Source organism: Perca flavescens, chromosome 3 (genome assembly GCF_004354835.1).
Source record: "Perca flavescens isolate YP-PL-M2 chromosome 3, PFLA_1.0, whole genome shotgun sequence".
NCBI classification, from domain to species: Eukaryota; Metazoa; Chordata; class Actinopteri; order Perciformes; family Percidae; genus Perca; species Perca flavescens.
The window spans coordinates 27,799,441-27,906,940 of NC_041333.1; the positions used below are offsets into that span (position 1 = coordinate 27,799,441).

The 107,500-nt window shown below is 41.3% G+C and overlaps 4 protein-coding genes and 1 long non-coding RNA gene across 9 annotated transcripts in view; 3 read left to right on the forward strand and 2 right to left on the reverse strand.

The window, feature by feature from the left end:
* Positions 1-5,046: 5,046 nt before the first annotated feature.
* si:ch211-11n16.2 (zinc finger FYVE domain-containing protein 1) lies at positions 5,047-14,464 on the forward strand. Of its 2 annotated transcripts, none has more exons than XR_003692166.1 (12): positions 5,047-5,272; positions 6,133-6,414; positions 7,227-7,449; positions 7,631-7,848; positions 8,020-8,126; positions 9,370-9,478; positions 9,640-9,737; positions 9,837-9,954; positions 10,401-10,585; positions 11,098-11,290; positions 11,739-11,837; positions 12,428-12,516. XR_003692166.1 is itself a non-coding variant. In XM_028573073.1 (12 exons), the coding sequence occupies exons 1-12, from the start codon at positions 5,156-5,158 to the stop codon at positions 12,658-12,660; spliced, it is 1,968 nt and encodes a 655-aa protein (XP_028428874.1). In that variant the 5' UTR covers positions 5,047-5,155; the 3' UTR covers positions 12,661-14,464. The 2 variants fall into 2 exon arrangements, 1 of the variants encoding a protein (XP_028428874.1); XM_028573073.1 differs by having other exon boundaries at positions 10,401-10,571; positions 12,428-14,464.
* An 8,138-nt stretch (positions 14,465-22,602) lies between these two features.
* On the reverse strand, positions 22,603-85,425 carry numbl (NUMB like endocytic adaptor protein). Of its 3 annotated transcripts, XM_028573578.1 has the most exons (10): positions 85,370-85,425; positions 85,049-85,224; positions 38,194-38,344; positions 34,578-34,652; positions 32,768-32,842; positions 29,880-30,020; positions 28,512-28,716; positions 27,763-28,032; positions 24,237-24,422; positions 22,603-24,125 (listed from the first exon to the last, which is right to left on the reverse strand). In XM_028573578.1, the coding sequence occupies exons 3-10, from the start codon at positions 38,317-38,319 to the stop codon at positions 22,960-22,962; spliced, it is 2,244 nt and encodes a 747-aa protein (XP_028429379.1). In that variant the 5' UTR covers positions 38,320-38,344; positions 85,049-85,224; positions 85,370-85,425; the 3' UTR covers positions 22,603-22,959. The 3 variants fall into 3 exon arrangements, with proteins under 3 accessions (XP_028429379.1, XP_028429378.1, XP_028429377.1); XM_028573577.1 differs by lacking the exons at positions 85,049-85,224; positions 85,370-85,425 and adding an exon at positions 50,175-50,329 and having other exon boundaries at positions 24,237-24,416; XM_028573576.1 differs by lacking the exons at positions 85,049-85,224; positions 85,370-85,425 and adding an exon at positions 50,175-50,329.
* LOC114552629 (uncharacterized) lies at positions 62,304-63,423 on the forward strand. The gene is made up of 3 exons (XR_003692197.1): positions 62,304-62,404; positions 63,130-63,237; positions 63,371-63,423. It is a non-coding gene; the product is annotated as an uncharacterized LOC114552629 (long non-coding RNA).
* Positions 85,426-88,263: 2,838 nt separating the features above from the next.
* On the reverse strand, positions 88,264-99,959 carry coq8b (coenzyme Q8B). The gene is made up of 16 exons (XM_028573365.1): positions 99,817-99,959; positions 98,542-98,723; positions 98,217-98,367; positions 95,243-95,439; positions 94,826-94,892; positions 94,421-94,495; positions 93,704-93,823; positions 93,494-93,579; positions 93,142-93,282; positions 92,968-93,049; positions 92,318-92,411; positions 91,749-91,890; positions 91,039-91,146; positions 90,829-90,894; positions 90,549-90,635; positions 88,264-88,804 (listed from the first exon to the last, which is right to left on the reverse strand). Coding segments are annotated over exons 1-16 (1,905 nt in total). The 5' UTR covers positions 99,818-99,959; the 3' UTR covers positions 88,264-88,498.
* Positions 99,960-100,182: 223 nt separating this feature from the next.
* Positions 100,183-107,500, forward strand: part of fbxo46 (F-box protein 46) — a 20,542-nt gene continuing 13,224 nt past the window's right edge. Inside the window, exon 1 of one of the 2 annotated variants that reach the window (XM_028574507.1) lies at positions 100,183-100,353. The gene's annotated coding sequence lies outside the window, so the exon portion shown is untranslated. Of the gene's footprint in view, positions 100,354-101,016; positions 101,453-107,500 lie in introns of those variants that run through there. The other variant, XM_028574506.1, reaches the window with a different exon arrangement.

Here is a 107,500-nt window from a genome sequence, read left to right on the forward strand (position 1 = left end):
GAGATTGAAAGAGAAAGAAAGATCTAGAAATGGATGCTCAGGCTGTGGCTTCAGCCATCACGCGGGGCTGTTTGCACACAGAGCCGGTTATTACATGGAACTCATTTAGCTCGGCTCAGTCAGGCAGGGCAAGAATAATATTATATAGGCCTTGCCACAACTGCCGCCAATACTACAGCACACTATTATCTACATCTGCCCCTCTAACCAGCACAAAGAAGAAATATCGCTGAAACATACGCCACATCAACTGTCACGTTGACAATTCCGTACACCTGTGCCTTGACCAACATAACACTGTGATGCAACATATAAAAATATTGTATGATTTGATATGAACGACTATAGTAAACTACTATAGTCTATAATAAATCCACAGTAAATCCCTCTAAAGGAACTCTTCGTAGTAAGCTATCTAACAAGATTTAAAGGGATCTGACAAGATGTATAAAGAATTTCCTTCAGTACTTATTGCTGAATATTAAAGTAGTGAGTCAAGATGCCTTGATTCACAATGTAAAGACCTGTGGTGGATGGTGGGGGGGGGGGACGGTTAACAACTCGGAGGCCTCAGATGGTTTGAGGCCAAAAAGAAGGAAAATGGAAAAGAGAGAGCAAGCGAGTAGAAGAGGAAATGGCTGAACAAAAGGGAGATGGCGAAAAGAGTGATGGATGGAGAAAGTGATGAAGAAGGAGGGAGGAAACATGGAAGACCAGGCAGCAGGGGTGATAGGAGGACAGGGAGGAAATAAAATGAGAGAGACGGAGAGGGAAGCAGAGGAGAAGGAGAGAAAGAGAGATTAAAGGAGTCTCTAATCCAGCAGAAAGATAGACAGAGAGAGGGCTGGTGGGGAAATGCCCAGTAGATTGGAGCTAAAGCTGCTCGCCTCCACTGATTTGCCTTCGCACACAAATGAACCATCTACTGTACTGCCACACGCATCAACTGCATGTACACTCCACTCACACTTGGGTGATGGGCAACAATTGTGAATGCTTCCTACAGAATTTACATCCACTGGATTAATTATAATTCCTTGCAGGGATTCAACAAAGTTTAAGGACATTTCCGGACACAACAGGCATTGTCTCTGGCCACCCGCTCTTTTAGGGCCAACATCGATCACATTTTTTTTGTTTTGCCCCATTTTGCTTGATAGGCCTCTAATTTGTTAGCCTCTAATAGCAAGTTTGTTTGTAGACATACTAATTACCAGAGCTTGTTTAAAAGCTGATCGCAGTGTGGTAACTGGAAAGTAGTTAAACCCATACTGCGTAACAATGGCATTTGTACAGTTGGTGAGGTGTTAAAAGCAGCGTCGATTGCTGTTGCTTTCTGTAATAAATACATTCAGCTCTATTCTTGCACATAGAGTCAGATGCTGTAGTGAAACAGTGTGCCAGCATCCCTGCAGGTCTGCATCTGGCTGACAACTTTGCCGCTTTGTTCTGTGTCTTATTTTTCCTGTTTTGTCTAACTTGAAGCACATAAAATCAATCGAAGAGCACTATTGAAAATTGGACACTGAGTTTATTAGTTAGTGGTCCTCAGCCTCTTCTTTTTAACCATTTACTTTGAACTACTTTCACTCTTTCCCTATCCTGTTCTCTTACTGCCACCAGAACCTTGTCTCTGTCCTGATACCACATTGGTATATCCATGCAAATCAGTCAATTTAATCCCCTTGACATGGTGTCAGTGAGGGCCTCTGGGAGCAATCTGGCCACACTGTGGCTCTGCTTGGTTGAGCATCCCATAGAAGAGGAGGAGAGAGGAGAAGAATCTTTGAGCTCAAAGGTCCCACATTACAGCCTCCAGCCAGTCCACCTGTCCATACCTATCCCATCATCACATTTCATTACTGGATGCCAGTTTATTAGAGCTTAATTCAACTTTGGAATTATTCATCTTACATCTTTATCTTAATATTATTGAGATATGTGCTATGAGTGAAATGCATTTGGCCAAAACATTAACATACCATCAAAGTCAATCATAGCAACACACAGTTGCCCAATCAGTACCATTCCAGTTTCCTCTCTCCTGTGAAGTGCTCTTCAAAGCAAGCACGTACAGGGCAGGCGTTCATGGAATTGCACGAAATGTCGCCTGTGTCTGCATCTCAGAGAGGCTGACAGACAGACAGACAGACAGACAGACATACAGACAAACAGACAGGTAGACAGACAGACAGACAGGCAGGCAGGCAGGCAGTCTATATCCCATATCCCTGCTCAGGTGAAACCTGTGCAGCATCCGATATGCGCCCCTGCTTTTACACACAGGTCTATGACTTTTCTTTGTTTGAAACTGCCTAAGCTGGATCTGTTGTGTGCGCAAACATTCCTCGCTGCATGTTTATATTGGAGCTATTGTGGTGGTTTTTCTCGACTAGATCTCTTTAAGTAGCCTACCCGCTGACAGACGCACATCAGCCACCTTTTTGGCCGGGAGCCCAGGCGGGCACCAGGCGTCTGCATTCCGCTGAAACCAGTCTCAGAAAAACAAAAATGCCACCCAAAAACCTGCACAAAGGGGCTCATTACGGGAGAAACTTCACAGAAAATCCACCAGTTAAAAAACCCATTATAATGGAAATAAATGCCAGTTAAGGAGCACGTTAAGCGTATAGAACGCCAGATTGCAATTTAGATTTTATTGCAGGCTTTTTTTATAGGCGCTGAATATGAAAGCAAGTCTCGGAGTTGAAGCCGTACACCATCATATTTACCTTGGCTTATATAGCCTATTTCCGAGAGGTCCGGCAGTAAAGGTAACGCTGCAGCCAAAAACCAGAGCAGTGAGCCTCACTCTGCCTACCTGTTTACTCCCTCTATGTCCAAAAATGTGCACACAGGTACGGTAAAGCCATTTGAGCTCCCTACCTCCCGGACAGCCTGCCAATCCAGCCTGGCTTTGACCGTGATCTTGGCTGGCTACAGTGGCAAGGGACACACCGGGTCACCCAAATCTACCTCCAGCATTCCTCCATATCCCTGCACGCACGCTGCTGTTGGCTCAGGGAAATTATTATATGAATAGCATCGGAGCGCACAATAATCCCCTCGTGCCAAAAAAAAACCGAAACCCCCAGTCAGCTTCAAATCTAACTTTTCTTTAGGGCTGATTTGCATCCGCTGACATTATCTCCATAACTGCTGTATGCATTGCATGTAGCCTATAGATGTGTTGTTAATCGTGCTGAGAAATATCTGGGAATTTAAGGATTTTAAAATGCACTGACAGCATGCACAAATTGAAAAAGCGCAAACGCTCAGGAAATGTGTTGTACTTACGATTTGAGGGGGTTCTGTACCGCTGTGGCCATTTTGATATAGTATGACAGAATGCAACACTGCAGAGCCCGGTATTGTACATGTAATGTAGCAGCTATTTCAATTTCATTCATTCTCTGGGGCTGCGGCTGGAGCGAGCAGCCAATGGGATGCGGGAGCGCTCTGTGACAGCTTTGGGGAAGTGTAGTTTTTTACGCATGTCAACATGAAACATGCTGAGGAGAAACGCACTACAAGTACCAGCGGGAATAGCGGTTTAAGTGGACCACAGTCCCGCCTCGGACTTGTAAGGGCAAGCCATCCCCCAGTTCCGAATTTATTGGGGGAAAAAAAAACGTCTATAGTTAGGCGTATGTAAAGGTTGGGTTGCAGGACTGTCTGTCAGTCTGAGGATGCCAGCTTCTCTTATGCATTGTTGCCTTGTCTGGATGATGATGATGATGATGATGATGATGATGATGGGCGATGTTGAATCTGCACTGGCCAGTCCCAAAATTGCATCACATCATATAAGTGGCAACTTGATGGATACATTTCATACTGAATGCATTTGAAAATGTATGTATAGGCCTATAGGTTTTGTTGTATATATATATATATATATATATATATATATATATACATATATATTATATTTTCAGGAAGGCATTACTTAATTTCCATAAAACATAAGCTATACAGTCCACATATAAAGGTAGTCAACTCTTTTCTACTAAAGAAAACTTAGACAATATATGATGACTGATTGGCAATTACCCGTCAGTAACAAGTTTATCTAGGGGAAATGAAGATAGCCTAGATGTTGTGTCTACATAATCTTACATTAGTGGTGGCATGTTATTAGACCCATTGATAATCTTATATTATCTATACTAGGTAGTCCTGCACTGAGCAACTTTAATTATTCATTAATCAGGGGCGATGGGTTGGGAGTAGGCCTATAATTGATTCTTTCAGACATTTGTCTCTCATGGTTGAGCCTGGAGAAAGGTTATAACCATCTCCGATCTCCTCACCTCCTCTATCCTTTATTTCTTCCTTTTTTTAAATTCTGAGCATCTGCTTTCTTTCCCTGCTTGGAAAGAAGGAAGGAAGGAAGAAATGAAGGAAGGAAGGAAGGAAGGAAGGAAGGAAGGAAGGAAGGAAGGAAGGAAGGAAGGAAGGAAGGAAGGAAGGAAGGAAGGAAGGAGCTCAGCCAGGACTGTTAGAGCAGCAATGCTGGAATTTCTATCTCCATGTCCTGTTAGCAGCAGTGGCGCCGCTCTGAAGCCATTCAGTGACATGTGATATTTATAGATCTGTGCTAACAAATATTTAATGAACATTAGCAAGCAGCTCTAACATGGCAGCACTGCTCCAATAAAACACTATCTGCCAGTTAAATGAAACCTTTATTCCGTGTGATCCTGTAATTATAAATTAGTTGCAGTTTTAAAAGACATATTTTAGGCTACAGCTTTATGCAGTGGAACAAATACAGTATATGGGCTTGAATTTTGTTTGGTTTGCATACTTGATATAAACTTGATAAATCTGCTACATAATAAACATAGAATTTATGGGTCTGTGAAGTCATCACCTCATCTATTTTTATGCTTTTCCATATTTTGATTTAAGAAGTTTGTTGAATGGCAGGTTCGGTGCCATTCCGCCTTTTGTTCACATGGTGGTGCTGATGTACCAGACAAGACGTTGACCAAACGTACATAATGCGTCTTACGTCACTGCCTAAATGCTTCTTGGCTCCTCCCGCAGCGTCAGCAGCACACGCGCTGTTGTTGTGATTGACAGACACAAGAGGAGTCAGGTTGAACTTTCGTTTTGCCGTCACAAATATGTTTTAAGTAATTAAACAACGATGTCCGAAATACTGATGAAAGAAATGGAGAGTATCTCGATCAGTCCAATGAAGGCAAAGGAGTGTCCAGACGGTGTCCGGAGCTTCCTGCTGGTGGATGAACAAGAAAACCTGCAGGTAAAGTTAGCTAACGTCAACTGAGTTAGCGGATGCTAACATTTAGCTCCTAAGCTAAGAAGAGGAGGACAGCAACACGCATTCTAATGAAGGCCATCAACTAATAGTTGTCCCTGATGCTAACAGTTACAGTGCTGATGCATGAGCTCAAATAGCAGTAGCTTACAAAACACCGAGCTAAAGTCAAGTTATTATTTTTAACTCAACAAAATGAGCTTGTTGACATATGTCCACGATTTGTTAATATAATAACAATACAGCTTTTACCCATGGCGTCCGTAGTGTTTAAGCACATAATTTTCGCCAACAAGGGCTCAAAGAAATTAAAAAGCATAACTACCACGGACGGAGGTAGAGCAGCAAATGGGTTTCTCGTTGGGAAAGTCCCTGGTGAGTCATTCAGCACAGCTGACCCGCAGGGAGTCGCCCTCTTATGTAGGCTATTGTTGTTAACGTTACAGCAGTACAAAGTGCAGGCGATAATGCAGATTTTTTTCTTTATACTTATCCAAATAGTCTGGGATGTATGCACAAACAATTTTGTCTGTTTGTCCTAAGAAAGCTGAAGGGCCAGCAGAATATTGTTAATTAATACAGCTTTCATTTCAAAGAGTGTTTGTTTTTCTGGACTGAATGTAATGGTCTCAAAAATAGTAGAACATAGAACCCAGTTGTTGATTTTGTTGTGTGTTAAGGCTCCTTGTCACCCAAGACTGAATTGTTCACCCAAATTTAATAAGCTTTTGCCTTGATTCAATTAAATCAACTAGGGGAGCCAATAATAGCATGTTAAGAAAGCCCAACAACCATCCTCTGTCAATAAACGGCTCTCCGCCTTGTGTTCTCCTTCCTCCCAACAGGTCCGCGATGAGTCTGAGTTTGTGGACAGACTCGGCTGTGGGGACGTGTCAGGAGTCAAGGTCATCTCCATCTTTGGCAACACCGGTGATGGAAAGTCACACACCCTCAACCACATCCTATTCGGTGGTGAGAGTGTATTCTACACCTCCAAGTCCCCCAGCTCCTGTACGGTGGGAGTATGGGCAGCGTATGACCCTAGCCTCAACCTGGTCTCCCTGGATACTGAGGGCCTGTTGGGGGCCGCAGCCAATCAGAACCAGAGAATGCGACTGCTGCTAAAGGTAATTTTAGTGGCCGCTGGTTGGTTTTGTTGGAATTAACTGATAGCTGGATGTATTTACACAAAATAGTAAATTTCGTGTATATATATATTTATATATATGTATGTATATATATATATATATATATATGTGTATATGTGTATATGTGTATATGTGTGTGTGTGTGTGTGTGTTGTGTGTATATATATATATATATATATATATATATATATATATATTATATTATTATTATAAAATTATTATAAATATGTTTGTCTTTACATCACTCAATGTACAGTTCACCGCAATGCAGTTGTCTATAATTAGAGTGAGAAAAGTTGTGCTGATACATTTTGTCAATGGCTAGTGGGCATGCACTAAGACTAGTTGATATGTAGGTAATTATCATTTGCAGGCACCATGCATTTCTTGATAGATTCTAAATTGTTTTATAGCAATTCTGGCAGTATCAGTGCACATGTGAAATAGTGGTGCTTGTTTTTGGGACAGCTGGTTTTAAGAGGGCTAGAGACACACATCAAGTGTATGTCCCTCTAAATTTAGTTGACTGCTAAAAGAGTAAGATGTGATGTGTATTTTGTGTCTTACCATACATATATTAGAGTATATATTGTTTTCATTATTTTCCTCACACAAGTAACAATATTTCTGAGTACCTTACTACTTGTCAACCTCTCCCTATGCTCGCAATGTAATTTATCAGTTAATCCTTGTACATCTATAATTCAATTTCTCCATATGTCCTGTTTTCTTGGTAAAAGTCATAGATTCTACATCTGTCTTAGCTCTATATCTACTCCCTTCTTTTCCAGGTATTGGCAGTGTCTGATATAGTAGTCTATCGTACACGAGCAGAGCGCCTCCACAACGACATGTTCCAGTTTCTGAGCAATGCCTCGGGGGCCTACCTGAAGCACTTCACCCCGGAGCTGAGGGCCCTCTCGAGTCGCTGTGGTCTGGACGTGCCCCTCTCTTCTCTTGGGCCTGCCATCATCGTCTTTCAGGAGACCACCCACACCCAGTTGCTCGGTCATGGTAGGGGAGGGAAATATACTAAATGACATGCACATACTGTATGTGATCACAAAAACACACCTCAGATTTTCAAACACGTTTCTTTGCTTTTTTACAGGATATATTGTAATGGGTTTTATCTCTGGTTCTGTGCTTCCTTTCTGTCCAACTAAAATGTCTTTGCTTTTCCTTTCCCTTGTAGATTCGAAGGTGGCCGACCATGCCGACACGCTGCTCCAGAAGCGTTTTCACGACCTGGGCTTGGGGACAGAGGCCTTCAGCTCGGTGCAGTATGTTGGCACCCAGACCATCACGCCTCCCACTGATTACAACAGGCTGCTGGAGGCCGTCAGGCAGCAAGTAAAGAACACTCACACACGCTCCCCCCGCCAACCCGGGATAGTGTTTCACGCTCTGGAGGTAAGTGGTTGACCATTACCTTCTTTATTAAATAGACACCAAGTAGAATTTTAGAGAAATTTAACATAGAGATGAAGACAGTTTTGTCTTGTGGTCTCAACTCTTATCTTGTTTTGTATCAGCTTTTCCTCTCCCATCAATCTTCACCTTCCTTTTTTTACGTTTCCTTAGGCCCTAAGTGAGCGTTTCTGTGGGGAACTGTTAGACGACAAGATGACCCCTTACTCCTTCTTCCCAGACGAGTACTTCACCTGCTCCGCTGTTTGCCTCAGCTGCAAGTAAGTCATTACAAACATGTTTGAGCAGGTACTCTGTCTCTTTTCTCCAGTCTTGAGATTGAATTGGGCATGACATTTTAGCTAGACCAAAATCTGGGTAGATTTAGACTGAAACACTGGTGAAATAAATAAATAAATCATCAAGTGAACTTTTCATCACTTACACTCTTACATTGTTAAGTGCACACTTATTTAGTTCCCGAATCCCATTTTTCTACTTTCAAAAGATAAAAAAATCTAATATTTTTTGGAATTAAAATAATCCCTAGATTATGTTGAGCGTTATGATATATATTCAAGAATGTCAGGGATGGCTGTATCACACTTGTAGTTTTATTTCTGGGCTGCTATGTTCTCCTATGGTGGATGCTTCATAAGAGACCTGTTACTGCGTTCCACCTCCCAGCAGTCTACTGTCTATTACTCTGTTTCTCAAAGAATAGTATCATTCAGCCTTCAAGACATGGAGACAGGTCACACTGCCATTGGGGCTAAAAGCATTTTTCACTCTGGCGTTGGTGACATCTAACCTTGCTCCCACCCTTATGGAGGAAGTCTGCTCCTCATGGTCAAACCTCGGCATTAGCAGGTTCAGACATCTGTACATTGATCCTTTGCATCCTTTCAGCAGATACAGTTTCCAGTTTTACAGCATTACTTTCAATCTTTAGAATTGTACTGTGGGGACATAGTAGATGTGGTTTTAACCAGTTAATTAAACCCTGTTGTGCAAAACCATACCAGACCCAAATTATTATTCAAAGCAGAGTATTTTTAGTCATAAATTATGCCTGGGGATTTTTAATTTCTAAACGTACCTCTTGTTACTTGAGTTGGGGAATATACCTCTTGTTCAGAATCTTCCCACAGCAGTTAAAGCCTTTTATTGCTGTATGGAAACATAAACAGACACACAAACAGATTTTTTTCAGTTGCCACTGGCTGAATCCCAGAATTGGAATTTATTCTCACAAAGCAAAAATCTGATGTTGGTCTTACTGTCTCCCCAATGGGACACATAAAACTTGATGTCTTTTTTTTTATAGTTTTGGAAAGGAGAAATGGGAGTCCCCTACTCTATTTCTTTCTTTCTAAGACATCCTAACACTGGTTCTGAAAGGATTCTGTCTTTGATTAATGGACTGTACACATTGGTCCGACTTTTACGAAAACCTGCCCGCATCACTGACTCTGACATCTGTCGTGTTGGTTTGAAATGTTTGGTTGTCTGTCTCATCTCCAGCATTCGCTGTAAAAATGGAATGAACCATCTGAGAGACAGGGTCCCCCACATGGCAGATGGACTGTGCCAGTATGTACACCAGTACAACAACAAGGTCCTTATCTGTAAGGTAAGAGCGACTCCTGACACCAGTCTTGCCAGCTAGTTCAGGTGACCTGGTACCCAAAAATGTGACATTTACAGTATGTTGTTTTATCTACAAAAAAACAACAACACATTACCCAATTTCTTAAGTATTTGCTATATTATTTTCTGTGTTCATGTCTGCAGAGGTGCTATGAAGGAGGCAGAGAGGTGATTGTCTTGCCCAAGACGTCAGCTTCCACTGACAACCCTTGGTTAGGACTGGCGAAGTATGCCTGGTCAGGGTAGGTACACACACACACACACACACACACACACACACACACACACACACACACACACACATCCAATCATTTCATGTTGTCTCCCCACCTTCCCATCAGCTATGTGTTGGAGTGTGCTAGCTGTGGTGTAATCTACCGCAGCAGACAGTACTGGATGGGAAACCAGGACCCTGAGAGCGGCGTGGTGCGATCTGAGGTCAAGCATGTCTGGGAAGGGGTGAGTACTTGACCCTTCTTTGATTCCTCCAGTTTATAGATTCAGTACAAAAGTACTGAATACTGACATTATTGCTTAGCATGTGATGGATGAGATTATGCATAGCTATCTTTAGTTATATATTGAACATTTCATTCTAACAAAGCTTCACATGCAAAATACACCACTTAGCCATTGAAACAACGTTAAAATTAATACATCTTGCATGAAGTTTGGCGAGCAGCCTCACCTAAGAGACTGATATCCTGCAAGTGATACATTTGTACTATTTTTCACTGCTTTAGTAGGGATTAATTGATTGGTATCGTAGTGATACACTGATCCTCCTTTTGAAAAGGTAATTTTGTTTCGTCTGTCTCTCATCTCGCTCTTTCTACTTGTCGCCTACATAACCCTCTGCTCCCCTGCTTCAACTGCAATTTTCCAACCCCCTTTCTTCTTTTCAGTCGGACACATTTCTGACCAACCACCAGAACGCTGCCCAGAGGGTCCTGGATGGGATGAACTTTGTGATCCAGTCAGTGTCCGAGTACAGCACCGGGCCCACCAAAGCTGTCACTGCCTGGCTCACTGACCAGGTGGCACCGCAATACTGGAGACCCAACACAGAGATCACTGTGAGTATGAAGAGGTAAAGCTGAGACAAACACTGCAGAACAATTTAGATTACAAGGATCAAAGTTAAAATACACAAGGCCACATGTGAAAATATATTTCCTTTAAAAATTATAACAGCTTAAAGGAGAATTCCGGTCGATTTCAACACATAGCTCTGTTGTTTGTGGTCATGGAGTGCTGTCAGTAGCAAGAAAAACGAAAATAATCGGTGTTGCCTACACTGAGTTATGCTCCTGCTACAGTTTGCACCCAGGCGGCTGAAACAGGGCAGGTTTTAAATGTGCTTTTAGCCTCTTAACATGTTTGAGATGTCATTTCAAGTGCCTAGCCATGTGAACTGATTCCTTCAGAGTGAACACTGAATATGACTGCAGTAGATGTGAAAGAAATGCATAAAAGTTGTGCTAATTCAGCCAGTGCATATACCTCTGTTTAGTTGCGGTGTTCCAGTGAAGTCCACACAAGTCGATTGACATGACTCAATGCTTGCAGTAATAATGGTATCAATGTCCATCCCTCCCTCAGGCCTGTCATGGCTGTCGGAAGGTGTTCGAAGAGGCGGAGAGGAAGCATCACTGCAGATCATGTGGCGAGGGTTTCTGCCACCCCTGCTCCAGCCACAGGATGCCGGTGCCAGAGAGAGGCTGGGGCAATGGCCCTGTCAGGGTGTGTAAGGCCTGCTACCGACAGGGAGGGCCAGCTGACACTAACAGCCAGGGTAAGACACTTCCAAAGAGTTAGTGAACTTCAACAGGCAGTTTGTTAAATTACATACAGTAAAAGTAATTTTAATAAAGCAAGTAGTATCGATAGATCTTTTTAAATTACGTGGATTAACACACAGCAGGGTCAATGATCATGAATAAGCATTTACTTTGCTAGCATCTAGCTTATCTCCACCGATATTTCCTTTCCTATATCCTTACATTTTAAAATGTGTTAATTAACAGACAAAAAATGTAAGCCATACAATCACATCTATGAATATTTAAGGGATGCAGAATCCAGACAGTGCAGTGGGAAAAGAAAGAAAAACTGATTCCTTTTATTTAATACTGATTGTATCTGTGATAGATGCTCATATATAAAAATATTATTGCTGCTTTTGTGTACTGCACATTTGTGTCTTTATCTCTCTCATACATATACACACCTCTGTTCTTTAGTGTGTAAGGTGGAGCCTCGTGGTCTGATAGCTCGCAGGGTGACGGAGGTGGCCCAGTCCACACTGGACATGGTCACCACAGCGGTGGACTACCCTCTCTGTGAGTGCACTGGACTTTATGTCTGGCTCAAATGGCTTTTGACCAATCGAAAGTTTGTTGAACATGATTCTAATGACCAATTTCACAGTACAGAAATGGGCCTGTTGTATCACTAATGTAATCACTGTCTGAAATAGTCTTAATCACAAAAAAAAAAAGTAAAGTTTAAAGTGGAAGTAAATTGCAACAATAATGAGGGGAGAAAAGCTATTGCAACAACCTCCAAATTTGTGCTGATAACAGTTGACTTTAAATTCTGGTGAATGTACTGAACCACTGGGCCACTTTGACTTGATGGCTCACCTTCATGGAATGTATGGCATAAATAAACACCTAATGGTCTAGAAGATTCATCACATTCATCATGAGTTACGGTATTTAATAGCAGTTTGGAGATTCACACCATAAACACTAATGAAGCTTCGGGTCCTGTAAAGTGATTTATCGGCCCCACTGTAATATTATATGCACTGTGCAGTTTCACAGAATGTTTTATTCAGATATGGATATGTGTGCTCTCATAAAAATAATATACAATTCCTGCAGAAAATCTTTAATTAAATATTTACTGTTCCATCCACTCCCTCCAGGTTTTGTGAAAGGTGTGGCTCGGCCAGACTACTGGGTGCCAGACCAGGACATCACCCAGTGCAACCAGTGCTCCAAAACCTTCACTCCAGCAATGTCCAAGCACCACTGCAGGGCCTGTGGACAGGGTGTGTGCGGCCCCTGCTCCTCACACATCAAGCCTGTGCCCTCCCGAGGTTGGGACCACCCAGTCAGAGTGTGTGACGGCTGCCACGCCCGCACGGATAGTCTGTGAGCTTTTTGAACTGGGAGAACTCCTTTTAGATGATCCACAAAAACACTGTGAATACTGGCACTGCTGCTCCAAGAGAACAGGGAGGATTGATTATGCAGCATTGAAAAGACGGGCTGTTTTGAAGCTTAAAATGGTCCCCGCCTGGGTACCAGGCCTGGTGTTTTATCAGTGCTGAGAGCTGACCTAGGATCAGCTTTCCATCTCATCTGCCTTCCTTCCCAACTGATTTTGCAGTGGTTGTGAGGTCAAATCTAACATAGATCACCTTCACCACAGCCTTACTGGACCAGTCAAACTGTCATAAAACCAACTGGACAAATGGAAAGCTGCATATGTGATTTTAACTGACTGGATATTTAGAAAGTTAAGACATACTAAACTTTTAACAGCAGAGCTTGTACTCTTTAATGCACTCAAGTACAGTCTTCTTTGTTCATTTATTTGTGTTTGCACAGCCCTGCACCACGCGACAATTTCTTAATTTGACCAATTTGTTGGCTAAAAGTGACAAAATAAGTGAAAAGGGATGCACTGCACTACTGTCTGTTTCAAAGATGGAGCCATCTCAACAACTCGCATCATCTTGTGTGTGAGGATTTTGTGATGTTATCTTTTTTTCTCCCTCTAAACCATCTCTCTCTGGGGTATATAAATGATGGACGGAGGGGAAAACACAAAGCATTTTCAGACTTGGAAAAAAAAGTAACTTTGTGTGTGCCTGTATTATTCTGGTCAGAAAGAGATACAAGATGTAGAAACATGAGCTACAGCAGTGTGTGCCTTCATGGGAATCTTGATTCCCATTTCTATAGCCCCTAAAGCTTGTTTTAGGAGATTACTCCACGTGTGCAAGAGTAATGAGATTATTTGTGCCTAATTACAGAGCAGTGTAACCTACAGCCTTGCTCATCTAACTCTTACATTTGTATCCAGGTTATGGTGAAATAAATAGGAAGAAAAAAATCTGTCGCACAACACATATACATTCCAACATATGGAAATACCTGTGTACTGATGTAGATTTACCTTTCAAAGGTTATAATAAAAGGTAGGCACTCTCTTGAGCCACTGACACTTCAAAAAACATTCTTAATGTAATGCACCTGCACTAGACAGGACAATTTAGTTGTTTTGATATTTGAAAGGCGATCAAATCCCTTGCAATGTTGATGGAAAAATGACACTGTCAAAGGGAGTTTCTGTTTAAAATACTGGATAGATGAATGCAATTTATGTCTAGAAATTATCAATTCAATTTTTAAGGTTTTTCAGTGGATTCTGGAGGACTGAGTGTCTCTACAAATGTATTCAGTCACTTACTGCCTTTCTCGCTGCTTCTCTCTCTCTCTAATCGCTACCTTATAAGCATGCTTTATTTGCATGAATGGGTATTACACATTATTGCAAAAGTAACTAGATGGCAAGAGAAAGACAATGTGGCAATAAAAAAAGACTTATGTCAATCAAGTAAAGATTAAGCTGGACACAGACTTTCTCTTCACATCTTAATAGATTTTTGATTTTTTTTTAGCCCATATCAGGAAAGATACTTCTTTGACATGTTTAGTGTTTGTCTTCTGTGTGTCCTAATCAACACTTCCTCTGTTTTGCTTTTATTTAAAGTGATTAATGTCAGGGAGTTATTTAGCTAATTCTATGCAGCATTTGGTGATACTGTACTGTAATAAGTTTGTTTAATTCTATTTTCAGACTACTCATCATAAAACCCTTTATTAGCAGTGTCCATTTTCAGTAGCAGTAAATATGTTAATGTCATTGTCATAATAAAATAAGGACATTTAAAGGTTTTATCCAAATTCTACTTGGAGGAATATAAATGTTTTCTATACTTTTTACTGGCATGAAGTCCCTATGTGCCTTTTCAGTCAGGCTCCATATGTGTGAAGCCACACACATGAGCTTATATTCAAGCCAAGATAGGTGTAGCTGCGTGCGTGCGTTTGATATTTACTTTCCTGAGAACTTCACACTCACACGTGTCTGTTGTTTACTCTACCTTTTGTTGTTTTTCTCTGTATGTTTAGCCTCCAGCTAATTTACACAGATTACCAACAGTGGAGCTGCTATTTACATAATAGCAGCTGGCAGGTACATACAGATGTGTTTCCAATATAATGTCTTTCTCTCTGTCTCTCCTACATCCAGTTCAAGGTTATCAGAAGTTCATGGTCCCTGATGTCCAGCGCTCTAATGGATCGCTGACTATTATCCATGAAGCAGTGCTCATTTCCTTTACAAACCAATTATTCAAGGCTTAATTGACTTTAGCCTCACATTCACAGACTATACACATAGTGCCAGACAGAGGAGGGCCAGGAGTATCTGTATATAGACTGTAGATGCTATTTTTTATGATTTAGCACACATCAAAGTAAATACATTTAAATGGAATACAACATAAGAGGCAATGAGGTATGTATATATATATATATATATATATATATATATATATATGTATATGTATATATATAAAACGATACACTTGAAAATATAACTTCCTTTTATTGGTTGTTGGCTTTGAGGTGATGATCAGCTGTAGATCATGGTCTTATTTGTATTAACTACCGCTGTACAGTGCTCATTCTTCACTGCAGAACAGCCACATTTTAAAGGTACCCTTGCTGTAAATCTGATTTAGAGTGAAAAGTGAAGTTGTAGATAGAGAGAGCGCAGTGAAGTGTAGTAGAAAGATTGTTCTGGTGTTGGTGTGGACAGGCACAGGTTTTGACTGAGTGACTCTGGTGCTAAATTATATTGCTCCATGTGTCTGCACTGTTATTACTGTGTGTGGTCCCCCCAAACCGCTGTGGAAAAAATCCATCATGAAGTGTTGAAAAGCCTGCCTACTGGAAGAGGTACATGTAGAAACAAGTACATGAAGTGACTGTTATACGCTCATTATCTGTCACAATCATGACCAAGATTTTGTCGATGTTATTATATTATTATTATTATTTGGTTATGACAACTCTTTCTATCTTGAGTAGAGATATTCTGCAGTAATTTACAGTTTTTAGAAGAAAAGAAGCTTTTTATTATTCATCACATACGAATGATAATATATAAATAATCTAAAAAATCTAAAGTAAATTGCAGACAAGAAATGATTCCAAAATGAAGGGTCCAATTTAAAAAACAAATACGTCTTAAAATGTAAAAATAGTAAGGGAGTTGTCTGTTCTTAGTGTAGGGCCATCGGAGCAGAAAGCAGCCTCACCACATTAAGAATATCTAAAGAAAAAAGTGCAATGAAAGATCTGAGAGTTCTAGTTGGAGCTATGATATGATGGTGCTGGCTTATTTAAGGCTTAAAAAGACAATTAAAAGGACTAGTCCAGTTTAACAGATTCAGAGCAGCTGGTATTCACATTGGTGTAATATTGCAATTAGTAGTTAATGAACTTGCACGATTATTTAGATTTTTTCCTTTTTTGTCCCTGTACCGGTAAATTGCAGTATTTCAGAAATAGATGCCAGTGGTTTATATGCAGATGAAGTTAATAGGCCTGTCACGGAAGGCATTATTATATTTAACAGTAGGAATCAGGATGGCAGAATTCCATTTGGCTGTCTCAGTTTCCGGGGTCCTGGTAATAGTAGTACTATTAATAGCAGCTGTACATTATTATTGTTGAATTTTAGACATGTTTATTGAAACAAAACAACGCTAGAAGTCACTTTTAATATTGGTAGTAGTCTAATATATTGAGCTTACTGAGTCGTACTGAGAAAGTGTTCATTAGTGTGAAACAGTTTTGTTTGTCACACAATGTTATGCCTTGAGTCATCTTGTATATTAGAACCATTTAGCTTTCTGTAAAGGTTACTGGTACCACTGAAAGCCTTAAGACATCAAACAAAGACCTCAAAAGTTTCTAAGAGTATTGGCTTGATGAACCTGGTTGGATCTAGTAGCACTAGCATCAAATAGGTTGTTGGGTCCATGTTGCGACACCGTGTTTCTACACAGGGGGGCACTAGATGAGTAGAAATATTGTTTTGTAGCTGCACCATAGTAAATTATACATGAGACCACCTACTGTTAACTGTCCTGGTTGAGTCCCAGCAGGGGATTTTACTATAAAGCTGTCCTATTTGGAAGTCAAAAATTTGCATTCTCTCTGCCACTAAGTTATTCATGTTTCAAGAAGCTCAAACCTCTCTTCATAAGCAGAGCTGATATGATAAAAAAAAATGGTGCAGAGAATTGTATTAAACTACAGTTGTAATCCACAGTGGCTTACACATGAGACACATGTAAAGCCTGCAAAGGTGATTGGATCTGTACATGATTACATACAAGTATTGTTTGCAGTGATGATGTCACAAGTCATAATGCATCATCACACTTAGAGGAGCTGTATATGTTGCATAAGCATAAACTGTTGTATTAATACAGTTTAATCAGATTGCTAACTGTAGCATGATAATAGAGATGTAGTTTAAAAGAAAGACAAATATGAGTATTTACTCATATTTTTTACAGTGTTTCTGTGTGTGTGTGTGTGTGTGTGTGTGTGTGTGTGTGTGTGTGTGTGAATGTAGAACTGATTGTGTGCATATGTGCACCCTTGCTCTGGCAGAGGTTGTCTCAAACCCTGTCTCAAAGGGCCAAAGTCAGTATTTCTTGACGTGTGCATATTTTTACACGCACGCACACACACACACACACACACACACACACACACACACACACACACACACACACACACACACACACACACACACAAACACAATGCATGCAACCCCTTCATGGAAGCATTTCATGGCCTGTTTGCTCAGTACACAAGCATTAAAATGCATCATTGCTTCACATCTTTCCAGCGTTATCGTTAAGATTTACGTCACTGCCCCAGTCATTGCTGTTGGAACCAGCTGTATACTAAACAATAGGCAATCTGCTGCACTTATCAATAGCAAACACATGCAATTCATCAATGTAACTACTTCCTCCTATCTTCAAGACCTGCAAGGTCACATTGCCAACCCTACATTAATTTGTGTGTGTGTGTGTGTGTGTGTGTGTGTGTGTGTGTGTGTGTGTGTGTGTGTGTGTGTGTAGCAACATAGAGAGACAGAAATAGTGCTGGAGTACCATAATTCTTGAAAGAATTTGTCACTTAAAATGCAGGAAATATCAGCAGATCTCACGGTAGTGTATACAATGCAGTTTGTGATGATGTAATGATAAGAAGGATTAATCAGTGTGTGTGTGTGTGTGTGTGTGTGTATGCATTATCCAGTGTTGATCTGACAATCTAGGCATGGTCCATTACACAAACACCATTACAGAGTCTAGGCTATAATGCTATCAAACGTTGCCATACCGCAGACAAACGAACACACACACATACACACTCTTGAACCATATGGACACACACATACCATACTGTATCACATTCAGGCACATCCTTCCTTTCCATCTATATTTAATTACCTACATGTATACACAGTAAGAGTTAAAAGTGGTAACAACGTTCATTTTGCAGACATTCACTAAAAGCAATTGAAATATATATATATATATATATATATATATATATATATATAGAGAGAGAGAGAGAGAGAGAGAGAGAGAGAGAGAGAGAGAGAGAGAGAGAGAGTACTAATTGGAAGTGAAACAACATAGTCCACAGCAACGTTTTCCATTCCCACACTCAAAGATCTCTGCCTCTCTTCAAGTATTAGTTGCAATAAGTCACATCACACAAAAATCAAACACCCTTGGGTATGATTAGCTTGAAGTAATCTGTTCTGAGTGATAATAACACACACACTTCAAATGTAAGCACCTGGCTGCTGTATACATATGCGGAAATTAAGCCCTTAAAACACAAATAAAGAACAGGGGACGTCCTCCAACACACATACACACGTTTTTCCTACCCGCCTTGAGAATCCATTAGGATGATATTGCATTTTCAGCTGCTATCATTTCTTTTGGCACTTTCATTTTTACATATAGTAAGTAGTAGTTGCTGACTACGGCACTTTGGAACCCCATACATGCTTGCTTAAATGCTTTTACCCACAAAGCTGATGGAAAGGTGGAGAGACAACATGAAATGATTGGATGACAGGCAATGAAAAGGGGTGTGTGTGTGTGTGTGTGTGTGTGTGTGTGTGTGTGTGTGTGTGTGTGGTGTTTGAGAAATGATGCCAGAGCACCTGAAAAACTGAAAATCAACACAGACAGCCCTGATCAAAGAACCTACATAACATGCAAGCATCTAATTTGGCCTCATTAACACTGACTTTGATTTAACTTTCATATATGCTACATGATGCATGATGAATGAATTACAGAAAACAAGTTTCTGTCCACTGGAGTTTTTCAACAGTTAAAGAGCTCTGCTGATCTTCTCTCTTTGACTCCTCGGCAACACACACTCGCTGACTCTGTTCTCAGATCAGAGGACAATGACGGGGTGAGAGTTACTGCTACCACCGCTCGAGAGCTCAGTGTGTGTGTGTGTGTGTGTTTGCGTGTGTGTGTGTGTGTGTGTGTGTGTGTGTGTGTGTGTGTGTGTGTGTGTGTGTGTGTGTGTGTGTGTGTGTGTGTGTGTGTGCATCCACCACGTTTCTCACGGCACTTAAGAAGAAAAGAGGCCTTGTCTGCCTCCATTAGTGACCTGAGCTGCAGCAGCAGCACCGATCAGCCCGGCCGACTGGAAGACAGCACTGGTTAGACAGCAGTTTACATCCAGGAGCTGGGGGGTGGTGGCTCTGAGAGGAGAGAGACAAGGTACTGACAAAAGGAGAAGAATAACATACCATACCATTACATAATATAATAAGGCTATGAGGTGTCAACTGTTTGCAGCTGACACTAATGAGCAATAATAGATTTTTAGTTTTGGGAAATTGTATTTGCTTTCTTGCTGAGAGTGATATGGGAAGTTAAATATGAAGCTGGACAGAAGCTTCATTAGCTTAGCTTATGTAGCAGGGGGAAACAGTTCGCCCAAAGTAAAAACAAATATTGAATATGCCATCTTCTAACGCTCACTGATTAAAATGTTATATGTGTTGATTAGTGATTTTCATAGGTGCTGTTAGGCAAGTATTTTACTCTTGAACAGAGCCAGGCTAGCTGTTTCCAGTCTTTATGCTAAGCTAACCGTCTCCTGGCTGTAGCTTATTTGACAGACAGATCAACAGACAGAGAGTGGTATCAATCTTTACATCTAACTCTCAGCAAAAAAGCGAGACAATCTCCCAAAATGTTAAACTATAGAGTGAGGGAGGGGTTGCATGTGAAGTGTTTTTACCATTCCGTATTCTCATTTACGAATAGAGTTCTAAATCTTTTGTACTGATGTTTTCATGTCCATCCAAGCAGTAGAAGTGCTCCAACTTTGACATTGTTATGGGAAAAAAGAATGGGACGTTTACTTCTGGAACCAGGGGTGCCCAAAATAGCTTCTCCCACTTTGCAACTCTTGCTTTAAACCAAATAGCTTTTAAACAAAGATGAAAAGTAAGAGGAGTCAGATCAATAAGAAGAGGCAGCAGTTGAGATCCCAGGAGGCAGAAATGAAAAGAAAATGAAGGTGAGATTAAAGGTAAGAAAAGCTCAGTTGAAAGAATGAAAAGGTCAAAAGGAAGGATGAAAAAAAATAGCTAAAAAAGCTAAAAAGCCACCACCTACAAAACATAAACAGGAGTAATATTATATTATTTTATTTATCTTTTGTACAATGTAATTACAATACAAATATGTAGGTTTAAATACAAAAATTCTGTAAATAAAGATTAAAAATAAATTCCACTGGTTTGCTTTGTTACCATCACTAAACTATGGTTTTACAATCAAGTTTATGAGGTCATTTAGTTTGCTTTAACGCGGATCACAATTAACCTACATTTAAAATTTGGAGGGCGTGCAAAGAAGAGTTGAGAGCAAAAATATATTTTCAATCAAATAAAAGCATTGATTTCATCAGTGAACCAGTCTGGTCTTGTAGAGAGAGGAGGGTAGAGAGAGCCACTTTGACTTTTTTTTGGTGGGAAAGAAATATTGATTCATCCGAAAACAAGGACAAAAACCCTGGGCGGAGCCAAGATGCTATAAATTAGGCCAGTAGCACATCAATTTAAGCTCACTAAGAAGGCAGCATTTTAGACGGGATCGCTGCCTCAGGAAGATTCCTAATAAGTTAATTAAACTAAGGGCAGTTAAAGAGCAGGAAACCTAATCAGTGGCAGTCCATATCCATACAATTCAATTCCCATGGAACATAACAGGAGCATCTCTGGTCAGATTACTTATGCTTTTTATAGAACATACAGAAACCACATGTAATGTACCTGTAAGCTTTGTAATGTTGCATCTTCTTTTGTGATTTCAACTACAAGTAAAAAACACAGAAAGCTTTGTTGACATTATTGAGTTGCACATACTTCAGACTGAGACTGCAATTATACAATAAGCAACCTCTTTTTAAAATGGGATCAAAAGTGTTGTTTCTGATGTTTGAGAAGCTGAGGAACATGATGCTGAAGTGGCTCGGCCTTGAGACAAAAAGATGAAAAAACAGCAGACAGTGCTTAGGTTGTGGGCTACATGATGAATGTGTCTTTGTTCTCAATATTTTCACACACTCCATTTCTCTCTTATCTCTTTTTTTCATATCCTCATATTTCCCTTTCTTCAGACTTCCTCCATCTCATTCTTTAAAGGTATGACTCCATTCTCTCCTTCAGTCTCTCACATACAGATTATCCGTCCTTCTTTCGCAATCTACTTTGTATTCTTCTGCTATATGTTCTCTTCCTGTTAATATCTCAATCAAATGTCCTTAATAATTCTGCATACGGAATATATCCTTAATTTAACTCAGTCCTTTCATTTGCTATGCCTCGGTTTATGTCTGCTCATCTTCGTCTTCTCTTTACCTTTAATCATCAATTCCATAATCCGTAATGAGTGCAGTGCTACTGCATACAGTAGTACAATAGAGGTGAATACACAATCATACTGTACATGATGAGACTATACCCTGTGTTTGAAGACATTAAAGGATTACGAATGTTGGAATGTAGTGCATCATTTTTTCCAACTAGTTGCACAGTGCTGTATAGTGTTTCCACTGAGTTGTTAAAGTTTCATGGGTTTGTCTGGAGAAGATGAAGTCCTTGTGCTGTATTGTCCAGAGTGTCTGTGTGCTGGATATCCTGAAGTGATTTATCATGTCCCAGTAACCTTTGAAGATAGGCTTAAGCAACAGAAATGGGCTACAGAGCCTCAACTGGCCTCACCAGCAGTGCAGCGTATATACGTGAGGGCTAACAGGTGAAAGAAACATGCCACTATATACACTGTCTCACATGTCACACTACACACTGCTGTACTGTCAGCCCTGACTGTTTGGTTCCTGTTACATGACTCAGTTTCCCACAATGCTTTTTCCTGCCCAATCACACGTCTGCTACCTGTAGTTTCCCTCCTCTTCACAGTTCAATGAAAATAAATATAAGGGATGGAAAAACAACATGCTCCTGAAACACTGCTTTAAAATGTAAAAGTATACATAACTTGTTAAAATAAAAATACAATAAATAAAATAATTTGGCCATAAATCTCTACTATTAGTCAGTAAGTCCTTTTAGGTTGGTTGAGTCAGGTCTTACATCATCGCCTTCATAGTCCTTTCAGGTATCCAAACTTTTGCTGTGCTTGGCTAAGCTCATCAGTCAACAAATCTCTTCTCTGCACGTCTTGTGATGTAGCCATATCTGCTAAATTCTCCACCAAAATCTCCAGAAAAATTCATCTCATGGGTTTGAAATGCATCTGAGTGGAGTCCCCTTTTAAAGATAGAAACCACCTAGCTGCCCCCCACACACACACACACACACACACACACACACACACACACACACACACACACACACACACACATATCCTTCCTTACATATATACATATATAGGGACTTGCAGCAAGTAAAGTAAAGCCAGAGTAGAGAAGTGAAAGCAGGGAAGAGAGGTCAGTAGCGGGTGGAGTGGAAGGATCCACTCAAGTTTAGTGAGCTAGAGAACTGATCCTCCAATGGCAGACCAGCTATCTGCCGACTTCCTCTAAAGCTCTCATGGGAGTGTAAAGAAAGCAATTAAGATAATTATAACATTGACTCCTATGAGAGTTTTTAGGAAGTTGCTAGATTGCCACAGGTAAGATGCTAGCCTAACTTTAAGGACCTGCAACGCGTTCTAAGCCGGCCATTTTCAGGCCAACACCAGGGCTAGAGCTACAGTTTTGAGAGGCCAACTCAGACTTAAAGCTCTATCTCAAAAGTCTTTTGAAGATTGTTTGAAAATGGGTTGGCTGCTGCAGCTGGTGCCTTATTCCCAGGCTGCTGAGGTGCTGGTTTGGCCTCCAATGCCGCCCACTTGGCCTCAAAACGATCATCGTCTTGGGAATCGCTGGGTGCCGGAGCTGTTAACTGGCTGCCCTCTGGCGGCCAGCTGCTACTACTGCTTCCACCATTCCTGCCACTGTTGGAGTTCCCATTCTGTAGAGCCATGGCGCTGCTGTGCGGGGGGAGGCCATTAATGGCTGTTGATAATGGCGGAGTGGGAGAGAATACCGGTGAGGAAAACCCTCCAGGGTGTCCTACTGCACTAGGTACTCCTGGGTAAGAATGGTGCTGCCCGGCTGCTCCAAGTGCCCCGACTTTGGGTCCTCCTAGAGCCGAGCCCATGGCTCCACCTGCCCCAGATGAGCTTGTAGCGGTGCAGAAGACATTAGCCACCATTTGCGATGGTGTGATGCCTACCACAGGCACACTGGCATTGGGATATGTCATACTGCTGGCCAGGCCTGGCATGTAGGTCTGCATGGGCACAAATGTCGGCTGGACAGGCTGGCTGGCGAACATTCCCACAGGAGCTGGTGTGGTATCAAAAGCCAAGGGGAAGGGTTGCATGGAGCATGGAAGGGAGCCTGGGGGCCCAGGAAGGGAGGGCTGGATCATGGGGGCCCCAGACATGCTCGGACCGGACATTGTGGGAATGGACATGGAAGGTAGCGACATAGGAGGGCCTGACACTGGAGGGCCTGGTATTAGAGGAATTGATGATATTACCATGGGTGGGAGGGGCATCGGCGCCTGACCTGAGTGAGCAGAGGGGCCTGAGTGGAGAGGTTTGGACATGGTGCCAAGGGACATAGGGACAGTGGACACTGGGGCAGCTGATATGACTGCCTGATTGGACATCTGCTGACACGACATGGAGGGTGGTCCCGGGATGGTGGGGATGGTGGGGCCTTGAGGAGGGGTTTGTTGAGCCTTGACAGCCTTTGAGACCTCCTCCAACCATCTCTCAGCCTCAGAGGGTGTGCGTCTGTGTCCACTCTGCATCTGCATCTGCATCTGCATCGCCACAGAAACCGGAGGAGGAGAGTGGAGTGGAGGCTCGGGCTGCGCCCAGGAAGAAGTGCCTAGATGGATAAAGTTAAATATTTAGAATAAGTGTAATACTTTTCCCACCACTGAGTTCAAGTCAGAGAGTGCACTATTTAAAAGAATTGATCTGATGAAGTCTTTCTTACCCTGCATTGGTGCAGGTGGTGGAGGCAGGGCAGGGGGCACAGTGCAGGTTGGAGGGCCATTTGCAGACAAAGCGGGGTTGGAGAAAAGCTCTTCCGATGGATTGGTGAAGGAGGTGTTGATCTGGCTACACAGCGCATTGATACTACAGTCTCCCTCATCTGGCAACCCCATGTCCATCTCTGGTACTAGCAAGAAAGGGACACACAGAGGGGAGGTGAGGTGGAAAAAGAGAGAAAGACAAAGGAGATAAAGAAGTAAAAAGAAGAGGTGGAATAGGAGACGAAGAGGATTGAGTAGAGGAACAAACAACAGAAAAGAGGAGAAAAAAATTATTTATTCATTTGTGTGACAGACCCAGTTTGTATCAAAAGCATAGAAACTGAAGCAGATGAAGACTATTGACCTAAAACGCATCAAAAACACACAATTCTTTAGACAAACATGGCATTGTGCACAAGCATGTCTACATGCCAAGACGAACTGTGTAGCGTTATATTCTATGTACATTTCAGCCGGGTTATGTCATTGCCTTGTGTGTCTCGTGCATTGAAATGACTCAGACAGAGGTGAATTTGGCTTTATTAGTTTATCCATATTTATAAACTAACTGTAACTGATCCGACAGATAAGGCGGCATAATGTTCCCGTCTTGACTTTGGTTTGGACTACAGCTTTAAACCTTTCCTGCACAGACCGCAGATATCAATACATATACATTCCCTGAATGCTGAGAGACATAGAGAAGATTGGTATATATCATTTTCTAGTTGTCCTGATAAATGATGGGATTGCTCTGCTTAAGATGTCTAAATGTTTGGTATGTATTTTTGGCTCGGTTTTCTTTCCTTGTTAATTGCTATTTTTGTCTTTATATTGTGTTTGATTATTGCTCATTGATTTACTGCTGAAAATGGTCGGTCATGTGACTACCTGATCACAACAATCATGTGACTCTTTACCTACTGACCATGTGACTACTGGCCAATAGACTACTTTGCCAATGTACTGTACTTAAGTACAAATTTGAGGTACTTGTACTTTACTTGTATTTTCATTTCATGCTATTTTCAACTTCTACTCCACTACATTTCAGAGAGAAATATTGTACTTTTTAATGCACTACATTAATCTGACAGCTTTAGTTACTAGTTACTTTACAAATTAAGATTTTTGCACGTAGAACACATGTAGTTTATAAAATAAATTTGTTAAAAAATAAACTACCCAACAATATATAAGCCTACAATTACAGCTGAAATGATGAGACGATTAAACGCAGAAAGTTTTTGACCATTTCCAGTTTCTAAAATGTCAGCATTTTTCTGCATTGAGTACTTTTACTTTTAATACTTTAAGTACATTTTCCTGATGATACTTACATACTTTTACTTAAGTGACATTTTTAAGGCAGGACTTTTACTTGTAACAAGAGTATTTTTTCAGTGTGGTATTAGTACTTTTACTTAAGTAAAGGATCTGAATACTTCTTCCACCCCTGGATACAGTTCAAATGCCAACATTTTATACAACGCCTAAACGCACTGCCTTGTTTTAATGATTTAGCCAAGAAATATAATAAATCCTTTTTAAACTTCACCCTCCAGAGTGCCTCAGTGTCCTTAAACCCAGATCAGATTCTCTATTGCTGTCCCCTGGTCCCTCCCCTCACAACTAAGGCCTCAGAGAGAGAATTTTGTTTCTTCCTCTATTCCCTCCTTCTCTCCTCCACTCCCTCATCCTTCCTGTTTTTGCTGACACCATCCATGCTCTATATGCACAGTTGTCCAAGTTTTACAACACGCACATGCAGAGGAATGAATGTATAGACGAGTGGGATTCAAGTGAAGCAAATTAACACATTTACCACGGATGGGCCCATTGTGGGACAAACCCCAAACCTTCACAAGCCCAATTTTCTCATACAAGTATATCTCTCTCATCTCTGTGCATTTTGTGGCTACAGGCCTTGAATTATATTGGAGGGTGCAGAGGGCACTGGAGGCAAGTGCAAGGTCTCCTTTTAAAGATTTCATTGTGTGTGTGTGTGTTTCTCTCAGTGTAGTGGCAGGTTAAGGGCTGGCAGAGGGCTTGCTGAAGGCTAACCAGGACAGCTGTTTGACCTCGCAAATCAATACACACATTGTTCAGAAAATCACAAGGGAGTAGGGAGTCAGTGTGCATCTGTGTGTGTGTGTGTGTGTGTGTGTGTGTGACAGAGAGAGGTAGAGAGATACACTAAACACCATGGGAGAATAAGAGACAATGAAAGGGGCGAATATGAGTGAAAGTGGGAGTTGAATGTTGTGGTTTAGTATTCCAGTCAGAGGAGTCCTCCAGTCAACTTTCTCATCTCTCCTAATGACTATACTCAGCCTTGCTACTGAGCGTTCTGATCCTGTGGCACCACACTGTGTTCCCCCTGTGAGGGGTAAGTCAGTTATTATAAATTGTCCTTAGTAAAAAGAGCTTTCAGAGTCACTTAGGCACAGCCATCAGCACTGGTGTTAATAGCAATAATAACAGCACTTCACATTACTGCTTTTTATCTTGGCCTGCATTCAATGGAAGACAAGCATGTGGAACACAGAGTGAGAGTGTACTTTCTGTTTGTGTGTAGAGACAGCAGTAATGTTCCTTGACATCTTTGAAATACCAAATAACAATTTGGGGATTTGAGTTTGCAAAAATACTTGTCATGTGTTTTTTTTTGCATTTGCAAGGTAGAGATCTCATCTGATTTCACAGTGGGTATTGGAGAGGCATTTTGGTACTAAGTGTACATTAAATATGGATCAATTACCTCTAGAAACAAGATCAATGTTGATGTCATGGCTTAATATTAGCCTTTTTCATCTGCTGTTACTTTCATCAAATAAGAAAAAGTGCAACAAAAAAATTGGTGTAAATTAATACATTAACAGAGCAGTCATTTGCACATAGCCACCAAATCACATATTAGAGGTTCAATTAGCAATTGCTAATATTATAGCAAACATTTGAAAATGTGGCATCCTGTTTATCGAACTTTCAAGACACTCTACCACTGGCACTAGGCAGGCACCAACTCTGTTGCTGTTGAGGGGTTTATGCTGTGCAATTTCTTTGTTATTGCCCCACCTTAGATTTCATATATATTATTCTTACTGTATATATTCATAATATTGAATCTGATCTGGCTTGGGTTTTAAGTTAAGTTAAAAAAGCCTCCCCTACATCCTTAAGATAAATTGAAAAATAAGACGCATAATGCATAACCCCTAATAATCCCAGCTCTTTTACATATTGATAAATAAAAGACAAGCAAAGGGGTCATCCAATCACCTGCCAGGTATTTTTTGAAAGTGCCTGCCCTTTTCTAAACAGTTTCCAATAATGGCTTCTCAGATGGTTCTGGGTTAACACACCATCTGTTGCATCAAGTTAGGCCTTCTGACCCTGGTAACTTCTGTTTACCAGGTGGTCAGATGGTCAGCAGATCCTGTCACCAGCATTTGTGAGTGTCACTTCAAGAATTTCTCAACTCACCAGGGTTCTTGTCCTGGAAGTCGGTCTTGCGTTGCAGTGTGGATGGCAGGTCATTGAGGCGGAGTGACAGCTGCCTCTTGAAGGGAGAGTTCTTCTGGCTGAGGGCCGGGAATCCCCGGAACGAGCCTTGGCGCACCAGCTGCTCGATGGGCGCGTGGCGGCGAGGGATTGCGTGAGGCCCGCCAGGCTCTGGCCGCTCCATGGGGGAGGCTGCACCCTCGGGTGGGGAGGCGGTGCCAGGTGGGAGGGCTGGAATGGCAGAAGGTTGGTCTGGAGAAGGAAATGGGTGCATGATTCAACCTTTATTTATTTATACTTGAGAAATAATTGAAGGGTAGCCCTTATTTACAATGACATCGAGACAAATACATAAAAACAAAAACAAAACAACAACATTAAAAAGAAGCGACACCGTCATAAAAAATAGAAAGACACTAAAACTTTTTGACTTGGAAAAATTATTTCGTAAATAAATTAGGATAATAAGGATGCAAAAGAAAGTACAATCATGTAAAGCAATTACAAGTAGTAGTTTGCAGGTTAAAAACCAGATTTCAAAATTGTCCAAAAGGTACAAGTGAGTTCCTGTTCAAACCTTATTACTGCCATACATAATCTATTGATGATCTATTGTTAAATGCCTTCCTGCCATGTGCTTCAATTTTAACATTTGAACTCACATTTCCCCACCGTATGAGCACTACTTGAAAGACACACGTATGTGTGCACACTTTGAAATGCCCTCCTACCTTTCTTCTTGTCCTGCAGCTTGTCATCTCTATCGCTGCTGCTGCTCTGCTGGCAGGAAGGGTTAGTGCGGAAGGAGCCCTCACGCACAAATGAGGTGCGACTGGCGTCAAAGGAAGCCGTCACGCCGCACTCCTTCTCCCTGCGCTGCTTCCTCTCCAGACAGGCGGCAAAGGCACAGCCAACTGCATGGCTTAGTCTCTCCCCCTGGTGGAGCAAAAAACACACAGTTTCAAGGTAACATTTACTCTTGATCTGGATTGATCATTTACAACTAAAACAGAATTTGGGTTTACACACTTCAAACTGTCTTTATTGTAAGCGGTCTTGACTGTGTTTTCTTTCTACAGAGCTGTTTTTTTGTGTTTATAGGCATCAAGCATGATTGTTGTTTGTGTCAACCTTCAAATTAAGTTCATACATTCACATAAAATACAGCTGTCGCAGTGAAGATTGAATTAGGGTGCAATGATCCACCTCAAATCGCTTCTGTTGTCAAACGTCAACATGAGTCCATGCTCCGTGACTCTGAATGTAATTCCAGCCTGCCTTTTGCAATGTATTCCTACTTTCCCACCACCTCTCTAACATCCTCTGCTTTTCTCTCTATAGACAGCCACAGCTGCTATAGGAGAGACAGTTCCGTTTAAGATGAGCACATAGAGATATGGAGAGTGTGGTGGAAACAGACACAGACAGAGATGGACAGATAACTCCACAGGCTTCAATCTAATCCCCTCTCCTAATCCCGCAGGTCTGTGCTGCGCTCTCCTGCATCCACATAAATTATCCAAATTACAGTCTAAGCTGATGAAACCACCATTGGGTTGAAGCCACAATGCACCATGATGGCATTGTTTCTATTGCAGTTGGCTTTAAATTACAACCTTCTCATCCCAAGATCAGTCAAAAGGAAACACCAGAAGTTAGAAATCATGCTAACAGCTAACCCCAACTGCGCTTGGCTGATTGGTGCAACAGAATGGGTTGATGTGTCTATAGTAAATTATATGTGCACGGCAGATTGTGCAGTACATGTGAATATTATGTTGTGAATATTATGTTGATGCAACTAAGTTACAATTACATAGGTGCCTGTTCTGCCACGCTAGAATGTTTTCATGGGAGCTGTAGTTCTTTGTATGCTTACCAATTATTTGCAGTTTAACTTAAATTCATAAAGGTTTCAAATTCAAATAGTAATTTCTGTAGTGGATGCCAATTTATCACACATTTTATATAAGACAAATTTTTTAAGACAGCCCGATAAAAGAAATGCTGAATGAGCGATTGCAAGAGCTAGTGCAGCTTCTCTAACTAGTATAGAGAAAATCCCTGAAGGGTGGATGGAACGTTAATTGTCCCCTCACCGAGTCTTTGAGAGCCATGAAGCAATGGCACATCCACCGTCTGGTAGTACCGTCTCGGCAGATGTAGGAGAAGGCCTTGTCATAGTTACGATCGGGGGCACAGAATGAAACCTTCTCTATGGTCTGGTCTACAATAAGGTCCTGAAAGAGAGAAACACAACAAGAGACAGAGAGGTCAGAGACAATCAGATTTGACAGCTCACACAATACAGTCAAGTCAATCGAGTTGTTTCAGCAGGTAGATTGCATCAAATCATAACTGACATGGTTTTATCTTTCTAACAGCAGCTTAACTGATGGCAGGCAGGTAATATAGCTTCAGTACTGAGCACACCAGCTTGTGGACTGATCCAGTACTTGACACACTACTTTCAGCTGACCCCATGAAACCCCTCTCACTCCGACCTATTTACACATCCACCAATGACAGAAAAGAAAGTGACTACAGACTAATGATATTGAACCCTCTTTTCATCTTTGGGATGTTTCCACCACTTGCCCTTCCTTCAATAAAAGGGTTATTCAGCCTGTCTCAGTGTCTATAGTCACGACAGAGGAAATGAAAAGAGGGCCCTTCTCTTTCTCTGTGTACATTAAGGGGGCCCTGGGTGGCTCACCTCTTTGACTCACCAAAAACAGAAAGAGAAGGAAAACAAGAGACGAGAGGGAGAAGAAAGGAAAGAGAGGGAAGAGAGGGTTCACACACTCATCCACGCACTTCCTCCCTCTCCTCCAGTGTCGCCGAAAACAAAGAGAGGGGAGGATGAGGAAAGAGGAAGAGGGTGGATGAGGACGGGAAAGGGGGAGAAAAGAAGGAGAAAGAGTTGGAAGAATAACAGTCCATTCATTGTGGGCCAATTAGTGAATGAAGGGGGATGCTGGTACCGAGGTGAAAGGCTGAGCAGAGAGCAATGTGTTTTTTGTGTGCTTCTTCATCATTGGTACAGTTAGTTGCTCTGTGTTACTAGAAACACATATTAGCAGTACTTTAGGTGTCTGTTTTTATGATTCAGTATGCTCATGTAAGCTGTATTTTTTGATGAAAAGTGCAGAAAGCTAATCTGTTTGTGGCTAAAGGTGACTCAAATCATGTCCCAAAATCAGTGAATGGAATAATACCAGACAGCAGAATGTGACTCAGAGTGTCTCATCTACACAGACAAGTCTCTCTGCCTTGAGCACACGAAAAAGACTTCACCATTTATTTCTATTGCTGCAATATAAAGGTCATGCAGAGCTGCTGTCTCTATTGTACACACATACATATATACAGTACATTCACCGATGGTGGGAAAGTGTCTGAATAGTGGTTGTGTGGGTGTTATTAAGTGTGCTTGCTGATTCATAGAAGGAAGCTAAGCTGATGATAAAAGGTGATGAAGAGGCGAGAAAGAAAGGAGGACTGTAAGGGTTGTCACTGCTGGGTATGGAATCAAATCTTAATATGTTGAACGTTTTGACAGCACATCACTAACTGGCTGTCGTTTGGTGCTGGGCAAGGAGTGTACATTGGGTTTATCAGAGATGTTTTGCTGAAAACAACAGGGTGCTGGACACTATGCTGATGAGAGCAGGGAGAATGATTCAAAAACAGTAAAGTTTTGACCGCAAAACAAAGCAATTAATTAAAAGGTGTTAAAGCACTCCGTAGAGCTGAGCAGAACTGTTGTTCTCACAAATATATAGTTTCATTTTAAGAAAGGCTAAATCATTTCCTAAAATAGCTGAGCACTGGAGTTTGTTAGCAAACATTACTCAACCAGGAAGAAATAATGCATTATTTTGGGATTATTTTTTTACAAGCAGATTAATACTGTTATGGGGCACTGGTATAAGTATTTCAGGCACCAGGGATTTACTCAAAATAAACTACATTGGCCATGTTCATCGTAATAATGGAACATGTCACCCAGTGTTTTAATTCATTGTTGGTTTGGGGATTTGTTGATAATAAAGAAAATATAATATATTGCCAGCCTTATCCTTTAATATGTTTAGATGAGACACATCACTGAAGGTAAGGAAGGAGGGAGATTAAAGTGGGGGGAGCAGTGGTGGGAGAGGTGAGGCCATGTGTGTATCCTCTAACGTATAAAAAGGAAAGCGAGAGAAAGAGGCTGCACCATTGGACTCGCTCTCTCCTCTATACTCTGCTGCTCTTTATTCTGCTCGGCTTTTAATAGAACCACAGCAAGCTGCACTCACTATGTAGGAGGCCTCCCTGGCCGCCAGACACTCCTAAAGTGCATGTGTGTGTGTCTGTGTTTTCTTGATTTTCACTCTCCCACTAAGCACCTTCAGAAAGAAACCATGAGTCACATATGTCAGCTCTGAAACTGCACACACACACACACACACACACACACACACACACACACACACACACACACACACACACACACACACACACACACACACACACACACAGGCCTAAACCAGCCTAGGAGCATCAAGACTGTAGATGCATGGTCTAACCTTCTGTTGTCAGCCTTAAGGTGGTGTCATCAAACTGGGACAAAAAGAGACTTTTGTTGGTGGTCTAAGGATGGAAAATGTCTCTATGTCTTAATTGAATATGAGAATATAAAATAAAGAAGATGCTGCTGCAAAAATGGATGGACACTGTTGTTTTTGCTATCTTGTTGTTGGCAGAGACAAAGAATGAAGGCATAGATTGAATACCTGTGTGGTGTGTATTTTACATGACTGTAAGACACACACCTCCCCTCTGTCATTGTTGCCACATGACTAGGTAGATAGAAAGGGAAGACAGAGGGGATGATGGAACAAGGTGAAAGATGCGGCACACACACACACACACACACACACACACACACACACACACACACACACACACACACACACACAGAAATAATGTGTTTGTTTACCTTAGTTTTGTCATCCACCACCCTGAGTCCATCTGCTGAAACCCACAATACTGCCTTGACTGTCTTTTTCCCACTCTGGAAAGACAGAAACGTAGCAGTAATAGAGTAAATCATGTAGAACTCAAGAGGCAAGTTTACTATTATTTACTATTATTTACTACTTGGTCAAGTTGCATAGTAAATGTATATCAATCATTTGCCCATTTCACCAGATGTTCCTTTATTCTTGCAGAGGTGCGATCAACAAGCTACAAGCCACTTTTACTACTACTCATAGTTATGTAAAGTGATCATTACATACTTAAGAGCAGATGAGGTAGTGGTGGGTTAACAGAGGAGAGGCGGGCATAGGTAAAAACTGTGCCAGCTGGCATGAAGAATCATTTCTCCAGAGGAGGGCACCAGGCAGAGCTAATAACACACTCAGCATGGGCCGGGCTAAAAATATACAGTGTAAAAAAGCAATGACTCCATCTGAGTGTGGAAGCGTGTGTGTGTGTGTGTGTGTGTGTGTGTGTGTGTGTGTGTGTGTGTGTGTGTGTGTGTGTGTGTGTGTGTGTGTGTGTGTGTGTGTGTGTGTGTGTGAGTAAGGAAAACGAAAGCCAGAGCACTGCAGGAAATGGCTTTGAAACCCACAGTGAAGCGACAAGCCTCAATTTTTGCATAATCCCATTGAGAGGAAGACAGTGGGAGTGAGAATAGATGTAAAGAAACTGAAAGTGATAGAGGGAAAAGAGTGGAGAAGGAGAGGAAAGCTAAATTAGGAGGTGGAGCGGGGGAATCAAAAGAAAGAGAAAACTTTGGTAAAAAGTTTTCAGTGTGAACAACTGCAGAGAGACGAGAACGGCGCAAAAAAGAGATGCTGATGGAAAAGAAAATAGAGTTGATCCAGCAGGGAGAATCAAAAGAGAAAAACACATGAAAGGAAGCAGTGGTGAGAGGAGAGGGAGATGAATGAATGTATGAAACATTTCTTCTGGCTGTGATTCAGTTAAATGAGATTTTCTGACAAAGTGGTGTCTTTTGTTAGATAAAGTTACAATCCTACTTGGGGGAATCAGGTTTCGTATGAGTGTACACTAAATGTAGAAAATGTGGTGCTCTGCAGTTTGTTGGGCAACTTGATTTTTTTATGAAAGTCAAGTTTAATTCCAGTTTTATCAAAAAAGCAAAAGCCGAGGTTACACATGAAGACTGCCTAGTGTGTGTGGCCGTCTGACACAGGCCGGTCTGTGTCACTCTGTTCACACGCTTCCTGTACAAATCCAGCTTCCCAGGGATGCAAACTGTGTGTGTGTGTGTGTGTGTGTGTGTGTGTGTGTGTGTGTGTTTTGTGTGTGTGTTTGTGTGTGTGTGTGTGTGTGTGTGTGTGTGTGTGTGTGTGTGTGTGGGTGTGTGTATGTGTGTGTTTTATATGTGTTTATGTTCCCATGTGCCTAAATCTTGGGATCAGACAGATATGGAATAAGACCCACCATGGAAGGCGATGAGGGAGATGAATGTGGTAAAGAAGAGAAAATAACAAGAAGGGAAGGTCACTGCAGACAGTATTGAACGTGTGTGTGTGTGTGTGTGTGTGTGTGTGTGTGTGTGCCTGTGCGTTCCTTAGGTCAATACTTTATTGCATGAGCTTTGTGCAACTGGGTCTGTAATGAGCTCCAGTGACGTTTTAAGATCCTTAGGGTGAGTATTTTAACTGCCTCACACAATGAAATGAACCTCTAGTTCTGCAGCACTAACGCAGACACACTGTGTGTGTGTGTGTGTGTGTGTGTGTGTGTGTGTCTACGTTAGTGTGTGGTATACTTACAATTTTTAGCTTCTTCACTGCATCCTCGCATACGTGCATTCCTCTCGACTCCTCCACCTCGACCAACCCCAAGTACTGCAGATAAAAGAGAGCAGAAATGTTAATAGACAAAAGAAACGAACAGATGCTGATTCTTTCTGACTGAGCTGAACTGAAAAGAAAGAAACAAAGTGACATTAAGGCAAACAAAGCCTCATTAGTCCCTATCAGTATTTCTATGAGTGCTATAACTAAGGTAAGTACAGTAGCTACAGTAATAAGCACCCATACTGGATTTACAGCTGCATGTTGCTGCTGATAATAAGGACAGGAGAGAGAGAGGCACTTTAATAATTTATAGCCTCACATCCCCATTTGTTATCCCTCCAGTGGTCTGCTCTGTGGTCTACAGAGAGCCCACAGGTTTTAGCTCTGAGTTTCAGGAAGATTGCTCCCTGAACTAAAATATCTCTTGTTTTGAGCTTGCAGAACAAAAATAGACAGTTTTTCGAGTGGTGTCATCGTTAGATGCACACGCATGTGGGTAAAGAGAACCCCACATGAAAAGTTGTTTTTGTTTTATAAAGTGGAAAATGTTCCGAGTGAATGATTAGAAATTAGCATCTAGCAATCTAGTCAGAGCCCTGGATTTTAATGAGGTGGTGAATGGTTTTGCGCAGAAACTGGTGAGGAGAAAACAGCTACTTTATGGTGGTTTGTGACTGTTTAATGAATATTGCCAATGGTTACCAGGTTCTATGATCATTGATCAGTTTGATGTGAGTGTGTTGGTGACAGCTGATAGAGGTGAAGACTGATTTGATGGAAAATTCCACACATTGATGCACTTAATATTTTTCAGAGAAACATTGGTGTAAATAATATTACACCTGTACTCACACAGGTTCTTGAGTGAAGTTTTGCCTGTTTACTATGCAGTCATCTAATAGAGTTTTTGCTCTAAGGTAGACATAGTTTTAGCATAGTGTTATACATGCTAATGTCTTCGACACTCTGTCTATACTACTTTCCATATCCTGAGGAAGCGAAGGTGGTAGGTGCGAGCCAGTATGGAGAAAAAAAATCAATCAACAAAACAATGATGACTACTGAGGACACATGTAATATATGTGTGTGCTTGCTTCACTAGGTAAACTTTCCAGCAGGCCCTTTTCAAAACTTTCCAAACTCCTTGCTTTTCTAAAAGTCAACTTTTCTCTCAGCATTGATTGAGCAAAATAACACTGTTTTCTTCCCTCTGGTACAGTTCAGCAGCTCTTAAGGGGCATTAATAGTGCATGACTTGTGAATACATTTGGAGTGAAAATGGAGAGAAGGCGGAGATTTAAGAAAGAAAAAATGAACAGGGGAACGAGGAGGAAAGAAAAGCTACAATAAAGAGACTGAGAGGTTTTTTACTGCTCCAAGCTCCAAGCTCCACTTTGCTGCCCCTCTCATTGCGATCTCTGTGGAGCATTACCATCAGGACCATTTTCCCTTAGCTTGCCACTCACACTGCCTTTTCTAACACTCTTCTCTTCCTTTGTTATCTTTCTCTCTCTGACTTGAATTTTTCTTTTTCATTCAGTATGCAGCCCTTCTCTTATTCAGTTCTATATCTCTCTCGCTCTCTCATAACATATCTTACAATGTCTCTCTGTCTTCTCTGTGTGCCCTTATCCCTCACCCTGTCATTTCCTGTGGTCTCCCTAATCTACAACCCCACCTCAATGTCATTACTCCCTCTCTTTCCTCCATCTCTTACCGCATTGTCTCCCCAGCCTTCAACAAATCATTTTGACTCTAAGCTATAAACATATAGTTACACACTCTATCAGTAAATGGGGCCATCAATAATGTCTATTATATGAACTGATTGCATATGAGGCATTCATGGCATTTTAATTACCATATGGTTTCAATAAAAGGATAACAAATGCATTAGACACACAAGTAAATAAATAGCAAAAGCTTAAATACCCATGTTGCCAATATGACATGCAACCAATACATAAAGGTCAATGGTCAATATTGATACCAAACCCTGCCATGTTTGTTTGATACAGTCAATTTACAATACGCGATCCATGTCAATTGTTGGTGTATTTACCTAAATTACCTTATTACTTTTATGATAACATGGACATTAAAGCGCTAAATATGTTTGTCTCACACCCAGCCCATTATAATCTCAAAATTCAAATGAGGCGTCATGTGTTTTTAAAAGACCAGTTTGAAAAATACGCTTATTCGCTCTATTGCATCCAGTTAGATGAGAAGATTGATAACAGTCTTGTATCTGTACACTGAATATAAAGCTACATCCAGCAGCCAATTGGCTTAGTTTAGCATAATGAGCCAGGCTAGCTGCTCCCCCCTGTTTCCAGTCTTTATGCTAAGCTAAGATAATCACATCCTGGCTCCAACAAGCAAATATTCCAAAATGCCAAACTATTCCTTTCAGATAAGCAAAAAATAAACAAAACGTTAAACCTAAATCTCAGACAATACATTTAAAAACAAATTTCAGAATACAGTGTGATGCTTTTATATAACAGACCTACATGTATGAGGTGTAAATAGAGCATCTTAGACAGCTTTGTCTAGTAGCAGATTCTGGGTTTGCTCTTCTTCTCTGATGTTCAAGGATAAAGTGCTGAATAAATGAGCATCCAGTGCACCTGTTATTGTTGAGCACCCTTAAACAGAATGCACTGACACAAGTTGTGTTAACTAAGTACTGTGGTCCAGGCCTCAACCCAGGAAACTTTCATTTGCCCTTTTGCATGACCCTCTGATTTATTTAGCTGAGGATCATGTCACTATATGCGCAGAGTAAAGTTACTCCTCACCTAAAATGGGATATTATATTCATTAACTAGTGACATTTTGTTATATATACAGTGTATATACAGTACAGGCCAAAAGTTTGGACACACCTTCTCATTCAATACATTTCCTTTATTTTCATGACTATTTACATTGTAGAGTTTCACTGAAGGCATCAGAACTATGAATGAACACATATAGAATTATGTACTTAACAAAAAAGTGTCAAATAACTGAAAACATGTCTTATATTTTAGATGCCTCAAAGTAGCCACCCTTTGCTTTTTTTGATAACTCTGCAAACCCTTGGTGTTCTCTCAATGAGCTTCATGAGGTAGTCACCTGAAATGGTTTTCACTTCACAGGTGTGCTTTGTCAGGGTTAATTAGTGGAATTATTTCCCTTATTAATAAAAAAAAGCAAAGGGTGGCTACTTTGAAGAATCTAAAATATAAGACATGTTTTCAGTTATTTCACACTTTTTTGTTAAGTACATAATTCCATATGTGTTCATTCATGGTTTTGATGTCTTCAGTGAGAATCTACAATGGAAATAGTCATGAACATAAAAAGGAAACGCATTGAATGAGAAGGTGTGTCCAAACTTTTGGCCTGTACTGTATATATATATATATATATATATACATACATACATATACATTTTCATTAACAGAATGTTATTTTTAATACTGACAACTCTTAATGCAGAATTATACTGTTTAGCATGGTTATGATGTGAGTTTATAGTAAAATATTTCTGTTACTGTTTCAAGAATGGACCAGAACTGAACCGGCCTTGGATACTCACCCTAACAGGGAAGTTACATTTGCCCTTACGTACAGCCTCCTCGTCAGCCTGCCACTGATGCGGTCTGCTGGCCTCTGGCACGTAGGTGGGCTTCTTCCTCCTCAGGCTCTGACGAAGCTTGTTCATCTCCGGGGTCACGTGCTCCCTGGTACTGTGGACAAATGAAGGGACGTTGGTTTAGTAGTGTAGCATAGGCAGGAAGGCCACAGATTAGCTCTGCAATACGCTCAAAATTTTAAAACACTGAAAATCCATGACATCACAGCCAGCTGACTCCCTTTAACACACAAAAAAACAGCATTCATTTACCCTCAATTTATCAGTAAGGCTCATTAAAAGCTAATTAAATGCAATAAAACTATAATTTAAAGAAATGCAGTTTGCGAGCTTGAACAGAAACTGTAGTACTGTGTCATACAGTATTATGGGCGAAGTGGGATAGGTTTCATTGATTAGCTCAAACTCATTATACAGTAATCATCCCTAACAAGGCAGTCAGTACATTAGCGTCATAAACAATTCCCACCATAATGCTCCATTGATTCTCCATTCAGAGACAGTCTGTGCAAATCACAATGGTAGAACGTTAACCCTAATGAACACAAAGCATAGGGTGGGCTTTCATCTCCACAAGAAACATCAAGAACACTGAGCAAATGCTGATCACAATACACACACACACACTCCTGTACTTCTCCGAGCACACACAATCCTCCCTGCACTGCTTAATTAGACCATTCAGCCCGCTGGCCTGTTTAGCGATGCTAATTTCCCAGCACAATGAAACATGACGCCATCAAAACATGACCTGCTTAAAAATGATAATTACTGTTTTCATTCCTCCACAGTCACATCCCCCCTCAAAAGAAGATCTGGGGAAGAATAAGAACATCTCTCCTAGCGTACGTTCTTTTTCAAGACTGAATTAACTGCATCACCAGCTCATTTAAAGTTGTTTGTGTGGAATTTGACTTTACTGTCCCTCTTCCTGCGGTTTATCCTAAATCCACTTCCAGACCAGTCTCTTTTGTGTCTCTCTACATGTTCTTTACTTTTAGAGCACTTTTCTGGTCCAAGACATACCAGCAAGCTTCAATTCCTTTTGCAAAATTCTTTCAAATACAGCACAATCAAGACAAAATATTTATCTTTGTCCCTTTCTGCTTTCATTCTTCCATATCTCTTTGGTTAATCTGAGTGAAGAGCATACTTGCATTATTTTCTTACCGTCTGGTTGCCCCATGAGTCTGCATGCTGGCTATAGCAGGGCGTGAAAGACCACAAATATTACACTGAAGATATGTAATGTCCATGTGTAAGCAGTTATCTGTATACTGAAGGGAAGAAATCTTCTCTCTGCTCTGCCATACACACAGGATTTACAAGCAAATATATATACACACAGACACATCACTTCTCATAATCACTGCTATGGTACTAGTAATGGGTGTCAAAGGCAGGCGTGCAGGAAGAGTGTATTCCCGTGCGTCTCAGACACACACTCAGGCGTGTGAGTAATGCAGAGTATTCAAATGAAACAGCTCGAGTGGCTTTGCTCATTTCTGGCATGTGAGGCATGCGTCCTCTGCCAAGTGCACACACAAAAAACACACACAAGCCCCTCTGCAGCTCGACGTGCACACGTTGAGGCTTGTGCCAGTCATTTCTGGGAAAAGTGCCAACTGACTGGCACCTGGCTGGCAGAAGGTGTATGAAGGGGTAAAAGCTATCTGATACACCCCACAAGGGAGTTGGAGGGGGGGACTTACAGTATATGTGACAGGATGGGGGAAAGGAGTTGCTGGTTAGGGAATACAGCATGCCCTGTAATTGCCCTCATATGGTTTGGGATGGCAGTAGAGGAGAAGGAAGAGGGGGAGAAGGAGGAGTAAGCAAATAGGCTTCTGATGCCAAGCCACAGGGCAAAGACACAGAAATGAAATGATGTGAACTGAGGGTACTGGCACAAGTGAAAACTGATTGAGGAATGGGGTGAGAAAATTAGTGCTGCAACACATGCAATTTTACTTTTGATTATCCATCAGTCATCCAGTTCTAATAAAATGGAAATATATGGGGGCTGTGTGGTTTGACAACAATGTTTAACAGGCCAAAAGAAGACGGATAAGGATAGAAAGAAAGACCAACAAACCAGCGAAATTGTAGAATAAAAAACAGTGACACAGATTAATATAGAGTCTCATAACATCTATCCTACACATTTTCTATTGTACTATCTTGTAAAGTGACAAGAGAGGTCGAGCACTTAAATGTTTCAGATTAAATATAGTAAATACTTTGGCTGTACAAGAAATATTAAGACAAACTTATTATGTTCTTTCACTGTAACATTACATTTTCCAGTATGGATGTTCAACTTCACCTCAAACTATGGATTTGAAGCCTGATGATTACATCCCCTCGATAACCCCATGTTAAAACACAGACTATATTGCCTAATGTTCATGGTGTCTTTTAAAAAAGCATTGACCTCGACTTTATTTTACAGGTGTTTATGCTAATGTTCCCTCATAATTACTACCATATATTAAACTTAAACAGTTATACTAATGAGGTCAGTAACAGTTCAGACACAATAACAGACAGTTCATTAGCTAATCGTAATTTTTTCTCGAGTGTTAACATTTCTAAAGATTCTAAAATATATTAGTCTCAATTTTGGAAAATAAATATTACACAACGTGCAATGCATCTATGTCTATCTAATGCGATGTTGTAGCCATTATGGGTTTATATACTTGAATTAGTGTATGTATTGTGTAGCCTTAATGAAGTGTTGGAACAAGTGGATAAATAAAATAAATAAAGTGGAGGAGTGAAATGAGCAAGAAGACAAAAAAAAAAAGAGGTGAGGTAAGAAAATCAGTATTGTGCCACACCCAAATGTGGGTTAAGCGGTTTGACACAAAATTTTACAAGCCAGCTGACTAGAAGGAGAAAACTAATGAGGATGGAAAAAGACAGACAAACCAAAGAGAACACTTGTCATGTGTTTATTCTCTAACGTTCAAGTTAAAGTAAACTTAAAAAGTAAACGGGAAAATCTAGCTTTAAGAGGGTAAGCAGAGTAATGTATGGATTAACATCTGGCAAAATATGTGGGATGAACTCTGTGTTTTAAGGCAAATATTTTGGAAATATGCTTAAATGAGATTTCCATAAAATGCCATGTTGTTTTCATACACTTTTTTTTTTTTTACAAATTTTAAACTTTTTAAATGTTTTTGTAAAGATTAAAAAAAATGTAACCTGTCAATTAGTGAGCGTTAGCATCTGCTGGACAGAGCCAGGCTGTTTCCCTCTGTTTTTTGTTTTGTTTTCTTTATGCTAAGCTAAGCTAACCTGCTGCTGGTTGTAGCTTCATATTTACTAGCCGTATAGAAGAGTGGTATCAAACTACTCATCTAACTCCACTAGAAAGCAAATAAGTGTATTTCCCAAAATGTCAAACTATTGTTTTAAAGAAGAAAGATATTTACAAAGATATATTGAGATGACAATGTGGTGGATAGCTGTGGAAAGTGTCTTTCATTTGCACAGACTACATTAAGTCCATATCCTGGCGGAAGGACATACTGTAAGAATAGGACCTATAAGCCAGACTGCGGTGAAAACAATTTGATAATCCTTCTCTTGCTGAGAAGCACATTGTGAAATGAACCAAAATCTGGTAGTAAACACTCTTTAATGGAGACACATTGAGTGGAGACATTTACCCAGCATGTAAAGGCCTTGCATAGCTGTGACCTCACCCCGCACAACAAAAACCATGTGAATGAGTAAAAAAAGAGAGAGACAAGAACGAGGGGTTGGTCTAGCAGGCAGGCGAGGATGGAAAACATCAAAATAAATCTATAAATCAATGGAATAAATGAAGTCCCGCTATCGTCATAAACCCACGCAAAACTCATAAGCACTTCAGTGCAGACTACACAAACTGGAGGCCTAGTGCCAAAAAACACATAGTTGTTTCCCATCCAGTGTTTGAGTTAGCAGCCATCTGGAATGTATTGTTGCAAAGGAGCTGGCAGGAGAGACTACTTATGATCATATGACGTTATGTTATAGACTTTTAAGTCTGTTCACCCTTGTTGACCTCCCTTCATCACCGCTTTTTTTTCCCAATCCTCCCTATTCTTCTTCTTCACTGGTGTTTATACTCCAGATCTCCCCTTTTGCTCTGATCTTGTCCAAAAGACGCAACGACAGATGCTAAAATGGATCCTGAAGCTAAATGTCTGCAGCTCTGGCGATGTGAATGTGAGGAAATGGGTTCCACAGAAATGGATTGAGCGAGAAAGGTTTGCCTACGCAGACAGACTAATACATTGTGGGGGAAATATTTTAACATTTTGCTCTAGCTTGTTAAGCTGGTATTTTAACTATGAGTAGGTTGGGAAAATTGTCATTAGCAATGTGTGTGTGTGTGTGTGTGTGTGTGTGTGTGTGTGTGTGTTTTAATATCAGCAATATCAGTTAATTAGCTTGTATTTAAAGTGTTAGAAAGTTAATATTGTCATTCTGCAATCATATGGGTGTGTAACCTCTGTATTCCCTCCACATAATCTATGTGGAGACTGCATGAATCCATGTGTGTCTAGCTGTGTTTTGTGCTTGCCAGATGTGAGTCTGATATCATTGTCCACAGACACATACACACAGTGTTCCTCCCTGATTCAGATGTTCTGTGGTCAACAGCCGCTCAAAGATTTTGGCAAAACGGGACACACTCCTCCCTCACACTTCTTCTCAACCAGATGTTCGCAAAGCACACCTCATACAGGGAGGGAAATGGAGGAAGATGGACATAATGTTGCCACACACACACACACACACACACACACACACACACACACACACACACACACACACACACACACACACACAATGAGTCATTGCCACCTCGTATTACGGTAAGCCATATGTCTGTGGAGCTCCAGAGAGAGAAGGAGGGGACAGCAAAAGGCGGAGTGTTCAAGTGTTTGTGTGTGTATGTGTGTGTGTGTGTGTGTGTGTGTGTGTGTGTGTGTGTGTGTGTGTGTGTGTGCAGGGGATTGTCTTGGCTTAATCATTGAACTGACCACTTTATATGGACATGATGTATCTCTCTGTTAAGTTGAATTCAAGTTGTGACTTATTGGCTTATTGGTGTGTTTTGCCAAAGCATCCGTAACTGCGAGTAAATTTATATTAGTAGTAAACATCCTTTAATTCAACCATCTGACAAGCATAAACACATTCATGAGCAAACCCAGTGATTTATTTCTTATTTTGAATAGTTTTTGCCTCAGACAGAAGCCTCAGAAATATGGTGACATACCTTTTATTCTTGCCATTTCTTCAAAATATTCAAGACATTTGTTGTTGTTTCTGTCTTGATGACTCACATTGCTGACACACACTAACTTTGTGGCCATGGAACTGAATGTGTAATGCCTACTTTCTCCACACGACGATCAGATAGGAGTTCTTCTTTCTGTAGCACAGTTCATCTGAGAAACAATCAAACGTGACATATGACGCTACCCCTTTCTTATAAAGCACCATTTATAAGTGGTCGCAAATGCGTTATGTAAGGGTTAATGCCCGACAAGGTGTCCAGCGGAGGACGGTTGCCTCCGCCGCAGTCCATTAATTCCTGACAATGGACACCTCAAAGGGCATTATACCCTGGTCAATTGCCAAATAACATTTCTTAAGACCATTCATTTATATTTTAATGTGTTTTACAATCAAAATCTAATGTTTTTTCAAACAATAAACTCCATTTCCCTGGTAACAAAGGGTTTAACTAATACCTCATTCATTACCATCCCATAATGTTCTTATGCAATGCAAACAGTGTTCACTGCTCCAGTAAATAGGATGGACCTTAGATACAACTTGCCATGCTTGGCAACGGGAGATATTTCTAGTCCGCTCAGCTCATAGAACGCTTCAGCTCAGATAGCTAACATTACATGCCAGAAAGCTAATGTTATGCTGGCAAGATTCAAAGTCATTAACATTGTGTACGGTTGACAAACAGTAAATATAACTTGACAGTATGTTTACCAGGCTAGCTATCCAGCCATTGTCATCAGTTAAGTTTAGCGGTCTTTACAGTTAAATGTAACCAAGAAAAGGTTACCGTGAGTTGGGTACCGTTCACTGTGAGGTGCTGGTCGTTTCAGAGGCTGTTGCAGTTGAGTTTAGGACTGTGAGCCGAATACAGGGCTCTGCAAGGTGACATTTCATTTGAGTTTAGCCATCAAAAGGTGACCATCATATGGTAACCACAGTTAAGTTAAGGCACCAAAATGGCTAGTTAAGAGAAAAGATTGTGGTTTGGATTAAAACCCCTGACCCCTTTAGTAGTACTCCACGAACATGTTCATGGGTAAAAGTCTTGTGTTTTCCCCAGGACACCAACTCCGCTCTCCTGCTTGAAAGCCCTGCTGGTGTTTTTATGACCCATCCATCCAACCCGACCTCCTCCCAACATGGACCTGAGCGCTCTTATTCAGCAGCAGTCAATGTGTGCTGCATACAGCAATAAATACTTGGAATACATAGAAATTACAGGGCATAATTTAATAGCTATATGGGCACTTTTACTTCTGATGGTGGACTGTAGGCTGTGGTGAGGCATTTAACTAGTTCAGGCTTTATATTTAATGTAATGTGTGTTTACCGGGCTCAGTTAGTATCAGTGCTCTGTGGCTCTGTGGTTTGAGGGGGCTGCAGGATGAGCATTGGGTTTTCGTGGTTTTCCAGAATTAGTTTTAACTGTTTCACAAAGTTGTTCAAACTTTTTCTTCACTTTTCAGCTTTATAAACTTTGTGATTGTCTTACATACTCTATCTCTTTTTAGCCTTGTCGCAGACAACAAATAGCCTGGTCCTACCAGACTCTTGTACATTTTATTTATACAGAGAGTCTGGCCACTCTCCATTGACAAGTGTTAACTTCCTTGAAGGCGGGTACTCTATTGGAAAAAAAACTATTGGATCTGTCCAGAGCCACTCTGGATCTCCCTTAAGATTGCTTGCATCTTTCTCCGCCGCCATTAGAGAACTACAACTCAACCATAGCGCACGACATAGCGCACAACCTCAACATCATCGTTCTCAGCCTCCCTCTCCCTCTGTTTGCTGATTGGACCGGTAAAAATTTGACCGGAGAAAACCCAAGAATATAACGCAAACCCAGACGTAGTACTGAAGGAAAATGAAAATTGAGTGGAAGTTTGTAGGAGGGCAGAGCCAGACTACACAACAAAAGCATGTGCACTCAAATCTCAAATAAACTATTGACACACACACACACACACACAGAGGTTGTCCTCCAAATAATTTTTCAATGGTGACTCATCTCTGGGCTAATATGAGACACTATGCAAATATCCAGTTAATAGAATAAAATAAAAATTACACTAGACACAGGATGCTGACAGGATGCTGACACGCAAGCACACACACAGACAACTGACCCAGTTTCTGGGCCCGCAGACTTCAACTGACACTGAGTGACCCGAATAGGGACACCGACTCTTATTAACATCCAAAACTCTCTTTGTCTCTCTCTCTCTCACACACACACACACACACACACACACACACACACACACACACAAAGCGCGCGACAAGTGACAGTTGGTCTGTGTTTGTGATTAAAAAATAAAGGGGTTTGACGTAGCAGACATAGCCTAAACCAGGGCACTTGTGTTTAGACTGAAGCCTGACCAAGGACACGATGGCCGTATTCATTGCAGGGGTTTATAAGACTGTGTATGAAAGTGTGTACGGATGTGAGAGAGTGACAGACAGAAACAGAGAGCAAGCGTCATGCTCCTTTGAGGTGTTCCTTTCTGGAAAATAACAGTCTATAAAAAACACAACCACTGCTACATACACAGATTTTCACATAACTCACCTGCATAATTCAGTGTGGAATAATACCTTTGCTTTCTAACAAAAATATAAAATTGCAACTTGACTTGGACTTCACTGCTATAAGACTTCATTTACTTGAGACTTGGGAATTTCTAAAGACAAAAATGTTTGCAAGTCTAGTGTTTTTACTGGAATAGTTTTAAATAAGACAGCTTCAATCAGGAGTTGGAGTTGTTGTAGGTGGCTTACAGTATGAAGCATACTTTTCTGTAAGTAAGGAGGCAAACAGCTGTATTGCATCAGAAATGGTCCTTTCTGTAAAGATTAGGAGTGTGTGTCAGCGTGTACAGACCTACAGACCTATAGTGACAGCTGAAGCAGCGCCAGGTGTTTAACCATCAGCCTGGCACCCACACACACACACACACACACACACACACACACACACACACACACACACACACACACACACACACACACTTTTAATGCAGTACTGGTCAATATTGTTCATAACAGCATATACTGTAATATGAAATGGTGACATGTCCTTGTGAATGATTATCATACTGTAAAATTCATTATTTATTAAGTCAGTTCTGTTTGCTTCCAATTAGATTTCCCAGTGTGTTTCATGCATATGCATGTGTGTGGGTTAATATTTTCTAAATGTGACAAAGAGAAAGCAAAATATGCCTAGTAGAGTTACACTCTGTGTCTAACTATATTGCCATCCAGCAGCACACCTGCATTACTGTAAGAAACATCATTTGTTGTGAGGAAATGGCCCAGCAAAGTAATTTCTTGGTACATTTGACTCAAGGCAAGGCAAGGCAGCTGCAAACATGACGAGTTGACTCAACCTTCTGATCCACGATCAGTTCAGTCACTGTCACTTTGTTCTCAAATAAAAATTTGTCTGCAACAAGAGACTTACGGTCACAGATGGAGGAGGGAGAATGTCATATGGCATGTACATGAACGAAAGTGCAGTTCATGTCTGTCTGTAGCCAGAAGGGAATGATGCTATGAATCATTGCAATTAATGAACTAATCACAGGTCAGAAAAGTCTCCAAAAAACCTTATTATTGGTGTGTTTAAGCCTTGAAACAAGTTTGATCAAAACTCTTTTTATCCTAATATTTTACATTTAATTTAATTCAAAGTTTAGCCTCAAGTCGGTCTGGAGCAGCTTAAGACCCAAGTTTTACGAAACAGAAATTATCCTTTAAATTCATTATGCATCAATGCAAACAAAGAGAAAGAGAGAGACACGTCAAAGTAATTTACTATAAGATAACTTAGACAAGCTTTAGACAAGATACTGTAGGTAAACTCTAAGGAAACTTGGAATGAAATGAGATAATGTGAAGATGGATAGATCCAGGAAGCAGCACAGGTTTCCAGAGCTGATTCTTGTCATGGGTTGACTCTAGCTAATGGAGATTTAGTGACACTCACATCGAACTCACACTTTTAATCTGACACACAATATCATGCTCAAAGACACTAGCGCACATGAATGCGCTCTGCTGATTTTCCACACATACATGTATGTTTGCACTGCATGAATAGTATGTGTAAAATTCATACAGTGCATGAAACATGTTCTCGCTCTTCCTGCCTCACTCATTCAAGGCATTAATCAAATAAGGGGACAGAGGAGGGCAGTCTGGCAAAGCCGGGAGTCTCAGAAAACATCCTGCAATTATAATTATCTACTTCCCAGTCTTCTCTTCAAATAGGATATATCTGCGAAACTTTAAGTGATATTGTGTTAGCTTTGCAAGAGAGAGAAAGAGAGAGAGAGAGAGAGAGAGAGAGAGAGAGAGAGAGAGAGAGAGAGAGAGAGAGAGAGAGAGAGTGTGCTGGTGCACTAACACATCTTTATACACATGCACTGTCACCTCAACACCAGGAGACACACAGCTCCCACACCTATTATCCTACTGCTCCAGGCTTATTTCGGAGCTGTGTCACTGCCCCTCCTGTTACTGTTTCAATTCCCACCCACCCAAGATGAGTCTGGAGAAGACTGTGTGTGTGTGTGTGTGTGTGTGTGTGTGTGTGTGTGTGTGTGTGTGTGTGCGTGCGTGCGTGTGTGTGCGTGCGTGTGTGCGTGGGTGCAAATGGATTCTAAAATACAAAAGAGAGGCAGATTAACACAACATTATCCAAATCCCCCTCTGCCCTTGGAACAACAGGCAAAGATGGTACTGACGGAACCACGTTAACTTGTTTGTGTGTGTGTGTGTGTGTGTGTGTGTGTGTGTGTGTGTGTGTGTGTGTGTGTGTCCGTATATATGACCGTATATGCAATCATAAGTATGGCATGTGTCTGCATCCATGTCAAAGCATGTCCATGTTTGCATGCATGCGTGTGTCTGTGATGGGTAAAGTACGTGAAAGCTAATCTAAACACAGTGCAGCCAGGCGTGAAGTGGAGCAGTCTGGTCGATATGCTCTATCATATTGTCATGCTGTGTTCCCACTTTGTATTCCCTCCTATCAGTCTAGACCAGTGCCAAAGGCCATCTTATCATCTGTGCTACGTCTCTGATATTTATTCCAGGCAGGAGGAAATTCACACAAATGCTTTAAAGCTCCATATTTGCCACTAGCTGTCACTTCTTTACGGACATTGCTTTGAAACATATTCAAAACACATGTGGAACACTATAGACTCAACTGGACTAAGTGACATTCAAGTTTACTTTAGTGAACTCAAAAACAAATACAACTTTATACAACTTTTAGCACAAGGCACAAGGTTATTGCTGCTGGAATTTCATCATGTCTTGTCAACCCCACCCTCAAGCTTGAAATGTGCAGATTTTACGTCAGACTCCTGAGTCAGAAAAGAATGCCAAGTGACCCGGTGTAGCTCTGCAGCCTGCATTCAAATGCTGAGCTCTCACAGTCAAACAAAGCTTTTTTTTTAAATTCTGTGTGTACTGAAGTCTTTCCTCATCTCCCTCATCTTTTTTCATTTGCTTTCTCAGGTCTGTAACCTATTTTGAACTCTTTCTCTGCAAAGTACTTTTAATATTCTACAATGTCAGGTGATGATACAAACCAAGTAACACAATCATCAGTCTATTTTTATCTCCTGCTTCCTCTGCTGAAAATGGGAGGAAGTTCATATTTTCTTCATAATTAATCAGCTTTTCCTTGGCTTTTTCCTCTCATACACTCAACTCTCACTTTCACACCCCTCCTTTCATTTTTTCACTCCTGTTGAGTCTCAGTCTTGCAGTTCTTCGTTTGTCCTCATTTTCCTCATTACATTGGTCTCTGTCGTCGGCAGTGTTCTCACACTTTGCCTCTTTCTCTTTTTTGCACCTCACATGAGAGCTGTCCTTCTAAATTATCTAATCTAGAGGGCAGAGAAAGTAAAAAGAGAGGAAGTGTTGAATTTGGCGAGGGAACTGAAGCAAACCAATCCTTCCCTTCAACAGGCTTGGGAACACAAATATTTTGTTATGTTAAAAAAAGGTGTATGGCAGGTGTACACCCACACACATATGGACAGACTCGTATCTGAACGTGCACACAAAAACATGTGAAGGCACTAACGCTATGCAAGAAAAAAATGTTGAGTGTTCGTATGTAGCAGGTTTAATCTCTTCCATATGGGCATGGGGGCTAATGCATCTGCTAAGGCTATTAACCACTATGAGCCCTGTGGATGCAGGCTGGACTAGACACATTATCAGTTTGGCATTGACTGAAAGTACCACCGTAACCACAGCAACAACAACAACAAATCACTATCATGAAAACCCCACATCTCCTGTTGACCTCTATAGAGCTTGCAGATTTCCGCCTTGTTGAAACAAGGTCAACATGATGGACAGAAAAAGAGGTTAGCTAAGAAAAACAGCCCAAGGTACTGACTGCTACGCTAACAGTTGACCCAGTTTGTATCCGAAATACTCCCAGGTACACAATAACACACAGAAAATAAATGTATGCATAGATACACATAGTGCATACACAAAGTGCATGTGCATACGTATGTTGGATGTCACCTGCCAGTTCCTAAACAAACACACAGCTCACACCCCCTAATCTGTATTTGACTCACCTGAGTTCGATGGCCTCCCCCATCTCGCTACAAGAACTCATGTCACACAGGAACGACAGCAGATGAGAGGAGATGCAGAGATGCCAAGATGAGAGAAAGAACTCCCTCGGACTAGCGGCCACGGCAATAACAACAGCACAAGAGGAAGATGAGAGGAGGAGAGAAGCGAGAGAGCATGTGATGATGTTGCGCTCAGAGTGAGGGACAGAGAGGAGAGGGGGGAGCGCAGAGCGAGAAAGATAACCACACCTCTTCTTAAGGGATTAACTTGGAAAAAGGAGCTCTGACACACTCACAAAGACATGCACACGCACCCAAACACAGTGAAACTGCCCACGACCCAGCATGGATGAGTGTCTGGTACACACACAAACAAATACTGCACACCACGTATGTACGCTCACAGCTGCTCTAAAAATAAAGACAAATCAATGTTTGATGCACCAAATCCTGTGAGTGAGGAGATAAGGGAGTGGGAGGATAGAAAGAGAAAGTCAGAGAGAGAAAGAGAAAAGGAGAGAGCTGAGTGAGTGAGCGAGTCCTGGCTGGTTAGCGACACAGTTTTCTTTGCTCTCCATCTGCTATGGGCGCACTGGTCAAGAGTGCACTAGGGGAGAGGGCAAGAACTGGGGCCGTAGTCTGGGGACAGGCACTGGAGCTGGAAATGGGGAATAGGGCCAGGACTGGAGGATGTGTTTAATGTGAGGAACTGCCTGGTAGCATGTTTCCACAGGGGCATTACTGAACACAAGGGAGAGTACTGCTTTCCAGTCCTGGATGCACACCCAGAACACACCTAGTGAGCACCTGGCTGTAAGAACGTTCCATGTTTTAAGGTTCTATTGGTTTCTATTCCAGATGTCAGAGCTGGAAAACATTTGAAACCTTCATCTAAACATTTTGGACTAATCTGTGTCTAAAAACATTAAGGTGTGGTGTTGAGGTGAGAATTGGCTTTGCGGTTGCTATACTGCAATTAATTTTAGAGCTACAGTTACAGTAAATCTAGTTCAATGGTTTGTTCACAAGGTTTGGGAGTTTCAAGAGGTTTGTGGGTCATTCTGCAAAGCCCAGATTTGCATACTGTTTAGGTCAACTCTTCTACTGTATATCACATGTGAGTCAGTGTAATGCTTCTTGTACCATTACAGGAATGCTTTGCACAGCCACTGTACAGTGAAATGGAAAATTGTACCCCAGGTAAAATATGTATGTACATATATTTTTCTATAGTGTAACAAAAGGGGCAAAAGTAGCTGATGCTTGGTTGGATCAAAGCTAAATTAGGACATAGCCTTGCTATGCCTTAGGAAGGGGCAGGTTTGGAGGTTGAGGGGTAGTGCAAGGATAGAACAAGGGACAAAGCTAGAGATAAAGCAAGGACTGGAATAAAGACGAACAGCACCGCATTCTCACAGAAGGGGTACCAACGCAGCAAAAACTCTCACCGCAACTCAATGCAACATCATCCAACAAGGAGGTTTTGCATAGGGACTCAAAGCACTTGGTTAATAAAATTATTAACATTTAACTTTAACCATGATCTTTACTCTCACGGTTTTATACCTCAGAATTATTTTATCATCTCACCGGTACCTAAAGCAACAGGTCACCGCCAAAAACAACCCCTTTGCACAGGTTTTTACGTCTGAATACCCACCCAGTAAGACTGGGTTTAAAGAAGAGCAAGTTCTAGCTGATAATTGAAACTAAAAGTAGGGTTAGGTTTAGGCCGGTTACACACTGGATGTATTGCATGAGCGTGTCAGCTGCGTGGGTTGTCTCGAGCCGCGCCTCAAACACGTGCATGCAAGAAATAGAACTGGCGCCTATTTTTCATGCGACACGCAAGCGTGTTGGAAGCGTTTCCAGGCAAAATAGAATAGGAAAAGATGTGTATATGTAATTTTGACACAAATACATATTACCGTAATAAATGACATTTTGATGTTTGAAAGTCTCTAGGTTTTGACATAAATGTAGATATAAATGTAATTAAAAAAAAATCAATTTTCAAATATTGCACCTGTCAATACAAAACTAAATATTCTGTAACCTATTTTGCCGTCAATACCGCCAACGTTGTCTTTGCTGTAATCAAATCAGTACCGGTATATATTTATGTTTAACATTAAGTATACTACTGCTTGAGTGCAGTAATCAATGGGAAACATACATGTGTCCAGACAAGGCTAGCAGCAGCAGCGCCGCGTCAGACGTTTCTGGTGTGTAAAGACAGAAAAATCCACGCAGCTGACACGCAACAGAAACACCACGCTCACGCCACGCAGCCAGTTTGCAGCTGGTCTTAGGGCATAATGAGGGAACTGCTGACTGGGACTTTTGGAAAGGGATGCACAACAGTGCAGGAGCTCAAGCAAGAAGGGAGGACGTTCAGAAGTCAAGGTGGAGAAGTGGAACTGGTAATTGAGCTTAAAAAAAGAGTAGTGAATGGTGAGGGAAAAACGGCTTGTTGGCAGTTGGGGGTTGGGCTGGGTGGGTTTATGAACAAATGAACCACACTTTGGACTTTGTTCACACCCTGCACCAAAAAGTGGCATGGCTTATCTAACCACATGGGTACACAACTAAGAAGAAGTGTAAATGCAGCTAGAGGAGCGCTAGAAGTTTGTAGCTAGAGCTAAGGCTGAGCCTGGAGATAGTGTAACTCAGTGTAGTGTTAATGCTGTCTCTCTCTTTTCACACATTCCTAGCCTTTCATGATGCCATTTCATCCCCGTAAACTGTTTACCCTGCAACACCCAGAGCCAGAGATCAACACTAGATGACACGGAGAGGGATCAGAACGTCCTTGTTGTCCTTGTGGGTATTTGTAGCTGACCGGCAGCATTCAACAGCATCTCTCTTTATGCTTATGTTGTTTTCATTCCACAGTCTGTTGAAAGAGGTGACATGAAAGGTTGACAGGCCTAACATCACTGTAATTCTGATTCTGATGTACTTAATTGTCCCCGTGAGGAAACTTGTCTAAGTGTCCATCGCAGGAGACCTAATTACAAAAAGCCATATACTGTAAATAAATATGCACATAACATTCACAAGCGACACCGAATACTGTTTAAGATTTATAGACAACATCCAATGGTATTAGGTAACATGACATGTCAACAAAAAAAGGCATTGTGTGGAGAAACAAGAAATTGAAAAGACTACAAGGACAAGAAAGTTATGTGGTTTTCTATTGTTGAAAGGTGCATAGCAACTGTGTCATTTACAAATCGGATAAAAACCCACACAACATTACAGTTTTTTTCGATTGCTAAACGACAGTGGGCACAACTGGAGTCACATGTGCAAAACTCTAACTACAGTCTGCACAGCAGCAGTTCATGTGGACCAGACTCTAGTTCATTTTTCATTGCTTGAACACAGTTTTCAAAACTCTACACACTTATCCCATGACTTTAACCACAACGTGCACAACACTGTAGATTTACAGCACTTTGTTCAAATGCTAACACACTGCTGTCAAAACTGTAAACCACACATTCAAAACAGAATAGATTTCAGTCTGGTGCCTATCAAACACTGCTGATTGCAATTTTAGCTGAAAGCCTAAGCAGGTGTCTTATTTTAGACTAGTTAGTGAACATATATGGTATTTATACAGAGAAAGCTCAGAAAGTCTTTTTTTGTATACAAACACCAAATAAGAATGAAACAATTCTACACTGTACTGTTTGAGAGAAACAGGTAAAAGAGCAAAGATACCAACATGTCCAGGTAAGATGTCTGAGGTTATGTACACAGCTATAAAAAAGTGAAAAACACTATATCTTTACAATAGTAAAACTGTGTTCTTACTGTTTTTCAGAAAGTAATGGAGGTGAAAGCAATAGAAACACCACATTCATTAGTATTTAGAGATGATGCAGACATCCAATGTGATGAAGAAAACCTGCCACATGATGCTGGAGAGAGGCAGGATTAGTCACACTATTCGTTGGTACTGTTATGTATCTTTTAGTTTTTTTTTTTTTTTCAGTAATTCCATAAATTACTAGAGACAAAATACTTTATTGAAGAAAACTGCTGATTTTCATTCCTTCTTGTTTACCTTATGTAAACATTGGTATGCTATACAATCTATATTTTTTCCTTAAATAAACTGTTGAGTAGTGTCACTCAAATTGTTCAAACTGTAAAGATGAGAAAGTTTGTAATTTCTGTATTGGTGTTTGATGCTAGTGTTTTTACCTTCAGTGTGTTCTGAGTGACGGTGTGTGTTATCTCAGTGAGGCCTGTGCATAGTGTTTGAGTGTTAGAGATGTGTTAAGAGTTGTGTTGCTTTGAATGAGTTTTGCAGGTGATGTGAACTGTTTAGCTCAGGTGACTGTAGGTAGTGCAGACTGTAGTTAGAGTTTTGCACATGTGACTCCAGTTGTGCCCACTGTTGTTTAGCAATCGAAAAAAACTGTAATGTTGGCAGTCTATTGTTTTGTAGATCTGATGTCTGTAATTTCAGGCGATCATTTTGTGTATCTTTCATTCTGCTTTGGCAATTATGTCACTACAAAAACGTGCGACCACACCTGTCTCACAGTACGAGACACCTTCTGATGTCTCAAGCTAAAGGTAATACAAAGTCTGCTTATTAACATTAGGAGTGAAGGTAAAAACTTCACTTCATTTCCAACATTTGTCCTGTATTCTACCCGCCTTTAATCGTCATTATTAACTTGTCCTCCTCTTTTCTTTTGCACTCCTCCGGGAGTGAGAAGCACAAACAGAAAGAAGAGGAGGGTGAGAAAGAAAGGAATCTAAAAATAAGTAAAGAGACGGGAAGACAAAGCCACAGAAGAAGACAAAAGGGACAGCATTTTAAACTAATCAGAGGAAAGTATAGAAGATATTATCTCTATTGCTGTGCTGTACTGTAGAATAACTGTATGGCTGCCCTGCGAATGTGTGTGTGTGTGTGTGTGTGTGTGTGTGTGTGTGTGTGTGTGTGTGTGTGTGTGTGTGTGTGTGTGTGGGTGTGTGTGTGTGTATGTCTGTGTGTGCAGGCATCTGCCTGTGCATGCATATTCATCTGTCTGAGTATGTATATCTGTGTACTCCACAGACACTAACATAAGCCTATTATAGCTGCTGTGTAGTTATGAAACATTATGATCTCACCAACCAGGTGGTAGCAGACACACTTCCTGCTTACAATAAATAAGCCCTCTGGCACATGTCTCGTTCTCAAGTGAGCTTTGCCACCAGCAAGAACAGAAACAGAGAAACCTAATCATGCTGTGTGTGTTTATATGTGTGTGTCTGTGTTTGTATGTGTGTGTGTGTGTGTGTGTGTGTGTGTGTGTGTGTGTGTGTGTGTGTGTGTGTGTGTGTGTGTGTGTGTGTGTGTGTGTGTGTGTGTGTCTATATCTCTGTGTCTGCGAACATGTTAAATCCGAGACTCTGTGGTTTTACAACCACCATGCCTCAGTGACTCCATAACAGCCTGTTATTTTAACCAACACTGTCTGAATGTAAATGAGGCTCCTTCGATCTCTCACACACACACATACAGAGAGAGAGAGAGAGAGAGAGAGAGAGAGAGAGAGAGAGAGAGGGAGAGAGAGTACCACATACAACCACAATTATTATGATTACACATACTCAATTATCTAATTAGTAAGCAATCCTTAAGTGGCCAGCAGAGTCTCAATCATAGACTTAGCATAGACAAGCAATAACCTACTTAATGCACCCTAATAGCTGAAAATGGTAAAGACTAAAATAAATGATGTGCCACTATGGCTACGGATAAATACGAGTTGTAACTTGTAATCTGTAACCTATTATATTTCCAAAGTAACCTTCCCAACACTGTTCATTTTAAGGAAGTTTATTAGAATTAATTTGCCATAAAGTCGCTGTTGTTCTTATTTCAATATACCAATTAGACAATTCTGACTTGACATTAGGCCAGTTTAAACTACCGTTTTTTTTTTCAACCTGGACCCTATTTCCCTATGTTTTGAGTGTAAGTGACTGATAGGAACAACAATCTTTGAAATTGGTCCAGTATTAAGCGTGAACGCTGTAACCCACAGCCACAGACCGGGCTGCAATTTAACCCTATGGGGCAAATATTCAGCGTCAGTTTGGTCCACTAAAAGGGCTGTTTTTGTCACTAAAAGGCTCAGATTATTATTCTAAGTGTCTGACAACATTATGGAAAGAATCCCTACAGAGATAGACCTTTTTAAGATCTCTTCTGTTTAATCAGAAACAGCTCTAAGGTCGCTAAACCCACCACACTAGATTTAAAAAAAACAATACTTTTAGCGTGTATAGAGCAAACATATTTTCACATTTATTTCAACCAAAACTAGAGTTGTGATGGTTGGAAAAGTGGAAAGACGAACCAAAACGGCTTTTCATAGTTTTATTTTGTTTCTATTGACTTTGACTGAAGTTTATTTGACAATGCTAAAATCTCTGGTGGGTTTAGCAAACGTAATTTCGCAGATGTTTTTATGTTTAAAAAAAGGATCTTACTCTTTAATAGAAAGGTTGATCTTAGAAATCCTTTCCATAATGTTGTCACACACAGTTTTTTCCGATTGCTAAATAACAGTGGGCACAACTGGAGTCACATGTGCAAAACTCAAACTACAGTCTGCACTACCAACAGTCACCTGAGCTAAACAGTTCACATCACCTGCAAAACAGGCTCAGTGCAGCCAAACACTATGCACAGGCCTCACTGAGATAACACACACTGTCACTCAGAACACACTGAGGGTAAAAACACTAGCGTCAAACACCAATACACAAATTACACACTTTTTCATCTTTACAGTTTGAACAATTTGAGTGACTTTACACTACTCAATAGTTTCTTTAAGGAAAAAATATAGATTTTATAACATACCAATTTTTACATAAGGTAAACAAGAAGGAATGGAAATCAGCAGTTTTCTTCAATATAGTATTTTGTCTCTAGTAATTTATGGAATTACTGGGGAAAAAAACTAAAAGGTACATAACAGTACCAACGAATAGTGTGACTAATCCTGCCTCTCTCCAGCATCATGTGGCAAGTTTTCTTCATCACATTGGATGTCTGCATCATCTCTAAATAAAAATGAATGTGGTGTTTCTATTGCTTTCACCTCCATTACTTTCTGAAAAACAGTAAGAACGCAGTTTTACTATTGTAAAGATATAGTGTTTTTCACTTTTTTTTGTATAGCTGTGTACATAACCTCAGACATCTTACCTGGACATGTTGGTATCTTTGCTCTTTTACCTGTTTCTCTCAAACGGTACAGTGTATAATTGTTTCATTCTTATTTGGTGTTTGTATACAAAAAAAGGCTTTTTGATCTTTTTCTGTATAAATACCATATATGTTCACTAACTAGTCTAAAACAAGACACCTGCTTAGGCTTTCAGCTAGAATTCCAATCAGCAGTGTTTGATAGGCACCAGACTGAAATCTATTCTGTTTTGAATGTGTGGTTTACAGTTTTGACAGCAGTGTGTTAGCATTTGAACAAAGTGCTGTAAATCTACAGCGTTGTGCACATTGTGGTTAAAGTCATGGGATAAGTGTGTAGAGTTTTGAAAACTGTGTTCAAGCAATGAAAAATGAACTAGAGTTTGGTCCACATGAACTGCTGCTGTGCAGACTGTAGTTAGAGTTTTGCACATGACTCCAGTTGTGCCCACTGTCGTGTAGCAATCGAAAAAAACTGTAATATAAGCCTGTCAGTGGTAAAATAAGCACTTTTGTTAAAGGTACACTGTGTAGGAATTTCTCCAATCTAGCGGCGAAATTTTTTGCATTCAAACAAATAGTGCTCTCTAGCGCCTCGCTTTTTCAAATGCGTGTTGCAACTACAGTAGCCGTTCTGTACCAAGAAGCTATGACAACATGTCTTCCAATTTTAGCTTTTTTGGTGACGAGGATTCCTTCTCCTGTGGCTCGGCATAAGTATGATCCTCCATTATGAACTAAACTGCAGTGCAGGCTTTCAAATTTGCCGGGGCAGTGACAAGCGCCTCTCACTGATCTCCTCCGTTTCAGCTGGTTTCAGTCATGTGACGCTGGCTCTGAACAAAAATGCATTGTGGATTAGCTAGACAGGTAGGCTAGTGCTTTACGTCCTTCTCAGCAATTATAGTTTTTCAAAATGACGGAAAGACATAGAAGCCTCCTTGGACTTGCCCGTCCAATGTAAATACAGATAAGAAATTCTTCGCTTATAAAGATGAGTCAAATCATTGGCAGAGGTAATTTTACACCAATGAGGACATATTTATGAATGAAGACTGATTTTAGCTAATAAAATACTTAAAACACTACACAGTGTACCTTTAATGTAAATACAAGCTGAACAATTGCCCTATTAATTTACATTGTAGCTTTTCGCTGACTGCAGCGATCTCGCTTAATACTGGACCAATTGTCATCATCTTTGACATTGTCATCACCAGTCACTTAGACACAAAAACATAGGGAAATAGAGTCCAGGTTGAAAAAAAACAGTAGTTACCCTTTAATGTGAAGAGAAAATGGCATAAAAAGATCTACCCAATAAAATTAAATGTGAAAAAAATCAAAGTGAAGTAAATTCATAGCATTGTATTTGTCTTTCGTGCCAGACAGTCTTGCTGTTTAGGCTCTCATGGACAAAACTCTAAACTGTATATAAAACTAATCTGTTTGTATAAGGTTCAATTTCCAGATAAGTACATTTTTAAGTATTTTTTTTATCTAAAAATGAATACGGAAATCATACATCAAAATACAATAGAGGAGAACATAATCACAATCACACGACCAAACAACCAAAGCTGTTTTCTTGTTTTCTTTTCTGTGACTAAGCCAAGTGGAGGAAATTAAAAACCAACCACATTCTATGACATAACTTCAACTTTAACATACAACATGCTTCCGGCATGTATCCAAAACCTCAGGTAGTGTGTGTGTGTGTGTGTGTGTGTGTGTGTTTTGGCTACTTTGTGGTAGTGCATCAAGCCTCAAATACAACATTGACATATTAGAGCAGTAAATCAAAACAGTAAATTTTCAGGCCTTAAGTTAGTTAGTTAGTTAGTTAGTTATGTTTTATTTCTGTGTCATGCCAAACATTTTGGCCCATCCCACATGGGATTACAAGACACCACAAATGTACTTATTTAACAAACATCTTCCTGTCGCATATACAAATCATTCGGAGAAATATATATATATATACACATACCTATATGTATATACACGTACACACATACACACACACACCACACACAAACAACAAATTCTCATCTACAATTCATCTCGATAAAGAGCTTTTTTCCTCTTCTCCCAAGCTTTATCTAGATAATTGGCTAATTTATATGTTTCATATGTGAACAGCCATCTCAGTCTTTGACCATCATCCATATTTACCAAGTCAATCTCTGCTTTTATCCTACGAAACAGAAAATCACGCTGTCCACAATAAAAAGGACAATAGAAAACAAAATGGAACTCTAATTTTCTATATCATTCAAACAACACATGGGACAGATCCGTTTTTCCTCTTCTACATTAACATATCGTCCTGTTTCAAATAGTCAAAGGCAAAACACCAGATCTCACTTGAGCACATAAAGATCTTTGCCTTTTTGACAAATTATATACAACATAATTCTCAGTGCCATATTCTGGTTTTATCATTACAAAAATACGCAATTTTGGCCTAGCCCATATATCGTTGGCCCACTGCTTTTTGTCTTTAGCAAACACAGATTGTTTAAACAAACCAATATTCAGCTTTTCATTATTAAGAAACAACTCACCAAAACCATAATTACAAAACAATTTGCACTTAAGACTAAAACATTCAGCTGAAAGACTCCAAAACAAACCCCTGAGGTGAGCTTTGTCTATGAGAAGCACTTTTCACATTACGGGGAAAGCCATTACATCCATGTTATTATAAAGATATTGATGACTGCAGCACCATCCAACAAAAGGTTGGTTAACTGTGATCATTAAGTGGGTCTACTCTACATGCTTCTTACGGAGATTTCAACTGCTCCAGTTCATCATCATGTTATCTCCCCGCCTCAGTGACTTTTGCTAAACCAAACAGAAGCTATCCAATCATCTGCTGATAAAAATCCACCAAAACTCAGATGGACAGGCTGTCCAGTAGCCTAATCCACTGCCTTATACCGACAGACTGCTCATCGATTTCTGCCTCTGGTCAATACCACTCTATTTTTCTTCTTTCTCATCCATCTCTCCTCTCCTCAATGGCTCCGCATCATCATATGTCTCTGTTATCCCCGACTTATCTTTCTCTACAGACTAACGCAAAGCCTGTAGTTACAGACAAAGCCTTATTGACCAATTGTAAGATGATGGAGTTTGTCTGTACATGTGTGTATGGGGCATGTGTTTGGGGCCATTTAGATTGCAGCAGCTACTTTTCAAACCATCCTAACTCAACACCTCTTTCCCTCTACCCAATCAACATGGCATTCAAACTCTGTCATGCCACGGTAGACACGCATACACGCGAGGACCACGTGAAAACCTTGGCATGGCAACCGAATCCCGTGGCAACCAATGGTACGGAGTTTTTTTTGTAAGCTGGGAGAGAGAGAGAGAGTAGAGTGAGAGAGAAGAGGAAAGGGGCAAGGAAAGTGGCAACTCTGGAAAATAACGAAAATAGAAAGAGAGAGAAAGGCAAAGGAAGCATTTACACACACACACATTTCTTTCACTGTACTGAGATCAGATGAGCATGAGGAAAGAAAGACAGACAGTGACAACATTGTGGGTGAAAGGAGACCTCCCTCTGCGCTGATCACAGCAAGGTATCCTGGTGAGGAGCAGAGAGCAGGGGGAGAGTGAGAGAGAGGAAAAGTCGTCCTCTCAATCATTTATGGTAACACTTTAGTTAACAGCCCCTCAAAAAGGATAGCACTGTACGTGAATACTTTGTACAATAAAATACTTGCTGAGTATCTACTGGTAGTTAGGGGGAGAAGCACAGGGGTAACACATATTGAAAAATGGGTGACCAAGGGACTGTTTCATTTTACGGCACATACACCCCGTACTTACACTGTAATAATAGAGCCTTCTCCTTATTTCAAAAAGTTACAGCCAGTAGCTCCAATGGAATTACTTGTGTGCTTAAAAAAGTAGATAAAAACTGAACAACAAATAATGTTTTTGAGTGATGAATATCTTGCTACACTATTCTTTATGCCGTTCGTTGTCCAATACATTTCAATAAAGTTTCTGTCTGAGTATGTACATATGTAAAGTATGCTTTATTGTTTATGATCTGATGATACAGTATGATGGGACATAAAAGCTACATGGATCCTAAAACTACATTACTGCCCCTTCCATTTTACTATTTCATACTATTTTATAGCTATTGCTGACCACCCATGTTCCTGGTTTAGTGCTGTATAATCAATAAGTCCATATCTAAAAACATTTTACAATGGAATTCCCTAGTTATTTTTGTAAGGATATTGTAATTTTAAAATAAATAATACCATAAAGTTGTTACCGCCAATTCTTTAATCTATTGTCTTCCTGTGTTACATACATATTTGTCCCACTATAAGTACCTATAAGTATTTTACTGATAACCTTTGCACAACACCAATTACACTGTAATTTGTGGGCTGTAATCTAAGGGTTATGTAATTTTCATGTGCAAAGCATTAATGGATGGTGCTAATTGCAAACTTTCTACTATTGTAATAATGTCTACTATTTATTGAGAAGAGAGGAGAGGAGAGGAGAGGAGAGGAGAGGAGAGGAGAGGAGAGGAGAGGAGAGGAGAGGAGAGGAGAGGAGAGGAGAGGAGAGGAGAGGAGAGAGCGCAGACCTTTGTTGCCTGTTGAATAGCACCCCTGCTGGATAGAATGAGTATAGAACACTGTCATGGTAACAGGCCATGTTGTTTTTAATGTTGTTGTTGCTTTTGTGTATATACTGTGTATTATTGTGTATATACTGTATATATATATATATATATATATATATATATATATATATATATATATATATATATATATATATACTGTATATATTTTCCTGAACATTTGTGTGTGGCCTCCAAGTCCATGATGGAGGGAAATGAGTTTTTCCTGAGGTGATCGATGAGCTGTCAGGTGGCAGGGTGCTGGCCATGGAGCTTGTACATGGAGTCCCACTGGACCGCTGCGTAGACCTGGACCAGGAGACTAGGAACCAGGTATGGGTTGACTCAACGGGTACATGGATCCCATGGTTCACTGGAGACAGGGAGAGTCTGGGAATTTATGTAATTGTTTTTATAATTCTCTGGGCATTTGAGGTATTACAGAATATTTTACAAAAAAACTATAGTAGAAGTAGAGGTGAATGCTGCATATGACACTAAGTGGCTGAAAGATTTAGACCATCCCAGTCTGGACCTCTAATTGTGGGAAGCTAGAGCTGAAACCCTATAACAAGTAGAAGGAGAAGATTTGATACCTCTGTTCCTCCACCCTAGGCTTTTGTTGATATTGAATGTATTGTATATCTGTATTCCACCCCTTGTTGGTAAGAGAAAGTATAGTGTCGACCACTTTTTATTTGTAACGTACATGTATCATCATGTGATGTGACACAACAAGTGCACAACTGAGCTGATGATTTGCTCATTAACTCTCGTAGAAACAAGTTACTAGCTGGCAAATTATACAGCAGGATCTCAAACAGTATGAAAAGGACAGCAGCAATGCAAATTAGACACTGTAAAAATATGCGTTTAACAGTTGAGATTTATGCACTTGGAGCATGACCTACAGTAATGCAGCATCTTTAGACATGGGGAGTGTGTGGCAGTGCACTATACCAGAGCTTTAGAATTAAAATGATACTGATAATAACTGCTGATACTGATAATAACTGCATGGCAGTAAACACAACCCTCTCCTCTCCTCCCATCTCCAGATCAGTTTCAGAATCCTCCAGTTGTGTCTCAGGGAGGTGTTTGAGTTCAGGTTCATGCAGACGGATCCAAACTGGGCCAACTTCTTCTACAACTCAGACACCAACAAGGTGATGGGAGTCTGGTATTGAATTTGTAAATTAATTGTCTAACACAGAAAAGGATGCCATGTTGACCATGTATCAACAACAAAAAATCATCATGTGCAGCGAATGCATAACACTCTTGTTATCTTGTCTGTAGGTTGTTCTGTTGGACTTTGGAGCGTGCAGAGGCTACCCAGAAGCATTCACAGATTACTACATATAGGTATGATGAATCTAAAATGATAGGACACCCACCAGTGAACCACACAACATGATTTATGCAACAAGATTTCTGTGAATAATTAAGCACCAGAGTCTTTGGCTAAATTTGAGGACTAAGGATTATACACAAGCACAAACACATTCCAAAATAACCACTGCCTTAAAATGGAGCTTTTTATATAAACCTAATTCCCATATCGTGTGTGTGTGTGTGTGTGTGTGTGTGTGTGTGTGTGTGTGTGTGTGTGTGTGTGTGTGTGTGTGTGTGTCAATATCCTGTGACCTCTCACCTCTGACCTCCTGTCAGATCTGTCCAGACAGGAAGAGATTTTGCAACCTACACAAATGTGTGTGCTGAATGCATAACACTTGCTCCCTGACAGTGAAGCACGTTTCTTCAGATTCCAAGTGTTGACTGTCAATACAAAGTATTTATGCATAATTCATGTTTATGCATGTAAAGCTACGAGATACAAGGCCAGAACTCTCAAATCAATAAGGCTTTTAAAGCTTTTAACGTCTGCCCCATCACTCTCTGTCTGCCTGCCAGTCTGTGAATTCCTAAACAGGAAACATTCAGAAGTTGACTGAATGTTGATATAATGGTCTGAACTAAAAATCAGGATCCACGATTTGAGTTGAAATGACATACACTATGTTGCTCCTAAATGCATAACTTCATATATCCATTCAAATTAATTTAAAGTTAATTGAGTACTCCATAATCATGTTCTTTAAATGTTGCTTTTTATTTGTAACATAGCCCCCCACTACACACTGCAGACAGTCAAAAGCTTGCACTGCATATAATGGTATGCATCTATTAACCATCTGTCTGTCCACCTATCTATTTGCCTGCGTGACATCTCTCCACACTCAAATCTGCAGCATTTTCTGTGCCACAAGGAAAAAATATTTACAAACATCCTCCTTGTAGCAACATTGAATTAGATTCAGCTAAGTGTAAGTAAGTGTAAACACACACAGGGAATTTGACTCCAGCTTTTTGTTGCTCTCAAAGCATATATCCGGTGACATAGAAACTTGCTACACACAAAAAAAAGAAAATGTATCTGAGGCATATACAGTATGGCACAGAGACATGGGAAGAAAATGACAGTGAGTCGGTGTTATCATTGTGGTGATAAACAATGTAGTGGCTTTACAGTGGTTTGGGAGTTTGGGCCCTTGTGGATGGGCAAGACTGAATGACCTTCACAGGGTGGTCGAGTCTTATCGACCGGCACTAAAAGCTCTAGCTGGTCATGCAGAAACACAGGCCGAGGAAATGGGTGTAGAAATTTAGGCAGACACGCACCGTGGTGGCGCTGCAGCACACATCTGAAAGCTGATCGTCACGTTTGATAGTTTATATTAAGAATAAACATTCAATAATCATCCACGGGATATGGATGTTCATTCTTAACATTTGTGGACAATATATGGTTAGCATCAATGTTCAAAAGGTCAACTTTCTAATGATTTGGATTTCATCTGACTGTTGAAAACTCTTACATTTGAGTAAGTGGATCTTTCAGCTTTTTCAGCACCAGATAATAATCCAGTCATAGATATTTGAAGAAAATGATGTAATGTTTTACAAAATTACACTGTAGAGAATATTAGCACAGCACATGCAAAATGTTTTAGAATGATACATTCCCAGCTTTTGCAGTGCTGCTCATGTCTGTCTGGGTTTACATTTTTATTTAAGAAAAAAAAAGAAAGAACATGCCAGTCATGGGAGCAAATAAGAAGTAGTGAATGAAAAAGGACTAGAAGGAAAGGAAGGGATTAAATACTTCCTCACTTTTTCATTGTGTGGACACAATGAAATCGTGAAGAAGTGAATGAATGCAGGAATTATAGATGGGACGAAGGAAAGAAAGACAGGAGACACAAAGGAAGAAAGGAAAAAGAGAACAAGACATCCACTGGGCAACAAGTTGGGACAGTTATCTCACATTTCAGCTCGGTGAAATCATCCCACAGTGACTTCCAGAAACTTGCCCATGTTAGAGCCTACAGTTTTGAGAACATCAGTTAAGCTTCAGAGAGGGAAGGGGAAGAGGTGGGGGATTGTAAGGAAGCAGGGTAAACACTGCTGAGGTGAAGCCCCTCACGCACTGGGTCATCCAAGGCCAGAAAGAGAAAAAGAGACAGAGAGAGAGGAAAGACAAGTGGACTGGTGTTTAAAGCCTGTTGCTAGAAAACAGGCGCTCAACAATAGTCACTTTGACATACAGAAGAAATGAGAGGATATAGAACATTCTTGCAGTCACTTTCTCTCCCACAATACTTCAACCAAATCGGCCTCTTTGACACACTCTCTCTTTCTCTTTCCACACCCCACTTTAGAGCAAAACAAAACCATGTCAATAGGCATCATGCCCCGAGAAAAGCGTGGCAAGACAATAGAGAGGGATTCTCTTAGAAACCAAGAAGTGTGTGCGTCTGTCTGCAGTCACTACAGATTACAGACACGCACCACAGATGGCCAGCGCGTCTCGTCTTTTCACCGCCACCACCACCAAGAATAATGGCCAGCGGTGGCCCCTCCTCCTCCTCCTCTGCTCCCTTGTCTTTTGACAGCACGTGTGTCCGTCAAATGGAAGCGTGTCTGGGACAATGGCAGCTAGACAAAGAGCCCGCCTACCCCCCACCAGGATGCTGAATAGGGGGACACGTGGGCCTTGTCATCGAGGGAACAATGGCACTGGGGGAGAGGGAGAGAGAGGGTGTGGCACCCCAGCACCCACTGCAACTGGGGATGGTAAGGTTCAGCCTGGGTGGCCTCAGTTCAGATTTGAACTTGTACAGGTTTTTTTTTAATGGAGGGCAAATAACAAGCAAAGTAGCCAGAAATCAATAATGTAGGCTATAGAATAAAAATCACATCAAAGGAAGATTCAGCATCAGTGTTCCCTCCAGGCTGTGTGCAATTGGTGAGGCTAATAATGTATTATTAATTCACCATATTATTACTGATTTCTTCCCTTTTGTCTCCAGATTCAAAGATAATACTTGTTGTTTAATACTTGTACTTGTTTCCTACCTTTCAGGAAGTCAGTGGATTCCATTCATTTCAGAACAGCATGAAAATCAACTTGCAGAGACATAAAACACGTGAGATCAGTGATCCATCACAATTAAGTCCAGTTTTTTGTTGTTTAGTGGCCCAAGTTGACATTTGTGGTTTTGAGTGAAATGTCTCACGGTCTATTGGCTGGATTACCATGAAACTTGGTACATATATTCATGTTTCCTTCATGATGGATTGTAATAACTTCTGTGATCCTCTGACTTTTCATTTAGCATCATCATCAGCTCAATTTATCTATGACTTATGGCAAAGTACGCGCTGTCATACCCATTAGACTCAGCAGTGCTATTGTTGGCACAATAGCGTTAGCTCAAAGCACCACTGTGAACAGCCTCACATGGCTGCAGACTTGTAGCCTTTAATGTAAGACACCAAATTCACATGATCCATTTAATGACACTGATTTCTCTTTGTGCTTGTCTTCTGGCTTATATTTTCTGATAACATAACCTTCAATTTTAATTCAGCACGCATGATTAACTTGTTTACATACAGTACAAAGCATTTGTGTTCAGTTTTTTGTGTTACAGGCTTACCATCAACATATGAAAGCATTGTATGTTTTATTTTCCAAGTTGCTGTAGGACACATATGCATATGTTTGCTTGCTTTTAGTGTCTTGTACTGTAAACCCACATGCCTGGGCAGCTCTTTAGTGTATGACAATTGAAAAAAAAATCATTAATTCACCGCTACTTTCCAGTTCCTGTTGGCAACACAATAATGATGTTTAGGTGATGAATCCCTGCGAAAAATTATTAACCTCAAGCATGTTTCATTGATTTTTCTTTTTTTTTCTAAAAAAAACCCATTATTTATTCATTTTTAACAAAAACCCATAAATAAGGCACAAATACAATGAATAGAAATAAAGTGTTGTGTGATAAAGTGCAGAGAGTTCAATTACTATTCAGTTCAGTCTGAAAGCGCCTCCTTGAGTGCATGTAGGTGCCTCAGATCAAAGATCCAGTACGTGCTGGGAGGATTTGCTCTTTATCCAAAGTTCTCCTCCTTCTGAGGTCAGCAAGCACGCAAGTTGATTTTCATACCGTAACATAAAAAAATCAAACTAATGACTTCGGTCAGCAGTGACGTCAAGTATTCACAATTTGTATTTAATAGGCACAAGACTCGCGAAAACCATCAGCATTGCTCTTAAAGTGTCATTTTATGTTCGATGCAAGGAATTTGCCATACTGTGTATCTGATGCCCATGAACAGGCATTAACCAAGTCCACCCTGAAAGGCCCAGATCCAGCTGGTGGATTTACTCCCCCCTCAGGCTTCTACTTGCCTGTCCAACAGGGGCCTTACAGATTCAGCACCACTACTGAGACACCTTTGATGTGACATGTGGGATTACTGACTCAACTGAGCAAAATGTTTTAAGGCTTATGTGTACATGTACATACTCAGGAGCTTGCACACTTGTTTGTAAATGCAGGAGGAGGTCAGGTTGCATAGTGGCAGGGGAGTAGGAGAAAGCTTGGAACAGCTGGGCTGAGTCTACAGGGGGACATGACAGAGGGAGAGCTGGGGGGTGGGCAGGCACGTACAGCCAGGCAGGCAGGCAGGCTGCTGACGGGCTCTTTTGAGGCAGCAGCTGGGTCGGTGTGGGGGTCTCACCAGCTGTGCCTCCGCTGACCTCTCCCCACACTTCTCCACCTCCTCTTTCTCCCCAAACTCCACTTCCCATCCCCCCACAAACCAGAATCCTCACTGAAATGTAGGCAGAAATATACACACACACACACACACACACACACACACACACACACACAAACACAAACACACACACACCACCACACACCACCACACACGACCATCTGTCAGTAGGAGGACAGTTTGTCTCTCTGATTGCTCCATAACAGTGTTGAGACACTCTTGGTAAAACACAGCACCATGCCCCAAACGCCTCAAACCCTGGAGATATGGAACTATTCTTATCCAGGCAGACATCTTCCAACAAGAATTCTCTGACGTTTCAAACGCGGAGACGATAGATCACTACGGCTCAAAGCCGGTGACTCATACACTATTGTCACTGTGAGGCAATGCAGAGAAGCACAAATTGCCTTCAGCAGTGAAAAGCGATGAAAAGCAGGTTTTTTCATATCTTTATGAGACAGTATAACATTAAAAGGTTCTGATAGTAAGGAATCAATACATGTAACTTTTTGTCTGTAAGAAAAAACTTTTGTATCTCATAATTATGATGATTTAGTGGAAGTTTCATCATTCATTAAGTTTTTTCTCAAACGACAGTGGATCTTATATTTCTCAAATGAATCTTCTTGGAAGAGAGAGGCTGATTCATGGATCCAACCACTTCCTTGATTATGATCTGCATCCAGGCTGACAGCAGATCAGCTCTGATTTATACAAAAAAGAAAAGAAAGAAAGTTGCAGATGCAGATGCAGCCAGCATCACTTCAGAAGTGCTTATTCAGAGCACCACTAAATCAAGTGCATCCACAGAGTAATTGATTCAAGCTCTGTTCTTGTTTTTCACTCCGTTATGTGTAGCTGGCGGGGTGAGTCTGCTGCGTCAGAAGAGAACAACAAAAGAGTAAAGCAGAGAGAAGAGAGAGAAAAGACCAAGGCCGGAACAATGATTGCTTTAGAGAAAGAGAAACTGAAAAAAGTCATCGTAGGCTCGGGATCAGTGGAGAAGTTGTGCAAAACACTGGCAAAGTCAGGAAAGTCACCTCAGAGCTGCAGTGAAACTCGCTTGAATTTGATTTCACTGCTTTAATTAGAAACAGCTTAAAAATATTGAACCCATTTTCTATTTTGTCTTACTTGCCTCATAGGAATCGTAACTAGCAAACAATATATCACTTGGCATGGAAATGTGTGTACCATTGTGTGTGAGAAAATAGGTTTAGAGGGCGTTTAAAACTCAAAGTAAATGTCATGCCTGGGCATGAGTGTGTGATATTTTTGCTGAAGGATAACATACCGTCAGAAACTCATACCGGCCCATGCCTAGTGTGTGTATCTGTCACATTTAAGTAACTTGCACAAATCTTATCTTTAAAATCAATTTACTACAGCACAGCAGACATACTGTACTGAGCACTGACTAACTGAGTGCAATAGCATTTGCCAGTGTGTGCGTGCGTGTGCAACTTTGTTGTCTATGCATTAAATCTGTTTTGTGTGGTATTCCCTTTTATAGTCAGGAGACTTCCAGTAAGAGTTCTGTGTATCGCTCTCTTTTCCTTCCTCTCTTCCTCTCTCATCTCCTCTCCTCCTTCCAGTCTCTTTACCCTCAAGGGTTAGCAGATAAGTGTAAATATTGGATAGGGACAGATTGTATTAGATAACACAGACCTACATTGAGCCATGCACAGATTATGACTTACAAATACAGAAGATGGTCTTAAGTCTGTACTTGAAGAACACTTCCCGACTGCTCAATGACATAAGACTGGCAACTGTATAATAATACATTTAGCTAAATAAATATAAAAAAGTTATTTATTAGGTGTATCTTGCCCATTTGTCACGTTTAACTGTGTAAATTAGCTAATTTCTGAATCCTGTCATGTTTTAATGTTACTCGTCTCATGATATGAACACTTAAATATCATTAAAAAGTGGAACAGTGTTAAAGGAAGCTCATGGAGGTAGTAAGTAAGATATCAAGGCTAAATATGAAACTAAATCACATGCTTTGCAGTATAGCGCTAATTAAACACTGTGTTGTCTTTTATCCTTGTTTCTTATAACAATGTATAATTCTGTTTCATACCTTGTAAGTCTACGGATATACTTGGGAGTGTGGAACCCACACAGCAAACTGGGAGCCTAACAAAATCACTCATAACTTTACTTTTTAAAGCTGGGGCCTCAGGCAAACACTTAGATAAGCCTTTTACGCACGTTAGGAAAGATTTAAATAACTGTAGATGTGCACTAAGGGACTTGTGCAGAAAATTGGGAGTGAAAGAAATTAGTGTATAGCAACGCAGAAAGCAGCATAATGGCAATATGAATGTGTATACATTATACATGTACAGGATGGTTTCTGCATGCGCCTGAGAGACACATGCATGCACACATTGCTTTTTATATTAGCGGTTACATTATGATAAAAGGTAACATAAGGAGCAAGTGATTATGGTTTTGCTCGAGAACAAGATCAGAAGTCCTTATCAACGGTTGTTGTGGTGCAGCAGGTATTACACAACTACATGGACATAGACAGCATGCGTAAACAGCCCTCCACTTCACAGGCAGAGGGGGTATATGCAACCACTCTGTGGACTGGGGATCTGTCCATCAAAGCAAGTCTCCAGTGAAAAGAAAAGGAGAGGATAAGAAACCAGCAAGTTAGGCTGTTTGCTTTCCCTGTGCTAACAACCAGACTGTCTCAAAAATCGTACAAAATGCATTTGTGTCACGAGGGTGATGCCTTTTGTCGCCAAATAGTCCCATGCAAACACAGCTTGACTAAGCAACACCTCAGCAAGACAACATGCACTCAGTACATCTTCCATACAGCCTCTGTGTGAGCCATGTAATCTTGGAGATGGCTGCCAGGATGTCAACAAAATCCATGTGAGGAAAGAAGCTGTATGGGGTGTGTAAGGGTGTGTAAGTGAAAGAAGAGAAAGAGAGGAGAAAAAAAAAACTTCAAAGCTGGTCTACAGCTGAGAAGGGGGGTTAAAAGGGGTTGAGATTTTCCTCTGGCTCTTAGGAATGCGGAGCAAGAGCAATAACACATTCCCTATGTGGAGCACAGGGAGCAGCATAGGACAGATAGCATGGAAACACACACACAGGAACAGAGAGTCTGGTGTGCCTCGTTCTGTTCTCTCTGCACATATCAAGCAGCCATCTGGTGAACTGGACGATCCAGGACATGCGGTTGAGTCAGACTGTTGTCCAGCCCTTTAGCCATTTCTTTTTTATTCTCCTCAAAACCGCTTATCATCCTTCCCATCCTCTTCTCCTCTCTGCTCCTCTTCTTGTAGTGTATACTACTCTACAGTTACTCTCGTACCATCCTTTAAAAAACAGGAGACAAGAAGTGATGTTGAGGGAGGGAGGGGGGAGGCTTAAAGAGAATGGTACATGCACGCTCACCTCTGCTGACATATTGAATTCACAGAGAGCTAAGTGGTGCTACAAGGTGAAAGATGAAGGGAGAGGCTCCACTAATCAAACCATATTGTTCGTATTACATCAAATTATTTCCACGCTGGCTGGGGTGTCACCTTGGCATCTCCACAATATTCCTCTGTGATCTGAGGCGAGAGCAGACGCAGCCTGTGGGAGGACAGTCTATATACTTTCTATTGATCTCCTTGTTAAGGCTTGTTGAAGCCTGAGGTGCCTGGAGCCTCATCCATAAAAACATTAAAAAAAAAAAAAAAAAAAAAAAAACACTCTTATTCTAGATTTCATCATGTTTGGAGAGAAATTTCAGAGTGTAGTCAAAGCTGAGAGCATGATATCAGAAGGCTCATGTTGTGCGTAATGATGTAAAGTAGTTTCAGGTTTGAAATATAATAGAAAAATCAATGGTACTGGATGTTTTTGGTTTCCTATCCCAAAAAGACTTGGTAGTGGTTGGGAGAAGAAGTTTGGAACCTTTTCTAAAAGAGGAGTGCGATTATATGAGATTGCGCAAACAGATAACAATCAAACCTGCCACCAATAAGCTGGTTTTGTAGCTTCATGACTCCTCTGTACCTCCTTAAGTATCTCTTCTCTTTCTCTTTTCCTTTTATTATTTAGTCAATTTGGAATTCTCCGTGAACCATCACCTTATCGTGGTGGAGAGGTTTGTGTGTCTCTGTGAACCTGAGGGCTGTGTTGTCTGGAGCTTTGTGCTCCTGGTAGGGTCTCCCAAGGCAAAGTGGTCTCAGGTGAGGGGCCAGACAAAGAATGGTTCAAAAACCCCAATGAAGAAGCAAGGTAGAGATGGAGTGACCCTGCCCGGAGGAAGCCCGGGGCCCCGCCTGGAGCCAGGCCCAGACGGGCGGGCTCGCCGGGCGAGCGCCTGGTGGCCGGGTTTGCCACGGAGCCCGGCCGGGCACAGCCCGAACAAGCTACGTGGCTCCCATCTCTCCAGCCCATGGGCCCACCACCTGTGGGAGGAACCGTTGGGGTCGGGTGCGATGCCACATGGGTGGCAGTGAAGGTCAGGGGCCTCACCTCTCTGTGGGGGAAGGAGCCGGAACTGGTGCGGGAGGTGGAGCGCTACCGGTTAGATCTGGTGGGGCTTACCTCTACGCACAGTCTCGGTTCTGGAACCATACTCCTGGATAGGGGTTGGACTCTTTTCTTCTCCGGAGTTGCCCAGGGTGTGAGGCGCCGGGCGGGTGTGGGGATACTCACAAGCCCCCGGCTGAGCGCCGCTGTGTTGGAGTTTACCCCGGTGGACGAGAGGGTCGCCTCCCTACGCCTGCGGGTTGTGGGGGGGAAAACTCTGACTGTTGTTTGTGCATATGCACCAAACAGGAGTTCGGAGTATTCGGCCTTCTTGGAGACCTTGACTGGAGTCCTGCATGGGGCTCCAGTGGGGACTCCATTGTTATGCTGGGGGACTTCAACGCACACGTGGGCAATGATGGAGACACCTGGAGAGGCGTGATTGGGAGGAACGGCCTCCCTGATCTAAACCAGAGTGGTTGTTTGTTGTTGGACTTCTGTGCTAGTCATGGATTGTCTATAACGAACACCATGTTCGAACATAGGGATGCTCATAAGTGTACCTGGTACCAGAGCACCCTAGGGCCAAGGTCAATGATCGATTTCATAATCGTTTCATCTGATCTGAGGCCGTATGTTTTGGACACTCGGGTGAAGAGAGGGGCAGAGCTGTCAACCGATCACCATCTGGTGGTGAGTTGGGTCAGGGGTGGGGAAGACTCTGGACAGACCTGGTAAGCCCAAACGTGTAGTGCGGGTAAATTGGGAACGTCTGGAGGAGGCCCCTGTCCGACAGACTTTCAACTCACACCTCCGGGCGGAGCTTTTCGCATCCCTGTGGAGGCTGGGGGCATTGAACCCGAGTGGACAATGTTCAAAGTTTCCATTGCTGAAGCTGCGGCGAGGGAGCTGTGGTCTTAGGATCTTAGGTGCCTCAAGGGGCGGTAACCCACGAACACCGTGGTGGACACCAGTGGTCAGGGAAGCCGTCCGACTGAAGAAGGAGTCCTTCCGGGATATGTTATCTCGGAGGACTCCGGAGGCAGTTGCAGGGTACCGAAGGGCCGAAGGGCTGCAGCCTCTGCCGTGAAAGAGGCAAAGCAGCGGGTGTGGGAGAAGTTTGGAGAAGACATGGAGAAGGACTTTCGGTCGGCACCAAAGTGTTTCTGGAAAACTGTTCGCCACCTCAGGAGGGGGAAGGGGAACCATCCAAGCTGTGTACAGTAAGGATGGGACACTGTTGACCTCCACTGAGGAGGTAATAGGGCGGTGGAGGGAGCACTTTGAGGAACTCCTGAATCCGACTAATACGCCCTCTATGTTAGAGGCAGAGCTGGAGGATAACGGGGATTGTCGCCGATTTCCCAGGCGGAAGTCACTGATGTAGTCAAACAACTACACAGTGGCAAAGCCCCGGGGATTGATGAGATCCGTCCAGAAATGCTCAAGGCTCTGGGTGTGGAGGGGTTGTCCTGGTTGACACGCCTCTTCAACATTGCGTGGAAGTCTGGGACGGTGCCAAAGGAGTGGCAGACTGGGGTGGTGGTTCCTCTTTTTAAAAAGGGGGACCAGAGGGTGTGTGCCAATTATAGGGGTATCACACTTCTCAGCCTCCCTGGTAAAGTCTACTCCAAGGTGCTGGAAAGGAGGGTTCGGCCGATAGTCGAACCTCGGGTTGAGGAGGAACAATGCGGATTCCGTCCCTGGTCGTGGAACAACGGACCAGCTCTTCACTCTCGCAAGGATCCTGGAGGGAGCCTGGGAGTATGCCCAACCGGGTCTACATGTGTTTTGTGGATTTGGAGAAGGCGTATGACCGGGTCCCCGGGAGATACTGTGGGAGGTGCTGCGGGAGTATGGGGTGAGGGGGTTCTACCAGGGCCATCCAATCTCTGTATGACCAAAGTGAGAGCTGTGTCCGGGTTCTCGGTAGTAAGTCGGACTCGTTTCAGGTGAGGGTTGGCCTCCGCCAGGGCTGCGCTTTGTCACCAATCCTGTTTGTAATATTTATGGACAGGATATCGAGGCGTAGTCGGGGTGGGGAGGGGTTGCAGTTTGGTGGGCTGGGGATCTCATCGCTGCTCTTTGCAGATGATGTGGTCCTGATGGCATCATCGGCCTGCGACCTTCAGCACTCACTGGATCGGTTCGCAACCGAGTGTCAAGCGGTTGGGATGAGGATCAGCACCTCTAAATCGGAGGCCATGGTTCTCAGCAGGAAACCGATGGAATGCCTTCTCCAGGTAGGGAATGAGTCCTTACCCCAAGTGAAGGAGTTCAAGTACCTTGGGGTTTTGTTCGCGAGTGAGGGGACAATGGAGCGGGAGATTGGTCGGAGAATCGGGCGCAGCGGGTGCGGTATTGCATTCAATCTATCGCACCGTTGTGAAAAAGAGCTGAGCCAGAAGGCAAAGCTCTCGATCTACCGTCAGTTTTCGTTCCTACCCTCACCTATGGTCATGAAGGCTGGGTCATGACCGAAAGAACGAGATCCAGGGTACAAGCGGCGAAATGGGTTTCCTCAGGAGGGTGGCTGGCGTCTCCCTTAGAGAGATAGGGTGAGAAGCTCAGTCATCCGTGAGGAGCTCGAGAGAGCCGCTGCTCCTTTGCGTCGAAAGGAGCCAGTTGAGGTGGTTCGGGCATCTGGTAAGGATGCCCCCTGGGCGCCTCCCTAGGGAGGTGTTCCAGGCACGTCCAGCTGGGAGGAGGCCTCGGGGAAGACCCAGGACTAGGTGGAGGGATTATATCTCCAACCTGGCCTGGGAACGCCTCCGATCCCCAGTCGGAGCTGGTTAATGTTGCTCGGGAAAGGGAAGTTTGGGGTCCCCTGCTGGAGCTGCTCCCCCCGCGACCCGACACCGGATAAGCGGACGAAGATGGATGGATGGATGGATGGATGGAATGTCACTTGGAGCCTTCACAATGCCAAAGGAGGACATTAAAGGAATATGTGAAATATGCTTATTTGCTTTCATGCTGAGAATTATGAGAAGATCGATACCACTCTTTAACCTTTAAGCTATATCATTTATAGCCATCAAATTTAGGCTATACAGCTACAACCAGCAGCCGATTAGCTTAGCTTAGCTATCACTGCACCCCAGAGTCTATTTCAGCCATGAAATAGTCCAGCACATAACTGCCCATAAAACCACTTGTTGTTTTTACACTTTTTTTTGTACAGATATAATGTGTTATAGCATACAGTAGCAGTTTACATCTGCTGCATTAATTAGGAAGGTACAGCCAGGAGACAGTTAGCATAGCAGAGCACAAAGACTATAGGCAGAAGGAAACAGCTAGCCTGGCTCCATCCACAACTGAAGTCTTATGTTTGAAAGGGGCTGCACTCCATATTCAGAAAAAAAGTGGTTTTGGATTGCCTCCACACGGCTCTCACAGACCGTTCCCCCAATAGACACTTTGTCACGGCCCTCGGCGTCAGATACCGAAGCACAAGGCACTCACATGCACTCACATGCACGTGCGCCCGGACCGACTATCAAGACAAAGAACAGAAAAGAAGGCGAAAAACATCGACATACAGAGGGAGTGTGACTTCACTGCTCAGGATGCCATTTCTCCACTATATCCTTACATAGCAACTAGTTGTTTACTGCTATATTAATGTTCTGAATATCGAGTACAGTGCCTTAAATATATCTTCCAGTGAATGAAAACACTCAAAATCCCCTCATATCTGTGTGAATCAGGTGTTTTTCTCCATTATACAGCAAGTATCAATAGGCTACTTTGTGGAAGTTAACAGCCAAAAAAAGAGCGATGGTGCTTAAGTGCCATAATGTAATGTAGCATTATAAAACATCTGACAGTTTTCACTGGTAGCATCGTGAGGAGATACATTGGGCTACAACAATTTCACACTTTTGAATTTGTCCAAAGTAGGGGAGTTTTTGAATAGCAAAGCTTCTGTTCAGGATTCAAAGTCATTTCATATTTTTTGGTTATGCTTGGAAAACATTTAATCAAGGTCTGCGGTCTGTCTGTCTGTCTCCTTCTGCACAGCGCTTTCCCATCCATTCTTCCTAATGCTCGAGAGTGCCTAACATAATACCTGACTGACTGGCTAGCTAGCTATACAGACCGGGAAGGCCTTGGCATAAGTGGCTGGATGATTTACAGGCGTTCTGGGTGGCTGGCTCGACACAGACAAACCCTGAATCCCTACTGGACATGCTGGGCTTACTGGGTGAACCGGCTCCTCATCCTCCGGCAGTGCAGACAAACAAAGGCAGGTCTGTTCCTCTGGGAGCCAGCAGGCAGCGACTGCCACTTCCCCTGACCGGGAAAGGCAGACAGAAAGAAGGGGGGAAAGTGAGATAGATTAAGAAATTCTGAGAGGAAAGGGAGAGGACTGGGAAAGATAAAGAATAGAAAAGACAGAGGGAGCTTTTTATCAACTGAGGACTGGGAGGAAATTGGAAAAAGACAGGGGGAGGATTATAAAAAAAATTGAGAAAAAGAGCAGGGTATAGAAAAGGTCTGCAAGTCAGTAGAGATGGCCCGATACCACTTTTTTGCTTCCCGATACCGATTCCGATACCTGAACTTGCGTATCGGCCGATACCGAGTACCGATCCGATACCAGGGTGTCTTACATTTCATTATGTTTTAACAGCTGTATACTACTATCCCTGTATGGATGTGATGTTATTTCTATCTTTGTTGTCGGTCTGGCTCAGGTTAAACTCTTTGTGAAACATGAACAAACACAAACAATGAATGCCCCAAAACTTTCTTTTATTCTCCAGTTTGACAGTCCGTTATAACGGAAAAAGAACATAAATAAACTACTTTAATGTAGATTTTCTTTAGGGCTTTATTACGTGGTATCAGTATGGTTCTTGTGTAATGACCTACAATCAATCAAAATGTTGCTTTCTATTGCCCTTTTCACAAAGTATTTGCCTCACAGCCTCTGAGCGGTCACGACAGGAACAATCCACTCTAAATGTTAACACTATCAACAATCTTCATGGTTGTTTCTCTTTTTTCATTGTGGCTGTGGTATTTTAGTGCAGCTTGCCAGCGAAAGAAGACACCTATCCCTCCTCCATCATCCCTCCTTTTATCTCTCCCTCTGCACTGTCCATCTCTCCAGCTCCAGGCTACCATGGCGCCTCACCTCTTTCCTCTTGGCCTCCATCTTCGTACATGTGCAACCAGCAAATAACTGCGGTTGCGTGAAAACCAGTTTGGATGATTTGGATTCCCCTGGACTAATATCTCGTGTTAAAATACTACTATTCGTTTTTTCGATGTGTTACATTACATTCAATTCTCTTTTGAAAACAACAATATTTGTAGCAGACAATATGTACTAGCTTACTCTACATAATTTTCAGGCAAAACACTTTTGTCCAGGATTGTGAGACCAATAAAAGAAAACATTTTGTGTTGCAAACACCCAATTTCTCTGGTCGAAGTTCAAAGGAAATAACAGGTAACAGCCTGATCTTACAGAAATGATCCCCGCATTACGTGAGGTAGGTGACAAGTGTGTTAATATAATGTACCGGCACCATGGAAGAGAGTGGTAGGCTTGTAACAATTATTACATAATTGTCTAATTGTCAACTCCTTCACGTAATCGCGGTTTCTTTGTATAACCACAATTAATTGCTAACATTAGCTAAGGTCTTAAGGGGTATGACTGTTGAGGGTAATTGTTGATTTTGTAGTTGAAATTGTAATTATTGGTCAGACTGTTGAGTTAAATATATGCTAGTTGTTGGCACTTGTCCCTAAACATGTTCATGGGAAAAAAAAATTACAAAGGGGGATACAATGAGAAAAAATGTTTTATGATAATAAAGAAGCGTTGTTTACTTCATAGGCTGTGTACCTGTGTTACTACATTATCTGGGTCACAGTAATTTAACCAAAAGAGGTACCTGGAATTCATTCAAAACTTGTTTAAAAAAGTAATACAAAAATAAATATTTTTTATATTTGACTGAAAGAGACAATTATATTGTTAATCGCAATTATTTCTTTGACAATTAATTGTACAGCAACATTTGGAATTGTTACAGCTCTAGAGGGTAGTATACATCTTCTCATTTACTGTAATTGAAAGTGAATAAATGTTGATCCCAAAATGTCAAATTATTGGTGACATTTGGGTGATATGTTTTCACTCAGCAGCAACACTCCTCTTCCCCTCCTTCACTCCCTCTGCCTTTTCATCTATTGTGAGCCTGCTCGTGATTCAGCCTGTAGTTTTCTTTAGTCTCGTCTTCTTTCTCATAGTCCTCCTTCTTTACCTCTACTATCAGTGTTGATTTTACTGAAAACATTGGCATATTCTTTTGCTGGGTTGTCACATATTCCTCTGCATCTAAATGACGTGGTTTCTAATGAATGCAAGTCTTTAATGTCATAGTAGGGACTTACATTATAGTCTGTCTGTGGTACTCAACGCTGGCCTTACACTACTTAATGACATTTTTATCTTCTGTGGCATCACAATAATGTCCCAATAGTGAAATATGGCCCGTATGTGGTACAGTGTTTATTGTTGGCTTCTTTTAAGTTTTATATGGCTATTCAGTTTTAATAGCAAAATATTACTGTAAAATCCTTGAACTAGGCTATTCATAGTGTTGGTGTGTTTTTGTTATTTATTTCCTTCCTTCTTCCTGCTATTTTTATCCTCACGTGTACTATGAGGATTACTATGCCTTGTTTTTCAGGAGGGATCATTTCCATTTCTGTCCTTCTTTATGATCATGATGCCAACAGCTGGGAGAGTGGGCCACATCTGCCATGCAGATGGCCACCATAAAGAGACAGGCAGAGGGATGAGACTGAGAGGAGAGTAGGAGAAAAGGGGAGAAGAATAGTGAAGGGCAATAGTGTGATAAGAAAATCTATATGAGGTATATTATTCAAGGTTGTTGAGAGCTGCAGAACTAAAGCAAGGAACAGAGAAATAAAAAGGAAAAAACGCACAATGAAACAAGGAAGAGTGAACGAACAGACATAAAAGTTGGTGACACCTGCAATTCTGAAAAAAATGAGTAAACAGGAGTACAGTCATGTGGAGTCAGATGCCCCTAATCAGCTGCTGTCAGAGCGCCTCACCATAGCAACCATGAGTCATAGCACCGGTAAACATACATAGCACCCAAACACACACAGACACACACTTTAATTCCTATATGTGTCCTTGATCAGCAGAAAACAGCTATCGTCCATCTTTCACTCTGTCTCTGGGTTTCTAACTACTTCAGACAGGCCTGTGGAGCTAGAGAACACACAAACCACACAGATGCAAGCCATCAACTGTAAAAAAACAAAACAAAAAAAACACTTTAAGTGTTGTCACCCCGCTCCTTCACCCCCACCTCTCTCTCTCTCTTCCTCGTTCCCACTCTCTCTCCCTGTCCACTCTTCACATAGCACAGTGAATAGGCCCCTCTGTGCTCTGGAAGATTTAACTTAGGTCTTGTCTGTCGCTTACAATCTTTCTTCCTCGACATTACTCTGAAATAGCGCAGCGGAGAAACCTGCCTCATATAGTGTTTTTTCCACGCTGTGAGACCAAAGCTCAGCTGCACACACAATGTACAGGCTTTGAATTATAAAAGAAGATGCTACAACGCTGTTGTACGTGGGCTGTAGGTACTGTAAATAACAGAAGACTAACAATGCTAGCGTTCCTCTGATGTATAACAGTGCAGAAGGGCCATCTGGCCTCATGTACCTCCATGTATAGGTCAAATGGAGAATCCTGATTATGCAATCATGCTTTCTTTTAATCCAGGGAAAGTCGAAAAGCATGTATACTGTTTTTCAAGTATCCTGCCGTACTTTACTTTCACACAGCTAAAAGTAATCCAACTTGGCCAAGAACAGCTATAATCTTCTATCACACGATGAGGGCTCTGCCTTGCTCATGGACACTTTAATAATGGTTGTAAAGGGAGGAACAAGTCTTACTCATTCATTTCCCTACAATAATTTCCCTAGCTGGTTGGATGATTCCTACTGGCAACCTTCATAATAGTCACACTTCTTTTCCCCTGCTTCCAGTCTTTAGGCTTAGTTAAGCTTTTTAGCAGAGTGGTATGGATCTTCTCATCTACCTGTCGGCAACAAAACTAATAAGCATATTTCCCAAAATGTCAAACTATTCCTTTAACCCTGAATCTACCATAGTTCATGTTTTCCTTTTCAGTCACCAGTGGAGTAATAAAAGGAAAGTGATGATTAATTATTGGGTAATTCTGTCATTCTGAATCTCTCACTGAGACTGTGCTGAGCCTCCTCTGTAGGCAGTTAACACTTTTGTAGAAATCTTGCAAAGGCAGCACACAAGTGTGTTCACACTGCAGAAGGAGGTATGTGGTAAAACACATTCCGTATTGGACATTCATGGTAGGTGCTGCTCAGTGTAATTTGGGACAAAACCATGTGAAAACAATTGACAAGCAGCAAGCAAAGCAGTTGCTAAAAGCTTGGGAAACGGATATAGATGAAATCAGACCCTGAGGGAGGGATGTGGTGTTTGGCTTAGGAGGCTTTTTTTTGCATTGTAGGTTTTCTGCACGCACGTTCCTCATTGAGCAGGCACATATGAGCGTCAACAGCTAAACAGGCTGAAATAGGTCATGACCAAAAAGAAAAAAAAAATCAAGGGACCAATGAGACCAAAAATGCAACACTCACAACCCAAAGTGACAGTTGAGCGCTCCCCTCGGAGTTGCTGCTGCTGAGAAAGACAGATATTCACTTTTCTTGTTATCTGCAGAGAAAAATGTCACTGAAGCAAAGAAATCAACTGCTGATCGCCAGGGAAACATGCGTGTACACACACACACAAGCTAGCGAGCATCCTTCTACACACACGCGTGGTCAAACACACAGAGAAAAACACAAACCACTGCCTTCACACATGAGTGTCTGCTAGACAGGCATTCAAATCCATTGTTCCGATCATTCATCAGTCCAGATCAACATTATGCACGGCAATAAGAGCACATGATCAATTGCACATAAACAGACACGTGTACGGAACAATTGCCTATGTCTTTGCACTGTGAGCATGCCATTAGCGTGTGCAGTAATGGAACTATATGGAGGGGAGGGGGGGAGGTGGGTTGCATTTAACTAGCCTGCAGAAATCAGATAACTCCACTCAGAACATACTGAAGGCACTTAGGTGTGTGTGTGTGTGTGTGTGTGTGTGTGTGTGTGTGTGTGTGTGTGTGTGTGTGTGTGTGTGTGTGTGTGTGTGAGTGTGAGAGAGAGAGAGAGAGAGAGAAAGTTAGAGGCTGATGTGGACATACATTTATTTTAGAAGACAAGTAGTAGTATCTTCTGTGTCCGAGGTTCTGTGCGGACTGACATGATCACATCTAATGAGGAGAGGAGTTTCTACCACAAATTAAAAACTGACTGGAGAACAAATGGTTTCCAGTGTGCCTGTTGGCTAATTCCCACTTTTCGCTCTCCTTTTTGTTCAGTCCGTCTCTCTCTTGTTCTTTTATATTGTCACTCTATCTTTATCTCTGTTCTCCTATACAGTCTCATTCTTCCTCTCTGCCTCTCCTAATATCTCTTGTATTGTCTTTCTCTGTCCTCCTCTACACCCTGCTCTGTCTCTGAAGCGCTTCCTCTTTCCACCACTCATCTCTTTCCATCCTTCCTCTCTTCACCATCTTTTAAGTACTTTAAATATTATTGAATTCTATTTCTTTAATTAATCCCACCACTAGAAATAGAATTGTTTAGGGGTTTTAGTTGCAGGGTTTGATTTCATTCATTAAACACCCACACACAAATTACAACTGCAGAGTTCCAGTGGAACACTGTGAATCCTCGAAACACACATCATCCAATGTGCAATATAGTAGTCATCACAGAAAATATACCTCAGTGCAGTTGTATACTTATTTTATAGTTTGAATCATAACTTTTTGTGCTTGTTCTCTTCCTCTGTAAAGGCTCAACAACTCATGTTTTCAAGAAGCAACTGATTACAAACCAGAAATCCAGTCCTAAACCATTAAAAGACTTCCTCTAAACTGGACAAGCCCCTGACCTGCAGTATTAATAAAGTGTCCAGAGGTTGGTGTGACTGGCTCTGAGGAAGCACAGCGTGGCTGCCAGCAGTAGCAGGTCCGAGCTGGAAGTGGAGCCGCTTGTTTAGCAGACCCACCCTGACCAACACAAAGGGGGGCAACGCCCTCCTCCACCACCAGCCAACCCAGACAGCACCCTGATTGGCCAGTAGGATGACCTTTCATCCCCGTTGTATTGTGGTCTCAGCTGCGCCAACCCTCCCCCTGTGTGTGTGTGTGTGTGTGTGTGTGTGTGTGTGTGTGTGTGTGTGTGTGTGTGTGTGTGTGTGTGTGTGTGTGTGTGTGTGTATGTGTGCAACAAAAGACAGCCAAGTCCTAATGCAGCAATCAGAGCAGTGGAAGAGGGGAAATGGTCTAAGGGGAAATGGAGATTGTGTATGTGTATGCATTTATGTGTGTGTGTGTGTGTGTGTGTGTGTGGGGGGGGGGGTGTACTGCTGTTTGGATGGGGGTGGTGTAATTATGTTCTAGTTGTGATGACTGAGTTGCAGTTTATATCCAGCAGCCCCTTGGTTTGGCCACTTCTATCCCCAACTCGAGACCATGCCTAGCCTTCCTCTAGCCACAGTTCCATACCAAACCTAACCTTCTTCTAGCCCCATTTCTAGAACAAACTTAGCCTTCCTCTAGCCCCAGTTTTGGACCAAACCCAGCCTTTCTCTAACCCTAGTTCAGGACCAAACTTAGCCTTCCTTTAGCCCAAGTTCGGGACGAGCTGTAGACCAGACCAAACCTAGCCTCCTTCTAGCCCCACTCTTCACACCTAAACTCGCCCCCTCTAGCTCTAGCTATAGCCCTAGCCATAGCCTAAAGCTAGTCTAATCTAGACCAAATTTAACAGCCCTCTGGCCCCAGTTTCCTCTAGCCGCAGCCCAAGACCAACTCAGGCCTTCCTTTAGCCCCAGCTCTAGACTAAACCTAGCCTTAATGTAGCTCATGATCTCTAGACTAAACCTAATCATTCTAGCTTAATCTCAGGCCACAATTAATGCTTCACTTAACCCAATCTTGGGCCAAACCTAGCCCTCCAGTCTGACCCAGGATCTGTCTTTGCAGGTGGTCTACAGCTTGTGGGACACCCTAAACCCTGCACCTACTCACTTAATACACTCCATGTGACTCTCTCTCTCTCTCTCTCTCTCTCTCTCTCTCTCTCTCTCTCTCTCTCTCTCTCTCAGAGGCAGTGGGTAAGGGTAGACCACCCCTTAACAGCATGACATGGCTGTCTGAGGAATGCCATGTCATGGAACAGATGGAGCTCCACAGACAATAGAGCTGCATGCATTTTGCTGGGCAAGGCATGTGCCAAGTGTAAGTGAGTGTGTGCATTATAGCTGCAGTCTCAAATGCTTTTTTTGCTCTCATGTTCTATGAATCTCTCATTTCTGTCATGGAACAAGAAGTATGGAAGAGATCAGACTTAGCTGCAGCACTTTTCCAACAAAGAATATAAGCCCTGAAGAAGTTTGAAAATTATGCAATCAAACCCAAAAGACACACATTAACCGCACAGCATGATGCAACGGAGGGAGATAGGGAGAATCCCGCAGACAGGTAGAATTATGTGTCTTACATATTCAAACTCAGGGCGCGTGTTTCGGTGCCCATGCTGTCCTGGAGAAAATACATGGAAACACCGCAAACCTATGAACCAGTAATTACCCAAGAATCAACGTGACTCTTTACAGCTCACTCGATATTACATTATCCTTTCCCACGCCAATAATGACGTAATAACATTTCCTGACTGACAATAATCGGTAGGCTATCATAGGATCATAATAAAGAGATATGTATATATATATATCTATCTATCATACTATAGGCCGATACAGGTTTTTTTTATGTAATATGGCATCATTGGAATATTCCTCTAAATATTCACATTAGGACTAACCGTTTACCGGTTGTTTTGTGTAAGAGCCGATCAAAGTCCTACTAGAATAGCCTACTTGTTTATGGATTAGGAATGTAAACCGCTATCAAAGGCTGGAGCTGCCACATTTCATTCATTTCATGCATATGGGCCCACTGGCGAGATCCATATCCGCGTTGCAGTTGTATCCACAACCACAATTACCCTAACTCACAAATCGAGAACTCAATGTTACTTTTGAGTGGATCACGCACTTCTTGATGGATTCATTCATTATAAAGACATCACCGGGTCTCCGAATAACCCTGGAAATCTCAGTAAATAGGGATGCCAGATTGGACGGGAATCCAGTGAACTCACCCAAGAGAACGACGGATGATCGGCTCCCCGTTCCTCCTCTGTGTAAATCCAGGACCCCAGACAGAAAGGTATTATCAGGCTAAAGAAGTATAATCTGTAATTGCTAATTTCACAAAATCTTCTTCATCCGCACTGTGGAAGCGATGTATGGAGGCGATGTGGAGCCGCAAATCAACCTGGTCGGTGCGCGCACACACACACACACACACATTCACACAAAATAAAAAAGGTTTACAACAGCGATTCAAGAGAGATATCGGTAAAATTGGTGTAGGTATCTGTACTACTCTCTGATGCTTTGGTTGTTGACTATGTACTTACTGTGCTGCTTCCCCCGCTCCACCCGCTAACCCAGCCTTCCCAGTGCGCCCATTGGCACAGACGACCGGACATGCAAATCCACTCTTCCCATTGATGTTTTCCAGAGAAGCAGGGCTCTGGTTCAGTCGCTCCACTGCGCCACCGCGCGGCATCTTTCAATCATCCCTGAAGGAAAATTCGTCTTTTGCTTTTAGCAGCCAAGAAGAAGTAGGAAACTCTGATCCTTTACTTAAGTAAAAGTAGAAATATCATGGTCTAAGTAAAAGTATGCAGAATGGCTCCTTTCGAAGTTCTATGTTATTCTGTTTTTCAACAAATAGCCTACATGTAAGAGCATTTTAATGTTAATCATCTTGGAGCCAATTTTGAATACTTTGTATCTACTACATTAGTAGTAAGGTATAGTAAAAAGTAACTAGTTACTGTAAGTGTCAGATAAATGCATTACACATTACAATATTTCCCTATGAGATGTAGCTGAGTCGAAATAGGAATTAGTTTAGAATGGAAATACTCAAGTAAATTACAAGTACTTCAAAATTGTACTTAAGTACAGTACTGGAGTACATGTACCAGGGATCTTAGGCAGGAAACCAGTGCCTTGCTCAAGGGGGCTTTGTCAGGTTGCCATTGTGGACTTGAACTCAGGTCTTTGGGCCATTACAGTGTCAGTGTCCAGCCTTGATGTCACTTTGCGTTGAAGGTATATAATGGAGTCATATTATACAATTTGATGATTCTTTTGTTGCCCTTAAACTAGTCACATTTAAAGTCTCCCTTCACTCAAAAAAAAATTGTCACTTTGTCATTTCACTTGGATGTTTGAGTTTCACTGTGCAGAAGGATGTATGTGCAGTTTGACACTAGAAGGCTGTTTTCACATTCATCTGCTGAAGGTAAAACGTTTCTCTGTGCTCTCCTTAAATGTCAGTTTAACATGTGTACCAGTAGGATTTTGTGACATCACACCTAGTCTGGAAGCCAATCACTGTCCAGTATGCAACTTATACAAGTGTGATGTGGAAACCTGAAACCTTGAGCATACATACACTGAATGAACCTTACAGTGAAGTAGGATATTTTCCAGCAGTCACAAATGATTAATTATTATTATTAATATATTTTTAAAGATGTCTGGCAAGGATGTGATAATGATATTTAGTAAAATAAATATACAGGCTTTTAAAATATTCAGAAAAAGGTTGTTTTTAAATTGTAGCTTGTAAACTACTCTTAGGTTGCTGAAACCCACAAATAACTTAAATGTCCAAACAAGCAAATACAATAAAGGGCAGAGAGATTGCAAACTGTCCCTTAATAATGCCCGTAGACCTTAACTCTAACAACATCACTTTATCTTTAATTCAACAACAATGAAACCTTGGATTTATATACATAATGTAAACAAATATTCCTTCAGAATGGATCTCCTGACATGCACCATGTTTCATCTTCATAAATGAACTGGTCCTGGTAGGAATAGTCTCTCACTGGTCCAGTGTTAGCCCCACTGAAAAGACTGGGCCCAAAAAGAGCCAATTTCTCCTCCAACAAACTGAAGCCAGCTGCTTCTTACATGCAGAGAAAGGCTCCAACTTTCCGTTACGTGAAGCGACAAAAGAAGAATGTGCTTTTTCTTCTCTCAACATGTGCTGCAGTTACTAACTGTGGCCAATTCCCAAAACTCAGTAAAGTAAACTGGGATTTTGATGTAGAGCATGAGAGCCAGCCGCACTGTAGGAACAGCTCAGCAGCTGTACTGTACAGAATGTGACATAGCTCAATGGAGGGACACTTAACAGCAAGCACTAATACAGATCCAGTAAAAGGCTGCATCTATCTCCATCAGGTTTTTATGATGTCAGTGAAAGCCTCACATCTCTGCTCATGTGGTGCGAACAATAACATTTTGTGAGCAGCCTGCAGATAGTCCTGTAATGGCTTGACTGAAGACAAAATAGACAGCACTGCCTTGACACAAAAATAGTTCCTTAAAAATAGACCCATCAATGCCACTATTAGCTCTAGTCTTACCCTTTGTGAGCCAAACCTATTGTATCATGATGCTTAATGGTCAATACAAGAACAGCATCGTTGGAGAATGTAGTCAAACATGGCTTCTAGTCAATATTTCCCAAAGAGGTCTAAAACTGAAATGGAAAGATCAATGCAGAGTGAAGGAAATCCTTGGCTTATAGACACCTGCCAGTAAAGCTCTATTTGTGATACATATATTTTTTTATTTCATAAAACAAATGCGCAGCACACTGCCATACATGTTACAGAAAACATCTGTCATAAAGAAGGTTTACATAAAAATAGCATTTCACATCAAATATACTATATAATGCTAAACCTTTACTTACTGCTATTCTATTAGACTACAGAATTCATGGCAGCATCAAATAGGCAATGCAGGGCCAATCAATCGTCCTTAAGATAGAAGATACTCATTCTCTTGGAAATAGGGTGGAACATGCTATATAAGGGAGTACGGGTCAGAATTAATTCATTTTAGCCACGGGAGCAAAAGGAAATATACATCTTGCATTTTGAGAACACAACACTGGCTTACACACACACACACACACACACACACACACACACACACACACACACACACACACACACACACACACACACACACACACACACACACACACACACACACACACACACACACACACACACACACACACACACACACACACACACACACACACACACACACACACACACACACACACACACACACACACACACACACACACACACACACACACACACACCTTTTCAAAGTAATCACATCCCAGGTCATAGTTATAGGTGTTTAAAGTATTTATGTCTGTACATGACAGCGAGAGCTTAGTGAAGCCTTGATTGACCAAATTGACAAATCATTCCCTAACTGATGTCAGTGGACTGTAGCACTTGAAGGACACAAGCATAGAAAGCCGAGCACACTCATGGTCCTCATTAAAGCACGTTGCCATAGTTACATACTGACATGATATAAAGTCTTAGGTAAGTCTGATCCACGTGGCCACTCCACCTTTTCTGTCCCTTTGCTAGTAGCCCACTCTTAAAAAGTCCTAGGCATATTAAGGCAGTGAGCATGTCCCCAAGCGTCTAAGCACTGGCCCGTGCTGCCTGCTGCGCCTGCCTCCTCTGGTTGTAGGCATTGTATACGTCTAGGAACATGTCCTTGCATGATATGCGCGCCTTCAGTTTGGAGCAGATAAGGAAGGAGCCGGCCATCTTGCGGTGGAGGGAGTACGACTCCTCGGGTGGAGGGGTAAGGCGGTGGCGTAGCATGACAGGGATAAGGCTCTGGATGCGCTGGGTGGTGCTCTGGGTGCCAAAGTCAAAAGGCTCCGCGGATGCAAAGGCTTCGCCGAGGATCATCACCGCCTCCACGTGGGTATCCTCGTAGGCCTGGTAGGGAGCACGGAGAGGCGTTACAATGGCTATCGGTGTGCATAATAATCAACTGAAGTAATGTTTCAATGCAGAAGCTAACCGCTGTAAAGTAGAACATTAATGCCCTCCTTAAAATAAAAAAAAAATAAAAAAACGTACTCTCGACACCTTTGTGGCAAAAATGTGTTATTAAATCATCATATATCAATACATTTTTCTGCTTTTTTTTCATAAATCACTTAAACAACTTGTTACCTAATCAAAACTACCAAACATTCAATAATTTTCAGGATTTTAACCCTTTATCCAAGGTGTCCAAAGGGTACAAAATGAATCATTTAAGTATAAAAAGACATGTAAGAGTAAAAAACACTGGATTTAAAAAATTTGGCTGAAAAGAAAGGTTCCTACAAAATTTCTTGCCATAAGCAGTAACACAGCAAAAATGATCACAAATGAAAAAAAAAAAAAAACTTGAGAAAAATTTACAAAAATGACCGAGGAGGGCATGAGGGTTAAACCATAACACTAACAGACTTTAAGCTGCATGTTTTTAGTGTGTACACTCTGGAGCAGCCTGAGGAAATGTTTACTAGAGCTGTTCGAACCTAAAGTGTGCATTATATATTATGACGCTATACTGTATATGACTCTATAGTATATACACATATTTTCATATCTCCAAATTTCAATACTTAAAAAAAATATACAGCACTCACTCAAAAGATATAATTCCTGGCATGTACAAAGTAAATACAAGGCTGAAAACAGGGAAACTGCATCAAGCAAAGGGTGTAAGACTGAGGTAGGATGAGGTAGCCTCGTGAGACCGTCCTGATCTCGCGAGCTCCAGTTTTCCACTCGCAGATCAGTCTGGCATCTTGAGGCAGAGAAAATTTGGAGCCGTTAGCCAAACGACCGGGCCAATCAGCGTTGGTTTTGAGGTGGGTTAGGTGGTGATAGACCGATGTTTATCTAATCAGCTAACCAGTATTATCAGCCAGCGGTAGCCCTAATTCTGTTAGCCGCTCGCTAATGCTTTTTTTCTCTTGGATCCTTCTTTTGGAATATGGTCCGGGAACCTGAAATGGTGACTTTTATTCCTAAATTCTCGTTACACAAACGGCAAATATCCTTTACCGACATGTTGCTTGCTTGCTGAGCTAACGAGCTATGCTTTGCCTGCAGCAGCAGGGGTGGGCTTGTGCTTGTATTTTCATACGCTTCGTGGATCTGATTGGTTGATTTGGCCCATCTATCACCAACATAGGTGATAGACAGATGGTTCATCCAATCAGCTAACCAGTATTTTCGCCCCTTCCCAAAAGAGATATATATATCGATATCGAGAGAGAGAGAGATATATAAAGATTTTATGTCGACATTGCGATGTGACAAGATTTTTGTCTTCAATTTTGGATATTGTAATATCGTAATATGACATAAGTGTTACAAGCTGCATTACAGTAAACTGATGTCATTTTCTGAACCTACCAGACCGTTCCATCTGTTCTATTATTTGCTTTTACCCACTTAATCATTATATCCACATGTCATTGTGTAAATATTTTGGGAAAGCAGCAATTGTTAACCTTGCAATGTCGATATTGTAAGTATTTGGTCTAAAAAAATATCGTGATATTAGATTTTCTCCATATCGCCCAGCCCTAGGATGAGACACAAATAAAAGGAGAAGACGGAGGAGGATAAACCATATTATAAATAAATGAGCACAGCAGCAGAGAACAAAATACCTTACCTTGGCCTCGTAGCCTGTCAGGAATTTAAGCGCCTTTGATTTGGAAAGAACAGTGGCTCGATCACCCACGGAAGCTGCGTGCACCACCTGACAGACACAGACACACACACAGACACTTTAAGGCAGTGGTTGTTTTGGAATGTGTTTGTGCTTGTGTATAATCCTTAGTCCTCAAATTTAGCCAAAGACTCTGGTGCTTAATTATTCACAGAAATCTTGTTGCATAAATCATGTTGTGTGGTTCACTGGTGGGTGTCCTATCATTTTAGATTCATCATACCTGTATGTAGTCATCTGTGAATGCTTCTGGGTAGCCTCTGCACGCACCAAAGTCCAACAGAACAACCTACAGACAAGATAACAAGAGTGTTATGCATCTGCTGCACATGATGATTTTTTTGTTGTTGGTACAATTCAATATTTGGTCAACATGGCATCCTTTTCTGTGTTAGACAATTCATTTACAACTTCAATACCAGACTCCCGTTACCTTGTTGGTGTCTGAGTTGTAGAAGAAGTTGGCCCAGTTTGGATCCGTCTGCATGAACCTGAACTCAAACACCTCTCTGAGACACAACTGGAGGATTCTGAAACTGATCTGGTGATGAGAGGAGAGGGTTGCAATGCAGTGATTATCAGTATCAGCAGTTATTATCAGTATCATTTTAATTCTAAAGCTCTGGTATAGTGCACTGCCAGACACTCGCCATGTCTTAAGATGCTGCATTACTGTAGGTCATGCTCCAAGTGCATAAATCTCAACTGTTAAACGCATATTTTTACAGTGTCTAATATGCATTGCTGCTGTCCTTTTCATACGGTTTGAGATCCTGCTGTATAATTTGCCAGCTAGTAACTTGTCTCTATGAGAGTTAATGAGCAAATCAGCTCAGTTGTGCACTTGTCACATGAGGCATGTACGTTACAAATAAAAAGTGGTCGACACTATACTTTCTCTTACCAACAAGGGGTGGAATACAGATATACAATACATTCAATATCAACAAAAGCCTAGGGTGGAGGAACAGAGGTATCAAATCTTCTCCTTCTACTTGTTATAGGGTTTCAGCTCTAGCTTCCCACAATTAGAGGTCCAGACTGGGATGCCCAGTGAATTATAAAAACAATTACATAAATTCCCAGACTCTCCCTGTCTCTAGTGCACCATGGGATCCATGTACCTGTTGAGTCAACCCATACCTGGTTCCTAGTCTCCTGGTCCAGGTCTACGCAGCGGTCCAGTGGGACTCCATGTACAAGCTCCATGGCCAGCACCCTGCCACCTGACAGCTCATCGATCACCTCAGGGACTTGGAAAAACTCATTTCCCTCCATCATGGACCTGGAGGCCATACACAAATGTGTACAGTATACATAATAATAATAAAATAATTAATCGATAGATAGATAGATAGATAGATAGATAGATAGATAGATACCTTACATGCGCACTAATGTTGGCAGAACTGGTTTCAGATACTATGGACCTTTTAAAATGCTATGAAATGCAAACTTCCCTCAAACTAAAGTATAGCATTCCCCTTGGAGACTTTACAACTTTACTATCTGATGATTTTTATGATTCTTGTTACTTTTTTTAATTCTTTGTTATTGTGTAGTTGTGTTGTTTCTGTTTTGCAGTTTGTGTTCTTGTAAATGTTTCTTGTTCTCGGGTCTCTCTTAGAAAAGAGATCTTAATCTCAATGTGCGGCTCACAAGTGGTCTTCAGGGTAGGAGGCTTTATGGTTCAATATGCCACAAAAACCTACCTGAACTTCTTGGCACACTCTGCTTCCCTCTTATAGTCACACTCCCATGCCAGCTCCCTCTGAAGAACCTCTAAGCTGTCGTCTGCAAACAGACCTGCGAAAAAATTAAAAGTGCAAAACTCAGCAGGGAAAACGAAAGAAAACATAAAGACGCTGTCATCTTTAAACACATTAATGCGAATGAGCAAAGTGTGGAAACAATTGTCATGGCGTATTTGGGATTGTGATGGTGTCCATTACATTGTATACCTAATAAAACTAGTTATGATAATGTAATGTTCTTGACTGAAGCGTGTAGGATTCAGCATAACAAGGAAACAAGAAACATCTCTGTTAATGATGCAGACATCCTTATATATCGGCACTCAGTAACAACTGTGCCACCTAGTTTTGACCTGCAACTATAGCACCACCCCCTGGTCTGAACTGTAATAGTGAAAATGCTAGAATGAAAGAAAAGAAACTAATCAATTGGAGAACAATCTCCAGTCACCTCCCAATATAATGACAGAGGACGGTCAAAGAATAACAGCACAAACTTGAAATCTCCAGCTGTTTCAAGATACAAAATAGCCTAATTTGCATTTCTTATCCTCAATATGGTGTTATCGCCAAACACTATAACAAATATTATAAAATGTAGTTTTTACCTCCTGGCAGGACAACGCTCATTTTTAGGACTGACATCAGGTTGTTTATGTCACTCTGGATGCTCTCTGCAACTCCAGGGTACTGAGAGGAATATGGCGATAACAGACAAAATCAATGCACACAGACATTGAGAGAGGTTACGAGGGAGACAGAAATGGAGTGTGTATAAATACCTGGATCTTTATGGCGATCTCTCTTCCGTCTTTTAACACCCCATGATGCACCTGGCCGATGGAAGCTGCAGCAAACGGTTTGTCTTCAAAGGACGATAGCTTCTCTCGCCAGCCTGGCCCCAGTTCCTCCACGAGAACTTTCTACACAATCAGACCCACGCAAAAAAGAAAAAGCTAAAAAAGCTGCAACTGTGAACTGCCAAACGGATTGAAACAGACTTGGTCACACCATCTTTTGTGTAATCTCATGTCAGAAACACACAGCAGCACTTTCCTATGAGGTTTTGACACTATTTACTGCTAGTCCACAAATTGACTACGTGTCAGGGACAGGAAGGACTGTGCTACTTACATTCATTTGCCAGGCAGGCATGAAGTCTGCGCTCTGCCGGACCCTCTCAAAGATCCTCTGCAGTTGGGGGCTGATGAAGGAGTTGTCTGAAGAAAGAATTGAGAGATTGTCAGAAAAAACAAAAAAACATTTTCACTGCCTAGAAATCCTCTGTGACTGCGAGGACATCTCAATACCATTTTGCAGCAAAGCTGTTGCTACAGTGTGTACCTTGAATGCTGAGCATCTGTCCGATCTTGAGTGCGGCCCCACGGACCTTGCACAGCGTGTTCACTATTCTCTCAGCATTGGCGTCTGACAGGAGAGGAGAGTCTAACAAGGAATTCCTGTCTACGAAACCCCACACACACACACACACACACACACACACACACACACACACACACACACACACACACACACACACACACACACACACACACACACACACACACACACACACACACACACACACACACACACACACACACACACACACAAGCATGAAGAGGAACAGTAGTAATTTGTCTTAGCAAGTATCTTCAAAGTGCTGCATGTAAATAATATAAAAGCTTTAAGTACTCCGACACGTTTCGGCATACAAGCCTTCGTCAGGGAGTCAATCGATTGACTCCCTGACAAAGGCACGTCACGAATAATTAAGCTCCAGCCCTTACTAGCCAATTGCACAAAGCAGCATGTAAAAATGGGGGCAGTGGTACGTCTTAAACACTGTTCATTTAACACATATTAAAGCCTGTCTTTGAGTTCTTGTTAACAGCTTTGATTTAATGCCTGTCCAGTGCCTGGCAGGTGCTGACACATTTGAAACTTCTCCAGGGCCGACCAGCTGTCCATGTGTCTGCTGGATCTGCCAAGTGTGCACTGGACCAAAAGCTTTTTCACAGGATGGGAGGAGAAAAGCAAAGGAGAGGAGAATATCTTTACCTTCATTTTGTTTGCCTCCCAATGACTGTTTTGCCATTTCTGTAATGGCACCAATCCCAAGTCCTACTGCCAGTCCTGCAGCAGGGAGACAGAGACACACAGGATTTTGAATTCAGGTCCACTTAACAGATGCTTGTGGGAAGCACTGATTTAACACAGCTGCTGCTGATAGTTAAAGGGTGAAATCATATTCCATGTCTAAAATCTTTTTCAAAACATTTTGATTTTAAAAGTTTTGACACCTGAGAAATACAGTTAAAAACTCCTCATTGCTGTTGTGAAAAACATTCCCTTTTCTTTGTAAACACGGAAGACACTTGGAGTTAATGAGTGAATAAAAATGTATATACATTTTTTTTTTTGCTAAATATGATATGTAAAGTATATAAAGTACATTGTTCTTACCCCCAAAATTAACCAGCCTGCTGATTCTTGTGGCGGGCACCTTCCTCTCTTTGGCCCGGTCACTCAGCTGGGGGAAGACATACCAGATAATAACTAAAAATGTATTTGAAATAATTTTGAAAGCGGTTTTTAATTGTTGTTGATTAACTCTTGACTTGTGCAAACACAGAAACAAAGGGCAAAACTCTTCAGACAGTAACCTCGAATTACATCACAAAGGACAACAACATACCTTTTATGAAACACACTACATAACATGAGTCTACTACTCAAAATATTTTCCTAGCACCTGTCTGTAGTTCATCTCCTGCAGGTACCACTAAGAATATATAAATACTATACATTTACTCAGCTTGTGTGTGTACATAAATCGGCATTCAAAGTTAAATCAAGTCAGATCGAGTCCTTTCAACCAACCTTCTGTCTGACAGGTTTGATCAGGGCCTTCTTGGCCTCCCTGGCTTTCTTGATGTCCTCTGGTGAGAGTCTGGCCACCACCGTGTCATGGATAGACCTGGTCTGGTTGTAGTACCGGTGGAGGCCAGGGGTCGTGTGGAGGAAGCGAGCGCTCTGTCCCGGCCAGCCCGGCGCTACCCCTGGGGAAGGAGGAACTCCTATGTAAGAAAGAGTAGAGTCCAGTGTCAAAAGGCTCACACACACCACCTGACCAGCACCAGCAAATGGCTGCGCGTCATTGTGTGGCACAGCTGGGCGAGATTACTTAGACAGGTGTCTGTCATGTCCACTGATCAGTTTAAAAAAAAAAAAAAAAAAAACCTACACAGGACACATCCCGATCACGCTGCCCTGCTACTCCAAGACTGTGTGCGTCCAAGAATACAACCACACACATCCTTTCAGTAAAATACCACAACTCGATCCCGGTTTCCGACTCCTCTTTCAAACTGATCGAGTCCTCACTAAGACCAAAAGAGTGGATCACATCACCCCAGTTTTGAAGTCTTTGCTCGGACTTCCTGTCCCTCAAAGAATTGATTTCAAAATACTTTTGCTGGTTTGTAAATCACTAAAAAGGTTTTGGGCCAAAATACATTTCTGATCTGCTGCTAAATTATGAACCACCCAGCCCTCTCAGGTGGTCTGGGACAGGTCTGCTTTCTGGCCCCAGAGTCAGGACTAAAGAGGGGGAAGTATCGTTCAGTTTTTATGCTCCACATACAGGCGAAACTTGAATAATTTGAATATCGTGCAAAAGTTCATTTATTTCAGTAATTCAACTGAAAAGGTGAAACTAATATATTATACAGACTCATTACATGCAAAGCGAGATATTTCAAGCCTTTATTTGTTATCATTTTGATGATTATGGCTTACAGCTTATGAAAACCCCAAATTCAAAATCTCAGAAAATTAGAATATTGTGTAAAGGTTCAATTTTGTAGGCTCAAAGTGTCCCACTCTAATCAGCTAATTATTCCAAAACACCTGCAAAGGGTTCCTGAGCCTTTAAATGGTCTCTCAGTCTGGTTCAGTAGAATTCACAATCATGGGGAAGACTGCTGACCTGACAGCTGTGGAGAAAACCATCATTGACAACCTCCACAAGGAGGGAAAGCCTCAAAACGTAAGTGCAAAAGAAGTTGGATGTTCTCAAAGTGCTGTATCAAAGCACATTAATAGAAAGTTAAGTGGAAAGGGAAAAGTGTGGAAGAAAAAGGTGCAGCAGGGATGACTGCAGCCTGGAGAGGATTGTCAGGGAAAGGCCATTCAAAAGTGTGGGGGAGCTTCACAAGGAGTGGACTGAGGCTGGAGTTACTGCATCAAGAGCCACCACACACAGACGGATCCTGGACATGGGCTTCAAATGTCTTATTCCTCTTGTCAAGCCGCTCCTGAACAAACAACGTCAGAAACGTCTTACCTGGGCTAAAGGGGAAAAAAAAGAACTGGTCCAAAGTCACTCTTTTCTGATGAGAACAAATTTTGCATCTTATTTCAGTCAGGAGGAAGAATGGAGAGGCACACAATCCAAGATGCCTGAAGTCCAGTGTGAAGTTTCCACAGTCTGTGTTGATTTGGGGAGCCATGTCATCTGCTGGTGTTGGTCCACTCTGCTTTATTAAGTCCAGAGTCAACGCAGCCGTCTAACAGGACATTTTAGTGCACTTCGAGCTTCCTTCAGCAGACAAGCTTCATGGAGATGCTGACTTCATTTTCCAGCAGGACTTGGCACCTGCACAGGAATTTCCCCAGTGTGGGATTAGTAAAGTCGATCTTATCTTATATGCCCACACTGCCAAAAGTACCTTCCGCGCACTAACCCCCCCAATCCTTCTTGTCGGTTATTGGCTGGAACACTGTTATGTTTCGTCGCGCAGTTTGTTTTTCTTGCCTTTTGTGCAGCCTGGGCTGTCTACAGAGACCGCGTTTTTTACAGTGTGTTCAGGGAACAGGCAGCTAGCAGATAGTGAGATGTTTGCTGTATGTGACAAAACAATGTTGTAGCCTAAAAAACGTGTGACATCACTTAAAGCACCTTTTTTAAAATCCTTTTTTTCCTTCTTCAATCATGTTCTTCTTCATCGTTCATGTAATGTTCTAAGTTTCTGAGATTTTGAATTTGGGGTTTTCATAAGCTGTAAGCCATAATCATCAAAATTATAACAAGGCTTGAAATATCTTGCTTTGCATGTAATGAGTCTATATAATATTAGTTTCACTTTTTTTAAGTTGAATTACTGAAATAAATTAACTGCTGCACGATATTAAATTTTAGTTTCACCTGTATCTGAAAAAACCTAGAAAATTGGAGGTCCGCCGCAACTCTGTTCTTTTAAATGAAGGCTGAAGACCTTGCTTTTTGATGCTGCCTGTCTTTAAATAATTGTTCATTTCTTATACTGCACTGTAAATGTTATTCTGGTATTTTATCGGTTTTTAATTTTTAATTGTTTTTAACTGCTCTTTAATGTTTTATGTAAAGCACTTTGAATTGCCCTGTTGCTGAAATGCGCTATACAAATAAAGCTGCCTTGCCTTCATCGGTCAGCCTGACCCGTGGCAGTTACCGGCTCACCTTATCCGTCACAATACCCGATCCCTCATCTTTTTCACAAAGTGGAAATAATAAGGATGCATTCAAATTCTATACATGCTATCAGTTATATTATTCACTTCATTTTCGAAGGCCTGAAGATGCTCTGATGATGTAAACATGTTTTCCAAAAAATGCATATTTTATACTTGATTAATATAAATTGTGATGAATATAAATTGTTTTGTTATGGATGCGTTTATTGATGTAAAGGTTTACAATAATTTCAACATTGCAAAAGGACTAATGCAGTTAAAATATTATTATACAAAAAAAACTGATGCCACATACTTATTGTATGTCACCTCCTGTGCAACAAGCTGGTACTGACAGTACCTGATGGCATCTCTGCTGCAGCTCCAACTTCTGTCTGGCTTTGCTCCAGAGCATCAGGGGGGAACTCTGACCCTATTGCCCATTTGGCTGCTTCTTCAGGGTCCATAGTCTCCCAACCCTTTGTGTCCGGAAACACATCTTCCTTTATTGACTGTTGTTACAGACACAGCAGAGATGGTAGTAATTTAGCCAAATATTGACTATTTGTACATATAACTTGCAAGCAATTTTATTATTCATTTAATTATTAATTTCATGTGCAGATATTATAAAATGCCCATCACAAGTTCCCTGAGCCCAAAGTGATGGATTCAGGAATCCTTACCGCATTGTTGCCGCCCATAAAAGTGCCCACCAGTCCTTCCACCACATCCTGAGCAACTTTGACTGCTGCTCCCACTGAGGAGTTGCAGGTCATTAATCTGAGCTGTTCTCCCTGGGTGGTGACCAGGGCAGACCCTACTTTACCTGCCCCACGCAGCACTTGCAGGACTTCTGATAGCATCACTTCACACAGAGAGGTAGAGATATAGGAGGGAATCAAGTTAGGCTTACTTACATGGTGTGTGATGATGTAAAGATGATAGAGCTGGGCAACATATCCATATTATATCGATATCGTGATATGAGACTGGATATAGTCTTAGATTTTGGATATTGTAATATGACATAAGTGTTGTCTTTTCCTGGTTTTAAAGGCTGCATTACCATAAAGTGATGTCATTTCTGAATTTACTAGACTGTTGAAACTGTTCTATTATTTGCCTTTACCCACTTAGTCATTAGGTATATCCACATTACTGATGATTATTTATCAAAAATCTCATTAGGGCTGTGCTCGATTGAAGAAATTCTTAGTCAACTAACACTCATTCAATTGTATCGACTAATCGATTCGTTTTTCCACCAAGAGTCATGCAAAAGCACCACTTTAATTTACCAGAGATGTGCTCGTACGTATCTTGGAAATAAGTCATTCAGTATGAAAAAAGCATAAAACATGACTAAAGAAATCTAAGTTGACCAAGTCCAAAACGACCGATTAGTCGACTAAGAGGGAGCAGCCCTAAATCTCATTGTGTAAATATTTTGTGAAAGCAACAATAGTCAACACTACAATATCGTTGCGGTATTGATATCGAGGTATTTGGTCAAAAATATCGTGATATTTTATTTTCTTCATATCACCCAGTCCTAAAAGATGATGACAAAGAAAAAACGTAACAGACACAATCTTGCCCCAAATAAGCAAAAGATTGCAAGATAAGGTTGTTTAAAACGTGAAAGATCAATAGTTTAACCTTTGATGTGAATGTCTACACGTTTTTGTCAAGACACGCTATAATATGTCATTAACACGTGTCCCAGCAGTAACGGTGCACCAGTGACCTGCAGACTTGTAAATACAAATGTATACATTTACAGAATTAAAGACAGCAATTGCATAGCCTACTCTTAGCTACGTTAACTAGCTCATTAGCTGGCTCCTGTATAGTCACTGTCACATTGTTTAACGTCAGTAACGTTAGCTGCTGACTGAAGCTTGAAATCACAAGCTATTGAATGAAACATGCTGCTGTTAACAAATTAAGTCACTCACTTCTCCTGAAGCTGCGTTATCCAGGTTTTCCTCGGTGAATGACTTCTCCTTCCAGTGCCACTGTCCACTGTTGCAGCTAGGCATAGACAGTATATAGGTTGTAGGTTGTAGGTCTGTTTTGCAACGATTTAACACCCGGAAGTTCAAATTCAAGTGACTTGACCGGGGACCAACCACAGTCCGACTTTTAATAAGAAGGCAGAACCATATGTGAAGGGGTGTATTCCTTTAACCAATAGCAGCGCATCTTACTAGATGATGGACGTCTAAATCAGCACTGTTCGGCTAGTTATGGTCAACATAAGGCGGGCTTTAAATGGAACAACGTCCAATGAGAATTAAGGGGGTGTCAACATTTTGGAGGATGCCTACTATGATGCCTCTATGCACGTGCTATCACCGTTATTGTGGAGTCCAGACTCGGAGGAGTTGGATTTTTTCTGGAGGCTGTGACGCAGAAGAGGATGCTGTTGATTAGCATCCTGAACAACGTACTTCTCTCACCCACCCCCTCCATGACGTTCTGGTTGCGAAGAGGTGAGGTCTTCTGGACTCACTGTAACTGACTCAATTACATTTTTTGTAACTCTGGCAAAGTGCAATATCGTTTGTAGGCTATTTGCCCCCCCCCAAAAAAAAAGTAGAGATTGTGACTTGTGCAATGAATGTCAGTTAGGTCTACACAAGAGAAATACTGTTTACAGAGGGATGGACTTGAATGTAGCCTAGTGTCTGGCCCTCTGCTGGACTGAGAAGCATGCTGCTCTTAGCTATTTGGCCTTTATATTTGTTGTAGTGTCTTTTACATATTTATTTTATTGTAATATTTCTATTCTATATTTATGTTCTCAACTGTTGGGCTAGTAGGCCTACTTATTTCATTTTCATATGTTTATTGAATGCATCAAACCCACAAAGGTAAATTCCATGCAAGTAAAAACCATAAAACTGACTTAATTGGCAGTACATCTCATTCTGATTCAGTGAGCATTTTCCAAATACTATCAGTGTAGTAAGTGTAAATGTGCATTATATAGGTGTATATGGATTTTTCCACCTGTCTTTGACACAGTGACCTTTTGATGTTGCGCTTTGTGGTCCAGTGTAGTGGGTGTGGGGGGAGCAGGAGCAGGAGGCAGTAGAGGGAGGGAGCTGTGCAGACGCCATATATGGGCACACCACCGACTCTGCATTGCTATTGGCTGTGGGCCTTATGCAGCTGCTTGTCAACAAGATGGCCTTCCTCCTCCTGTCGTTTTGACACTGATTATTTTGGTATCCCCGAGAACATACCGTAAAAGCTTGTGTCACTTCTAAATAGATAGTGGGAGAGCGACTGCTTAGAGTCCTAACAAGGCGTACGGTCAGATAGACTTTGTTCAGAGGACTGACAGGCACACAAGCCTTGATAGCAGCCATCAACAAGACAAGGTTGATAATAGAAAATAGCTGCTGGCTAATGTCGATGTTAGCCAGCGAGTGAGCTAGCTTAGCTACGTGGACACGGATAGTTAACTCGTGTCACCTGTATTTCACTAGAAAAACTGGTTTGTTCAGAGGGAAATACAGTGGGAAACACTTGTCATCGACCGTATACAAGTCAAGAAGGTTGGCTGTGGAGATTAACGCTGCTACGGTGAGTAAGCTAGCAAAATACAACGTTAAGGTTTTTTTTTTATCTTGTTAGCCTGCTAGCAAGCTCTGTCATGTTATTATGCAGGTAAGTTGTGCTATGCAGTTATCGCTAGCCAGCTCGTAGCTAATGACGGGTTTATTTACGGTTTGCAACAACCCATTAATAAACCATTGAAGTCACTGGAAGCTTAGCTGAGGTCTAGTTAATGTTAAATATTAATAGAATGAAAGACATACTAGGTTCTACTTGACCAATAACGCGCTGGACATTTTACAAGGACGTTAAGCTACGGTTCGTTCCATCAGACGGTCAAAGGTGATTGCTACAATTAAGGCAAGGCAACTTTGTTTATATAGCAAATTTCAGCAACAAGTCAATTCAAAGTGCTATACATAAAACATTAAAGCGCAATTATAAAACAATAAAAAACATTCATTAAAGAGAATAGAAAATAACAGCAAGCTCAAATAGAACACAAATACGAGAATAACAGTTACAGTGCAGGGTAGGAAATGAACTATTACTGGATTTAATAAAAGGCTGTGTCAAACAGAAAACTCCTCTGCCTTGATTTAAAAGAACAGAGTTGCAGCGGACTAGAGCTGGGAAATATATTGATATTATATTTATTGTGATATGAGACATGATATCGTCTTAGATTTTGGATATGTAATATGGCAAAAGTGTTGTCTTTTCCTGGTTTTACAGTAAAGTGATGTCATTTTCTGACCTTACCAGACTGTTCTGATTATTTATCACGAATCTCAACCCTAAAATATCATAGCAATATTGATATCGAGGTATTTGGTCAAAGGTATTGTGATATTTGAATTTCTCAATGTCGCCCAGCGCTTCAGCGGACATGAAGTTTTCTGGGAGTTTGTTCCAGATATGTGGTACATAAAAACTGAGCTCCATGTTTAGTTCTGACTCTGGGGACAGAAAGCAGACCTGTCCCAGATGACCTGAGAGGTCTGGATGATTCATAATGTAGCAGAAGATCAGAGATGTATTTTGGCCCTAAACCATTCAGTGCTTTTTAAACCAACAGTATATTTTGAAATACATTCTTTGAAAGAGAGGACGCCAGTGTAAAGACCTCAGAACTGGAGTGATGTGATCCACTTTCTTGGTCTTAGTTAGGACTCCAGCAGGAGCGTTCTGAATCAGCTGCAGCTGTCTAATCCATTTCTTTTAAAGAAGACTTGAAAAGACAACGTTACAGTAGTCGAGTCCACTGAAGATAAAAGCATGGACGGAAGTTTTTTTCCATGAAAAATTAACAATCCGATGAGTATTGTTGCTGTTGTTTTTTGTTATCTGTGACACACTTGTTGGTTATCACTGGAGGAGTTAACTTAATTTCAGCCAGTTTTGTATGGTTATAAGGTAAACCTAATTTTATAAAAGTAACTGTGTGCACATCCCACCTTCTGGCAGGTGCAGGACAAATGAAAGTACTTCAAACAAAAAGAATGTAATGTCCGCAACACTGCTTTAAACTCCCATATTTAATATAAAATGCGTTTCGAAGAAGACCCAGTTGGGTCGAAATGTTGCATTTTATATTAAATATGGGAGTTTAAAGCAGTGTTGCGGACATTACATTCTTTTCGTTATAAGGTAAACCTAACCAGGAAAAGTAATAGTCAATTTACTTGCAGGCCTGCGTTTTCGACTAAGAAATTTGAATTGTAGTAAAGACTACATATTGAGTGTTTTGATAATGCATACGCAAACAAACTTATTGATGCATTGTATGGCTGTTTTTGGGAAAGTAGCATGTTAGGATCTCACATTATTGTTTCAATATGTGTTTTCCAGTGGGACATTGAGTGTGGCACTGGGGAACAGTTTATTGCAACAATACCGTAAGATCATAATATGCTACTGTCCCAAAAACAGATTTTACTCTTGACTTGTTCATCTTGGCTTATCCATTGCTATAAAATTAGCAGTTTTGTTGGGCTTAAATTAGCCCATTTCCACATAAAGTACTGTCTGATGTGATATTAGGGCTGCTCGATTTATGGAACAAATTATTATCACGATTATTTTCGGTCAATATTGAAATCACGATTATTCAATTACTCATTGACTTATATTTGATATTCCATATTGATATTCCAATTATTGAACCTAAAAACAGTGAAAAAGTTAAACAAATCAAGAGTGAAAATGACTAGAATTTTCAAATTTACTTTAATACTTTTCCCATTTGAACATTTTCTTTTCATTCATAACACAATACAACATAAGAGTTTCCTTGCAAAACCTAATGTGCAAAATAATAGTTTTTCAATCATTCTGTTTTTGTGATCAATAGGAGCCGAAATTGTAATTGCCATTCAAATTTTGATTAATTGCACAGCCCTATGTGCTATTGTTAAAAAATGCATGATTTGCCCTCCTATTTTCAGATGTTCAAATGAGATAATACACGGTGTTGATACATTGGCCTTTAGGATTGTAGTATCAAAGCTTGCAATAAAGTCTTAACTTGTGACGATGTTACACCACAAATGGCATCAATGCTCAGACAAACGCACAGACGGCTCTGTAGGTCAGTCAGCCACTCTTCCTAGGTGTCCTCTCAATGTAATAATGTTCCTGAGCAGACTGGAGGGATGCACTCAGCTCTATTGTTCTGTTGACAGTTTTCAGCAAAGCTGTTCTGCTGGCTGTGCTTCTGTTGCATTGTCTTCACAGGCCCCTATGCAGAGAGGGAGATTGAGCTAAGACCTTTTGGCATGCTTCTGTATTATCATTCGTCAGCTGTATTTCTGGCTGTAAAGCTGTGAAAAAGAGTGCAGGATAGCTGGAGGATAGCATGAGGGGCAGAGTTTTGTGTTCATAAGGTGGACTTTTTTGCAAGGGTAGCCTTAGACTTATGAGCTGATAGGTTTAAGGGGAAAAAACACAAACTATTAAGTCACCAGCTTTGAAATCTATGCTCATTTTTAGCTAATCCAACCTGTTAAATCTTAAATTAGCATTTAATGGGGATGTGGTACACTTTTATGTTCTAAACTGCACCTACCACAGTGAAATCATTATCCTGGTGAGAGTACATGCCAAACTGCTCCTGATTTATATGGGGTATAGGGAAATGACCCTGTCCAACAGAAATTTAGTTTCAATGTAATGGGACAAAACCTGACAATCTCTCACTATGCAAACAGCAGACTAGTCATTTATGAACACATCAGAACCTTTTTTTTTTATCATTTGTGTATATGTGTTGTGTGCAGCTATGTAGTGAGTATTGTGCGATTGTATTGTGTAACGGTGAGTAAGCCATTTTTGTGTTTTAATTTCTTTTAAAGACTTCCATACCGAGAATGAATTATGTACTCTGAATTATTGACATATTGTCCATGCAACGTGCATGCAGTTTAAATAACAGAGCTGCTGTGTCCGGTCTGGTCCACTTGACACTGCCCTTTTTTCATTTTAGACAGACAAGTCTGTTAAATGATTTGACCTACTCAATCAGTATACCTTCTGTTTCAAAAGTTCAGGAGCACCATCACTGCATACTGTGATACAGTAGCAAGTGTTACATGTCCTAACTCCTGCCTACATTTAGAACCGCATAGTGTATGCACTGTATGTTTGTGGAAGTAGTTAAAGGTTAAGTAAAACATTTAGAAAATCATCATTCTCTTTTGACAGTTAATTTGTCAAATAGTTGACTGGGAACCTAATGCAGTCCCTGGCACTGTAGTGTTGCTGTGGTATTGCTGGCTGCCAATGCGCTTGGACAGGATTTGAAGGATTAGGTTGATGCAGAAAGCTTAAAACCAAACCCAACCTTCATTTGCAGGAACTGTTTCAAATTTAAGATAAAAAAGTTAAAGTAGCTCAGTACGAACTTAAACCGACTGTTGGGGAGTACTGAAAATGGAATGAGAGATGACACTTCAGCTGTATCTGGATGTGAGATACTGGATAGGACAGTGTATGTTATAGTGCGTTCCATTTGTACTCTGAACTCGGATTTTCAAATGTTAATGTCGGAAATAGAGATGTTCCGATACCAGTATCGGCTCCGATACTGCCTAAAATGCTGATATCGGTATCGGGAAGTACTGGAGTTTATGCACCGATCCAATACCACGTAATAAAGCCTTAAAGAAAATCTACATTAAAAGTAGTTTATTTTTGTTCTTTTTCCGTTATAACTGACTGTCAAACTGGAGAATAAAAGAAAGTTCTGTGGCATTCATTGTTTGTGTTTGTTCATGTTTCACAAAGAGTTTAACCTGAGCCAGACCGACAACAAAGATAGAAATTACATCCATACAGGGATAGTAGTATACAGCTGTTAAAACATAATAAAATATATGACACACTGCTATCGGATCGGTACTCGGTATCGGCCGATACGCAAGTTCAGGTATTGGTATCGGGAAGCAAAAAAGTGGTATCGGGCCATCTCTAGTCGGAAACACGCCCCCTGACCTCGGATTTCCGATCTTGGAACTCGGACAACCTCGCAGTAGCCCGAGTTCAAAAGCCAACATGGATGCCCCCTGTATCAACCATAGCTGCCAACACTCCCGTTTTTACCGTGTTTCTCCCGGGCCCCTCCCGGTTTGTTATTTCTCCCGGGAAACTCCCGTATTGTGCATGGCCCAAACTCCTTTATAAATAATCGGACCAATATGTTTGTCTAATGTTGACCAGTTGCTAGATCTTGTATGAAGTGCATCCTATTCACACAATCCACACACCACAGTGTTTCCCACACATAGACTATTGTGTGGTGGTCAGCCTCACTATCGAAACCGGCCGCCGCACATTGCGTTTCGTTATTATAATTTTTTTTTTTTTTAAACGCTATTTAAAATACGTTCTTCTGCATTTCCTTTCCCTGCTCTCCTCTGTCTCTCTGTCATTTGTGTCTCGCTCACATACACACACAGCTCCTCCCACCATGCGGCGTTAAGCCCCCAAACGTCACCTTACAGGCACTGCGGCAATGGTTATGTTTAAGGTTACGGTGAGGGTTAGTGCCTGTAAGGCTTAAAAAACACCATCGATCCCACTGTGCACACAGCGTCTGTCTCCATAAGGAGAGAAGATGGCTGGTGAAATTCACAAGTTCACGAAAGGTTGGTATCTATCTCATAAAACCTTTACACAATCACACATTAAAAAGTGTTATAAAAATATTTTAGATTCTGACACACACACCCCCCCATCCGCCACAAGTTGCTTCCTAATCTGTGGGAAACACTGCACCATACAATTTTCAACCCGTTTGTCACCTCAACCTGGCAACCTATCCAGTTGCGCAGTTGATCTCTGCGCAAGCTTCGCGGAAAGTTCAGACCTGAAAGCGAGCCGATAAAAATGGCAGGGGAAGGTGTTGTTCGCGCAAGAAATCGAAATATAGATGTAAATTTCAACAGTGTTGGGCATAGGGCTGTAGCGATACACTAATCTCACGATACGATACACGATATTCAGCTCACGATACGATATATATCACCATATTCAGCTAACAATACGATTCGATATAATTCAATACACTTGCATCATTTTCTGAAAGATTTAAAGGGGACCGAGTGATTTTGGTGACATCTTGTGAGTGTTCCATTTACTTGGATTTAATTAATTAAACTGAAAACCTCAATTACACAATATATGTCTCTGACTGGACAGAGTCTACAGCAGGGATCATCAACTACATTTTTTTCAGAATTTTTCTAAGCACTCTGGCGGCCGGACTTTCAAAAAAAAGATTTTTTTTTTTTTACATGTATTAGTGTGAGCAAACTCCTAAAAAACATGGAAACTCCCTAATGATAACTGGCTCTTTAACTAGAAAAAGATCTCAGACTAGGAGGCAGTTCACTGAGGAGTGATGGTTAAAGTCTGTGATTATGGAAACATTATTGTAGTATGCAGCATCCTCATTGGTGGAAAATGCTTGCAGAAAGAGGCTGTTGTCAGGTAAACATGTCACTGTCAAAGAGGCTGAAGCAAAAAGTTGACGTGGAAAAGCCAAAAGCCCAGCTTTAATGATGAATGGACTGATAA

Bases quoted from the DNA above. Each gene is read 5' to 3' on its own strand.
- si:ch211-11n16.2 (XM_028573073.1), top strand. From the start codon at position 5,156: ATGTCCGAAATACTGATGAAAGAAATGGAGAGTATCTCGATCAGTCCA. The intron at 5,273-6,132 runs GTAAAGTTAGCT...TCCTCCCAACAG, and splicing joins ATGAACAAGAAAACCTGCAG to GTCCGCGATGAGTCTGAGTT. The intron at 11,838-12,427 runs GTGAGTGCACTG...CACTCCCTCCAG, and splicing joins AGCGGTGGACTACCCTCTCT to GTTTTGTGAAAGGTGTGGCT.
- numbl (XM_028573576.1), bottom strand. From the start codon at position 50,215: ATGAGTTCTTGTAGCGAGATGGGGGAGGCCATCGAACTCAG. The intron at 28,033-28,511 runs GTAGGAGGGCAT...TTCCTTCTCCAG, and splicing joins GCTGCAGGACAAGAAGAAAG to ACCAACCTTCTGCCATTCCA. The intron at 24,126-24,236 runs GTAAGAAAGACT...TTATCCATCTAG, and splicing joins ACCACCTGCACCAATGCAGG to GCACTTCTTCCTGGGCGCAG.
- coq8b (XM_028573365.1), bottom strand. The intron at 95,440-98,216 runs GTACTGTCAGTA...TTTCTTACATAG, and splicing joins TGCAGCAGAGATGCCATCAG to GAGTTCCTCCTTCCCCAGGG. The intron at 91,891-92,317 runs GTAGGTTTTTGT...TATGGCCTCCAG, and splicing joins GAGTGTGCCAAGAAGTTCAG to GTCCATGATGGAGGGAAATG.